This window comes from Hyperolius riggenbachi, chromosome 8 (assembly GCF_040937935.1).
Source record: "Hyperolius riggenbachi isolate aHypRig1 chromosome 8, aHypRig1.pri, whole genome shotgun sequence".
NCBI lineage: Eukaryota > Metazoa > Chordata > Amphibia > Anura > Hyperoliidae > Hyperolius > Hyperolius riggenbachi.
Genome location: NC_090653.1, coordinates 119,449,735 through 119,593,913, shown reverse-complemented (window position 1 = coordinate 119,593,913; position 144,179 = coordinate 119,449,735).

Sequence of the window (144,179 nt, the reverse complement as noted above, 5' to 3'; positions counted from 1 at the left end):
AAACCTACTAGGCCCCTCCTACCTATCCTCCCCCGCCCCCTCCACCTAAAATATTTTACTAATATTGTACTATTTTATTTTGTCTTGTACTATTTGGTATATCCCAACTCCCACACGAACCATCTGCTATCTACGCCTAACAATAACCACTCCCCACCTACTCCTAACACTAGCCCTCTTTCATTTATGCCTAACACTAACCAGGCCTCAAAGCGAAGCCCAGAATTTGGGAACAATGTAGCGCAACTCTGGTGCACTACTACTCCCAGCCAGCCAACAGTGTATAGCAGCTCAACTGTGGCAGCAGGGAGAGGGCAGAGTTCGTCTTCATAGCAGGACTCCAAAACTCCAGGAAACTTTGGGTGCCCCTATCGGCCACTTCAGGCGGTCAAAATTTCCCAGCACCCAAATATTCTGATTACTTATATGAAGTATGTTAACCAAAGAGGAGAGAAGGAAGGAGGAGAGAGACAGAGATATGGGGAAGAGAGAGATGGTGAAGAAAGGTGGGGATGGAGAAGAAATTGAGATATGAGAGTTAAGGTGGCCACTAACGATACAATTTGGCGAATAATCTTTTACAAACGATTATTTGTATGAATGATTAGAAATGAATTTTTGGGATCACTAATGGACATGAATCTTCTAGCCAATGCAATCAGATTGACGGATCAGTTTAATTAATCTGATCAGATTGGTTAGGAGATTTTTGACAGTTAGTGATCCAAATGGCCATTTACATTTGTTCATACGAATAATTGTAATTGAACCGCACGGTGGCATAGTGGGCAGCACGGTGGCATAGTGGTTAGTGCTTTCGCCTTGCAGCGCTGGATTCCCAGGTGAATCCCAGTCAGGGCAACATCTGCAAGGAGTTTGTATGTTCTCCCTGTGTCTGCATGAGTTTCCTCCAGGCACTCCAGTTTCCTCCCACATCCAAAAAACATACAGGTAAGTTAATTGGCTTCCCCATAAATTGGCCCTAGACTACGATACATACACTACACCATACATACATACATACATAAACATATGGCTATGGTAGGGATTAGATTGTGAGCTCGTCTGAGGGACAGTTAAGTGACAAGACAATATACTCTGTACAGCTCTGTGGAAGATGTCGCGCTATATAAAAAGAATAATAATCATTGTTGAATTGTATTGTTTGTGGCCACCTTAAGGGAGAGCAAGAGAGAGGGAGAAAGAGAAAGGGGGGGGGGGAGATAGCAATAGGAAGAGAGCAATAGATATTGGGAAAAGGGAGAGAGGGAGAGATGGGTAAGAAAGACAGAGATAGGTGGGAAAGTGAGGAAAGAAGGGGAGAGAGATTTGTTATTGGGAATTACACACAAAAAAAAGACAATTCCCCTTCACTGCTCCCCATACCTCCAGGCCTCTACTGTTTTTCTTTGACCATTTGGCTGGTTGTTTCTGGGATCCTGGGACAGTCAGCTGGAGAAGAGCGGTTGATGTTCTGGCAGCTGAGCAGCATATCATTTGTGTCTGTAAGGGACAGATGGTCAAGTTCAGGCAGAGATAGCGCTGTGTGTCTTCTGCCTGAACACAGACAGCATAACGCTACAGGCACAGAGGAGAGCACCCAGAAGAAAAATAGCCATAAGTATTTTTCCAAATCAGCTGCAAGTTGACTCTTGTACAGTGCACAGCCACTTACTGTACAGGCTGACACGTTGGTCCCTGCGCCAGGTGTAGACTGTGGATTCAGAATCTGCCAGGGAATGGTAGTGGTGATTGGGTGGGGGGGGGGGGGGGGGGTTCGCAGCGCGTGACAGCACTGCCATGCTGCTTGCTGTTTAAGCCTCTGTTCCATTCTCTTAGAGCAGAGGCTCTTGTACCAGTCCTTCTCCGGGCCCCATAAGAAAGTATCGGCACTACCGGTCTGAAGGCAGCCCTCTACACAGGGGTTTATATACCTGGAGCCCAATATAGTGTAATATGTTAAAGTCAACTGCATAAATTGTATCAATGAACAAGGTACTCACAAACATGGTTTGCTAGTATGCAATCCCTGTCAGCCCATGTTGGGAATGCCTACCCCCACTTGTTTGTGTAGGATGCTTGAAACGTCAGTCACTCCCACTGACTAAAAGCCTCAGCCCTGCAGAAGAGGATTGAGCAAGCAAAACAGGGTAGTAGGAGGTTAACAGAATATGTTGAAATAATTAAAAAAAAGTTTAAGGTGTGTTTCACACCAAAAAGTGCTAGTGATCAGTGATTTTGAAGAGATTGTGTACAGATTTTTAGGAAGCAATTTAAAGCCAGGGACCCATTGGAAATCACAAATTTTAAGCAAAATTTGCACCAAAAATGCTGCCTGCATGCAGTCCTTTGAGATCTCATAGAATTTTTTTTTAGAAAGTATCTTGGAAATTTCAGCTCTGTAGTGTAGTCATTCTCATAGGGTTCCACTGCTGCAGCACTTTATCGATCACCAGCAATTGCACCTCACAGCAACTTTACCTGACATTTGTAAATATAGCCCCATGTCACATGTCAGTTCAGGTACCATTTAAAGAGACCCTGTACCAAAAAAAGCACCACTGGGAGGTACTTATCTCAGGAGGGGGAAGCCACTGGATCCTATCGAGGCTTCCCCCATCCTCCTCCATCCCACAGTGGTCTCACTGAGCCCCTCAGAAGCTACAACAGATAATTTTATCAGGTTGTGGTGCAGACTCAGTAGCGCCAGCAATATTTACCTTCCCGGGCTTCAGCCTAGATGCAGTAGCGGCTCTCGGCTCGGGATCTGACTGGGATTGGCTATTTCTGCCTGATGCTGAGCCTACAGCTGCTACTGCACCTGTGCTGGAGTCGGGGAGGTAAATATTTATATGGCCACCATTCAGAGGGGCTCAGCGAGACCACCATGGAGCGGAGGAGGATGGGGATCCAGGGGCTTCCCCTCCCGAGGTAAATACCACCCAAGGGGCACTTTTTTATGCTACAGGTTTTCTTTAAGGTGGTCATCAAAAGAAGGGAGGGTGAAACTTAGGGAGGGGATGTCATGTGAAATTTTCACTGATGAGCCCAATAATTTGTAGTTATACCCTTGGGTTACATTTAAATACAATAAGCATAGTTTTATCAGATTTTACCTTTTTTAAGTGTATGCTCTAGTTTTTGCATTAAAATGGTCCGGTTGTAGATAAACCATCCATTGTGTTTATTAAATATGGTATCATGGGTAGTAAAGATTGATTTTTTTTTCGACTGATTACAAAGTAAATGTCTGGAACATAGAAATTTATTCTGGCAGTAGCACATGGGGAGAGGATATTGAACGTTGAAGGAGTTCATGGACAACTAAATGGAATTTGCTAAAACTCAAGAGATAAAATGATATAGTTCAGGTGCCAGAAAAGCAGACAACCCTTGTTATTTTATATATATTGTCTCAAACAGCCTCTGTGTCCTCAATTTCTCATCTGCAGGCGAATGCATCATTCTTTTTAAGTTTTTTTTTCCTTTCATCAAATAAATAAAGCAGAATCCTTTTCTTTTCTCCTCTCTAATAAAGCATGACTTCCACGTGCAAGGAGAGCTCCTGACAGACTTGCAAGTCACGGTATCCAAGATACCTTCAGTCAGACCCAGAAAAAGTAATTGAAGAAGAGCATGTTAAAAGAGGCCAGTAAAATAGGTCACTCATGTAACTGAAAATAGAGTGCAGAATATTCTATGTCACACCTGTGCACTGGAATTAATTACCTACGCAATATTGTCGTAACAGAGCATCATTACTGAACTACATTTTTTTTAGCAAATATTATACCTATCTATGTAAAGGAAAAGGGGTAATAAAAATTCTGAAATGGCAATGTAATCTATATAGTTCCATAGTAGATGAAACAAATGAATAATAATAATAATGTCGATTGACTCACATGTAAATTTCTTACGTGTCCATTTATTAGAAACACATTTTCTCTGCTGTTCTTGCACTGTAAAATAGGTTATTTTTGAGACTATTCAAAGTGCTCAGTTGCATTGCAAAATAATTCTGTCAACTCACTGCCCATACAATTCTATGGGCCTGTTCACAGTACTGTGTTGTAACGGATTGCATTATTCACTGGCTGCATGCAGGCTTTGCATTTAAGTCTATGTCCAGTTTCCATTGAAGTTCACACTCATTATAACATTGTGCGTTAGGCAATAGACCTCTGTGAATCCAGCCATAAAGTGTACCTGAAAAGACATATCACAGGCTGAGATAAGCATACACACACACATAGCACTAGCCATACAAATACATTGTCTTAAGTCCCTTTCTGTTTTCCAGCACAGGAGGAGTAAAAAAAAAAAAAAAAAAAAAAAAAAAAAAAAAAAAAAACAACAAACAAACCTTAAGTTGTTATCTGTGCAAGAAATGCTTTTTGATAGCTTGTTGAATTCAGTCTGGTTTCCTTAAAAGTAAATAGATGCTAAAAGGATGATATCTGCAAGGGAGAAGAAAGATAATACGTTTTATATCAGGAAAGTTCAAAGCTATTTCAGCTTAAAAGATGTGTTGATTCTAAACTGCAACTGTGTTAGTCTAATGCAATATTAAAAATAAAGCTATACAAATATGAAACTCTTTTCTGTATTGCTAATGTTCTATTTATCATCCATACTACACATACAATTACTTATCTCATAAATTTGTTTTCATTTCAGGTTCACTTTAATTTGAAGTGTACCAGAGACAATTTAAAAGAAAGCATTTATACTTACCTGGAGCTTCCTCCAGCCCCCTTCAGGCCACGGAATCCCTTGAGGTCTCCCCAGGCCACTCCCCAGGTGCAGAACACTCCTGTACATGGGGGCACAACTGGCATGCGCACAGGGCCAGCCTGCACATTCGGAACAGAGGGCAACTGAAGAAATATACCGGAGCCACCGGCGGTGGATCAGAGTGGCCCGAGAAGATGGCAAGGGAGCCCACGGCCTGAAGTCAGCTGGAGGAAGCCTTAGTTAAGTATAAATGCTTTCTTTTAAATCATCTCAGGTTTTCTTTAAAGTACTGTAGGTCAGCAGGATAGTCTTAGGGTAAAGATTAGAATAATAGTAGTTTTATTGTAGTAGTTAACGTTAGCTTAGCTGAAGGGTGGAGTTGTTGAGTTGTTCTACCAAATAAGATTACTTTAAGGCTTTGTTACATTTTCTGGCAAAGATGTGTTTTGTTTGGGGCCCGTGCCATATTTGGGCTATGCGATTCAGTTTAATGTGAGGTTTATAATTTTGCATTGTTTATGACCCTTATTGTCTTGGCACTTAATGGGTTTGCCATCTGCCACCCCCACCAGTAGGTTAATTGTAGACTTCCCTTCCCTGATGCCTAACCGTATCCTCCTCCTTATCCTTCTCCCCCACCGTAACTTTCCTTCTTGACCCATAGCCGTAACTTCCTAATGTAACCAATAAAATTAATTTATCTGTACTTGTTTCCTCTTCCTCAATTCCTTACAAAAAAAAAATCACACTTTTTTTCTTTCCGTTTTGGCTTTAGGGCCAGTGCCAAATCCAGTGCTCCCTCCACAAATACTTGAGCTGCACTGCTAAAGCATATGGTGTTGATTTAGCGTCAGCAACCAAACCATCAGCTCTGAATCCATCTGCCTCATCTTCAGTGTGCTTTTGGTTTGAAATTGGAAATTACCTGCTACACAACAAAGTGCCTAGCTTCATCCTGGTTACAGTTATTATTATTATTATCAGGGTTGAATTTACCATAAGGCACTGTAGGCACATGCCTATGGGCACCTGATGTGGGCGAGGGGACTCACCTTCCTGAATGACCCCCTCCTCTTGATAAAGGGACAGCTGCTGCTGCACTTACTTTCCTGCAATAACATGCCCAGGCTCTACTCCCCTCCCTCCCTCCCTCCCTCAAGTGTGTGCAGGCCAGGGCGAACATGAATTTTCTGCAAAAATTTGTGAACGAGCGAACCGCCATAGACTTTAATGGGCAGGCAAATTTTAAAACCTATAGGGAACTGCTTCTGGCCACAAAAGTGATAGAAAAGTTGCTTCAATGGGCCTAACACCTGGACAGTGGCATGCCGGAGAAGGATGCATGGCAAAAGTACCACCAAAAATGATGTTGTTTACGTAGAGCCGTGTTTGAATCTCTAAAGTGGAGAAATCACAGTACATTCCTAAATGTATGGAATTCAGTTCTTTAAAACAGTGTCCCCAACCCTGTCCTCAAGGCCCACCAACAGTGCATGTTTTGTAGAAATCCACACAGGTAGTTAATCAGCTCTACTGAGACACTAATTAACTCACCTGTAAATGTTGTGGTTTTCTGCAAAACCTGTACTGTTGGTGGGCCTTCAGGATAGGGCTGGGGAACACTGCTTTAAAATGTCCAGCATGTGTACACAGTGAGAAGGTAGTGTAAGGGTTAGACAGGGTTCACACTGACAGACAAAACAGTGCGTTTAATGCACTGCAAACAACAGCAAAAAGCTTTAGTGATTATGTCAGGTGAGAAAATCATTATTTTTACTAGTTGACACCTACAGGATATAAATTTTAGTCGTCTCAGCAGCAATCTTTGTATAGTGGTGTGTAGTGGCTGCCGTGCTTGTGCGCACATACGCGGGAGTGCAGGAAATCACGGTTTTCTAGCCCCTATGGTCAGGCTGAGGCAGTATGATGACAGTTAAGTGACCAAAAAAACACTGATTCTTTACTGAGGCCTTATACAGAAGGCAGTAGTGGATACTAGATGCCAGTAGTCTTTTTTTTAGTTTTTTTTTTTTTAAACTGAATGTCACTTCACACAGGTCAGGTGGCAGATGCTTATGTTTATGCTATGTGCAACAATCAGCTCAAAATAAAGGCCCTGCCAGTGAGGCCTTATGCAGGGCAGTAGTGGATACTAGATGCCAGTAGTGGTGGTGAAGGATTATTGGGTTATGGCTGGTGCACTTCTAGGACCAGCAGACCTGTCTCCAACATCTAACATGTGCACTGGACACACAGAACTGCAATATAACAATAGAACAAAAAAGAGAAACAGCCCTTTGGGTGAAATACTGTAGCACTAAGCAATGACTGCACCTGTCTGCAACAGCTAAAGTGCATTGTGTGGACACACTGAGCAGCAATGTCACAATAACAAAACACATGCCATGTATTCGCCTGCCGGTGCAAACGCAAACATCCTTTGTTCACCGGGAACAATTCAGCCGGCGAACAGTTCGGGCCATCTCTAGTCCCAGGTAGTGGTTCAGGGCATGACGGAGAAGGCAGCATGGAGGGAGCTGTTTTGTAGGGATTCAGCAGCTGCCTCCTGTTTACTCTGCACCTTATCCCGCCTAAGCAGCAAGCTGTGGAGACACCAGTACAAAGCCACCCCCTGCTGGCAGACAGACCCCTCCATTGGTGGCAGTGCATCCCTGTGCCACCCACCTTGAGGGAAAACCAGCCTGTCTAGCTGAACAACCATGCTGAACAACAATCAGCTTGTTAGAGACATGATGCAAGGATTAGAGTTCAGAATATTTTTTGCTTGGGGGTGTGGCCTCTATTGAGGGGCAGAGTTTAGAACACCAAGAATACCTGTGCCTATAGGCTCCTGAATTATAAGTCTGATTACCGGTATTATTATCTTTATGCATTTACATTTACTCTGACTTGTTTTTCAGTACTCTGTTCCTTAGAATAGCTCACAATCTCATATGCTGACCACAGTCTGTGGTCAATATGGGTAAGAAGAGAATTAATCCAGTAAGAGAATAAGAACATGTGAAATGAAGGAATACTGTAGAATATTAAGAGTGGTACAGTGTTAATCCACAGACAGTGTGTGTTACTTTATGCTTAGAAATAAGAAAGTGTACACAGTGGAATTGTAATTATGCACAACATGATGTAAATAAGCTACGCAACAGGACATGCATGTAATTTAATTGTACTAAGGGCACATTTTTAATCTGCTCACTCAGTAGCCTATAGAAAATGTCAGACATGACTTAAGACATGAATAAAAAAATAAGCTTTAAAAAAAAAAATCTGCAGAGATCATAATAAAAGAGAAGAAAAGAAAATGCTATGTTGTTCTAACTATTGCTATAAAAGGATGGTAAGATAAGATATAGAAATATGCTGAGCAACAGTGTGAGCAACAATTGTACATAATTCTCAGCAACAGGAGTTGACTTGAAAAACTATATTGAATTAGGTATGTTAGTTTTGATTGTGGCTTTTCTAATGTAGTAATGGTTTAAACATAACAGCTAGGTATAATTCTCACAACAGCCCAGAATAGCCGTGTGGAGGTACACCAGACCTCTGCTCTCTGGAGGCCCTAGAGATTATCTGGTTTGAATCTCAGTAGAGGCACTATAAGGATAATTAGAAATAATTGATAATGATAATTTTGATGACAGCTAAAGTAATAATTGCAGTATGGGCATGCTGCTCAGCTATTACCAAGTAATCTGTGCTATTCTATAGAGAACAAAGGAGAGGAGGAGTAGACAATAGTACAGTTGAGAGAAGTCACATCTGAACATTAGGAATGGTCAAATTTCAGTGCCAAATTACTGCAACTCGGAAATCACAAAACTCACAAGCAGGGCTGGATTTAGGCTAAGGCCACCGAGGCCACGGCCTAGGGCACAACAGGAGCAGGGGCACCAAAGCAGCAGGCTAAACTGGTGCAGCATTTGCAAGCTTGCAAATGCTGCAATGCAGGGAGATCAGGTGAGCACCTGATTGCGGTACTCTGCTGCTAGCCACCTGTGCAGCAGCCACCTTGCTCTCTGTGCACATTTGCATTGTGGCCGGCGACTATGGACTTTGTCATCATTGGAGATGTAAAGGAAGAGGAAGCTTCTGCACTGGAGATGAGCGAAGAAATAAGTGACACTGGTGGCTGCTGTGATGTGAAGGTGAGCTGGCTACCTATACTGAAAGGTATGGGGGTGGGAAAAGGAGGGATTAAGGGAGTCATCTGGCTACCTATACTGGAGGGAAAAGGGGAGGAGTCATCTGACTACCTATATTTGGGGGGGGGGGGGGGGGGTCATCAGGCTACCTATACTAGATGGAAGGGGGGAAGGGTCATCTTGCTACCTATACTGAAGGGGGGCAGATAGAGATAGTGGCCTAGGGTGGTAAAGAGTACAAAGCTTACAAACATTGGACCAATGAGAAAATGCAGAATTTTTCCATGGAAATCGTAATACCTTAGTAATTTTAAACCAATGACAAGACACGGATACTACCGAGTTTTACAGAGTCTTCTGATTGGCTTCAAATTACCATGGTAATCCAATTTCTGCATTCCCCACTGGATGATTTTAAGCAAGTGTGCCCATCTCTTCAGGAGGACACTGGGCTTCAACTGGTGGCCGCGAGTGATCGGAAGTATGGGTCCAATATGGCAATCAAATGGTAAATACTCAGTTGGCCAGTAGAGGGCTCTTGATCTACTCTGAGGGGCTGATGGATATTACTGTCGTTCACAAATCTATGTATATGTGTGCTCACTCAAAATATAACCAACAAAAGAGCCTTCAATATAATCAACAAAAAGTCCATAAACTTTAGTCCATTTATTTAACTTTTATTTAAAAAAAAATTTATTTATGGATCGCAGCATCAATTCACCAAGCATATGATGTATTTTCTGAAGTTCTTCAAGATACTGCACTCACATTTGCAACTAAGTCCTCTTGCAGTGATGTCACTCAAAAATGTCACCCATTTATTTAAACATTTTAAAAAGTAGTGCACGCACATGATCCACATAAAAACAAGCATATCAAAGTATAAGCTACTTCACACTGGCTGTTCCACGCCTGTAGCTCTGCCCTACACGCGTGAGCGGAGCTACAGGCGTGGAGGAGCTTGTACTTTGATTTGCTTGTTTTTATGTGGATCATGGGAGTGCACTACTTTTTAAAATTTTTAAATAAATGTACGGTTTTACGCTAATAGGAGTCTTTTAGTTGCTAGATTGGCATGAAATCGCTGCTCCCTTGGTGATCCATCTGCTGAGGTTATGTTGCTGGCAGCCATACTATACGGTGAGGACCTGTGAGATCCTGTCTTGGTGGATGCACACATGGATTATTTTCTGCAGCACTGGGTGTTATGGCAGGAAGGCAATGCAATAATACAGTATCACGATATGGTCTATGTTTGGTTTTCTTTGAGTGACATCACTGCAAGAGGACTTTGTTGCATATGTGAGCGCAGAATCTTGAAGAATTTCAGATATTACTGTCGTGTCGTGCCCAGAGGCATAAAAAATTCCATAGTAGCTGGGGGGAGCAAGGAGGGGATGAACCAGAGGCCTACCTTGCCCACAGTGCCCTGGTCAGGCTGTCATGGTCAAAGAGCAGGCGGGAGTACAGCAAGGTTCCCCACACTAAGGACTTTCTGGAGCTCTGTGCAGAATTTCTGCGGCCATGGACATCCTGGAAGTCCACCGCAGACCGCCTTTAAAATCAAGGCACCAGCTTTGAGGCCTAGTTCGGACTAGTTTATTTAGCAAAAAATAAGGGCAAGAACCGGTAGTTAAAGGTGAGGAGAATCCAGCCAACATGTTTGCAAGCCCGGATGGGCAACTAGGAGAGAGGATGACTGTAGATTGTCCTTCCAGGGCTGAAGCTTATTCAGGATAAGTCCGGATGTGGCAAAGTGGAAACCATACCCCAACACTTCCAACCTGGAAGTATTTGGCCAATCAAAGAATTTGTTACTATATCAAGGATATCCACAAAATAGCGAACATCAGCAAAATATAACGGATTCTGAAAAACAATTTTTTTTAAGTTAGAGATAATTTTACTAACGAAAATGACCAAAACTATTTTGACTCAAAAATCAGAAATGTCGATTTCCACAGAAATCCATTGAATCGGCATTTGTGGAAATTGGAGTTTACGTGGAATCGGAACTTGGCATTTACTAGATAACAAAGGTCTAGCATCTACAGTATATGTTAAGTCATTTTCAAAGACACACCAAAGTAACCCTGCACCAACTACAGAGAAGTTGCCTCTGCTAGTGTACGGGGCAGTGAAAAAGTAGCTGCTACAAGCCTGATAAGTGTGAAAGGTGTGCTCAAAATACAGGCTTTAGTGGAAGAAGAACCCAGCGTAGTACTATTAAAGTACAAGATTTTGTTATAAACAATGGCATAGCCCCCAGCTGTCCCTCTTTTGGAGGGACAGTCCCTCTTTAGGAGCCCTGTCCCTCTTTCCTCCTCATTTGTCCCTCTTTCAGGACTTTGTCCCTCTAATATATATAAATATATATATTTACTAACAAATGTGTTTTATTGACTCTAAACTTTATTCCCATCCTTTAAATTGACATATTACTAATTTTAAAATGTTAATATGAAGGAAATTGAACCAAGATAGAAAGGACCAGTGTGGTTTGAATTATTAAACAACAGATATTTCTTATGAAATCTTTATGGTATGCATGTCCAGGGGTGTGATGGGGCGTGGGGCGGCGGCGGCGATCGGGGTGCTGACGCAGCTAGCAAAGTGCTAGCTGCGTTCAGCAAAAAAAAAAAAAAAATACGCAACTCGGCCCAGCAGGGTTACCGCCAGGAAGGTTAAAGAAAAAAATGTATTGTTACAGCTGATGCAAATCCTTCAATAAATCTACAGTGTGTTTACTTCCGTCTTCCATGAAAGCAGACATAGGGTTAACATCCTGTGTTTGCAAATTAGCTGCTCTGCAGAGGCAGCCCAGATTCCTGAGCTGTCACAGCTGAGAGATCAAATTACAACTGGTGATTAGTCACAGATGATGGGGAATTGAGCGAAACACTCCATTTTCCTTCTGTTTCGTGCAAGAGTTCAGGTCCACTTTGAGCGGAATGATGCTCATTACTGTTTCTTTCTATATTCTAATATTCATAGTTAAAATATCAGTATTGTGCATACCAAGTTCTTATCTGGTCTGAAAAACACAATCACACTGTGATAAAGGTTTCCATTCTTCAGAATTCCATTTAGGGGTGTGAAAAGTAATATATAGCATGTCTGACCAGGAGAGACTGCTGCAGACCTGTCTACAATTATCCTCCTCCTGTCACTGTGCAGAATCTGAGGGGCGTCAGGGACTAAAAGCTTGCACATGCGCAGTACAGAGCCACCCATCTTAGGGAGGATTCGGGGACACGAGGCGGAGTCACTTCAGCGGGGGACAGCGCTAGAATGAGGGGACCGAGGGGGGACAGGGAAGGCTCTATAGCAGCCAGAGACTTCCCTCTTTATAGGTATTTTCTGCCTTTTTTAAAGAAAAAAAAATGCTACAAAATTGCTTTAGTCAGTGATGGTCACCGGATGAGATCCGAATGGGTTTTGTTCGGATTTCATCCAGGTAATTGAAGCACCTGTGCGGTTGGGCGAGGGGGGGTTGAGCTTGCCCAGCGGGCGTCTTCTGTGGTCCGTCCCACGGCGCCTCCCGCGCTGTGTTCCGACCGAGTCACGTGACTACAAACGCTTCCTCCTTCAACCAAGAGGGAGGAGGTGTTTGTAGTCGCGTGGTCGCGGCTTGCAGCGCATTGTGGGAAGCGCTGTGGGACGGATTGTGGTGGACGCCTGCTGGGTGGGTTTAGCCACCACTCGCCCAACCGCACAGGAGACCAGGGTTCGAATCTTGGTTCTGCCTTTTCAGTGAGCCAGCACCTATTCAGTAGGAGACCTTGGGCAAAGCTTGAACTACAATGTTCCACACAAGACACTGCATAAAAGATAATTTAAATTAAAGAGAAAATGTTGCGAAAATCTTAAAATTTAAAACACATACACATAGGAAGTACATTTTTTCCCAGAGTAAAATGAGCCATGAATTACTTTTCTCCTACGTTGCTGTCACTTACAGTAAGTAGTAGAAATCTGACATTACCGACAGATTTTGGATTAGCCCATCTTTTCATAGGGGGGTTCTCAGGGTTTTCTTTATTTTTTACAGTACTTAGTGAATGGCAGTTGCTCCATCCAACTGGGTGCAGCGAGCAGGGAGGCTGGCCAGCATCTTTGTATTAATAATTTTCAGGGAATGTCTTTAGAAAGAATAAAGAGAAATGTACTTCTTATTTGTATGTTTTACATTTTAAGATTTCCTCAACAGTTCCTCTTTAAGCTGCTTTGGAATTGTCCTCTGAAAACAGCTGCAGCAGTGTTGTCTGTGCTCGACCAGCTTTGCACATAGACCAATTTATGTGCATGCGCTAACCCCACATAACACATGATACCATTATAACATAGAAGAGAGAGAAGATTACCAAAGCTGTGGGAATCTCTTCTCAAAGATTGTTAGAGGTGTCACATGTGGAAGATTGTTATAGGAAACACATAGGAAGGCTCATTTCAAGCTATGTGCAGGCTCGGACAAAGCCGCCGAACCACCGATGGTCCCATCGGTGGGCCCCGACTGCCCCTCCTCCTGGGGGCCCCAGAGCTAAGAGGTAGGGGGGCACAGCTTGGAAGGGGGGGAATTGGGCACAGAGCGGCAGGGAGGGGGGGAAGCGTCCCCCCCCCCCTCCCTCACCTAGGGCCTCCCCCTTCCGCGCACCCCCCTCCTCCAGAAGTGCAGCCAGGCTGAGCCAGCAGCGAGCGGAGAATAGCTACAGAGATGATGCTATCTCTGCTCCGCTCCAAGTCCGCATGCCGCTGCCCTGCTGGTCTCTGACTGTAGTGTGTGACGCTGTCCAATCACGCTCTCGCAGTACTTCCTCACTACAGGAGACAGAGACCAGCAGGGCAGCAGCGGCATGCGGAGCGGAGCAGAGATAGCATCATCTGAAGCTGGTAAGCTATTCTCCGCTCGCTGCTGGCTGCACTTCTCGAGGAGGGGGGTGCGCGGAAGGGGGGGGGGCCCTAGGTGAGGGAGGGGGGGGACACTTCCCCCCCTCCCCGCCGCTCTGTGCCCAATTCCCCCCCTTCCAAGCTGTGCCCCCTCCCTCTTAGCTCTGGGGCCCCCAGAAGGAGGGGGGTGCGCGGAAGGGGGGGGCCCTAGGTGAGGGAGGGGGGGAGGCTTCCCCGCTGATCTGTGCCCTCTGCCCTCCCTTCCAAGCTGGGGGGGACTTGCATTGTGTGGGGGTATCTCTGCCACCAACCTGATTGCATTGTGTGGGGGTATCTCTGCCATCAATCTGATTGCATTGTGTGGGGGTATCTGCCGCCAACCTGATTGCATTGTGTGGGGGTATCTCTGCCACCAACCTGATTGCATTGTGTGGGGGTATCTGCAGCCAACCTGATTGCATTGTGTGGGGGTATCTCTGCCACCAACCTGATTGCATTGTGTGGGGGTATCTGCAGCCAACCTGATTGCATTGTGTGGGGGTATCTGCAGCCAACCTGATTGCATTGTGTGGGGGTATCTGCAGCCAACCTGATTGCATTGTGTGGGGGTATCTGCAGCCAACCTGATTGCATTGTGTGGGGGTATATGCAGCCAACCTGATTGCATTGTGTGGGGGTATCTGCCAGGGCTGTGGAGTTGGAGTCGGAGTCGAGGAGTCGGAGTCGGGGCAATTTTGGGCACCCGGAGTCGGAGTCAGAGTCGTGGTTTCAGAAACTGAGGAGTCGGAGTCGGGAGTCGGAGTCGCATGATTTTTGTACAAAATCCACAGCCCTGTTAAGTATCAGACTAAGGAGTCGGAGTCTGAGCAATTTTGGGTACCCGGAGTCGGAGTTGGAGTCGTGGTTTCAGAAACTGAGGAGTCGGAGTTGGAGTCGGAAGATTTTTGTACCGACTCCACAGCCCTGGTATCTGCAGCCAACCTGATTGCATTTTGTGGGGGTATCTGCAGCCAACCTGATTGCATTTTGTGGGGGTATCTGCAGCCAACCTGATTGGATTTTGTGGGGGTATCTGCAGCCAACCTGATTGCATTTTGTGGGGGTATCTGCAGCCAACCTGATTGCATTTTGTGGGGGTCTCTGCAGCCAACCTGATTGCATTGTGTGGGGGTATCTGCCACCAACCTGATTGCATTGTGTGGGGGTATCTGCAGCCAACCTGATTGCATTGTGTGGGGGTATCTGCAGCCAAACTGATTGCATTTTGTGGGGGTATCTGCCGTCAACCTGATTGCATTTTGTGGGGGTATCTGCCGTCAACCTGATTGCATTTTGTGGGGTTATCTGCCGTCAACCTGATTGCATTGTGTGGGGTTATCTGCCACCAACCTGATTGCATTGTGTGTGGGTATCTGCCGTCAACCTGATTGCATTTTGTGGGGGTATCTGCTGCCATTTGACTACTTGATGAATTATCATCAGGCATGTAACTACTTGAATATTTTATCTAAAATGTATCTGGTCAGACCTAATCTCTGTGAATAACGCTGCTACTTATTTTGTGTTTTGTATTTTTTTTTTAAGTCTGCCCATGACTCATCATGACCACGTCGATGTTCCAGTGCGTGGTGACGCCCATTTAGTTTAGGCATTTACACATATCCCTATTGGAGACTGTCCTCAGAATTGCTCACAATCTATTCCCTACCATAAAATCATGCAAAATTTCTAGAGTACATGTGTATGTGAGCCCAAAATGGGGGGGGGGGGGGGGAGGGAGGAGGAGAGGGGGGTGGGCCCCAGGCTGAAACTTCCTTGGTGGGCCCTTGGTGTCCCAGTCCGACCCTGGCTATGTGCATTGCGTTGTGTATGTGTTCTCACGTGTACCCTCTGCCCATTAAAAGGCATGAACAATTGTATGTAATGTGCACAGTTTTGCACGCTATCCAGAAACACACTAAAAAGTGGGTTAGGATTTTTTGGTCCGTTATAACAAAGAGATGTGAACATGGCCATAAAATTCTACATACAGTGGGTTGCAAAAGTATTCGGCTCCCTTGAAGTTTTCCACATTTTGTCACATTACTGCCACAAACATGCATCCATTTTATTGGAATTCCACGTGAAAGACCAATACAAAGTGGTGTACATGTGAGAAGTGGATCGAAAATCATACATCATTCCAAACATATTTTACACATAAATAACTGCAAAGTGGGGTGCGCGTAATTATTTGGCCCCCTGAGTCAATACTCTGTAGAACCACCTTTTGCTGCCAAAATTACAGCAGTCTTTTAGGGTATGTCTCTACCAGCTTTGCACATCTAGAGACTGAAATCCTTACCCATTCTTCTTTGCAAAACAGTTCCAGCTCAGTCAGATTAAATGGACAGCGTTTGTGAGCAGCAGTTTTCAGATCTTGCCACAGATTCTCGATTGGATTTAGATCTAGACTTTGACCGGGCCATTCTAACACATGGATATGTTTTGTTTTAAACCATTCCATTGTTGCCCTGGCTTTATGTTTAGGGTCATTGTCCTGCTGGAAGGTGAACCTCCGCCCAGTCTCAAGTCTTTTGCAATCTCCAAGAGGTTTTCTTCCAAGTTTGCCCTGTATTTGGCTCCATCCATCTTCCCATTAACTCTGACCAGCTTCCCTGTCCCTGCAGAAGAGATACAGCCATCGAGCATGATGCTGCCACCACCATATTTGACAGTGGGGATGGTGTGTTCAGAGTGATGTGCAGTGTTAGTTTTCCGCCACACATAGCGTTTTGCATTTTGGCCAAAAAGTTCCATTTTGATTTCATCTGACCAGAGCACCTTCTTCCACGTGGTTGCTGTGTCCCCCACATGGCTTGTGGCAAACTGCAAATGGGACTTTTTATGCTTTCTGTTAACAATGCCTTTCTTCTTGTCACTCTTCCATAAAGTCCAACTTTGTACAGTGCATGACTAATAGTTGCCCTATGGACAGAGTCTCCCACCTGAGCTGTAGATCTCTGCAGCTCATCCAGAGTCACTATCGGCCTCTTGACTGCATTTCTGATCAGCGCTCTCCTTGTTCGGCCTGTGAGTTTAGGGGGATGGCCTTGTCTTGGTAGGTTTACAGTTGTGCCATACTCCTTCCATTTCTGGATGATCACTTTAACAGTGTTCCGTAGGATGTTCAAGGCTTTGGATATATTTTTGTAGCCTAAGCCTGCTTTAAATTTCTCAATAACTTGATCCCTGACCTGTCTTGTGTGTTTTTTGGACTTCACAGTGTTGTTGCACCCAATATTCTCTTAGACAACCCCTGAGGCCCTCACAGAGCAGCTGTATTTGTACTGACATTAGAATACACACAGGTGCACTCTATTTAGTCATTAGCACTCATCAGGCAATGTCTATAGGCAACTGACTGCACTCAGATCAAAGGGGGCCGAATAATTATGCACATTCCACTTTGCAGTTATTTATTTGTTAAAAATGTTTGGAATCATATATGATTTTTGTTCCACTTCTTGTGTGTACACCACCTTGTGTTGGTCTTTCATGTGGAATTCTAATACAATTGATTCATGTTTGTGGCAGGAATATGACAAAATGTGGAAAACTTCAAGGGGGCAGAATACGTTTGCAACCCAATGTATACTGTATGCCAGTTCAGCACAATGCAACATATTTAGTAGAAACTCAGCTTTCTAGTGGCATAGGGACTTAAATCTAATTTCAATTTAAAAAATGCCAGTTCCCTGAGGTAGGATGCTCTTTTTTTCTTTTTTCCCATCTCAGCATTTAGTGGGTTATACCCATCCACCTGCAGCAAGCATGCAAGAGACAGAGCTGTCAGCGCCTTGTACAGTATATGCATGCTCATTCTGTCAGATGTTCAAAGTGTACTGTGGAAAAGATCAGCATGACAGCCATGCAACAATTTTTGAAAAGAAATAAAGATATACTTTATCAACAAGAGTAAGGCATGTAGATAGTATAAAAACAAACAACAACAACAAAAACATTCTTTCTCTCTTTTTCTTTCTTCTCTCTTTACTTTGAAGGCCACCCCCATCTATGATGATCTATCTTTGAGATTGTAACCTCGCAAGGGCAGGTCTCTCTCACCCTTTTGTGTATTGGAATCCAGTATACATTTTATTCATCATGTTATTTTTGTCACTGTAATTGCCTGAACTTTGTATCTGTATTTTGTATATTGGTGTTTACTATCATTTGTATTATTATGTACTCCATATTTGTTTCTTACTTTGTACAGCACCACGGAATATATTGGCGCTTTATAAATTATTATTATTATTATTAATAATAATAATCTTTGATTGCTAGATGTGGGTGATGATACCTTGATCCATGCAGTCACTGGGCATAGTTTGTACTCTCAAGGCTTTTCTTTCTTCACGATTAGGATGTAATGAGGATTTAAAGGTTGGGCTTGATGGACACATGTCTGTTGTCAGCCTAGATATCTATGTAACAAGCCCTGGTATATTGACCTGTTACACAGTCTCAACTCATGCACAAGACATCACTGTAAATTAATTCCAGAAAGCTTGGAGATTAGAAGATAAGCAAACCTAGATGGAGAAAGGTGTCCCCTGGAATTACCAGTTCAATAAATCCATACCATTCATTTGGGTTTAGAAAAACATTATTAAAACACAAGTAATCCCAATATTATCTCAGTTCTTTAATGCAAGGACAGTATGAGACTAATTGGTATTAATGGCTTAGTACAAGTGTAAATTATAACCTAGAGTAAGGAAAATACAACCTTCTTACTTTAAAGCCGCTGTCTGATATATGTTTTTGTGCTTAGATGCTTTTTTACGCATCCTTTTGTCTTTGTTGGAAGTAGAAGTAGGACTAAAAGTAGAATAATGCTTAAACTGGATGTTTATTGTTTTAATAATATGGAAACAGTGGCATCGGGATCACCACAGCAGCTGTAGCAGCTGCTCGGGGGTCTGTTGCCAGTGGGAGGACCATTCCTGGTGCATCTTTTTGTATTTTTTGGGAGAAAAAATGCAGCTAAAAGTAGAATAATGTTTTAAGTGGGTGTATAGCATTATAATATATGTATTTTATGTATGCAGAGTCGGGACATGGTCCTCCAGCACCCAAGGCTGAGATACCAAAATGCGTCCCCCCATCCCTTCCACCCCAGCCATCACACACTGATTGCTATTAGACTAAGAGGCACCCCAGGGCCCCCCAACCCCTCAAACACCTTAATCTTTAATTATATGGCTTGCAATCACTGCCATGTATCCCCTTTTCTTATTTCTCTCTGCTACAAACACAATAGGTGAATGATAGCTGAGTGAGTTGTGCGCCGCCTCCTACACTGCTCCATGAGACTGGAGTCTCCCCCTGCCTCTGCTTTGGCCGGGCCCTGTATATATGTGTAGATATTATTTGGAAACAGTGATGTAGAGATTACCATAGACGTTGCTATGGGGCCTGTAGCCAATGGGAGGACCATTTATCAGAGATGTACTATGGAAAAACCACTTTCAGTATTTTTGGCACGTGAATCACCCATGGTAAATGGTCTTCTTAAAAAATGTATTAAAATGTCAATGATCTACAGCAGGATTTTTTTTTCCAGTCTACAAGACCTTGTAAATAAATCTTACCCCACACAACAAGTGCAGTTATCATTTGCTCATACAACAAGTGGAGCCATACAAACAGAAATTAGTGCCTGTGTTAAAAATAAACTTCACTGTATATAATTTAATGGGAAAAAAAAATATCTGTCTATCTATTTACAAAAGTTTGCTTTCTTAAAACAGAAAGAATTTGCGATAATTCAGGTTGGAGTGAGCATGAGATGTCTCCCAGTGCATCACTGCTGAATATATGCAAATTAACCATTGTACCCTTAGAAGTTAAACACACCTCCATAACCGCTGGAATGCAATGATGTGTCAGCTTGTTAATTTGTACAGAGCCATAATAATCCAACATGCATACAGACTGTTTCGGATTGTTTGATCCTCATCAGTGCATGGCATGGATTAATTTGGCTCTATGCAGTAGGGCTTGTAACACGGAGAGGTACAGACTAACCAGCAAGCTCATGGTGACCCAGAACTCATTGGAGTGTGTAAGGGACTACAATGGTCCTAAAAGCCCCCTTACTAAGATGTTAAGAAAAAAACAAAAGTTTGCTTTCTTAAAACAGAAAGAATTTGCGATAATTCAGGTTGGAGTCTCAACTGTCCTGTGTCCTGATCACCCCTCTGAGCTGCTAGGCAACGAGAACAACAACATCAGAAATCCCATCATGCTTTGCACAGCATCAGGGAAAAAATGCCCAGGCAGTTTTCTTTGATGGGGCGGAGCTTAGCTTCTAAGCAGCTAAAAATTAGGCTTGGGTATGAAAAACAAAGTTCTGATGCTGTAAACCTGTTAAAGAAACACAAAGCCTTTTAAGTGCTGCTGAATAGATTTTTAGTCTGAAGGTTCACTTCAATTACTTGCAAGTTGCATCACTATGGAGTTTATTTTCCTACTATACATGAAGAGAGTTGGAACATCATCTAATCTTCCAAAGTGCTCTGGGGGAAAAAGGCTTCCTAGGGTAATCATCAACATCACTATGAGTGCAGTGGAACATTCCAATATACAGCAATACTGTACATGCTGTAGATATAAGACATATTACTAACCAATAGGGTTGGTAGGAAATGCAGCTTTCTGATTCCACGTTAATTCCGATTTCCACCAATGCCAATTACAGATTCTACGGATTTCTGATGAGTATTTTTTTCTCGCCATTTTACTGTACTATATGTCATTGTACTATATGTGATTACAAATCAAAAATGCTATCTGCCTGTAACGATCTGTGTCAGCCAGAACAGATTTTCTGATTATTGGTGATCTGCAGTATCACCAATAATACAGATATTATACCTGATTATGTGGTGATCTGCAGAATCACCAATAATACAAGTATAGCAAGAGACACAGGACACAAAGATGTAAGATGGTGTTTGGTGCAACAGTAAATATATATGGAGATACCCACTGTCCAGAGGAGCTGGTGTAGGGGGTATCTCTAATCAACACAGTAATCTGTATTCCAGCAAGCTGGAGACTCAGAGGCGTAATGATAGATTCACCCGAGGAGCGGGTGATGCACAGTAAGACAATGTAGCTAGATTATAGGTACTAAACAAAATGCTGAATAAACAGTCTCACAGGTCTATCAGGCCTGGATAATTGCCGGTGCCTGGTCTCCGCTGGATTGCTCTCACAGCTGCAATAACTTGCTATACAAAAATTGAGACGGCACACTACTGGCTGCAAAACTTTTGCTGTATTGATTGGACAAAAACACTACATGTTACGGATACAACTATCCTTCATCAGGTGTCAAAAACCTTGACACCTGATGAAGGATAGTTGTATCCGTAACATGTAGTGTTTTTGTCCACTCAATACAGCAAAAGTTTTGCAGCCAGTGGTGTGCCGGCTCAATTTTTTGTATTGCAATGTAGCTAGATCACTCGAGGAGTGAGTGATTCAGACTGTACTGCGACAGATGATTCCCTGAGGAGCAGGAGACGCAGACAGTGCTAATGATAGCTAGTCACCTGAGGAGCAGGTGATTCAGATTGTACTGCAGCTAACTACCTGAGGAGCAGGTGATTCAGACTGTACTGCAGCTAACTACCTGAGGAGCAGGTAATTCAGACTGTACTGCAGCTATCAACCTGAGGAGCAGGTGATTCAGATTGTACTGCAGCTAACTACCTGAGGAGCAGGTGATTCAGACTGTACTGCAGCTAACTACCTGAGGAGCAGGTAATTCAGACTGTACTGCAGCTATCAACCTGAGCAGCAGCGCCGTAAGGCAGATCGGCGATCCCCGGCCTCTGATTGGCCGGGGATCGCCGGCATATGATAGGCTGAAGCCTATCCTTAAATGCCCATGGAGGGAGAGGGAGGGACGGGAAGCCAGGGAGCGCCGAAAACGCTGCGGAGGAGGGCTTTGAAGAGCCCCCCCCCCACGCAAAACGCAAAACGCAGGCAGCCGGCGGCAATCAGACCCCCCCCAGCAGGACATCCCCTAGTGGGGAAAAAAGGGGATAAGTCTGATCGCCCTGCTGTTTTCACGATCTGTGCTGCGGGCTGCAGAGCCCACGCAGCACAGATCCTGCAAAGCGCCCCTGGTCCTTAAGTGGTTAAAGAGCATCGGGTGGCTGTGTGAAGGAGGTTAAAGTGGATCAGTGGTGCTCAGCAGAGCTCGAATATTCGAGTAGCTCGAATATTCGAGCTCTTTCTCAGCTATTCGAGCTCGGTATTCGAGCTCCGAATAGCTAGAGCTATTCGAATGGGGTATTCGAATACACTCGAATAGCCCATTCACTATTCGAGCTATTCAAGCAAAACGGCGCTATTCGAGCTCGGTACCGAGCTCGAATAGCGTCATAGCCCAGATTGATGTCCTTAGAGCCAATCAGAGGGCTCCCAGGCCCTCTGACGGCAGCCAATCACAGAGGGGGACCCTGGCCAGCCCCTACCCTATAAATAGCGGCCGCCATGTTAGGTTTCTCCGTGCTTGCCTGAGACCTGTACAGAGAGAGAGTTGCTCCTTTGTGCTTTGGCTTAGCAAGAGCTCTATTGTGGTCATTTACCTAGCGTTTTTGCTCACATACACCTCCTATATACACCTATATTGTTGTTAGTTAGATAGACATTGTATTTTAGTTAGTAGCTTTTGTGTTACATAGACAGAGACACAGCTGCTGCAGGCTTACACAGCTTTAGGCCTCAGGGCCTGCCTGTGTGGGCAGCTGTTCTCTCCTGTCCTCTGTTAGTATATTTCTCTCATCTATACCAGTATTTCTGCTGCTGTCCTTTACTACTGATTGATTCTGTATTTAGTATTGTAGTTAGGCTAGCCTAGGACACTCACTGTCACTGTTCATAGGCTAAGGCTAAGGCTACTAGCTCCTGCGTGTGTGCAGTGCACTCACAGTCTTGTACACACACACTCTATTTCCTTCTGATTAGTGATTGATTATTGTAATTAGTTAGTTACTTACTGTTACTACTTGTTACTCTTACTGTACTAGGAGTCTAGGACACTCAGTCACTGTTCATCGGCTACTAGCTCCTGCGTGTGTGCACTCAGTGTCTGAGTACACACTACACACACTCTATTTCCTTCTGATTACTGATTGATTATTGTAATTAGTTAGTTACTTACTGTTACTACTTGTTACTCTTACTGTACTAGGAGTCTAGGACACTCAGTCACTGTTCATAGGCTACTAGCTCCTGCGTGTGTGCACTCACTGTCTGAGTACACACTACACACACTCTATTTCCTTCTGATTACTGATTGATTATTGTAATTAGTTAGTTACTTACTGTTACTACTTGTTACTCTTACTGTACTAGGAGTCTAGGACACTCAGTCACTGTTCATTGGCTACTAGCTCCTGCGTGTGTGCACTCACTGTCTGAGTACACACTACACACACTCTATTTCCTTCTGATTACTGATTGATTATTGTAATTAGTTAGTTACTTACTGTTACTACTTGTTACTCTTACTGTACTAGGAGTCTAGGACACTCAGTCACTGTTCATAGGCTACTAGCTCCTGCGTGTGTGCACTCACTGTCTGAGTACACACTACACACACTCTATTTCCTTCTGATTACTGATTGATTATTGTAATTAGTTAGTTACTTACTGTTACTACTTGTTACTCTTACTGTACTAGGAGTCTAGGACACTCAGTCACTGTTCATCGGCTACTAGCTCCTGCGTGTGTGCACTCAGTGTCTGAGTACACACTACACACACTCTATTTCCTTCTGATTACTGATTGATTATTGTAATTAGTTAGTTACTTACTGTTACTACTTGTTACTCTTACTGTACTAGGAGTCTAGGACACTCAGTCACTGTTCATAGGCTACTAGCTCCTGCGTGTGTGCACTCAGTGTCTGAGTACACACTACACACACTCTATTTCCTTCTGATTACTGATTGATTATTGTAATTAGTTAGTTACTTACTGTTACTACTTGTTACTCTTACTGTACTAGGAGTCTAGGACACTCAGTCACTGTTCATAGGCTACTAGCTCCTGCGTGTGTGCACTCACTGTCTGAGTACACACTACACACACTCTATTTCCTTCTGATTACTGATTGATTATTGTAATTAGTTAGTTACTTACTGTTACTACTTGTTACTCTTACTGTACTAGGAGTCTAGGACACTCAGTCACTGTTCATCGGCTACTAGCTCCTGCGTGTGTGCACTCAGTGTCTGAGTACACACTACACACACTCTATTTCCTTCTGATTACTGATTGATTATTGTAATTAGTTAGTTACTTACTGTTACTACTTGTTACTCTTACTGTACTAGGAGTCTAGGACACTCAGTCACTGTTCATCGGCTACTAGCTCCTGCGTGTGTGCACTCACTGTCTGAGTACACACTACACACACTCTATTTCCTTCTGATTACTGATTGATTATTGTAATTAGTTAGTTACTTACTGTTACTACTTGTTACTCTTACTGTACTAGGAGTCTAGGACACTCAGTCACTGTTCATAGGCTACTAGCTCCTGCGTGTGTGCACTCAGTGTCTGTGTACACACACTACACACACTCTATTTCCTTCTGATAACTGATTGCTTATTGTAATTAGTTAGTTGTACTTCCTGACTGTTACTACTTACTTACTGTAGGGACACTCACTCAGTCACCTCACCCACCAACCCACTCCATTAAAGTACCCCACTTTTCACCCGCCCTTTTAAAAAACTTTTGTCTATACGCCCAAAACATCGAAGATGTCTGGAAGTGGCAGCCAGCGCGGTTTGGGCAAGGGGAAGGGCAGCAAGGGAATCAGGAGGAGAGGGAGCAGCATTGTGGCAGGCCGCGGCCGCGCCACCATGCACAGTTCCGCAGCAGCAGCAGCAGCGTCAGTGGCTAACATTCCTCCCATAGCCACTGGCCGTGGACGCCTTGGGCGCCGCCCAGCAGGAGCATCTGCAACTCACGCTGCAGAGACACAGCAGCAGCAGCGTGTAGCACCTGCTCCGATTTTCCTCCAGCCGGGTCGGAAACGTCCCATTGAGGAAAAGCATGCAGACACTGTGGTGCAACTCATGACGGAGGATGAGCAGCCCGCCATCAGCTCTGCATCCGAGGCCTCCACCCTCACCACCACCACCCCTGTTCGCAGCAGCCGCCCAGCAGGGTCTGGGGAGGAGGCCAGTTCACCGTCACTCGCCGACCTGTCATTCAGCAGTCTTTTGACCCCAAGCATCATGAGTAAATTGTCTGCTGTTGTTGGCGATCTTGAGGAGGAGATGCTGATGGGCACTTTGGGGGATGAGGGATTGGACAGCAAGACTGTGGCGACAGTCAAGCAGCCCATCCATGCATCAGGAGAGGAGTTTGGGGGGTCATCATCCCAGCAGGACATGTTTCAGGAGGGGGAGGATGATGATGACCCGGTGACAGACAGAGACTGGGTGCCACCACCTCCAGGGGATGTCGTCCTCAGCAGCTCTGAGGAGGAGGAGGAGGATGCGCTTGTGGGCCTTGCAAGGAGGCGCATCATTGCAAGCATTGGCAGCAGTAGGCAGGTCCTACAGCCAGCTGGTGTCTCAGGCTCAGCAGCAGCAGCAGCAGCATCTGCCAGTACCACCACCAGCCGCACCCAAGCCCCCCCCCCCCCAACCACCACAGGGAGACAGGCAGCAGCGCTTCCATGCCGTAGGGGGATGTTTCTGTCACCAATCTGGCGATATTTCACCATGCCCACTGTGTACAGCAAGTACGCCACTTGCAACCACTGTCAGCGGAAGTTGAGCAGAGGTGCAGACCCCTTAAAGTTCAGCACCAGCTCGCTCATCAACCACCTTGCAGCGAAACATTTCCACCAGCATGAGGAGTTCCAGAGGCTGAAGGCATCTGGTGCTGGCAGTGGCACCACACCCATCACTGCACAGCCTTCAGCAGCAGCAGCAGCAGCAACAGCAGCCACCCGCCCTCCTGCTCCTCCAGCAGCACCAGCAGGAGTGCGGAAACGCACTGCTCCTCCCCCCTCTGCAACTCCTGCCACCGACACTGAGGCCTGTTCTGGCAGCCAGTCCTCAGTGGCCTCCTCCGCTGTGTCTGCTGATTCCCGTGCCAGCAAAAGGCCACGCCAGAGCCTTTTGAGCGAGTCCTTCCAGGGGGTGGTTAGGGCTCTGCCTCCCAGCAGCCGTCGCGTGCGGCAGCTGAACGGCTTGCTGGCACGGGCCATGTGCTCCCAACTCCTGCCGTACACGCTCGTGCAGGAGGGGAGCGACATTCGTGCGCTGCTTGCTTGCGCAGCCCCAGACTGGCAGCTCCCCAGCAGACACTTTTTCTCCCGCAAGGCCATTCCTGCACTGCACCGCTTTGTGATGGCCAATGTGGAGAGAGGGCTGGAGCACGCGGTTGGTGAAAGGGTCCACGTCACCATGGACTCCTGGAGCAGCCGCTTCGGGACAGGCCGCTACCTGTCCTTCACTGTCCACTGGGTCAGCTTGGTGGAAGGGGGTGAGGATGGGAGAGCAGCAGCGGGCACAGCAGCAGCAGCAACACAGTGGGTGGTGCCACCCCGCAGGGTCAGGGGAACTGCAGCAGGTTCCTCCGATCCTCTGCCATCCTCCGGCACACCTGGCCAAACCCCCCGCCTCAGCAGCAGCGTGAAGGCCCGCCACTGCCAAGCGCTGCTGCACTTGGTCAGCCTTGGGAAGACCAAGCTGACGGCAACCCATGTGTTGGCCAAACTCCAGGAGCAGGAGAGGATTTGGCTGACCCCCAGAGGCCTCAGAGTCGGAGAGGTGGTGGCCGACAATGGGGCCAATTTGGTTGCCGCAATAGACAGGGGAAACCTGACCCACATCCCCTGTCTTGCCCACGTGCTGAACCTGGTGGTGCAAAAGTTCTTGCGCACCTACCAGGGGATGGGCGAACTGCTGGAAACGGCAAGGAACGTTGTGCGTCACTTCCGGCGCTCGGCTGCAGCCTGTGCGAGCCTGGAAGACGTGCAAAAGGAGCTGGATCTGCCACGCCATCGGCTGATCCTTGACGTTCCGACTCGCTGGAACTCCACCCTGGCGATGTTGGAGCGTCTGGTTGAACAGAAGCACGCTGTCAACCAGTACCTTGCCCTGGCCACTGTTTCCGCCGCTCAGAGAAGGGACAAGACCAGCAACATCCCGTCCATCGTCCCCGATGATGACTGGAGGCACATGCAGCAGGTGTGCTTAGTGCTGGCTCCCTTTCTGCAGGCCACTAACATGGTGAGCAGGGACCATGCTATGGTCTGCGAGTGGGTGCCCCTGGTTTGTCTGCTGAACAGGGCCCTCGATGCTTTGCTGGAACAGGGAGCGGCAGCCTTGGACCAGCAGGAGCGGCAAGCAGCTGCACAGTCCACCTCTGAGGGGGAGGAGGAGGAGGACTTGGTGGAGGTCCCTGACCTTACTGCTGATGAGGGGGAGCAGCACAGTGCAGCTGAGTTGGTGCGGGGGTGGAGAGAGGATGAGGCTGACGAGGCAGAGGAGGAGGATGAGGACAGCAGCACTGCCGTCGATGTGCCAGCAGACGTGGCCCGCCTCTTCCCAATGGCAGCGCACATGCTGACGTGCCTGCGCAGGGACCCCAGGGTGATCCAGATGAAGCAGAGGGAGGACATCTGGATCAGCATGATGTTGGACCCACGCCTCAAGGGGAAGTTGAGCCAGTTCCTGCCGCCTGCAGGAGGAGACCCAGCGCAACAAATAAGGAGCTTGCAGCAGGCCCTTGTTGAGCGCTTGGAGGAAGCCTTCCCCCAGCCTTCCACCCCCACTGTCCAGCAGCCAGCACAGAGGCAGCAGCAGGTGCCTGCATCCAGCAGCAGCAAGCGCCCCACAGACCTGCTGTCTCTCAGCCACGAGCTCTACAGGACTGTAGAGGCTCCGGCAGCAGTGACTAGAGAGGAGGTGCATGCAGCAGCATCCTCCTCCGGTCACAGCCAGCGCCTGACCCGCATGGTGGCTGACTACATGGGGTCCTACAGCGGGCTTGACAGCGATGCCCCTGTTGATCCCATGGAGTATTGGGTCAAGCGCCTGGAGATCTGGAGCGAGCTGGCGCAGTACGCCCTGGAAGTGCTGTCCTGCCCCCCTTCCAGCGTGCTGTCCGAGCGCTGCTTCAGTGCAGCTGGTGGCGTGGTCACCGAGAAACGCTCACGTCTGTCTCACAAGTCTGTGGACAGACTGACGTTTCTCAAGATGAACCAGGCGTGGGTGGAAGGCGAGTTCCTGGCCCCTGTTGTCGGCGAGAGGGGGACATGAACTGGCTAAGAACCATCGTTAATGTGCCTTACCACCCTTTACCACCTCCTGGCTCCTGCTCAATAAGCCAGCCTGGTTCACTTTGACTATTACGTCGCCTGCAGCCACACATTTTACACCTACAGTGGGCTGCTGTGTGCTGCTGCTGCTGTCTGTCTGTGTTTCCCACCGCCAGGGTACACAGATTTACCTTCTGCTGCCACTCTGCCACCAGCTATTACGTCAAAAAATAGCTATATATCTGTGTAATTGGTTGTAAAACCAAAACTACAAAACCATTAAAAAAAAAAAGGTTTAATTTTTCTGAGGTGCCCGGGTTGAAAACTGTGTTGTCCCAGTTGTGTATTGGACACAATGTGGGCTGCACGACCGCTGTCTGGGACCTCCTGTTGTGTTTATTTACGGCCTGGTATCACCGCTAGGTACCAGGGCTATTATGTCACGCTGTCTACCTGCTGCCACACTCACACTACTCCTCCATTACTCCTGCTGCTGCTGTCTGTCTGTGTTTCCCACAGCCAGGGTACACAGAATTACCTTCTGCTGCCACACTGCCACCAGCTATTACGTCAAACAATAGCTGCTCACATAATTACTCCTCCATTCCTCCTCCTGCTGCTGCTGCTGTCTGTCTGTGTTTCCCACCGCCAGGGTACACAGATTTACCTTCTGCTGCCACTCTGCCACCAGCTATTACGTCAAAAAATAGCTATATATCTGTGTAATTGGTTGTAAAACCAAAACTACAAAACCATTACAAAAAAAGGTTTAATTTTTCTGAGGTGCCCGGGTTGAAAACTGTGTTGTCCCAGTTGTGTATTGGACACAATGTGGGCTGCACGACCGCTGTCTGGGACCTCCTGTTGTGTTTATTTACAGCCCTGGTATCACCGCTAGGTACCAGGGCTATTATGTCACGCTGCCTGCCTCATTGACTGCATGCTGCCACACACTCATCCTCCTCCTCCTGCTGCTGAATTTACCTCCTGCTGTCTGTGTGTTTCCACTGCCAGGGAGCACATACAATGGCGCTTCCAACATGCGTGCGCCACCAGCTATTTGTTGTTACGCTCAAAAATAGCTGCATTTCTTTAAAAAAAAAATGAAAAGAGAAATAAGTGAAGAAGAAGAAGACGATATAGGAGAAGATGAAGAAGAAGAAGATGAAGAAGAAGAAGATGAAGAAGAAGAAGAAGAAGATGAAGAAGAAGAAGAAGAAGAAGAAGAAGATGAAGAAGATGAAGAAGATGAAGATGAAGAAGATGAAGAAGAAGATGAAGAAGATGAAGAAGAAGAAGATGAAGAAGAAGAAGAAGAAGAAGAAGAAGAAGAAGAAGAAGAAGAAGAAGAAGAAGAAGAAGAAGAAGAAGAAGAAGAAGAAGAAGAAGAAGAAGAAGAAGAAGAAGAAGAAGAAGAAGAAGAAGAAGAAGAAGAAGAAGAAGAAGAAGAAGAAGAAGAAGAAGAAGAAGAAGAAGAAGAAGAAGAAGAAGATGAAGATGAAGATGAAGAAGATGAAGAAGAAGATGAAGATGAAGAAGATGAAGAAGAAGATGAAGAAGATGAAGATGAAGAAGATGAAGAAGATGAAGATGAAGAAGAAGAAGAAGAAGACAATATAGAAGAAGAAGAAGAAGAAGAAGATATAGAAGAAGAAGAAGAAGATATAGAAGATAAAGAAGAAGAAGAAGAAGAAGAAGTATATACAGTACTGAACAAAATTCTGGACACAACTTCTCTTTTCACCTTTTTTTTTTTAAAGGAACATCCCCACATAATCACTTGCTGTTGTTACTTGGAAAAAAATATGTTTCTTGCATCATTCACCCTCAAAACAAGTGTTGGGAAGCTATTTAAGGCCAATTCGAATAGTCAGCTCGAATAATGAGCTCGAATACCGACTCGAATAGTGAGCTCGAAGTCCGAGGTCGAATCGAATAGTAAAATTTATTCGACTCGAATATTCGACTGACCTCAAATAATTTACTATTCGAATTCGACCAAACTCGAATTTTAAAAAGGGGTATTTGAGCACCACTGATTAGTGGATCTATGGGAGCAAGGAGGAATAACTCATGGGTGACTGGATGTAACATTGTCCACTCACATATGTCACACAAAGATAGTATCCATGTGCCAAAAAGGCCATACAATATTGAAAACATTAAAAACAAGACTGGGATGTTGATAAATGAAAAATAATAATTGAAAAGAACCATACAAATTAAAAATTAACACATATCAATTATTATTATTATTATTTAGTATTTATATAGCGCCGACATATTACGCAGCGCTGTACAGTGTATATATATATCTTGTCACTAACTGTCCCTCAAAGGAGCTCACAATCTAATCCCTACCATTGCCATATGTCAATATTATGTAGTGGAAGTACTGTAGTCTAGGGCCAATTTTTTTTTTAGAGGGAGCCAATTAACTTATCTGTATGTTTTTTGGAATGTGGGAGGAAACCGGAGTGCCCGGAGGAAACCCACGCAGACACGGAGAGAACATACAAACTCTTTGCAGATAGTGCCCTGGCTGGGATTCGAACCGGGGACCCAGCGCTGCAAGGCGAGTGAGCTAACCTCTACGCCACCGTGCTGCCCCAATGAATGTAAATACTGGTAACTGATGTGAAAAGTAAAAGGAGGGGGGGGCAAAAAAAATGGGGGGGGACAAAAGGGGGGGGGGAGGGGGAGAAAAGGGGGGTATGGGGAAGGCAAGGGGTGGGGAACAGGGGGGGGGGGAGGGGAGAGGAAAGAAAGAAAAGGGGGAGGAGGCTGGAAACATAAGGAATTATGGGTTGGTTGGCCCCAGAAAGGTGTTTCAGACAAAGTTGGCTGTTTCGACTTCTTCGTTGAGGCCGCCGGGTACCAAAGTGTTTAACTTGAAGATCCAGTGAGCTTCTTGTTCCCACAATTTTCTAAATCTCAAGCCACCTGGTATGATTGAGGGAATAGTTTCTTCTAGAGTGTCCGTGCTCTGACCGTGATTCTCCAAAAAATGTCTGGGGACACTATGGCCCTGGTTGCCATCCTCTATTCCTCTTCGGTGTTCTCCAAACCATTCTCTTAATAGTCTGGTGGTACGGCCTACATAATATTTTGGGCACCCGCAGATCAATAGATATACTACATGTGTGGTAGCACAGCTGATAAATTGCTTGACCTGAATTTTAACGTTGTTTGCCTGTATGGAATTGGACCGATGCTTGATGTACTTGCAGCATTTACATCTGATTTTCCTATACCTAAAATTACCTTGAATACTACCATCTTTGTTAGGTATCGTGTCTTTTTTAGGTCCAATATTGCTCTTTGCCACTTTATTTTTCAGGGATTTTGCTCGTCTGTAGATTGTCTGTGGGCGTTCCGGGAGACATCGGTTTAAAATTGGATCTCGTAACAGGAGCGGCCAATTTGATTGTATGATTTGATTGATTTTAGAAGCGTTGGTATTGTAGGGAGTTACAAACTGTGGACCTTTATACTTTTCAGATGTTGTCTTTATATTGCTCCTTGCCAATCCGATTGCTTCTTTCTTTTGATATTCAGTCTTAGCTTTCTGTATTATTCCTTTATCGTGCCCCTTATCCAAGAATTTGTTGGTAAGGTAATCCCCTTGAATCTCATAGTCATCATCCAATGTGCAATTCCGTCGGAGACGGCAGAATTGGCTGCGGGGTATGTTGTTAATCCATCTTGGGTGGTGACAACTTTCTTTATGCAGGAAGGAATTACCTGCTGTAGGCTTGAAATGGGTCCTGGATGTTACTGTACCCTCCTCATTATGTCCTAGTTCTAGATCCAAGAAGACAATGGTCTCATCATTTTTCACTGATGTGAATTCTAATCCAAAACTGTTATTGTTACAGTATCTTGTGAATTGTTCAAAATCCTCATGGGTTCCGTCCCATATGATTAGGATATCATCGATATACCTTAAATATAGGGCAAGGTTTTCTCTGAAGGGGTTCTTGCTCCAAATCTGATGTTCCTCCCAATATGCCATATATAAATTAGCAAAGCTCGGAGCAAACCCCGCCCCCATAGCGGTACCACAGGTCTGTAGATAATGCTCCCCGGCAAATTAGAAATAGTTGTGTGAAAGTGCGAACTCAAGCAGGTTGAGAATAAACTGTGCTTGCTCTGGGTGGAAGGTGCCCTCTGTGACCAAAAAATGTTGAACTGCCTCTAAACCCCTGGAATGGGGAATACAAGTGTATAATGAGCAAACATCCAGGGATGCCCATAAGTAACCACTTTTCCACCTAAAGTTTTTGAGGATATCCAGCACGTAACTGGAATCTCTAGTGTATGACTTAGTGTTGACTACGATCGTCTGTAGGAATTCATCAATGTATTTTCACAGAGTGGCTAGGATACTGTCCATACCTGCCACTATGGGTCTCCCTGGGGGGTTATGTGCATTCTTATGAATTTTCGGTATGTGATAAAAATAAGGAATTAACGGATGTTCATTGTGGAGAAACCAATACTCTTCTTTAGTTATAATTCCTGCGATATTGGCCTTGGTGATCAGATCTTTTAGAGTTGCCTGAAAGGCCACAGTGGGGTCATCCATAAGTTTAGTGTAGGTTGAAGCATCTCCCAGCAGTCACCAACCCTCCTCAAGGTATTTTTGTTGGTCTACAATAACAATCCCCCCTCCCTTGTCAGCCTGTCGGATGACTATATCTTTGTTATCCATTAGTTGTTTCAGGGATTTCCTTTCTTCAAGACTCAAATTATTCTTCTTCATAGTACTGTGTTGGTTCCGTGGTTGACTGCATAGGGCTTTAAATTGGTACCAGACAGCTTGATAAAAGTTGTTGATGTGAGGACCCTTGGCTTGAGTAGAGTTGAAGACAGATTTGGGCTTGAAGCTGCTTGTTTGTATTTCTGGAACGATTAGTTCACCGAGGCAAAGTTCTGCTTCATCTGTTTGTTCGTCCAGCAATTCTTGCAAATCCTGTAGGATGTTGGCATCTTGGGACCATACCTCAGGATCCCCAGGGCTTGTAGGGAACTTCGGCAGTATTCTTGCATTCTTGTTGTTTTACAGGTACAGTATTACAGTACAGTACAGGTACAGTATTACAAGACAGGAGAATAGTCAAGGCTAGCAGAAGGTCATAACAAATAATACAATTCAATTAGTACTTTAAGCTATCAACAGAATCTGTCTAAGTGTGGATCCCCAGCTCCTGCTGGTTCTAGGCACACTTTCGGATCTGACTAAGGGTCTGAGTGCTAAAACGTAGCATATGCAACAGCAGACAAGGAACAACTGACAGGCCTGTTCTAAATATACTGGGAGCACTCCTAAGCCCCGCCCCAGTCACTCAGCCAATCAGGATCAGTGTTGGAGTCAGCTGACTGGCTGATCAGCTGACTCCCCTTCTGCTTGCATAAAGATCCTGTCTGTGCGCGTGTAGACCTTAGTCTGTGTGCAATTGAGGGAGCAGGCAAAGATCCACCATGCGACCAGGCATCTCCGCAATCCCTTACACTGCCTACATAAATAGCATTTTTTATAATTACGGCTGAGAATGGAATTTGTTTAAAGATCTGAAACCTTGCATCTTTGAATGACACCCCCAGCACATTATTCTACTCCTCACCCCTCCCACCAGAAGCCGATTCATGGTTCTTCACTGTGTAGTCCCTCCTCTCTTCCCCCTACAAACAGATGTTTCACTCTACACAGTATATCCACTTGCTAGAATTATTACAGGGGATTCATATTTACCCCATTAGTTGCTTTATTTAACATTACATACAATTCTGCAATGAGAATAACGCAATGTCTAATAACATTGGGAATACATCTGACAAAGAGACTATGATGCTCAGTATGAAACCAGTGAGATGTAAATAAAGTGTCCTGCTTTAGGATCCCTGGCACACTGCTGGCTACCTATGTTGGGGGAAAAGTAAAGCTGATAAAAACATTTAAAAAAAAACACTACAATCAGAACAGAAATAAATTCAGACTTCTTATAATATAACACTAATAAGGTACGTCCAGAACTTTGTCTGATCACATTTCAAAGGTCACTCAAAGTTTTGATAAAAACATTTGACCTTTGCTGGAATTCAGAATGTGGTGTGGACATCTGCCAGAACACTAAAGATAAACTGAATTATTGATTCACCTCTGAATGACAAAGCCATAAAGTGCTTCCATTTTTATTGCCATCTGGATGTACGCAGCTGTTGTAGATACTGTTTAGTTGTTTAAACTATACAGTAAATCAGGCTGGGCCCTTTTACTTATTTAAATGCATGCAGTAATTTGACTCTTTGGCTTTCACCCAACACCGAGATGCAGGTATTTATTTGATTGAAGGTTGTCATTCCTTTTAGCTACAGAATACGGAAGAACGCTTTGCATTTATATAACAATTTAAAGCTAATGACATTTTCAACAATTTAAAGCTTATGAAATAAAAAATCAAAGCATTTAAGTGGAGGTACTAAGAAAGCCATTTGGAATTATCTTTAGTTTTTTTTTACCATGGCTGCTTGAAACTGTTGAAATGTGAACTATAGCATCCCCATATGTAAGTATGGATTGCAACAGCTTAGTATTTGTATATATTGCTACATTTCTATTCATCACTGTGGTAATATACAGTACAATGGTGCTCAGAACTTTGTGAACCGTATAGATTTTTTAAAGAGAACCCAAAGTGGGTTTGTCAAATCTTAATAGGACATAGAGGCATGTTCTGTATACACTGACCTGCATCTGTGTCCTTCCAGTGTGCCTCCAGCCCTCCTCCCCCCTGCCCCGGGCTCTGCTGTCCCCCATTAAAAAAAGCACAAGGCTAGCGACACGCTGATTGTCGCTAGCCTGCTATTTAGCTCTGCCTGTCACTCACCGCCGCTCCCCCACCTTCTGTATAGCGCAGCCCGCTTGCATCCTTTCCTTCCTCACCTCTGTAAGCTTCCTCCAATTGTTTTACGGAAGGCGAGGAGGGAAGGGACACAGGCGGGGAACGGCGCTATACAGGAGGTGGGTTAGCGGTGGTGAATGACAAGCAGAGGTAATAAGCAGGCTAGTGACAATCTGTGTGTCCCTAGCCTGGTGCTTTTTTTTAAATGAGGGACAGCAGAGCCCGGAGGGGGGGTGGGGGGGGGGGGGCGCTGGACGCTGGAGGCACACTGGAAGGACACAGAGGCTGGTCATTGTATACAGAACATCGCTCTGTGTCCTAATATGATTTGACAAACCCACCTCAGGTTCTTTTTACATTTACTTAAAGGACCACTATTGTTACAAATTGTAAAATTTTAAATACACGTAAACATATACAAATAAGACGTATGTTTCTTCCAGAGTAAAATAAGCTATAAATTACTCTTTTCCTATGTTGCTGTCACTTACAGTAGTTTGTAGAAATCTGATGGAACTGACAGGTTTTTGACTAGTCCATCTCTTCATGGAACATTCTCTGTATTTTATTTACTCTTTACAAACGCACTCACTGAAAAGGATCTATATAAATATGCAGGCCATCACCCCTAAAGTTTGCACACTATTCTGGCAGTTAGACTGAGCAACTGCCATTCAGTTATTGTGAAGATATTTTGAAGATAAAGACAACTCAAATAATCCCCCATGAGGAGATAGGCTAGTCCAAAGCATGTCAGTTCTGTCAGATTTCTACTACCTACTGTAATTGACAGCAACACAGGAGGAAAGTAATTTATAGCACATTTTACTCTGAGAGAAATGTACTTTTTTTTAATTTACTGTATGTGTTTTCATGTATTTTAAATTTTACAATTTTTCGCCATAGTGATCCTTTAAAGGATACCTGTAGGAAAAAAAGTGCCTCAAATGGGTACTCACTTGAATAGAGGAAAGTTCTGGCATAATCCAGAGGCTTCCCCTGTCCTCCTCCACTGGGTCGTGCCACCACTGCATCCCCGAGAAGAACATTGACAAGCCCTTGTCGACAGCTCGCGCCAGTACAGTAGCACCGACCGGACTGGACTCGGCTTTTTTCCACCGAAGCTCAAGTGGTCCATGCTGCTGTGCATGCGTGAGCTATCTGCCCCTGTGTAGCAGCATAGACCCAGTCAGGCATGCCTTTTTCTGTTGAACTCCGAGCAAGCCCATGCTACTCTGTAGGTGTGGTGCGTAGCATCACCAGCACCATAGCTGTCCACATAGAAGCACATATGCCTTCAGATAATTACACTTTTTACATATTTCTGTATGTTATAATTTTCTTCCTCGAAAAGAAAAGGAGGGGAAAGGATGTGGGAGGAAACTGAGAGCCAATATAGTGTAGTATTTTAACCACTTAAGGACCACAGGCTTATACCCCCCTAGTGACCAGGCTATTTTTTTTTACAATTCAGCACACTGCAGCTTTAACATGCTCGCTGCAGGGCCGTACAACTTAGCACACAAAAAAAATCTTGCCTCCTTTTGTTGCCACCAACAGAGCTTTTTGTTGGTGGCATCTGATTGCTGCTGAGATGTTTCATTTTTTAATTAACTTTATTGTTATTTTTTTAAATAAAATCACAAATTTTCCTTAACCACTTAAGGACTGCTGTCTTAAAACCCCTTAAAGGATACCCAAAGTGACATGTGACATGATGAGATAGACATGTGTATGTACAGTGCCTACCACACAAATAACTATGCGGTGTTCCTTTTTTTCTTTCTCTGCCTGAAAGATTTAAATATTAGGTATGTAAGAGGCTGACTCAGTCCTGACTCAGACAGGAAGTGACTACAGTGTGACCCTCACTGATATATAATTCCAACTATAAAACACTTTCCTAGCAGAAAATGGCTTCTAAGAGCAAGAAACAGATAAAAAGGGGAATTTCTTATCAGTGAGGGTCACACTGTAGTCACTTCCCATCTGAGTCAGGACTGAGTAAGCCACTTACATACCTGATATTTAACTCTTTCAGGCAGAGAAAGAAAAAGAAGGAACACAGCAAAGTTATTTGTGTGCTAGGCACTGTACATACCCATGTCTATCTCATCATGTCGCATGTCACTTCGGGTATCCATTCAGACCACTGCAGCTTTAACGGTTTATTGCTCAGTCATACAACCTACTATCTAAATGAATTTTACCTCCTCTTCTTGTCACTAATACAGCTTTCTGTTGGTGCTATTTGATTGCTGCTGTGATTTTTAGTTTTTATTATATTCACCAAAAAAGATGAATATAAAAACATGAATTTTGTCACAAAATGTTTTTTTTTTACTTTCTGTGCTGACATTTTTCAAATAAAGTAACATTTCTATATACATTTTTGCCTAAATTTTTTGTGCTACATGTCTTTGATCAATAAATAGACAACCTATTGAATTTTTTTTTGTTTGGGTAAAAGTTATAGCGTTTACAAGCTATGGAGCAAAAAGTGAATTTCCATAGTTTGAAGCATCTCTGACTTTTCTGTTTCATGAGGTGCTAGATTTCCAGGATAGTATAAATACCCCCCAAATGACCCCATTTTGCAAATAAGACATCCCAAAGGATTCACTAAGAGGCATGGTGAGTTCATAGAAGATTTTATTTTTTGTCACAAGTTAGCGGAAAATGACACTTTGTGACAAAAAGAAAATCTAAAAAAGTTTCAATTTCTGCTAACTTGTGACAAAAAAATGAAATCTGCCATGGATTCACCTGCCCCTCTCTGAAAACTTTGGGGTGTCTACTTTCCAAAATGGGGTCATTTGTGGGGTGTGTTTACTGTCCTGGCATTTTGGGGGGTGCTAAATTGTAACACCCCCCTGTAAAGCCTAAACGTGCTCATAAGACTTTGGGCCCATTAGCGCACCTAGGCTGCAAAAAAGTGTCACACATGTGGTATCGCCGCACTCAGGAGAAATAGTATAATGTGTTTTGGGGTCCATTTTTACACATACTCATGCTGGGTGGGAGAAATATCTCTGTAAATGACAATTTTTTGATTTTTTTTTACACACAATTGTCCATTTACAGAGAGATTTCTCCCACCCAGCATGGGTATGTGTAAAAATACACCCCAAAACACATTATACTACTTCTCCTGAGTAAGGTGATACCACATGTGTGACACTTTGTTGCAGCTTAGGTGCGCTAAGGGGCCCAAAGTCCTATAAGTACCTTTAGGATTTCACAGGTCATTTTGAGGCATGTGATTTCTAGACTACTCCTCATGGTTCAGGGCCCCTAAAATGCCAGGGCAGTTTTTGGAACCCCACAAGTGACCGCATTGTAGAAAGACAACACCCCAAGGTATTCCATTAGGAGCAGTGGCGTACCTAGGGCATTTGGCACCCGGTGCTGGGTATTAAAAGACCCCCCCCCCCCCCCGCCATAAAAAAAAAGCGACTGTGGCATGCTAAACGCGACACGGCGGGTAATGCCAGGTGTAGGCTCCCTCCCCTAAAGTTGGCCTCAATATAGGTAGCTAACAAAAATGGGTGTGGTTATAACCTGCGGCGCTAAGCGGGCGTGGCCATGACCAGATGAGGGTGGAGCTAACTAATTTAAAGTGAACCCGGGATGAGAGTGATATGGAGGCTGCCATATGTATTTCCTTTTAAACAATAGGCAGCCCAGCTGATCTATTTAGCTGCAGTAGAACTGAATTACACCAGTAACAAGCATGCAGCTAATCTTGTCAGTTCTGACAATATTGTCAGAAACCACTGACCTGCTGCATGCTTGTTCAGGGTCCATGCTTGAAAGAATTAGAGGCAAAGGACCAGCATGGCAGCCAGGCAACTGGTATTGCTTAAAAGGAGATAAATATGGCAGCCTCAATATTATTCTCACCTCGGGACAGTGGGCCCAAGTTTTGGTGACCCTTTCCCCAGAAAATTCACATAATTGTGCAGGTTTTCTCAAGAAAATACACGTAATGTGAGCAGATTTGACCAGAAAACACGTTCAATCGTGTCGGCAGATTTGACCAAAAAACACGTGCAATCATGTCGGCAGCTTTGCCCAGAAAATACGTGCAATCATGTCGGCAGCTTTGCCCAGAAAATACGTGCAATTGTGTCTGCATCTTTGCCCAGAAAATACGTGCAATCGTGTCTGCAGCTTTGCCCAGAAAATACGTTCAATCATGTCGGCAGCTTTGCCCAGAAAATACATGCAATCATGTTGGCAGCTTTGCCCAGAAAATACATGCAATCATGTGGAAGATTTGACCAGAAAATACATGCAATCATGTGGCCAAACACTTCAATCATGTAGCAGACCTGGCCAGGACAGTTGATACAGAATAGCTAGTATAGTTGCCCCCAGTTTAGGTAATCCAGTTGCCCCCAGTGTAGGTAATATAGTTGCCCCCAGTGTAGGTAATCCAGTTGCCCCCAGTGTAGGTAATATAGTTGCCCCCAGAATAGCTAGTATAGTTACCCCCAGAATAGCTAGTATAGTTGCCCCCAGTGTAGGTAATATAGTTGCCCCCAGAGTAGGTAATATAGTTGCCCCCAGAGTAGGTAATATAGTTGCCCCCAGAGTAGGTAATATAGTTGCCCCCAGAGTAGCTAGTATAGTTGCCCCCAGTGTAGGTAGTATAGTTGCCCCCAGAGTAGGTAATATAGTTGCCCCCAGTGTAGGTAATATAGTTGCCCCCAGTGTAGGTAATATAGTTGCCCCCAGTGTAGGTATAATAGTTGCCCCCGGTGTAGGTATAATAGTTGCCCCCAGAATAGCTAGTAAAGTTACCCCCAGAATAGCTAGTATAGTTGCCCCCAGTTTAGGTAATATAGTTGCCCCAGTGTAGGTAATATAGTTGCCCCCAGAATAGCTAGTATAGTTACCCCCCAGAATAGTTGGTATAGTTGCCCCCAGTGTAGGTAATATAGTAGCCCCCAGTGTAGGTAATATAGTTGCCCCCAGAATAGCTAGTATAGTTACCCCTAGAATAGCTAGTATAGTTGCCCCCAGTGTAGGTAATATAGTTGCCCCCAGTGTAGGTAATATAGTTTCCCCCAGTGTAGGTAATATAGTTGCCCCCAGTGTAGGTAATATAGTTGCCCCCAGAGTAGGTAATATAGTTGCCCCCAGTGTAGGTAATATAGTTGCCCCCAGAGTAGGTAATATAGTTGCCCCCAGAATAGCTAGTAAAGTTGCCCCCAGAATAGCTAGTATAGTTACCCCCAGAATAGCTAGTATAGTTGCCCCCAGTGTAGGTAATATAGTTGCCCCCAGAATAGCAAGTATAGTTACCCCCAGAATAGCTAGTATAGTTGCCCCCAGTGTAGGTAATATAGTTGCCCCCAGTGTAGGTAATATAGTTGCCCCCCGGAGTAGGTAATATAGTTGCCCCCTGGAGTAGGTAATATAGTTGCCCCCAGTGTAGGTAATATAGTTGCCCCCAGAGTAGGTAATATAGTTGCCCCCAGAGTAGGTAATATAGTTGCCCCCAGAATAGCTAGTAAAGTTGTCCCCAGAATAGCTAGTATAGTTACCCCCAGAATAGCTAGTATAGTTGCCCCCAGTGTAGGTAATATAGTTGCCCCCAGAATAGCTAGTATAGTTACCCCCCAGAATAGCTAGTATAGTTGCCCCCCGTGTAGGTAATATAGTAGCCCCCAGTGTAGGTAATATAGTTGCCCCCAGAATAGCTAGTATAGTTGCCCCCAGTGTAGGTAATATAGTTGCCCCCAGTGTAGGTAATATAGTTGCCCCCAGCGTAGGTAATATAGTTGCCCCCGGAGTAGGTAATATAGTTGCCCCCATGTAGGTAATATAGTTGCCCCAGAGTAGGTAATATAGTTGCCCCCAGAGTAGGTAATATAGTTGCCCCCAGAGTAGGTAATATAGTTGCCCCCAGAGTAGGTAATATAGTTGCCCCCAGAGTAGGTAATATAGTTGCCCCCAGAATAGCTAGTAAAGTTGCCCCCAGAATAGCTAGTATAGTTACACCCAGAATAGCTAGTATAGTTGCCCCCAGTGTAGGTAATATAGTTGCCCCCAGAGTAGGTAATATAGTTGCCCCCAGTGTAGGTAATATAGTTGCCCCCAGAGTAGGTAATATAGTTGCCCCCAGAATAGCTAGTAAAGTTGCCCCCAGAATAGCTAGTAAAGTTGCCCCCGGTATGGGGGAAACTTGGAAGGAGGGGTGGCAGGGAGGGGCCCCCACCTCCCTCACCTAGGTCCCCTCCTTCTGGCGCTTCCCCCTTCTAATTAGCAGCAGCGGGCAGGAGCAGGCAGAGAGGACTTACCTGCTCCTGGCGATGGCACACAGCGTCATCCTCACGTGACGCTGCTCTCCGACTTCTCGGTCACTCACTGCGCTTCCGCCAATCAGGAAGCACAGTGGGCGGTGGAGAAGGCGGAGACCACGCTGTGCGCCATCGCCTGGAACGCAGGACGGAGGTGAGTAAGTCCTCTCCGCCCGCTCCTGCCCGGCCGATGCTACTAATTAGGAGGGGGAAGCGCCAGAAGGAGGGGACCCAGGTGAGGGAGGTGGGGGGTCCGGCCCCCCTCCCCGCCGCTTTCCCTGCCACCCCTCAATTCTGTGTTGCGTCTCCCCTCCTGTCCGGCACAGGCCTCTGTGGGAGGCCTTGATGATACCCCCTGGGGCGCCCGACACCCGGTGCGGGGCGCCCCATGCCGCCCTATTGTAGGAACGCCACTGATTAGGAGTATGGTGAGTTCATAGAAGATTTTTTTTTTGTCACAAGTTAGCGGAAATTGATTTTTATTGTTGTTTTTTTTTCACAAAATGTCATTTTTTGAGGGTGTGGGCGGGTGAGGGTGTGGGCAAGTGATTGGGAGCCCTCAAGGGGCAGATTAGGGTCTAATCTGATAGGGAGCAGTGACAGGTGGTGACAGGGGGTGATTGACAGGTGATCATCGGGTGATTACAGGGGAGAATAGATGTATACAGTACACAGGGGTGGTCTGAGGGGTCTGGGGGGATCTGAGGGTGTGTGGGGGGGTGATCAGGAGCCCCTAGGGGGCAGTTTAGGACCTGATCTAAAGGATAGCATTGACAGATAGTGACAGGGAGTGATCGGTGGGTGATTAGGGGAGTTATTGGGTGCAAACAGTGGTCTGAGGGGGTGATCGGGGGGGGGGGGGGGGGGTCTGAGGGGTGCTGTGGGTGATCAGGGGGTCTGTGTGCCTAAATGTGTGTGTGATTACTCACAGTGCTGCCATCCTCTCTGGTGGTCGATCGATCACTGTGACCACCAGGGGAGGAGGTAGCCTGTATAATACACTTTGTTTACCTAACAAAGTGTATTATACAGTTTCTATTGGGTTGTCTAAAAATTTACAACCCACCGGCGCTGCTAATTGGCCGGCGGGTTGACCTCACGGGTTGGTGGAGCCTAATGCCGGCAATTGCGCCTACATGCGCGCATGCGATTGCCTACAATCCCCTCCCCCAGGTGCCACCGCCGATCGGCATTACGCGGTCCTGGGGGTGCCACTTTGCCACCGTCAATTGGTAGCGGGCAGTCGGCAAGTGGTTACTTACCCTCCCTTGGAGAGCCGATCAGTGTTGATCACCTCTCATAGGCATCAACCTATGAGAGGGATCTGCTTGTGACACACTCAAGGGGGCAGCTGGGTGACAGAGTTGTCCCCCATACAGCGCTGCGGTAGATCGCATCACTGTACAACACTAAAAAGCCTTTTTTTCAGCCTGCCAGCAACGATCACGACTGGCAGGCCGTTTATGGAGAGAAGCTCCGTCACTCAAGTAGGGATGCACGCGGTCCCCGTTAATCTCTGCCCCTAGGACTTGATACCGACCAGTGTTAGACGGTCCTGGTGGGGCCACCTTCCCAATGCCTATTGGTATTAGGTGGTCAGGGAGGGGTTAAATATCCAAAAAAACAAACTGCAACACACTTCTTGGGACTAGTATCCTGCTTCATCAGGCAAGTATACAGAGTGATATCTGAGGATCATAAAGGACCCCACTATAGGGAAGCTTGTGTAGATCATGCAATCATGAGCAATAAATGATACAAATTAAACAATAGTATAATGAAGTATAATACCAGTTTTCGTGTTCGAATGCAAATTTGCAAGGTAGTTAACATGATAGTAAATACACCGATTATTTGTATGACGCATCTTGTATGATCGTTATTAGAGGTGGAACAACAACTTATAATAAATAGTTAATAGTTAATGAATGGAACGGTTTACTATAATTTGTTGTACTGCCTCTAATAACTATCATACAAATATGCAAATAATCAGTGTATATACTTTAATGTTGACTCCAATGCAAATTTGCATGATATGCAAAATGGTATTATACTCTTATTATACCTCATTATACTATTGTTTTATCTGTATTATTGTTTATTACTCCTGATAACATGATCTTTCAAGGAGTCCTTTATGTTGCTCAGATTTCAATCTCTACACTTGCCTAATAAAGTGTGATCCTTATCCCAAGAAACAGATTATTGAATCCTGAGTTCAATTTGAGTTCACTTTGCTAAATGTTTGGGTTGGTACCAAGATAACTGAACTATTCAGCACCATCAATTTAGTCACCAGATGACTAAAGATAAGCTGTAGTCAGAGTAATAACAAAAAACAGTAAATTAAGAAGTTTTGAAAACAAGGGCGTAAATACCATGTATGGGCCCCCCTTCAAAAAAGATTGCATGGGGCCCCATAGGTCTACAGCTCCTTTTACTGACCAATGTGTGTGATCAGGAGCTTGGCGAAGGGCAGCAGAGAGTGCTGATGCGATGCCCGGAGATTCACAGTCCGAGAAGCAGGTAAATATAACTCTCCCTGTGCTACTCTGCATGCAGATGGGAGGAGGAGGGGCCCTCAAATTGCAATTGCAGGGGTTGCAGGGGCGTTTATTACACCCATGTTTGCAAATATTTAAAAACACATGAGTAAATCGTCCATGGAACATATTTTAAGGCTTTATTCACAAGGTAGAAAAAAAGACAAAACCTGCCTTGATATAGTTTTTTTAAAATGCTTAATAATACTGTCCAGTGTAATTATATATCTAGCATGCCACCCACAGTAGGCCACATAGAGTTCAGACTTTCTTCTTACTGTATTTTGTGCTCCCAGCATTAAGATATGCTTTAAAAGCATTTTCATACATTTTCCTGATTTCAGTACATTATGCGGGAAGACTATGTGCCTAACTGGACAAAAATCAGCATGGTGCACTGTGAACTGTGACCTGCAATGTACCTGTTCTAGTATCTAAATGAGAAAAAGCACCATGGGGACATTCCTTACATTCCTGACTGTTAAAACTATTTTCCCTGAATTAAACATTTAAACAAAAAACAGACAGAATAATATTAAAGGTTTAAAGAATTAATGTGTATTCTCAGTTTTTGTTATAAATGTTGCACGTTGACATTATTTGTTAACCACTTAAGGGCTGCAGTCATAAAACCCCTTAAGGACCAGACACTTTTTTTCCATTCAGACCACTGCAGCTTTAACGGTTTATTGTTCGGTCATACAACCTACCACCTAAATGAATTTTACCTCCTTTTCTTGTCACTAATACAGCTTTCTTTTGGTGCAATTTGATTGCTGCTGTGATTTTTAGTTTTTATTATATTCATCAAAAAAAACATGAATTATGTAAAAAAATTATTTATTTTTAAATTTCTGTGCTGACATTTTTCAAATAAAGTAAAATTGCTATATAAATGTTTGTCCAAATTTATTGTACTACATGTCTTTGATAAAAAAAAATCCAATAAGTGTATATTTATTGGTTTGGGTAAAAGTTATAGCGTTTGGTGCAAAAAGTGAATTTTCCCATTTTTAACCTCCTGGGCAATAATCCCGAGCTGAGCTCGGGGTATATCGCGCAGGAGGATTTCTCAGGCCCTGGTGGGCCGATTTACATAATTTTTTGGTGCTAGCTGCGTGTAACTTCTGATCGCCGCCGCTCGCCGCCGATCCGCCGCTACCCGCCGTGCCGCGCAGCCCCCCCCCAGACCCCCTGCGCAGCCTGGCCAATCAGTGCCAGGCAGCGCTGAGGGGTGGATCGGAACTCCCTCTGACGTCACGACGTCCATGACATCGGTGACGTCATCCCGCCCTGTCGCCATGGCGACCGGGGAAGCCCAGCAGGAAATCCCGTTCTGAACGGGATTTCCTGCTTACTCTGATCGCCGAGGGCGATCGGAGTGGGTTGGGGGGATGTCGCTGCGCAGCAGCTATCATGTAGCGAGCCCAGGGCTCGCTACATGGTTTAAAAAATAAAACATTTTTAAAAAAAGTGCTGCACCCCCTCCTGGGCGATGCAATTATATCGTTATATTGTTCTAAATGTCATTGATCAATAAATAGACACTTATTGGATTTTTTTTTTGTTTGGGTAAAAGTTATAGCGTTTACAAACTATGGCGCAAAAAGTGAATTTCCCCAGTTTGAAGCATCTCTGACTTTTTTGAGCACCTCTCATGTTTCCTGAGGTGCTAAAATTCCAGGATAGTATAAATACCCCCCAAATTACCCCATTTTGGAAAGAAGACGTCCCAAAGTATTCACTAAGAGGCATGGTGAGTTCATAGAAGATTTTATTTTCTGTCACAAGTTAGCGGAAAATGACACTTTGTGACAAAAAAAATAAATTAAAAAAGTTTCCATTTCTGCTAACTTGTGACAAAAAAAATGAAATCTGCCACGGACTCACCATTCCCTTCTCTGAATACTTTGGGGTGTCTACTTTCCAAAATGGGGTCACATTTATGGGGTGTGTTTACTGTCCTGGCATTTTGGGGGGTGCTAAATTGTAAGCACCCCTGTAAAGCCTAAAGGTGCTCATAGGACTTTGGGCCCCTAAGCGCACTTAGGCTGCAAAAAAGTGTCCCACATGTGATATCGCTGTACTCAGGAGAAATAGTATAATGTGTTTTGGGGTGTATTTTTACACATACCCATGTTTGGTGGGAGAAATATCTCTGTAAATGAGATTTGTTTTATTTTTTTTATACACAATTGTCCATTTACAGAGATATTTCTCCCACCCAGCATGGGTATGTGTAAAAATACACCCCAAAACACATTATACTACTTCTCCTGAGTACGACGATACCACATGTGTGACACTTTTTTGCAGCCTAGGTGCGCTAAGGGGCCCAACGTCCTATGAGTACCTTTAGGATTTCACAGGTCATTTTGAGGCATTTGATTTCTAGACTACTCACGGTTTAGGGCCCCTAAAATGCCAGGGCAGTATAGGAACCCCACAAGTGACCCCATTTTAGAAGAAAGACACCCCAAGGTATTCCGTTATGAGGATGATGGTGAGTTCATAGAAGATTTTATTTTTTTTCCGAAGTTAGCGGAAATTGATTTTTTTTTTTTTCAGAAAGTGCCATTTTCCACTAACTTGTGACAAAAAATACAATCTTCTATGAACTCACCATGCCTCTTAGTGAATACTTTGGGATGTCTTCTTTCCAAAATGGGGTAATTTGGGGGGTATTTATACTATCCTGGAATTTTAGTACCTCAGGAAACATGAGAGGTGCTCAGAACAGTCAGAGATGTTTCAAAATGGGAAAATTCACTTTTTGCACCAAACACACTGCGGAGGTGAGCGGGGGGGGGGGGGGTGTCTGAGGGTGATCTGAGGGTTTGGATGAGTGATCAGGAGCCCACCTGGGGCAAATTAGGACTTGATCTGATGGGTAGGTGTGCTAGGGGGTGACAGGTGGTGACAGGAGGTGATTGATGGGTGTCTCAGGGTGTGATTAGAGGGGGGAATAGATGCAAGCAATGCACTGGCGAGGTGATCAGGGCTGGGGTCTGGGGGCGTTCTGAGGGTGTGGGCGGATTAGGGTCTGATCTGATGGGTAGCAGTGACAGGTGGTGACAGGGGGTGACGGGGTGATTGATAGGTGATCAGGGTGTGATTAGAGGGGAGAATAGATGCAAGCAATGCACTGGCAAGGTGATCAGGGGGGGGGGGGGGGTCCCCCCGGGCTATCTGAGGGTGTGGGCGGGTGATTGGGTGCCCGCAAGGGGCAGATTAGGGTCTAATCTGATGGGTATGATGGGTAGCAGTGACAGGTGGTGACAGGGTGTGATTGATGGGTGATCAGTGGGTGATTAGAGGGGAGAACAGATGTAAATAATGCACTGTAGAGGTGATAAGGGGGGGGGGGTCTGAGGGCAATCTGAGGGTGTGGGCGGGTGTTAGGGTGCCCACAAGGGGCAGATTAGGGACTAATCTGATGAGTAGCAGTGACAGGTGGTGACAGGGGGTGACGGGGTGATTGATAGGTGATCAGGGTGTGATTAGAGGGGAGAATAGATGCAAGCAATGCACTGGCAAGGTGATCAGGGGGGGGGTTCCCCCGGGCTATCTGACGGTGTGGGCGCAAGGGGCAGATTAGGGTCTAATCTGATGGGTATGATGGGTAGCAGTGACAGGTGGTGACAGGGTGTAATTGATGGGTGATCAGTGGGTGATTAGAGGGGAGAACAGATGTAAATAATGCACTGTAGTGTAGAGGTGATAAGGGGGGGGGGGTCTGAGGGCAATCTGAGGGTGTGGGCGGGTGTTAGGGTGCCCACAAGGGGCAGATTAGGGACTAATCTGATGAGTAGCAGTGACAGGTGGTGACAGGGGGTGACGGGGTGATTGATAGGTGATCAGTAGGTGTTTACAGGGGAGAACAGATGTAAATAATGCACTGGCAAGTTGGTCAGAGGCAGGTCTGAGGGCGATTTGAGGGTGTGGGTGGGTAATTGGGTGCCCGCAAGGGGCAGATTAGGATCTGATCTGATGGGTAGCAGTGACAGGTGGTGACAGGGGGTGACAGGGGGTGATTGATGGGTGATTGATGGGTGATCAGTGGGTGATTAGAGGGAAGAACAGATGTAAACAATGCACTTCGGAGGCGATCTGAGGGCGGGTCTGCGGGCGATCTGAGGGTGTGGGCGGGTGATCAGGTGCCTGCAAGGGGCAGGTTAGGGTGTGATCTGATGGGTGGCAGTGACAGGTGGTGACAGGGGGTGATTGATGGGTGATTGACAGGTGATCAGTGGGTGAGAGTAGATGTATACAGTACACGGGGGGGGGGGTCTGGGGAGGATCTGAGGATGTGTGTGGGGGGGGGGGTGATCAGAAGCCCCCAGGGGGCAGTTTAGGACCTAATCTAAAAAAATAGTGTTGACAGTTAGTGACAGGGAGTGATTGATGGGTGATTAGGGGGGTGATTGGGTGCAAACAGTGGTCTGAGGGGGTGATTGGGGGGTTCTGAGGGGTGCTGTGGGTGATCAGGGGGCAGGGGGGGCAGAATCAGTGTGCTTGGGTGCATACTACAAGGGGTGCCTCCTGCCCTGGTGGTCCCTCGATCACTGGGGCCATCAGGGCAGGAGGCAGCCTGTATAATACACTTTGTATACATTACAAAGCGTATTATATGCTTACTATTCGGTGATCGAGGGGTTAACAACCCGCCGGCGCTTCTAAACAGCTGGCGAGTTGACATCATGGGTGGGCGGAGCCTAATGCCAGCCGAAGCACGCACATTACTGCGCGTGATCCCCGGCTAATTAGTTCCACAGGTGCCGCCGCCAAATGGCGTTACGCGGTCCTGGGGGTGCCACATTGCCGCCGCCAATAGTCTATGGGCGGTCGGCAAGTGGTTAAGCAGTATGGCCTTTGTTTTCTGTTTATGAGCCCTTCCACACAAAAAATTACTATTGAGGTGTGTTGTGATTTGTTTTTTGCTTCTGTTTGGCTGTGATTATGGGTGCTATTGGCATGCATGATTCCCACTGAGAAATATAAGCCATGGCAGGTTGTTCTAATGGTAGATTGCAATGCAAATTACATAGCTCTGTGTTTGCTATGCAATTTGCATGTGCTTCTATTAATTTGTAGTAATCGCAGTACTCAGTTCTGAGTGGTGTGATGCATTTTTAACCCAATTGCAAATGTAGTGCATGCTGCAGTTTGCCTGCATTTGCAATTAGGTTAAATTTTAACCTAATTGCAAATGCAGGCAAACTGCAGCATGCACTACATTTGCAATTTGGTTAAACATGCATCACACCACTCAGAACTGAGTACTGTGATTACTACGTTAATCATGGTGTACTGGCAATCGGCAAAGCAGCAGTGTGGAAGACAGAGACCTTGCATTACTGCATTTCACCTAACCCTGGTGAAATTGTTGTGTACTGATAGCTAGTGATGGGCGAACACCTGGATGTTCGGGTTCGGGAAAGTTCGCCGAACATGGCCGAGATGTTCGGCATGTTCGGGCCGAACCCCGAACTTTCCGAACATCCAGCTTTTGGGGGCCCTATGGGGTCGCAGGCATAAGGGGGGAGCATGCCCCGATCGCGGGGGGGGGTCGGAAATTCCCCCCACCCCCTCCGCTAGCGCTCCCCCCTCTGCCCGCTTCCCCATAACAAAGTTTCAAGAAGTACCTGCTGTGTCCGGTGGTAGTGTGGGTGGCTGGCAGTGGGCGGCACTATGCAGTGACTGAATGAGGAGGAGGAGTCCGGAGAGTGACGCGTTGAGGGAGGCCGGGCAGCGGGCGGTTCCGCCCGCTGCCCGGCCTCCCTCAACGCGTCACTCTCCGGACTCCTCCTCCTCATTCAGTCACTGCATAGTGCCGCCCACTGCCAGCCACCCACACTACCACCGGACACAGCAGGTACTTCTTGAAACTTTGTTATGGGGAAGCGGGCAGAGGGGGGAGCGCTAGCGGAGGGGGTGGGGGGAATTTCCGACCCCCCCCCCGCGATCGGGGCATGCTCCCCCCTTATGCCTGCGACCCCATAGGGGGGCCGTATTCGGCCGAACAGGGCCCTGTTCGGCCGAACAGGGGCCCTGTTCGGCCCTGTTCGGCGGCCATTAGAAGTTCGGGGCGAACCCGAACTTAAAAGGCCGAACACCATCAGGTGTTCGGCCGAACGCGAACATCACCCGAACAGGGTGATGTTCTGCAGAACCCGAACAGTGGCGAACACTGTTCGCCCAACACTACTGATAGCATGCTGCAATTTCGCCATGCATGTAATGCACTTTGCATAGAGAATGCAACCCATGTTATCTATGCAACAGCATACATTTGAAAAAGCTGCTCGTTTAAAATGGCAAAGAATAACAGTAGTAGAATATTGTTAGTTTTACCAATATTTTACTACTAATAAGACGATGTACAAGAGGCAATATTTCTCAGCTTTTTTTTTATATTTGAGCAAAAAGTGTCCAGTCCAAAATTACTCATACCCTTCACAGACTGTGACAGTCTGTGGGAAAATGCAAAGTTCTATACCATTCCAAATAGTCCAAGCTGTTCTAAAGCATACTAATTACCCTGATAAATTGGGGACAGCTGTTTTAATCAACTAAACAGGTGAAAAACAGCAGCTCTCTGCAGTTGGTTTGTGGACAGTCATAGCTAAGACATAGGAGCTCAGTGAGAACCTGCAACTGCGCATTGTGGCTGCTCACAAGTCAGGAAAGGGCTACAACGCCATTTCTATATGTTTTCACGTCCCAGTGGCTACAGTGCAAAGTAGTATTAAAAAATACAAGATGTTCCGCACTGTGGAAAATCTCAGAGGATGTGGTCAGAAGCCAAGAATGACACCTGTGCTGGCCAGGAGGATAGTGAGAGCTGAGAAATGTTTTTTTTCTACAATAATGCCTCGTGTACATCGTTGTATTATCTTTTGGGAGACACCTATGCATTTTGCAACAAAAAATAACTTGCTGGTTGAATAAAAGTAACTTTAAGACAACATTTGACAGTGGTATGAATAATTATGGTCACTGTATGTAACATAATGTAGGGTCAATTTGGGGGGGAGAGGGGAGATAGAAAAAAATGTAAACATTTGCTCTCTTTTTAATTAATAATAATAACAAATTGCATGCACCACCAAAAGAAAGCTCTATTAGTGAGAAGAAAAGGAGGTGAAATGAATTTGGGTGCTAAGTTGTATGACCGAGCAATAAAGCGTTAAAGTTGTGAAGTGCAGAATTGTAAAAAATGGCCTGGTCACTAGGTAGTATAAACCTCTGGTCCTCAAGTGGTTAATATGTATGTCAGAAAAGTATACTACTGTTATTTTAGTACATAAGAGCTTGCAATTGACGGGACACACAAAAAAAGACCCCCCCCCCCCCAATAAAATACACCTTTATTTCCAAATAATATATTGGCGCCATATTTTGTACTAGAAACATAATTTGGATGTTGTGAAAGCCGGGACTAATGGGCAAATACAATGGGTGGGTTTTATTTATAGTAGCATTGCTTATTTTAAAACTATGGGGATGGAATTGGAAAATTAGTGTATTTTTTCTTTTTTTGTATTTGCCTATAAAATTCATAGAAAATAAAGTAATTACTGAAAACACGTATTGCCCACAAAAAAAGCTTAATTTGTGATGGAAAAAACAAGATATAGATAATTTATGTGTGATGAGTAGTAATAAAGTTATCGGCGAATGAATGGGAGGAGCGCTGACAGGGGAAAATTGCTTCTGTCCTTGAGGTGAAAACACCTGTAGGATGAACCGGTTAAGCAACAAAGGTCAAGTGCATTGTTTCATTGTTCCTCTACTTACGCTGCCCACCAAAAGCCACTGCCGCACGTGCCACACAATCATTCTTTCTCCCCCATGCTAACAGTAAACTTAAATCTGGTATACCAGAGGGATATGTCTATACAGCACTCGCTCCCAGCAAAGTCACCATCAAGATGATGGATTGCATAAATTGTGCATCTGTACACACCTTTACGTGGATTTCTGTGAATCTCCAGTGAGGGTACTATAAAAATCCATCAGAAAGCCACATTATAACAACTCGGAAATATAATATACTTACTATAGCTAGAGCTGGCTCCAGGGAGCAGCGAGTGTGGCACGGGTGTGCGGCATTGATCTCCGATCAAGATCATTAGAGGATATTGGTGGGGGACATTTTCAAAGATGTTGGTCTGGGAACATTTTTGGCATGGGAACAGATAAGTATTTATGGTTTATTAGAAATATTAAAGGTCTTTTTTCGTAGTTGTGTTTTTATTTAGTTTAACCCTTTATGGAATTAGGTTAGGGGTACTTTGTACCCCAGATTCATGGCATCTGGGGGTCCAATTTTTAAAGGGGAATCCCAGATGCCACTATGAACCCCCCTCCCAGGGCATCAACGGCTCTTCCCCACCTCCTCCAGGGGCACTGTGGATTGGTTGAGAGCTCTGGGGTAGGCTTGGCCGCCCCTCTCCCCTACAGCCCCCCCCATACCATGGACCATGCAGGCTGGTATAGCTCAGGGTGTGAAGCCCCACGTGGCTGGTCCAGACTGCATGGGGACAAGGGGTTAAAGAGGCTCAGGAGGGGGGACCACACATTTTTTTTAATATTTTCCACACTCCAAACAAACAAAAGAAGGTCCACAAATAGGTAAAGTTGCTAGGGATCCATATACAGCCATATTGCGGCTGTAGAGCAATCCCTGGCCAAAGCGTTGCCAAGTTTCCACGGAGTTTCCAGGTGGTCATTACGCAATGCATATTGACCACCTGGAAACCCCGTCATGAAATTCACTGCTCTTTCTTTTGATATATTTAAATTTACAATGCCTTTAGGTTGATACATTATTTGTCATTTACCACATTTAAATGTATACTTTTTTCCTATTGTAACTTTGACAACTATTTTCTCTAAAACTATATTGTGTTTTTAAAAAAATTTTCCCTCTTGTTCCCACTGTCCTCCTTAACATACCCTGAAAATTTGTTGTTGTTAGCACTTTCAAGGGCTTTACTATTAACCATTAAAGCCGGTGGCCATTCATCTATTTTCCACACTCAGCACAAGAACATTAAAATCAATTTTCTCAAAAACTATAAGGTCTTTTTTAAAAAAGAATTTGTTCCCACTGTCCTCCTTTACCACTTAACCACTTATCCAACCAATACAGTATATCTACATCCTCTGTGACTTTATCAAAGCCACGAGGATGTAGTTATATGATTTCCTCCTGCAGCTCAGCTGTGCCCGATCGGTCGCGCTCCCGTGCATGCCCCCTGCACTTTCAGCTGCTGCCCTAATTGGTGAAAGGGAACATGTTTCCTTTAAGCCAATAAGAGACACCCCCCCATGGATGAACAATCGCTGCAGTAGCCAACTGCAGTGTCCCTTAATCTCTCCCCCTCCGTAGCCAGATAACTTAAAAAAGTGCCTGTAAGAAGCCTCTCTCACCTCACCTCGTTCCAGCGATCAGTTTGCAGCCCAAGCCTCTATTCCCCATTCTGCACTCAGCCTGTAATGCTGAATATTGGCATCACAGGGCTGTGTGCAGAGTCGGGATCGGGAGCTCAGACTTCAGGCTGATCACTGGAACTTGCACTTTTTTAAGTGATCTGGCAATGGAGGGGGCTGCCTGGGTGGGGGGGGGGGGGTGGTCACATCTGGCTATCCATACTGGGGGTGTGAGGACTGAGAAATAATGCAATGTTTTATTTTTCCCCCTTCTATTTCCATTAAAATGCATAGAAAACAATTTTATTATTGGGACAAAACAACCCCAAATTAAAGTCCAGTTTGTCTTATAAAAAATAATATAGGTATAATTTAGGTGTCATGAGTAGGGATAACATTATTTCCGATTAAATAGGGACATAGCTAAAACATCAAAACTTCTCTGGTCCATAAGGGGGAATCAATGTCTGGTTGCAAAGTGGTTAACATACCCTGCAAATTTGATGTCTCTAGCACTTATGGGGGCATTGCTATTAACTGCTAAAGTTGGCGAGCATTGACTTTAATGTAACAAATGATTTTTTTGTAAAAAATTTGCATTAAAGTGAACGGCGAGCAGCCCAAGTTCACCAAGAACTGTCTGCTGGCGAACAGTTTGGGCCTTCTCTATTGACAATTTTCAATATGTTATTGGGGTATAGTCTATACTGCAAGTCTTTATCTTTTCTGCTATGTTTTTTTCCATTCGCATGACATCCTCTGTTGTTCCTCAGTAGGAATACAGGCAATAATAACAAAAAAAGTTATTCTGTCCAATTGCAAAAAAAAAAAAAAAAAGAAAGAAAGAAAAAAAGAACTCTTAGCATCTTTCATCCTCTCTAGTGGCCAGTGATGACCTTGTTGGAGAGAGGTCAGGCGAATGGGCAGTCTGTAAGCAACTGGTCTGTAATACAATATTCCTTTGACTGCAGGCTGTTTACTCTGATGTATTTACTCTGATGTCACTTCACTTCTGTTCTAAACATATGCGCATTTTTTCTTATTTTTGATATTTTAACAGAAAAAAAAATATGAAGTGCCCTGATTCAGAGATCACATATATATGTTTATTAACATCTAATATCAGGAAATAAAAAATTAAATTGCAGCTCAATCGCTAACCAATCTCTGATAAAAATGATACATTAAAACCATATCTTAACATTAGTCTGTGTCATAAGAGTGCAAAATTTAGATCTGTGCTTAGGTTGCTCACATATATTCACAACAATTGTGTATAAAAAATGCCTGCTATCTTCTTTACTTAAATCAAAACATTTTGGTAGTGTAGTCATAGACCAAGCAATGCACTCCTTTAACACAATACTATTTGAGTTATCTGATGTGTACAATCATAAGGCAGCTTAAGGAAGACTTACTTGTAAGAAAAATGGGCAGGGATTAAATAATGGAACAATTGTGAGACAGCAAAAATTGGAAATGAACCTTGCAGACAGTACCAGTTCCTGGACAAAATTATACTCCCCCACCGACTGACACCCCCAAAGCAGCAGAAGAGGCCCCTTTGCTTCTGCCTTATTCCCCCAGGTCCCCAGAGCTAGCTGCCAGACCCCAGGTCTCCCTCCAACATTATTTATTGTGGTCCCCAGGGACACCTGTCCTCCTTGACCCGGCACATGTTACATAATATGCGAGCGAATAACAGGAACCCTTAGGAGCCACGTGCTAATGGAGGAATGTGCCCCTGGGGCCATAATAAAGTCAGGAGAAGACCTTGGGGCCGTAGAGCCTGCTTTTGGCCATGGACAATTGCCCAGTTTGCCCCAATGGATGTGCGGGCCCTACCTGCAACCACAATTCTCATCCCATCCACAATCAATAATGCAGTACCTTGGCATTACTATTTGAAAGTATTTAATGGTCTAGTTAGTATTCATTGTTTAAGGCATACCTACACTCGTCAGGATGTATAATATGTGCTTTAAACTTGAGATGTAAGAAATTATCATGTCTTTCCAAGGTCTCCCACTTAAATATTTCCCGCACCTGATTTATAAAACATTTAACATTTGAAAGGTAACTTATGTCACTATTTTTATGCTAAAAGGTTGCCTAATTTTCATGTGCACCATGACTGATCAAAGTGGTTAATGAAAACATCTAATACTTTCTCCAGGTCTAACTACTTATTAAATTCACAACTGCATGAAACTAAAGATTGCCTGTGGCATAATGGCGACCTCTTTGAACATTTTTCCCTCTCTGTTCCCTAGAAAAACCCTTTAGTTAATGTCAGACTCAATGGAGCAATCATTCTACATTCTTTCTGTGCATAAGCAAAATTATTTTTCAGAGAAACCAATCCTGGGTAAAGGACTTGGAATTCACCTCTGTCAAAAGGAAGATTACATCCCTGAAGCTTTCAATATTTAATTAAATCTAAAATTAACTTAAATGATACAGTATTCCATGGCTTGTACAAATTACAATAGAAAGTTATAGAAAATAGTATAATAAAATCTTGAGCTTGGAGTCTGCTCGGGCCTTTGATCTAACATTCTATTTGACTGTCAGCTGGGTAACCAGGGTTACAAGACAACTCCTGCTGGAGAAGAATTTTAAACTTAAATGGACAGTTTTCTCTGAAAGTCAGAAGTTTGGACATATTCTAGTCGTAGGTGAGTTAAATATGACAGACTTTCAGTAAGCCTTGAGAAAAATATATCACGGCATCCAACTAGGTTCTTGCAGGGGCGTCTCTGGCCATTTTGTCACTCCAGGCGAGGAAATCTGTGCCTCCCCCCATTAAAATAATCACAATGCTGCAGCATTTCACCAGAAAATAATTGTATTACAGTAGTGGTTCAGTGCAATACTTCGAACCCCCGATCTACCGCCTCTATACCACTGTTTCCAATTGAAAAATGTACTGTTTGATCGTAATTTTGATACATTTTTGCAACGGATTCATTGATCGAAAGTATAATCGATCTGGGTGGTTGGTAATCACCAGATTTAACCCTAGTGAAATAATCTGTCAGTAAAAATGAATGCATGTATTGACAGCTATAGGCTAGGGTTATTAATAACAAGATCAGGGTGATTAAATTGTGAGGGTAAGAGGTGGTGGGGGGGCAAAGTAGAGAATGACAAGGAACATTTATATTGCATTTTTCTCTTGGCGGACTCAGGAGCTGCAGCCACTAGGATGCACTCTATAGGCAGTACCAGTGTTAGGGAGTCTTGCCCAAGGTCTCCTACTGAATAGGTGCTGGCTTACTGAGCAGGAATAGCTGAGGTTTGCTGAGGTTTGAACCCAGGTCACCAGTGCAAGAAGCAAAGCCCTTAACCATTACACTATCCAGAGAGAGGGGAGAAAATAACTTTTATTTAGCTTTCCTGTATGACAAGAAGACAGCCAGCACTAGGGTAAGGGGGAAACGAAGGTTAATTAGGGAGAGAAGAGGAGTGGAGAGATACTGAGATGGAGCAGAGAGCTTAGATAGTATTGCAGTCCCACATCACACAGAGGCTACTTGCATGTAATGTGACTCCTGCCTCTGCCAATGTCTCACACAAGCAGCAGCAGCCCTCCTGGAGTCTAGGGACAGTCGAAAACTTTTCACCCTGTGTAATACCTTATCAAGCTGTCCACATGCAGACTTTACAATGGTGAGAGAGCAGACAGAGTTTCTTTCTTTGGACTCTGCATAAGGCAAGCCTCCTCAGCCAGCCTAATGCTTCACATTGCCTTATACAAGAAAAACCTCAAAGCACCAGGCACTGTACCAGCAGCCTGGAGGAAAAGCTCCCCCCTTTGCCCCCGGCCAGTCCGTTCTGGAATGCCTTGTACCTGCTTCTCAGAAAGACACCATCATCCTCTGCTGATGTTTTCTTTTAGCGGTCATAAGGAGGGGCGGGACAGAAGTGAACAGACACACTCTAGATCCAGAGATAACAACTAATTAGGGAACGTCATACAAAGTGTTGTAGACAAAAAATTTGTAGACTCATTATGAGAGGCTGAGCAGCAGATGCTTTCATTAGAACTTTTTATCGCTGCACCCTCAATTTTCAGTCTCTACGGACAGGAAAAATAAACTTTTTTCCCTCTGGAAGTGCCCCCAAATAAACCTGCCGCTCCAGGCAGTTGGCTTATCAGCTGGTGCCTAGAGTCACCTCTGGGTTCTTGCAACAGCTGGAAATATACAGGTATACTTTATATATTTTGTGGCACTGCACAAAGTAAAAATGAAACCATGGGGTCATGGGGTACATAATAATACAGACAATAGTATACACAAATATACAAAATTCAGAATTGGTACAAAACACAGAATTGGTAATTGCAGTGATAAAAGTAACACAACAAATAAAATGTATAAAAAATTCTAAGACACTAAAGAGTGAGTGAGCCCTGCCCTTGTGGGCTTACAATCTAAAGGAATGGGGTGGGGTGGAGTACTATACAATATTCATACCCAGAGGCAGTGTGTTTTTAGATTATCTAGTAAGGAGTACAACTTGGCCAGAGGTCAAAGGGGGAATCGCCTGAGGTAGAGCATATGCATGTCAGAAAAAGTGAGTTGTGAGGAAGCATTTAAAGATATCAAAGGTTGGAGAGTGATGAATGTTTTGTGTAAGGGGATTCCAGAGGGGGTGTGAAGCACGTGAGAAATCTTGTATACGTGAATGCAATGCATGGATTCTAGAGAAGGTTGTGTGCAGGTTTGAGATTGTAGTTAGTTTGGTATCTGGAAACTAGTGAGGAAATATACAGAGGAAAAAGTTTGTGGACAGTTTTGTAGGGGAGGGAAAAGACTTTGAAATGGATCCTCTTGTTAATTGGCAGCCAATGAAGAGCTTGACAGAGAGAAGCAACAGAAGAAAGATGAATGAGTGTATTAGACAATTTCAGTAAACACTGGAGTGGTGCAACTTTGTTAGTTGGTAGTCTAGAAATCAGTATATTACAATAGTCCAAACAAGATATTATAAGAGCATGTACTAACATTTTAGTTGTGTCCTGAGTGAGAAAAGGTTGGATGCGAGATATGTTTTTGAGTTGTAGATTACAGGAGTTGGTTAGGGAGACACTTGCGAGGAATCAAAAAAAGAGAGGAGTCAAATATCACCCCTAAGCAATGTTATTTGGGAAATGGAGTTAAAGGGATGTTATTAACATGTATTGTTATATAAGGCAGAGTGGGGGACAGAGACGGTGGAAAATGATTTGTTCTGTTTTACTCATATTAACTTTTAAGAAGCGAGAGGTCAGGAAAGAGGAACTAGCATACAAGCAGTCAGGAACAAGTTCTGCGGCCATGAGGGACATCTGTGTATCATCTGCATATACAGTGGGATGCAAAAGTTTGGGCAAACGTGTTAATCGTCATGATTTTCCTGTATAAATCATTGGTAGTTATGATAAAAAATGTTACTTAAGTATATCATATAGGAGACACACACACAGTGATATTTGAGAAATGAAATGAAGTTTATCGGATTTACAGAACGTGTGCAATAATTGTTTAAACAAAATTAGGCAGGTGCAGAAATTTGGGAACCACAAAAAAGAAATGAAATCAATATATAGTAGATTCTCCTTTTGCTCAAATTACAGCCCCTAAACGCTTCCTGTAGGTACCAATGAGAGTCTGGACTCTTGGTTGAAAGTATTTTGGACCATTCCTCTTTACAAAACATCTCTAGTTCATTCAGGCGTGATGGCTTCTGAGCATGGACAGCTCTCTAACTCACACCACAGATTTTCAATTATATTCAGGTCTGGGGACTTAGATAACCATTCCAGAACGTTGTACTTGTTCCTCTGCATGAATGCCTTTTGAGCAGCGTTTAGGGTGGTTGTCTTGTTGAAAGATCCAGCCATGGCGCAGCTTCAGCTTTGTCATTGATTCCTGGACATTGGTCTCCAGAATCTGCTGATACTGAGTGGAATCCATGCGTCCCTCAACTTTGACAAGATTCTCAGTCCGTGTACTGGCCACACAGCTTCACAGCATGTTTGAACCACCACCATATTTTTCTGTAGGAAGCAGGTGTTTTTCTTTTTGGAATGTTGTGTTCTTTCTACTCGATGCATAACACCCCTTGTTATGCACAAATAACTCAATTTTAGTCTCATCAGTCCTCAGCACCTTATTCCAAAATGAAGCTGGCTTGTCCAAATGTGCTTTAGCATACCTCAAGCGGCTCTGTTTGTGCTGTGGGCAGAGAAAAAGCTTTCTCTGCATCACTTTCACATACAGCATCTCCTTGTGTAAAGTGCGCCGAATAGTTGAACGATGCACAGTGACTTCATCTTCAGCAATTTGATATTGTAGGTCTTTGGTACTGGTCTGTGGGTTGACTCTGACTATTCTCACCATTTTTTGCTTCTGTCTATCCTAGATTTTTTTTTTGGTCTGCCACTTAACTTGAACTGAGCCTGTAGTCTTCAATTTCCTCAATATGTTCCTAACTATGGAAACAGACAGCAGAAATCTCTGATACAGCTTTCTGTATCCTTTCCTTACATCATGATGGTAAACAATCTTTGTCTTCAGGTCATTTGAGAGTTGTTTTGAGACCCCCATGTTGCTACACTTCAGAGAAAATTAAAAGAGGATAGAAACTTACAATTGACTCCCTCAAATAATATTTCTCATAATTGGATTCACCTGTGTATGTAGGTCAGGGGGTCACTGAGCTTACCAAGCCAATTTGAGTTCCAATATTTAGTTCTAAAGGTTTTGGAATCAATAAAATGACAACAGTGCCCAAATTAATGCACCTGCCTAATTTTATTTATAATTATTGTGCACTTTCTTTAAATCCAATAAACGTCATTTCACTTCTCAAATATCACTGTGTGTGTCTCTTATATGATATATTTAACTGACATTTTTCATCATAACAACCAACGATTTATACAGGAAAATCATGACGATTAACAAGGGTGCCCAAACTTAAGCATTCCACTGTAAGTGGCATTGAAACTCAAATGAGTTGGTTAAGTTGCCAAGACTCTCTTTCAACTGACTCTCTTTCACTCTCTCTCAAGTGACTCTCTTTCAACTGGCAGAGTCCCAGTGGATTGGCGTACAGCCCACGTTTTCCCATTATTTAAGAAGGGCAAAAAATCAGATCCAGGAAATTATAGACCTGTAAGCCAAGGACCAGGGGATTTTCCTGAGATCGGTGCTGCGTGATCTCTCCAGCCCACAGCACCGATCAGGATTGAGCCAGGGCGATCAGACTTCCCCTCTTTTTCCCCACTAGGGGATGTCCTGCTGGGGGGGTCTGATCACCGCCGGCTATCTGCGCTTTGCGGGGGGGGACTCTTCAAAGCCCCCTTCCGCAGCGATTTCCACCCTCTCCGCCCTTCCTTCCCTCTCTCTGTACCTTTGGGCTGCGCAGGACGGATTTCGATCCTGAGCCGGATAGGATAGGCTTTAGCCTATCAGATGCCGGCGATCCCCGGCAAATCAGAGGCCGGGGATTGCCGATCTCCTTTACGGCGCTGCTGCGCAGCAGCGCCGTATGATGTAAACAGCGGGGATTTCTTCCCCGCGTGTTTACATTACGCATGCGAGTCGTGATCGGCGGCTCGCACACTGTTCACGGAGTCACCCTCCGTGAACTGGCATGGGAAGGCCGCTCGAACGAGCGGCCATTTCCATGCTATACCACTAACGACCTGCCGACGCCTATCGGCGTTAGGCTGTCGTTAAGTGGTTGTTGTATGCAAACTATTTGAGGGGTTACTAAGAGATACTATACATGACTTCATAGTATAAAATAATCTTATTTCTCAGCATCAACATTGGTTTACTAAAGACAGGTCCTGTTTGACTAACATGCTCAGCTTTTATGAGGTAGTGAACGCTAATGTGGATATTTGGAATGCTGTAGATGTGATATACTTGGACTTTGCAAAGGCCTTCGACACTGTTCCCCACAAAAGTCTGGTGCAAAAGTTGAGAATGCAAGGACTGGGGAAGAGTCTGTGTGCATGGATAGGGAACTGGCTAATGGACAGAAAACAAAGAGTTGTGGTCAATGGATCATACTCAAAATCAGAGACTGTTAGCAGTGGGGTCCCACAGGGGTCTGTACTGGGTCCAGTGCTCTTCAATTTATTTATTAATGACCTAGTAGATGCAGTAGTGAGCAATGTTGCTATTTTCGCAGATGATACAAAATTGTGCAGAATCATCAACTCTCAGGAAGATAGTGTCATATTGCAACAGAATCTGGATAGGATGGCTATATGGGCACATACATGGCAGATGAAATTCAATGTTGAAAAATGTAAAGTCATGCATTTTCATCGTACCAATGGTCTAGCACCATACAAAATAAATGGGATACGGTTGGGGACATCAAACTTGGAGAAGGACTTAGGAGTACTCATCAACAACAAGTTAAATAATCTTACTCAATGCCAGGCCGCTGCAGCTAAAGCTAACAAAATTTTGGGATGCATTAAAAGGGAAATAAAAACTTGAGATGCTAGCATAATATTGCCCCAGTTTAACTCTCTAGTAAGGCCACATCTGGAATATGGAATTCAGTTCTGGGCACCATGTTACAGGACAGATATTGCAGTTTTAGAGCAGGTGCAGAGACGAGCAACAAAATTGATACGTGGGATGGAAGGTCTCACTTACCAAGAAAGGTTAGATAAACTGGGTTTATTTAGTCTAGAGAAAAAACGCCTTAGAAGGGATCTAATTAACATGAATACATAAATAAATCAGAGGACAATATAATAGCTTGGCAAATGAGCTTTTTGTCACTAGGCCTTCTCAAAGGACTAGAGGACATGATCTGCGCATGGAGGAAAAACGTTTTAGCCATTTATTTAGGAAAGGGTTCTTTACAGTAAGAGTGATTAAGATGTGGAATGCATTGCCACAGGAAGTCGTTATGGCAAACTCTATACCTGCATTTAAAGGGGGATTAGATGCTTTCTTTGCGTTGAAAGACATCCATGGCTGCAATTACTAGGCAATGCTAACGATGTTGATCCAGGGATTTGATCTGATTGCCATCTGGAGTCGGGAAGGAATTTTTTTCCCTTTAGGGGCTAATTGGACCATGCCTTGTAAGGGTTTTTTTCACCTTTCTCTGGATCAACAGGGATATGTGATTGAGCAGGCTGGTGTTGTACTTTGTTCTCTGGTTGAACTCGATGGACATATGTCTTTTTTCAACCAAAATAACTATGTAACTATGTAAGACAGTGCATGTAGATTGAAAAGAGGAGTGGGCCAATGACAGAGCCTTGATGTACCCCCACAGTCAAAGGATGAGGAGAAGAGATCTTATCTGAATAAGAGACTGTGAAACGCCTTCCAGAGAGATAGAAAGATATCCAGGAGAGAACAGGGCCCTTTATGCCTACAGATGAAAGTATCTGTAAGAGTATATATATACGATTTGTGTATATATATATACACACTGTGCACATTTTTTAAGCAGGCTTGCAAAAATGCAGTTAATGAAGCCTACTCTTCCTCATTGTCACTGCATTTAGGGTTCCTTATGTTTGGACCACCTTCATTCCTAATTTCATAGACTCTTTCTTTTGGTTTTCTTGACAAATGACATACGATTTGTAAAAAGTAATTATATTACAAAAATAGGATGTCAACTAATAGTTTATTTAATTGTATCGACAATAAAACAAACTTGTTTTAATAGTTAGACATAAAATAAATAATAAGCCTGGGCTGGGGGAGTTCCTGATCCTGCTTTATAGCTTATGGCCAATGACAGCTTATGATGAGAGGTGGAGGTCAAGGAGGCCACATTATAAAGAGCACTGTCTCCCTTATTGTGACTGTACTTAGTTACACAGTAAATGGGAGGAAGGGGCACCTGGTAAGGGTTTGTTATGTCTTTGACAACCCTCATTCTTATTTCCATAGTCTCTTACTTGGTTTTCTTGAAAAAGGGATTACATTTGTAAAAGTTAAATGAGTACACTTTACTCATTTTACCAATAATAGCACAATCTTGTTTTAAAAGACATAAAATAAACAACAGAACTCGGCCAGGCCCTTAATAACTGCATTAAGAATTTACAAACACTAACTTGAGTTAATTGATCCTTTTTTTTTACTTAGTTTGAAAGTGACATGCTAGGCAAGTGAGAGGGAAATATATCCCCCCTGGTAACACAGATCATAGACTCTCCTGTATAACTAGATGGACTGTGTAAGTATTTTTGAACAGTATACATATTAATATTTTGTAATTACACACCCACTATCCCTTACTCCCTAATCCTATATCCTAATTATTATTTTCTTCTCCCATTAGTTGGCAGCACAAAGCAATTAATAAAAACAGTCAATAATAGTTGGGGAATGGAGATGTGTTGTGCGCAGAATAGCAGTGATGCTCAGAGCTAACTGTAACACCATACTTAATAAAGTGCAATAGGCTTCACTGACAGGCAGCACAAAACAGTGGTAGGTAGGTAACATTATTAGGGCTACAATGTGCAGAACAGCTGCAGTGCTGTTGAATGGTTGCTGTAATATGCTGTACTTGCAAATAATCCCAATTGTCGACAGAAAGCAAGGTAACTATGAGGGTTTTACAGCCAATTTTTACTTTACCATTACGTTCCTGACACAGACCTATCCTGGATTAAGTTTCAAATTCCCTGCAACTCCAGTAACACTAATCTTCCAAATATTCATGATAGTAGAAATCAGTAGCTTTAGCCCCTCCTCTTCCCCTTCCTAAAAATAAAATCCTAACTATTTCAGCAAAAGAGATCTGATTTGCTACAGTTGATGGATTTGGGGTGAGAGTCACAGAAGGCTCCAGTATATTATTGCTATGGCACTGTGGCAAAAAGCAGCCCATCAGCCATAGATTGGAGATCAGATAACATTGAATATTCTAGACTATTCGGTTGATTGGGTTTATTTTTATGGATGACTAATCTTGTTTAAAATAAAGAATCTGTCTAATACAAGTGATGCAAAATATAACACAATAGAGCATTCATGATTAGTATGCCCTTCTCATCTCCATCTGAGACACACTAGTTACACCTACAAGCACGTAAGCAAATCTAAAAATATATTACAGAAAATAAGAAGTCACAATTAGATTTTCAGATCTTGCCATAATTTCAGCCAGTACCTTAGAGTGCCAGTGCTCCTGTAATCAATATGTTAAGTTAATAAAAGGAGAAATGTGATATAGTATGTACAATGGCTCAATTTGAGTGTTCTGTAGAATGAAAACTGTGGTCAGATTTGCCTGGTCAGATTTGCCTATTAGATGTTTCATGTTATATAAAAGTCTTTCATGCCCTGCCTAAACATATATTGATTACTGTTCTGTAACATTATTTCAAAGCAGCAGCAAATATGCTTTTTGTTACTAGCAGCTGTCTAGGTTATCGATAATGGACTCAGATGCAGGGTAAGCAAACCTGTGAATGATGTATAATGCACTGTGGTTCAGTTAACTGTTCACTGGGATCATAAATGATCTGAACTGATGAAAGAAGTTCATAAGGGCTGGTTCACGTGGACATTTTGCTGGTATTAACCTGGTTCAGACGGACGCTTGCAGAGCGTTTACAGTCAGCGTCCGGGGTTTGGTGGTAAACGCTCTCATTCAAGTAAATAGGAGCGTTTACTGTACCAAGCTTTCAAGCGCGTTTACACGAACGCGGCGTTCGGGTCCCGATTTTTCCCTGGCGTTCAAGGAGCCCCTGGAAGCTACATGTAGCTTCCAGGGGTGGTTAACTGCGACGGCTAATGTCCCCTAGGGGAAGAAAAAACGCAACCACATCCAAACGCAACACGAACGCTGCTGAAAGCCCACGAATGCGACGCCAATGAATGCGACGCCTCCAATTGTCCATCTGAACCAGCCCTAAAAGTGGCATTTTAAAAGTAACGTTTTCAGGGATCTCCTACCATTCGATGCACGTGAATGGAGGAATTTAGTAGGAGCTTTTGCAGGCTTTCATGAAAGCCTGTCAGTAGATCCTGTTGTCTCGTCTCATCTCAAAAGCAACATGCAGTTTCTAGAAGTTGTTTACTGTTGCTGGCATTGCATTTGAAAGCCAGCAAATGACACTGAAAGCCAGTGAAAGCCAAGAAACACCCATATCCCAGCCCTTTCCCTACACCCACTTCCTGAAAAAGCCATCAAAAGCCCAGAAAACGAAAAGCTCTCCTGAAAGCCATTAAAAGTCTTCAAACAACATTAAAAGTTTAGCTGTTAAATGCTGGCATTCTTAAAAAAACAAAAAACAAAACCAGCGTTGGAACAAGACGCTAAGCAGAATCTCAGACCATGATAACTAACCCTTATTAAGGTGGAGTGACACTACAAGGAAATGGCTTGATTATTTTTTAACCACCGGGAATTTCAAAAGCGTATTATATTAATCTATTGGTAATGAAGAAACTCTCCACAACATTTCAGTTTAAATATGCTATGGATTTTTTAACCTGTAAAAAATCAGACAGATACATACATTTTACAACCAAACATATAACCTTGTTTATGATGAGCAGCATCATAAAACCCGAAAATGGCGTAATAAACAAGACTATAAAAAATATATGCCACAAAACCTTGGCATACATCACCTCTGCACGACAAATGAACAAACATCAATGAAATAAGTAAGAATGATATATGATACATAACATAATTCAGTTGTGCTAATAAATTGTAATGAAAGCTACTTCTGTAGCCTGGAATTTCTGCAGGACTTTGCTGTGGAGAGATAGCAAACACACATTCTTAAGTAAATGTTTCTATGGGATGATACATTTTGCTGCCTGTGCAATCCATAAAATAAATAGTGTTAGTACTCACTGATTTGAGTCAAATGAATTTGACTCAAAGTTTAGCAGTCTGGGTAGGGTTTGGCTCAAAATGAATAATGGCTAAAATATGTATATACGTAGGGCCTGATCCAATTTACCTTTTCTTCTGAATTTTACCATAGGTGATATTTTCTCATTATAAATAAAATGCCGTTTAAAGAGGAAGTAATCTTAAAATTTAAAACACATATAAATAAAAAGTACATTTCTCCCAGAGTAAAATGAGCCATAAATTACTTCTCTCCTATGTTGCTGTCACTTACAGTAAGTAATAGAAATCTCACATTACCGACAGGTTTTGAGCTAGTCCATCTCTCCATAGGGGGATTCTCAGCATGGCCTTTATCTTTTATAAAGACATTCCCTAAAAATGATTAATACAAAGATGCTGGCCAGCCTCCCTGCTCGCTGCACACTATTTTTTCAAATGAAGTACACAATAGAAGGTCGCACCACTCGGCACTCAGCATGTATGTCTTGGGGGGATAGAATAAAGGAAGCAGTCCGCAATTGCGTCTTCTGATTGTTCCACACTACACCTCAAAAGCACTCCTGTACAATAGCATGTGAACCAGAGCCAAAGGACGTGCAGCCGGTAAAAACAACTTAGAAAGAAGTCATATGCAGCAGGTACATCAAAACAAGCCGGGCAACTGTCACTTTGTTCCACTTTAATTCATCTTCATGCAAGACATGATACATACATAATTGTAGCTCTTCGCGGTGTCAAACCTGTTCCAGGTGTCTGTGCTGGGGTGTGTCAGGGTTCGGTGACCAGGGTGAAGGGACTGCACTACGCCGTTTCGCGCCTGACTGGCGCTTGTTCACGTGCTTGTGTCCGTATTCAATAATACGGACACAAGCACGTGAACAAGCGCCAGTCAGGCGCGAAACGGCGTAGTGCAGTCCCTTCACCCTGGTCACCGAACCCTGACACACCCCAGCACAGACACCTGGAACAGGTTTGACACCGCGAAGAGCTACAATTATGTATGTATCATGTCTTGCATGAAGATGAATTAAAGTGGAACAAAGTGACAGTTGCCCGGCTTGTTTTGATGTACCTGACACTATTTTTTCAGTTGGGCGGAACAACTGCGATTCACTAAGTGCTTTTAAAAATAAAGAAACCCCTGAGAACCCCTTATGAGAAGATGGGCTAGTCCAAAATCTGTCGGTAATGTCAGATTTCAACTACTTACTGTAAGTGACAGCAACATAGGAGAAAAGTAAGGTATGGCTCATTTTACTCTGGAAGAAATGTACTTCTTATTTGTATGTGTTTTAAATTTTAAGATTTTCGTATGAGTTCCTCTTTAAGCCACCAGCAAGCAAGAAAATACTGTGAATAATTTTGATATTTCTTTTTCACCTACTTTTTGGTACTTTTCCAATTTGCAGAGCGCAAAAGTTATTTCAAACAGAAGATGAAAAATTATCACCTAAGAAAAAACATAGGAGGAAAAGTGAATTGGATTGGGCCTTTAGTGGGTATTCTATAAGGTCCTGCTTCACCAATCAGTGACCAAGGAGGAGCAGTGGAGTCTGTCATCCATCTAATGGGTGTCATGTGTTCTACTGGATGTCTTTCTTTCCTGGTAGTGGATCATACACAGGTCCTATAAAAGAGGAGGGACCTTTCAGCAGCTATTTTATAGTGGAATTGGATCTAGCTACTCAGATACCTCTTCTGAGAACGTATGATGGCTAGTGTTTTTTGATGAATAAATAATTTCTATGACTGCTGTGGGAACTGGGGAGTACAGTGCATTAGCAGGATAGGACACTGCATGCAGAGGTTGTGTTTGTGTCAGACAGGGACTGTAGTGCATAGAATGATTTGGTTAGAGCCACTATGCACCTGCAACTTAGTTCACCAAAATGATCATTTGGTACAATTGTGGTCACTATAACTCACCTAGTTCTCTCGGAACATGCCTGGCTCTTCCGAGAGCTGGCCCAAATACCAGGCTTCCAATTTGGGCTGGTGCAGCATCCAGCATGGCCATACGCACAAACCAACGTCTTCATAGATGGGTATGTGCAGATACATGCTTGTCTCATTCCAGCGGTAGGGCTAGAATCCTGCAAGGAATTAGTGAGTGGTCAATTGTTATATTGACAGCCAATGGGATATTGGGACTTTAATCACTTATTTGGCTCCTGTCCCGATACACTTCTTCCCCTGCTGACTGCTCCCTTGCCTGTTGCCTGTAATATTGATAATCACCTGTCTGCTATTCTGCTGGATGTGATAATTTCAGATTGCCTGTGGCAATGACATTAGCCTGACATATGACCTTGTATTGATTACAACCTGGACCAATGCTTGCTAGTATACCCTGACCTGCCTTTGTCTAGCCCCTGAACTATTGACCCCCTGGGTATGATCTTGGCCTGTATCCTACTTAATATTTGCTGTTATTTCCTTTTATTATCATTCTTAACTAAGACTGCATGACTGATCTTCTGCCAATACCTGCCTTGTGGGGTTCTGGGGGTACTTCTGTCTTCTCGGCCTCAGTCTCAATACTTTGCTCATTTAAGCCCGGGTGTCACCATGTGATGGGATGATGCATAACGTGGTTCTTCAGCTGAGTGGGGATGTGCAACATATGGTAAAGGCCGCAGTGGAGATTGGAACATGGAGACTAAAGGAAGGTAGGTATTCCACTCAGTCATCTTTTCCAAGGTGTACACATGTCCCCTGACATCTCCTGAATGCTTCTTAGTACAGCTTTGTATTTTGCAAAACTGTGTTTACTCATCCCTAGACCTGGGTTTACTATTTAATGATTCTGCTGGAATAAATGCAAGGGAAATATTGAACTAATAATTTAGTTCCAAATGGACTGTCTATGGTAGTAATTAGAGGGTGGTTCTTCAAGTCTTTCAAACCCTAACAGTGGTACAGTGTAGACTCAACCTACAAACAGAACACCGAGGAATAAGAGGAATCTGTGTGGACAAATTTGAAGTCTCTGCTGTAGGTTGGGCTATGCATAATGGAAATGTATTTATCCTGTAGCTATTTTATGCATTAATAAAGTCATTGCTGTGTAAACTAGCCTAGGATTGAAGCAAACCTAATACAATTTGCACAACACAAAATGCAAATTCTTTGTTCCACATATAGTTGCTATAGAAATTCACTTTTCTCTGTTCCTGTGCTTGTTTAGCCAAATCCAAATGTCTAATTAGTTCTTATCAGCAACTATGAATAGACTGCAGGAGTTCTGCCACTGAGGCTTAACCCTGGGTTATTTAGGATTTCCATAAACTGTAATGAAGATTTTTGCAGACATGGCTGTTTAATTGGGGGAAGACATACCTGAGGGACACTAACAAAGGACCAATGTTGCTCAGCATGATAATACACAAAGAAACCCCTGCATCAGCTCTACAATTGCAACTTATTTTTAAGTAACTGATGATACCACCATTCACAAAGAATATAAAATGCAACTGTTTATTTTTCCTGGAGATCTCCTCAAAGATACACAACCAATGAGCCAAATTGTGGCATGATGTATCCGATTTGACAAAAGCATGTAACTTAAGATGTAATTTAAGATGTGAAAACAATATAATCAAATAATATTTCAAAGTCATACCTTGAAATCTTGTTTTCCCCTGAGCAAGCATATGCCATCACAACAACCCCTGCTGATGAAGAGTTTGCTGATAATGCACTAAACAGATGATGTGCATTTTAGCTGGCTGAAGAACAGATGTTTCAAATAACTGGTCATCACTCTATGGACAATAAATGTTTCATCCAGGAGTGCACTAATCTTGCAGCAATGTTAATGGAGTGAGAAAAATTGCTGTACACAAATTTAAACTCTTAGCAATTTCAGGAGACTGGATGGAGCTAAACAAGGTAGTGAAGTGAGTCTTGTTGAGTACGAATTTCTTGCAGTAACTACTGCACCTGGTTACCAAGAATCCTCATGCAAATATAATTATTTCTGGACAGCAGCTTGCACTAATCCCTGAAAAATACAAATTTAAAGGGAATCTGAAGTGAAAATAAACGTATTAAATAATGAAGTGTATGTGTAGTCCAGCTAAGAAATAAAACATTAGCAGCAGAGATAAGAGTCTAACATTGTTTCCAGTACAGGGAGAGTTAAGAAACTCCAGTTGTTACCTATGCAAAAGAGCTGATCTGAGTTCCATGACTTTTAAAGTCGCAGAGAGCTCTTTTTTCTGAAGCTTATTATCTCAAGTGTCTGTCACTGTATTTTGTTTTTTTTCTTCAGAGTAAAGTTCAAAAGTTCACTAGCCTGCTCTGTGAAATAGTTAGAGATAAGTGTACTACACTAAACAAAGGAAAAAACACAGAGACAACTGGAGCCCAAATGGTGCAGTATGTCACAGTAATTGGTATAAGGTGATATGAAGACAAATGAGGAATTCTCACAAAGGTGGGTTGCAAAAGGGGCAACTGACCACTTCAGGCAGGTGGAGATATACAACCCCAACTCCACTCTGGTTTTCCAGGGAACATGGGGATGGTCACTCTCTTGCAAAAAAGCACATGCACTCTGATCACCTGTAGAGTAGAGATGGCCCGAGCCTCCGATTTTAGGTTTGCGAACCGGGTTTGTGAACCTCCTGCGAAAGTTCGGTTCACGCAAACTTCTGTGAACCGCAATAGACTTCAATGGGGAGGCGACCTTTGAAAAGTAGAAACATTTATGCTTGCCACAAAAGTGATGGAAAAGATGTTTCAAAGGGTCTAACACCTGGAGGGGAGCATGGCGGAGTGGGATACACGCCAAAAGTCCCGGGTAAAATCTGAATTGGACGCAAAGCAGCGTTTTAAGGGCAGAAATTACAATGAATGCTAAATTGCAGGCCTAAAGTGCTTTAAAACATCTTGCGGTGTATATGTTACGGCCAGAACCCGAAGTGTGGCCACTTCTAGTTCTGGCCGGCCACTTCGGGTTCTGGCCGGCCAATGCGCGAAGTGGCCGCAGCGCTGCGGCCAATGTGAGAAATGGAATGTTTACAGCCGTCTCGCCCGGCCAAATTGATGACAAACTTGCTTAATTTTAATGAAATGTAGCCGGCGGCAATGTCATAGAATAGATGAAGCCGCCGGCTTTCGCGCACTGCCTCTCCCCGATCCCCCCCTCCCTCCTCTCGCCGCCGCCTCCCATTACAATACGTAGCAGCCGGGCGGGGACATGCAGCCGGAGAGTCGTTCGTCGCAGCAGGGGCAGCAGAGCGGGGGAGGCTGCAGACATCGCTTCTGCCAGCACCCCGCTCTGCAGGAACGGCAGGATTCCCCTGCCGCGACGAACGACTCTCCGGCTGCATGTCCCCGCCCGGCTGCTATGTATTGTAATGGGAGGCGGGGAGAGGAGGGAGGGTGGATCGGGGAGAGGCAGTGCGCGAAAGCCGGCGGCTTCATCTATGACATTGCCGCCGGCTACATTTCATTACAATTAAGCATCATCAATTTGGCCGCGGCGAGACGGCGTCAACAAAACATTTCTCACATTGGCCGCAGCGCTGCGGCCACTTCGCGCATTGGCCGGCCAGAACCCGAAGTGGCCGGCCAGAACTAGAAGTGGCCACACTTCGGGTTCTGGCCGTAACATATACATCAATCAGAGAGTGTAATTAGAGTACTGCTTTACACTGACACACCAAACTCACTGTGTAATGCACCGCAAACAGCTGTTTGCGTAGTGACGGCCGTGCTGGACTGGTGCGCACCATGGCGAGATTGCTCTTCCTCACTTAGTGATGTCGGGTAATGTCTGACTGCCTTATCAACTTTCGATGGTTCTTTCTCTACCATTGTTAAAGCTTACATCTATTTTTTTTAAATACTTGTTCTGCTTGCTGTTCAGTACCTGCATCAATAATCTTTTATGGAGGGCAAGTCTGCTATTGCGAGTGACCACAGGTAATGGCCGGGGAATCCTGGTTCGATTCCGGTCTGGAGTGGGAGCCTAAGAAACAGCTACCACCACCACACATCGAAGGAAGGCAGCAGGCACGCTGTGGGCAAAGGAGCAGAAACGGCTACCACACATCCAAGGAAGGCAGCAGGCATGGCATGCACATCCCAAGGTAGTGACCAAAAACAATGTGCACACAGACAGGTAGCAGACAGGCACAGTGACACTGCGTGCGCTCAACTCACGTAGGTAGGTGGGTGCACTGTGAACAACAGGTAGGTAGGTATATGCAGTAATGGGTATTAAAATTTGCACCTGTCACACACACACAGACAGGTAGCGGACAGGCACAGTGACACTATACTAGTGGCCCTCGATGTTGAGGCCCTATATTCTAGCATCCCGCACAAAAAGGGTATCAGGGCCGTTGAGATGTTTCTGAGCGAGTTGGGGGTTCAATTTATACCCCACAACATTTTTTTGATCTCTCTTTTGGAGTTTTTGCTGACTAACAATTATTTTGTATTTGAGGGGACCCACTACCTCCAGGTAGAGGGGGCAGCGATGGGGACAACTTGTGCCCCCTCGTATGCCAACCTGTACCTGGGGGAGTGGGAAAGGGAGATTTTCTCCAATGAGGGTCTCTCCCTGTACCTGTGCCATGTTTTATCCTGGCACAGGTACATAGATGACATCCTCATATTATGGTCTGGTACCATATCCCTTCTCAAAGCTTTCGTTGAGGTTCTCAACTTCAACGAATGCAATTTACATTTCACGTTTGATTTCTCATGTGACCATATCCCCTTTCTTGATCTGTTGATCTCCGTGGATGCCTCTGGTGGTGTGTCTACAACCCTGTATAGGAAGAGTACTGCTACAAACTCTCTTTTGAGAGCTGATAGCTTTCACCCATCACATACCATCAGGGGCATCCCCGTGGGCCAGTACTTCCGTGCGCGGCGTAACTGTTCAGATGAAGAGTCTTTTCAACGTGAAGCAAAGTGTTTACGATCCAGATTTAGGGAGAGGGGCTATGGTGACAGAGGTCTAAGAAGGGCCTATGAGAGAGTACGTCATTGCAACCGCGATGCACTAATTTGTAAACCATCACCTCAGAGACAGTCTCGCTCTGATATTACGAGATTTGTAACTCAGTTTTGCATTGAGCATTCCGATATCTCAAATATACTAAAGTAACACTGGCACATTCTTCAAAATGACCCCCATTTGAGTCCGATTTTGCCCCCTATACCACTTCTTACCTTTTGAAAGGCCCCCTCTTTAAAAAACCACCTAGTGAGTAGCCATTTTAGGGAGGTGGGTCCTAATTCTAAACTGTAACGATCGGTGTAACACAGAGAGGATCTGATTACCGGTGATCTGCAGTATCACCGAGAATACAGATATATACCCGATTATTGATGATCTGCAGTATCACCGATAATCAGTTATATCTCTAACCTCTGGACACCTGAGTAATGAGAGTGTTTGGTGTAACAGGAATACTTTGAGTAATGCACCTGAGGAGCAGGTGCCCAACAATAAGAAGTACTGTACAGAAACACGTTCCTTCCGCAAGCTTGAGCCTCTCCCGAGGGAGGGGTAAGACTAAGAGGAGGAAGGACAGGGTGTGAGTGACACCAAGGAAGGATGTCACTCGCAGGTCTGTGAGCTATCTCTCAACTGAGGAGATAGCTCTCGAGGTCAGACAAGCCGGGTCAGCAACAGACAGACAGATCAGGGACAGAGACAGGAGACAGATGCGGAATCCTAGGACAAGCAGAGTTCAGTAACAGAGAATCAGATATATCGAAGTACCTAATCAGAGATCAGAAGAGTAGTCAGGAAAGCAGAAGGTCATAAAAAATAATCAACAATGCCTAGTCTTGGGTGTGAACTCCATGATCATCAACACCCTGGAACTAGTCTGATATATAACAGAGTGATAATACAGTTCCCTAGTCTTGGGTGTGAGTTCCTTGATCATCAACACCCTGGAACTAGTCTGAAGTATAACAGAATGGTAATACAGTTCCCTGATCTTGGGTGTGAGTTCCTTGATCATCAACACCCTAGAACTAGTCTGAAGTATAACAGAATGGTAATACAGTTTTCTAATCTTGGGTGTGAGTTCCTTGATCATCAACACCCTGGAACTAGTCTGAAGTATAACACAGAAAATATCACAGATACTGACAAGGTCTGAGTGCTACCACATAGTGATCGCAACGCCAGACACCAGAGAAATGACCAGCACCCAGTATATATACACCAGCGCTCTCCAGCGCCTCCCCTAAGTGCTGAACCAATTAAACCTGATAGAATTGTCAGCTGATCGGCTGGATCAGCTGACACCCTTCTGACTGTTATAAAGGCTCTGCCTCTCAGCGCGCGCGCGCGTCATTCTGAACCTGGGTTGACTATCAGTCCCAGCCACACCAGACATGTGTTGTAATGTATCAGTTGGTTTGAACGCGGAGCCGACCGCACCGCTGTCAGAGCATGCGGCGGTTCCTCCGCGTTCGGCCATACTGCTGGTGGCAAGCTCATGCGTGCAAACCTCCGCGTCGGACGCGGAATCCGCCACCAAGTTCACTGGGCCTGCGGCGGTTTCTCCGCACTCCGTCAGGCTTGTGGATGCAGGCCCATGCGCGCAAACGCATGTTGAACGCGGAATCAGCCGCCTTACTCTGAATACTTGCGGCGGCTTTTCCGTGTTTTCTCACAGTACCCCCCCCCCCCCCCCCTGAGGAGTGGACTCCGGACAGCTCCTACCCGGTTTCTCAGGATATAAAGCATGGAACTCCCTCCTTAATTTATCCGCATGCATTCGACACTCAGGTACCCATGTTCTCTCCTCAATACCATACCCTTTCCAGTGAACTAGATACTGTACTGAGTTCTGTACATCCCGTGAGTCTAAAATTTTTTCTACTTAATACTCAGGTCAACTACCATCACAGGAGGAGGAGGAGTGGAACCTACATGAACTGCTGGTTTAAGCAGGGACACATGAAAAGATCTTACACCACGCATGCTGGCAGGGAGATCAATGGCATAAGTAACATTGTTGATCTTCCTGGTCACTGGAAAAGGGCCTACAAATCTGGGTCCTAACTTGGGCGAGGGCTGTTTCAGGATCAAATGACGTGTGGACACCCAGACCAAGTCTCCTGGCCAGAACTTCCACTCTAAGGAGCGTTTCTTGTCAGCTTGACCTTTCTGACTTTGAAAAGCCTTCTCCAAATTATTTTTCACGATCCCCCAAATGTTCTTAAATGACTTTTGCCAAGCCTCCAAGGCTGGAAACGGAGTGGAGGCTATGGGCAGTGGGGAGAACTTAGGCAACTTTCCAGTTACCACCTGAAACTGAGAAAATCCAGAGGAAGAGCTTTTCAAATTATTGTGCGTAAATTCTGCAAACGGCAGGAACTTGACCCAATCGTTTTGCGCATCCGCAACATAACACCTTAGAAACTGCTCCAATGACTGATTAATCCTCTCAGTCTGACCATTGGTCTGTGGGTGGTAGCCCGACGAAAATGACAGTTCCATGCCCATTTGATGGCAAAATGCCCTCCAAAATTTAGAAACAAATTGGACTCCCCGATCTGACACGATGTTTTCCGGAATGCCATGTAGCCTGAAAATGTGGATGATGAAAAGATCGGCCAACTCCTGGGCCGAGGGGAGTCCTTTCAGGGGCACAAAATGGGCCATTTTACTGAAACGGTCGACTACCACCCAAATGACCGACATGCCCTCAGACCTCGGAAGCTCACCCACAAAATCCATGGACAAATGGGTCCATGGTTTACTCGGGGTGGGCAAAGGCTGCAACGTTCCCACCGGTGCCAGACGGGAGGGTTTGCTTTTCGCACATACTGCACACTCTCTAACATACTCCTTGCAGTCAGTTGCCAAAGAAGGCCACCAAGCACACCTAGCAACAAGGTCCTGTGTTCTGGTGGCCCCAGGATGTCCCGCATTTTTGTGGGAGTGGAACATCTGCAATATCTGGAGACGAAATGGCAGTGGTACAAACATCACCCCTTCAGGCTTTCCTTCAGGGACATCCTGCTGGAAGGGACTTAAAGTCTCCATCCAGTTTTTCCAGGTCTCTGTGGCTGCCAACACCACTCTGAGGGCTGTGCTGTCTCTGGCTCAAAGCATCTGGACAAAGCATCTGCTTTAATGTTTTTACTACCCGGAGTGTACGTAATTACAAATCTGAATCTCGAGAAAAACAGTGACCATCGAGCCTGACGGGGACTCAATCTCTTAGCCCCCTCAATGTATTCCAAATTTTTGTGATCAGTGTAAACGGTAATCGTATGATCTGCTCCTTCTAGCCAATGACGCCATTCCTCGAAGGCCAATTTAATGGCTAGGAGCTCCCTGTTGCCTATATCGTAGTTTTTCTCTGCTGGTGAAAACCTACGAGAGAAATAGGCACACGGGTGTAATCTTCCCTGCAACCCAGAGCGCTGAGACAGCACAACCCCTACCCCGACCTCCGAGGCGTCCACCTCCACAATAAAAGGATAGGAGGTGTCGACGTGTCTCAAAATGGGTGCAGAGCAAAACAATTCTTTCAAAGTGGAGAAAGCGGCCAGAGCTTCAGATGACCAGTGGTTGGTATCTGCCCCTTTCTTAGTAAGACTGGTGAGGGGTGCTATGACCGTGGAGTACCCCTTTATGAACCTTCTATAGTAATTAGCGAATCCTAAAAATCTCTGGAGGGATTTTAGTCCCACTGGCTGGGGCCATTCAAGGACAGCAGAGACTTTAGCAGGATCCATAGAAAGGCCCGAGGTGGAAATTATGTACCCCGGAAAAGTGAAAGATGTTACCTCAAAAATGCATTTCTCCAATTTCGCATAAAGCATGTTCTGTCTTAACTTGTGCAGCACAAATTTGACATGAGCTCTGTGCTCAGACAGGTTATCTGAGTAGATTAGTATATCATCCAGATATATCAGAACAAATTTACCCAATACCTCCCTGAATACTTCATTAATGATGGCCGGGGCGTTACACAACCCGAAGGGCATCACCAGGTACTCGTAATGCCCCTCGGGTGTGTTAAAGGCCGTCTTCCACTCATTGCCCTCTCTGATCCGCACCAAGTTGTATGCACCCCGCAGATCCAACTTCGAAAAAATCTTAGCATTGGTGACCTGAGTGAATAAATAGTCTATCAAAGGCAATGGGTAGCGATTTTTTACTGTGATTTTATTCAGGCCCCGGTAATCAATGCATGGCCGAAGGCCTCCGTCTTTTTTCTTTACAAAAAAGAAACCTGCTCCGGCGACCGGGAAGGGCGAATGAAACCCTTAGCTAAGTTTTCATGGATGTAGTCTCGCATGGCCACCTTTTCTGGCCGAAGACAAATTGTAGAGATGACCTCTAGGGGGCATACAACCAGATCGGAGATCGATGGGGCAATCGAAAGGGCGATGTGGAGGTAATTTCTCAGCAGCTTTGGGACAAAACACATCTGAAAATTCAGAATATTGTTCTGGCACTCCCTCTACATGAATCCTGGTCTGACCCAAGGTTACCTTCACTAAACAATGATGGAAGCAATGGGCTGACCAGTTTGTTAGCTGACCAGTAGCCCAATTAATCTGAGGGGAGTGAAGGTGTAACCAAGGCATGCCAAGGATGATAGTAGAGGTGGTCATGTGTAACACAAAAAAAAACAACTTTTCCCTATGCAGCACCCCTATCGGGACTCCCACCTCTGGTGTCTGAGACAGAGGGCGGTTACATTGCAGGGGGGAATCATCCACTGCCGTAACCTGGATAGGTGGTGTTACCGGAATGAGCGGAATACCCAATTTCTTAGCAAATTCGTAATCCATAAAATTAGCCGCTGAGCCTGAATCAATGAAGGCCTCAGTGACTTCAGATTTATCTTCCCATGTAATCGTACAAGGAAGAAGCAACCTTTTATCATCTAGGGGTAAAAGTTGTAAGCCTAGGGTATTACCCCCAACTATTCCTATGCAGTAGCGTTTCCCAATTTCTTAGGGCAATTCTTTGCTCTATGACCCCCCTCTGCGCAATAAAGTAAAGACATAACTGCTCTGAAAGCCTGCGTCTCCGCTCCACTTGGGACAACTTTGACCGACCAATCTGCATTGGTTCGGGTGGAGGCAAAACGGGAGGAGGTGGAGTCACTGGTGGTGCAGCGTAGGACACCATCCTTACATGGTTTCTACCCCGGATCTGCCTCTGATAGCGTAGCCTACGATCGATCCTGATGGCCGATGAAATGGCCTCGTGAATGGTTTTAGGTTCAGGCTGACTTAACATAAGGTCAGAGACCTCATCTGACAATCCTGATAAGAAACAATCTAACAGGGCGAAGGTGCCCCACCTGGCTGATACTGACCACCTTCTGAATTCAGCAGCATACTCCTCGACCGGACTCTTGCCTTGACGTAACAACTTGAGCTTCCGCTCAGAAGTCGAGGCAATGTCTGGGTCGTCGTAAATTATTGCCATGGCTTTAAAAAATTCCTCTACAGAGGTTAGAGCTAAGTCTCCATCGGGAAGACTGTACGCCCAGGTCTGAGAATCGCCTGATAACAAAGTCTTAATAAAGGTGACTCTTTGGGTCATAGTTCCTAAAGATCTAGGTCTCAACTCAAAGTATGATAACACTCTACTCCTAAAATTTCGTAAATCAGATCTGTGACCAGAAAATGTTTCAGGTACAGGCATGCGTATGTCTGTGCTAGGAGGGGATCGCACTTTATCCACAGCCATCTGGAGGGTTTGAAAAGACCGGGACAAAGCGTCAATCAATGCCCGGTGGCTACCCAGCACTTGGTTGATGGTATCCACTGAAGTGGCAAGTGCGCCCAGACGGTCGGTGTGTGCGTCCATTTGCATTTTGGTCTGGCGTTCTGTAACGATCGGTGTAACACAGAGAGGATCTGATTACCGGTGATTTGCAGTATCACCGAGAATACAGATATATACCCGATTATTGATGATCTGCAGTATCACCGATAATCAGATATATCTCTAACCTCTGGACACCTGAGTAATGAGAGTGTTTGGTGTAACAGGAATACTTTGAGTAATGCACCTGAGGAGCAGGTGCCCAACAGTAAGGAGTACTGTACAGAAACACGTTCCTTCCGCAAGCTTGAGCCTCTCCTGAGGGAGGGGTAAGACTAAGAGGAGGAAGGACAGGGTGTGAGTGACACCAAGGAAGGATGTCACTCGCAGGTCTGTGAGCTATCTCTCAACTGAGGAGATAGCTCTCGAGGTCGGACAAGCCGGGTCGGCAACAGACAGACAGATCAGGGACAGAGACAGGAGACAGATGCGGAATCCTAGGACAAGCAGAGTTCAGTAACAGAGAATCAGATTCATCGAAGTACCTAATCAGAGATCAGAAGAGTAGTCGGGAAAGCAGAAGGTCATAACAAATAATCAACAATGCCTAGTCTTGGGTGTGAACTGCGTGATCATCAACACCCTGGAACTAGTCTGATATATAACAGAGTGATAATACAGTTCCCTAGTCTTGGGTGTGAGTTCCTTGATCATCAACACCCTGGAACTAGTCTGAAGTATAACAGAATGGTAATACAGTTCCCTGATCTTGGGTGTGAGTTCCTTGATCATCAACACCCTAGAACTAGTCTGAAGTATAACAGAATGGTAATACAGTTCCCTAATCTTGGGTGTGAGTTCCTTGATCATCAACACCCTGGAACTAGTCTGAAGTATAACACAGAAAATATCACAGATACTGACAAGGTCTGAGTGCTACCACGTAGTGATCGCAACGCCAGACACCAGAGAAATGACCAGCACCCAGTATATATACACCAGCGCTCTCCAGCGCCTCCCCTAAGTGCTGAACCAATGAAACCTGATAGAATTGACAGCTGATCGGCTGGATCAGCTGACACCCTTCTGACTGTTATAAAGGCTCTGCCTCTCAGCGCACGCGCGCGTCATTCTGAACCTGGGTTGACTATCAGTCCCAGCCACACCAGACATGTGTTGTAATGTATCTGTTGGTTTGAACGCGGAGCCGACCGCACCGCTGTCAGAGCATGCGGTGGTTCCTCCGCGTTCGGCCATACTGCTGGTGGCAAGCTCATGCGTGCAAACCTCAGCGGAATCCGCCACCAAGTTCAGTGGGCCTGCGGCGGTTTCTCCGCGCTCCGTCAGGCTTGTGGATGCAGGCCCATGCGCGCAAACAGTTATGTTGAACGCGGAATCAGCCGCCTTACTCTGAATACTTGCGGCGGCTTTTCCGCATTTTCTCACATAAACATTGTCGTTTAACGGGCACCTACACATGCGACGGATGCTCGGTTTGCCGCTATATGAAGGTCGGTAGAAATGTCGAGCTGCCGGATGGCAGAAAATGGTCACTCACACACTTCGTGAATTGTCTTTTGATTTGCCCCTGTGGGGCATTCTATGTGGGAAAAACTAAACGAGAACTACGCTCCAGAATTGGTGAGCATATCACCAGTATACGGAGCAAGAAGAAGGACCTGTCTGTCATGACTCCGGTAGCCCGGCATTTCAAAACGGCCCATGGAGGCAATCCTGACCATATCCGTTTTATTGGACTAGATCGTGTTCACAGTAACATCAGGGGAGGGAATTTTGATCGCCTCCTTCTACAGAGGGAGACAAGATGGTTTTATGACTTGAAAGCCACTATTCCACCAGGTCTAAATGAGTCTCTTGGTTTCTCATCCTTTTTACCTGTTTAGCCTGTTTTGTCTGTGTGGCTCTTTTCTTTCGTGCGTGCTCCCAGGGTGTCCCACTGTATACACACACCTACTTGTGTGTTTGGCTATATACTTATCATCACCCATTTTCTCCCCGATTTATGAGATTGGGGTAATTATTTTAGATTCCCTCCATCTGGGGTGATCTTCCATGTATTTATCCACTGTATATCTCCCTTTAATGGGGGGTTTTAAAACTTGAGATTCTTTAGAATTTATACATTAACAGTGTATTGGTCACTGATCAAGGCTGTATTAGGTTTGCCTTGGCTATAAGCTTGCTTTAGAACTAGTGGATAAAAAAATTATTGGATCAATATAAGGGTGTTCTCTAACCGAATCCATAAGTGATAAATATATAAAAAAAATTTTTGTTCTTGTATATTTTTTCTATGTTTTCTGGTTATATATTGATGATAGGCTCACCTACTATGAATATTGTATATGTATGGGCTTGTCCGTCACGCTCCGTAGGTTCCTCCTCTCCTTCTTCCGTGATGTGAGCGCTGGATGCTTTTGGTTTCCGCGTTCCACGTGGCAGAAGTTGTGGGAGTGTATCAAGTGTGCCCTCTGTCTATGGTTCTCGCACTGAGTATGGGCGTCCGGTGATTGGGCGGCCACGCCGGAGCGTGACGTTCTTTAGACGGACCTCCTTTGATAGGTCCTATAAAACGTCCGGACAGGACGTAGATGACCAAACCACGCCTCCCTTGAGAAAGCTGGCCGCTTGCCAGCGAAACATGTCGGGTATCCCGGCGTGGCATCTCTGAGACCTGCCATCTCTCCTCTCCTTCTCCCCACTGCCGAGCCTCTTCCCACTGCCGAGCAGCAGCAGAGCCTTGCCTCCTCATACCTGATTCATCAACGATCCTGTATGATCCACCGATTCAAGGACTAACACACTTGTGGGCAACTGTTCATCTCACCACCCCTTTCACCTGGACGGTAGCCATGTTTGGCTGGACATCAGGCTACATCATCACTCTGGTTGGGTAAAATATGGATGCATCCTTTTCGAATGTTTGATGTTATACATGCTTGTGAAACCAGGCTTGGCATATGAGTCCCCGGCAAGTGGCTCAGTCAGTTATACATGGGACCTTCTTGATGCATCTATCTGCATGCAACTTTAACCCCTATCATCTATTTATGCTTCTGCTTGACTAACAGCTTAAACTAAGGATGTCAATACATAACATGTGCACATGTCTGCTGCATTATTTCTGAGCGCTCATATTTTGGACTGTCTGGCATTTTAAATGTATTTTTTGGACTCCATGCTTTTCCATTAACAACGGCTGTGCTTGCATGCATATTCATTTGGACACCATTTTGCATGGCTTGTTGCATTTTCTTGCATGCATTTGTGAACAGGTCTATAGACAAGTGGTACCACCAATCAAGCATATTGTACATAGGACTCTTATTATAGAGCTGCTAGCCCTGACATTCTTCCATGGTATGTTAGCTAGGTCATGCTGTAGGTGGGCATATCAGGTTGGTGGGATCTGGGGAGTATAGGTTAGGGGGCTCTTTCTGGCAAACTCTCTTTTATGCAATTTGATATATGTGTTTGTAATGTTTATAGGTATATTATTTGTTAAAATAAAAACTCATTTTGATATTTTTATAACAAAAACCGGTGTGGTCGTCTACCTCAATTCCCCTCATTATCTATCCTAAAGTTTTTTGTGAACAACAGGTAGGTTGGTATATGGAGTACTGGGTATTACAATGTGCACCTGTCACACACAGACAGGTAGCGGACAGGCACAGTGACACTTAGTGTGCTCAGCTCACGTAGGTAGGTGGATGCACTGTGAACAACAGGTAGGTAGGTATATGCAATACTGGGTATTACAATGTGCACCTGTCACACACACAGGTAGTCACTGAATGTGCTGGGCCTGGCAGTGGCACACACACAGTATGGGTTATCATGCACAGAGGTGCCAAGCACGTTTTGGATCCCACGCTGTGAGATACTCCAGTTTCTTATTGCCTGATGAAGCGGGATGTTGCCCGTGAAACGCATTGCATTTTGTATGGGAGTATGTGAATAAATTGTTATATCTTCAATCAACAGCATCGTGTCTGTCTTTGGGTGCTGCCGGGCCACCACCGCCACCTGAGCACTTTTAACCTTTTAGAATTTTTTATTCTTTTGGCGCCTCTGTATTTCCATATATCAAGTAATCCACTATTGGTGGAAGGGTGAAAAAACCCTCTTTTTTTCCTTCTACAGAGAGCGACATCTTAGCCCTGAGTGGGGTCAGGCCTAATTTTCCCCACCTGCGTATTCAGTGGTTGCCTAAAGAGTAACCCAGGTTTGTAAGTATATTACTTACATTTCACTATTACCTTAATTTCCAAAACATACTACACTATATTGGGCTCTCGGTCTCCATTTGTTTATGGGTTATCATGGCTGTCTATGCAACACAAGTGTCAGTGGGACACACAGAAAAAAAAATAGATCACAAGAACAAGATTAGCTCTCAAAAGAGCTGTTGTGGGTGCTATTTTAGCAATAAGGATCAGCAAGGAGCAAGCTAACAAGCCTACAAGAGCCTAACTAATCTTTCCCTATGAGAGAGTCTGCAGCAGCTGTCCCTTCTCTATTTACTGCAGGCACATGAGTGATTATAATGGCCGCCTGCCTTTTATAAGGGGGGTGGGGCTCCAGGAGGGAGTGTAGCCTGATTGGCTACAATGTGCCTGCTGACTGTGATGTAGAGGGTCAAAGTTGACCCTAATGGTGCATTATGGGGGCGAACCGAAGTTCCGGAAAAGTTTGCGGTTCTCCCCGATTGCGATCCACCAGATGTTCGCCGGGAACCGTACGCAGGTGAACCGTTTGGCCCATATCTACTGTATAGTGGTTGTTACCACTAGGGATCAGGTGTACAGAACTAGAACTCCCCTCATGGGTGGTGGGGGGGGGGTTGTTGGACACAGATAAGGGAAAAAAGGTGCCCAAAGAGAATAAAATACACTAAAAACAATAATTAGAATGGAAAAAAATGAGGTGGTTTATCTCAATGGTGACAAATTCATACATAATGAATTGTTTATTAGTACACACAGGCAACACGCCTTGTGGGAACTCTTTCCCAGGGAAAATAAAGTGCCATTAATGCGGCTACAAGCATTTAGTGGCACTTTATTTGGCCTGGGGAGGTAGGCGAGTTCCCACGAGGTGCATTGCCTGTGCTTTGTACTAATAAACAATTAATTACTGAATTTGTCATCATTGTGGTAAGCCACCTCATTTTCTCCATTTTAATTATTGTTCTTTAGTGTATTTTATTCTCTTTGGACACCTCTTTTCCCTTATCTGCTCTGTGAAATCATTTAGAATGCTGAGTGTAGTGTGTAAATTGCAAACAATAGAGAATGAAGCAATGTTATAAAAAAATATAGCTGGAAATAAAAATATATTTTCTTTGCTACTAATGTTCTATTAATTATCTGTACTGCACATACAATTCATTATATCATATATTTTTTTTGCTTCAGTGTCACTTTAAAAGGGGGTGCTAAACAGCTACTCTCTTACATAGAGGTAGTGGATGAGAAAACACAGGGGGTCCGGGAGCCCGATCTGGTGTAGTACGTTAGATGGTATGGGCGCCCGTATTTTTAGCAGTACCTGCTACAAGGCATTGTCACTGACCTGAGGAAGCGGTTCTAACCGTGAAACGCGTTGTCCTGATGCAAAATAAATAGAATCCTAAAAAACAACGAAATTCCGTTTGTATACTTCCCGAGAGGGGACCCCTAGAAGGTAGGACCACACCATTTTCATTAAATGCTGTATCTACCTTATGGAGTAAGACATACTACTACGTACACCGGGCGCCTCCTACCCTTTTCGTAAACTCTCTTACATACACACACTGAAGTTGCAAACCAGTGTTGCTTGCGAATATTAGGCAAAGTCCATTTGTTAAAAATCATGGAAATTTTGAAAAATCTTTAGTCTACTTTGAAAATTTGCAATAAGTGAAAAATTAGTTATTTTAAGTGCGAAAATTTACGAAAAATGCAAAAAAAAAAAAATAAAAAAAAAAATTACAAACTTATTACAAAATTATTTTTGATGCCATTTTGGCTTGAAAGTCAAATTTAACAATATTTTCACAAACATTAATGCAAAAACAAGATTGGCATTTTCTTTCATCACTAATCTGCAAATATCTCATGCATACAAAGAAAACATCTATACTGTGAGGGGTTAGCTTTCAGTGGGAGCTTGGACAGTGTTATAGACCAACTCAGGCACAGTATCTCCCAAACAAATGCTGCTTTATTGTGGCACACATAAAACACGATAAAGCAAAACAAAACGATCCTTACTGGGTAGCAAACAGTCTAACACACAGTGCACAGAAAAGTCCTCCAAATCCAACGCAGCTAGCTGACTTCCACATACAGCAGACTGCAACTATAATTAATATGATTGCTTATACCTGGTCTCCCAGAAAGCTTTGGGAGAAGAATTATCATTTCTTAATAACCAATCAGTATTGGGGAAGGGCTACATACCAATATACATCACTATATAGATATAGGAAGTGTTTCAGATGTTGAAACTAGGATAAATGATGTAAAAATGTCATGAATAATTTACTACATTCTACAAAATGTCACTGGAGCTCCTCTCTTTAAGCATCAAGAAAACAGCCTGCATGCAATGCATTGCAATCCCACAGCCCAAGCTTTTGAAATAGCAGTTCCAGGAAACCGTCAGAACTTGGAAATCTTACACCAGTGTTCAATGTTCTACCATCAAGCAAAATTACAATGCCTTAGCTTGTTCAATGCTTCCAGTATACCTTGGCACATATTCATTATTTCATCACTGTCTCCTTTCTCCAGCATTGTATCTGAAGAAAAAGTGAAGCTGAAATCAGTTTCTAGTTTGACAGCTAAGGACATTTTCTTTATCTTAAAATTGTAAGATCTCTGGGTAGTAACATGGTCATTACAAGTAACAAGAGGATTAAAGTTAAAGAAGAATACATTATATGTAAAAACATTCCATTTAATCCATACATAAATCAAATAAAAAAGTACAAAATGTATCCTTAAACTCTGCTATGTTTAACTAACTGTAATCCTTTTATGCCTTTACTTCACATTGTACCCTATTTGGCCCGTGACAGTTGTTTTAGAATTAACATTTTTTTGCATGTGATCCTTTTATACCTTTACATCACATTATACCCTATTCGGCACATGACAGTTGTTTTAGAATTAACATTTTTTGCATGTGTGTGTGCATGTGTTCTTTAAAGCAGGATAAACTCAAAATAAAATGTTTGCTCTAAAAAATAAGACAGTAAAAACAGATAGGAAACAGTATTATTATTTTATTGTGTTTAGTATTAATATAGCACCAACACCTGCATCAGAGCTGTACAGAGTATATTGTCTTGTCACTTAACTGTCCCCCTCAGAGGGGCTCACAATCTAATCCCTACCATAGTGATATGTCTACGTATGTATTGTGTAGTGTATGTATCGTAGTCTAGGGCCAATTTGGGGGGCAGCCAATTAACTTATCTGTATGTTTTTGGGATGTGGGAGGAAACCAGAGTATACCCATGTAGACACGGGAAGAACAACAAACTCTGTGCAGATTGTGCCCTAGCTGGAATTCAAACTAGGGACCTAGCGCTGCCAACCTATACTGGGGGCAACTGTACCTGGCTAACCTATACTGGGGCAACTGCACCTAGCTACCAATACTGGGGGGATCCTATACTTGGCTTTTGTGGGGCTCACCACAGCTATAACATGTGGTGCAAATTGTTGGATGCTGTGCGATCATTTTCGGGCAATCAAATCCAGGGGGGGGGGGGGGTTATCCTCACAAGTGTGCCTCGGGCAGCAAAATGTCTAGAACCCTGTTTCTTGGATTTGATGTTTAATGTGGTTACAGTTGCAAAAAACAGCATCTTATGTATAAGACATACAATTTTAACTCTTCACGGGGTGATACTATGAAGAAGAAACAACCAGGGAGCCCAAGAATCAATAAAATAATTAAAAACTGTTCGAAAGGAAGATACATGAGGGCTTAGCTTGGCCAAAATTCACTAAACAACATTTTCAGACTTTTTATTAAATATTTCAAATATTACAACAGATATCCACAGTTTTCAAAGTTAAAAAGATCAGGGACGTTGGCACGAAGTTTACCTCCAGTATAACTGACTGTTATGCCAGGCTCTGTTTTAATGCTGCAGGATTGGGGGTCTCAGGGTAGGGATGATCGGAAGGTCCGAATTCCGTTCCGCCAGAATTGGCAGATTCTGTCAGTGGTAAATTCCGTCCCCATTGCATTTCCGCGGAACTCCGCAGAATTCCATGGAATTCCGCATTCCGGTGGAAAAATTAAAATAGTCGCAATTGAAACCTCTTTTGTGCTAAATGGTAGCCCATGGGACCTAGTGGCTGTTCCACCGTTCAATTTTTTTTTTTTTGCAGCAGGAGTTGTCGTGTAAACCATGGTGTTCCACGGCGGTCATTATAATTGTGGTTTGGAGCTGCAGGAGTTGTCGCATAAGCCATGGTGTTCCACGGCGTTCATTTACAAGTGTTGTTTGGAGCAGCAGAAGTTGTCGTAGGCCATGGGAGCTACTGGTTCCATGGTAGTCCTAAAAAATTTTTGGAGCAGCAGGAGAAGTTGTAGGCCATGGGACCTAGAAGTGATTTCACAGCAGTCATTATAATTTTTGGGAGCAGCAGGATTTGTCATAGGCCATGGGACCTAGAGGTGGTTCCACGGCAATCCTAAACATTATTTTGAGCAGCAGGACTTGTTGTAGGCCATGGGACATAGAGGTGGTTCCACAGCAGTCCTAAACATTGTTTGTAGCAGCAGGACTTGTTGTAGGCCACGGGACCTAGAGGTGGTTCCACGGCAGTCCTAAACCTTATTTGGAGCAGCAGGACTTGTTGTAGGCCATAGGACCTAAAGGTGGTTCCACGGCAGTCCTAAACATTATTTGGAGCAGCAGGACTTGTCGTAGGCCATGGGACCTAGAAGTAGTTCCACGGCAGTCCTAAAAAATGTTTCATCAATAAAGTATTGGACTCGTTCTGTGGAATCAGTGAGAGGGGCCTTGTAATTGTCACTGATCCAAGCCTCATTCATTTTAATGAATGTTAGCATGTCCACATTGTCTGTGGACAGACGGGTCCGTTGGTCGGTGACCACTCCACCTGCAGCGCTAAATACTCGCTCAGAAAGAACACTGGCGGCGGGGCATGCAAGAACCTCCAGTGCATATTGAGCGAGTTCAGGCCAGGTATCCAATTGTTTGGTACAATATTGCCTGGAGCACTGGCTGACCCCGAGTAATCGTCCACCATACGGGCCAGCCGCTGGCGGTGGTGACTACTTTCTCCACTGGTGGTGCTGCTGCTAGAAGGAGTATCTGGCACTGGCTGGTAAAATGCCTTCAGCATACTCAGCAGGTTCACAGATTGGCTACTGGTGCTGCTGCTGGGAGTGGGACCACCAGACCTTTGCTGAGTGTGATAACTACTACTACTAGGCTTGGTAGCTTGGGGCCGGGGTACAGGTGTAGGAAACGCATCTTCTACCCAACGATGAAGGGCATCCCGGATCTGGCTCATCATGACATCTGCTTGGGAGGGGGTTATGAACTAGCGCATTTTCCCCTTGCACCGGGGATCTAAGATAGTGGCCACCCACATGTCGAGCCTTGCTTTTAAAGTTTTAATCCGGGGTCTTTCTTTAGGCACTGGATCATATGTACAGCCATGGAGAAGAGATGTCTGCCATGAATCACCTCTTCCTGGCTGTCAGAACTGTCATCGACATTATGATCCAGCTCCACATCAAAATATTCTTCCCACACCCGGACAATGGGCTCTTCCGCTTCCACAAGCTCTGCCTCCTCATCCAGGACTGGAGCATGCCCACTCACTCCTTCACCTGACTGACTGGCCACTGTTCAGTGGGCCTTCTCCCCCCCCCCCCCCCCCTCCCGTTCAAGCACTTTTTCAAGAGTCTTTTCCATGGTGAAGACAAGAGGGAGCACCTCTGATATACTGCAGTGCTCCTCACTTACCACTTTTGTTGCCTGCTCCAATGGCTCCAACACTTTGCACACCTGTCCAATCAGCTGCCACTGGTCCCCAGTAATGTAGTCCAGTGACCCTGTTCTGCTGGAAGATGCCTCAGCCTGACCGCCGTGCGCTGCTCCCACAACCTCTCCAGCATGTGTAATGTGGAGTTCCACCGCGTCGGACAATCTTAAATAAGCCTGTGCTGCGGCAGGCTATGGTGGTGCTGCAGCAGTTTCATGGCCGCGGTGGCAGTTGCGGAGCGACGGATGTGGGCTGACACTTTTCGCGCTGAGGCCACAGCGTCCTTCAACCCTTGGAAAGTTAGTAGAAATTTCTGGACTACAAGGTTGAAGACGTGGGCCAAGCAAGGTAAGTGGGTATAGCTACCTAGCAAAATGGCAGACAGCATGTTGGCACCGTTATCAGACACCACTACACCTGTCATAAATCAGCAAATAGGGCAAGCACCAGTCAATCTATAAAGCTATCTGTAGTTCATCAATTCATTTTATGTGTGCAGAAGGGGATATAAAGACCTGCAACAACTAAATAAATAAAGACTATCCCCAAGAGAACCGCACCACGCATAGTTAACAAAATAACAAAGCTTTGTTATAATATAAGTCAGGTTCCAATTATTAAAATCAATTAAAACATGAACCCAGGATCTACACCAATCTCTGTACTAACATAATACATGTACAATAATGATTGCGCTTCCAAGTATACACAATAAATATATTATATTATATTAATTCATACTCCCAATCACCTAGGGCGAGTAAAGTGCTAGTGCTGATCGTGCAAAAAGTTCCATCCAGAGAAATGCTGGTATGGATTAATCATCAAGTGAAAAGTGTACCAGTGCATGGAATAGTGTATGAACAAATAGTACAAAGATCGATCCGAGGTGAAGGAGGCTGGACAAATCAGCTAAGAAGCCAGTGGGTGTGAAAAGCCAGAGGTGAATAAAGCTTACCGAAGTAGAGGGAAGGACAGGAAGCGTGGTGTAGCCTGGATGAGAGCCTTCGCGATTCGCCGCCGTCTGCAGCTTCAACTGGGCGTGTAAAAGAAACGCCAGCTCCATCTGCCTATATAGCAATTGCGTAATGGAGGGGGGCGGGACAAGCAGTCAAGATCTCGCGATATTGCGTGGCCACGCAAGTAGGATCAAATCCCATGCTGTAGTCAGCGTGGTAATCCGTCCCACCACCCGGAAGTCAAGGAGGGCTGGGCGCTGTCATAGCAACCTTATAAACAGTCCTAGTATACGTGCGCATATCAGAGGGAAAGCAGCAAAAGAGCAACAGGAGAAGGCCACCGAAGACCCGTAAAGTGCACAAATCAGATGGGAAATTCAGAGATAGCACGACGACCTACCACAACTGTTAATAATTGTCCATATATACACACAACAATAACAAAAATCATAAAAATCATTATTATTCCTGCATGGCCCTTAGATAGACTAACCAAGTCTCATATGTACAATACACAGGCCAAGAGGCAGGCTGCTGAGGCCCTCTAGTGGTGAATTCATAGAACTACACTGCACATATCACTCCATTTCATACAATAACATAACAGAGTACAATGAATAAAACAAAAACAAAAACAAAGGCAGAAACAACAACAAAATTCTGTGTGGTGCCTTGACGCCACCCAAGGGATGCGCTATTCCACAGATCATCTAGGTCCATTGCTGAAAAGCGGTCCATTTCATTCACGTCAAAGAATCTGTGATGGACAGATCCATACACCTCAAACACTGCATACAAACAGAGAACAGCACAGTTAGCACTCTCCTATATATCAAATCTATCAATACTCCTTTGGGCATCTCCCGCATACCTGCTTACTGCACTGAATAGGGTGTGCACACAAACTCTAGCCACACCAGACACAAACACTGTGGTGAAAACAGGGGGGGTCTACTCACCAAGACCCACAGACACTAAGGTACAGAGGGGTCTACTTACTAGGACCCCACATGCAAAATCCATTAGCCATATATATAAGATATAAACCCATACAGTGTCACACCCACCGTGTCAATTAATAGCAGGCATATATACCCATGCTTCTCAACCATGTACTCCGTAAATACTGAGCAGTAATGTATAAGGATTGTGTCTACTCACTGGACACCAGACATATGATATCAAAAACTCATGTAGGCCATGTGCAATAATGACACACAACCAACCTACTCCAAAAGAAGCAAGCAAATTGCACACAATACACTCAATAGGATTTAATGTAAATAACCAAGAAAAGTAAATTCCTCGTTAAGACCTACCGGTGTAAGTGTGTCCAGTTCGTAGATCATCCGTGTCTCTTGACGCAACAGGGTCTGTGTGATGTCCCCACCCCTGGAAGATAAAGTGACATGCATTAGACCGCAGACTTTCTAACCCTTGACCACTACACCTGTGTCAAGTCTTCGTGGGGTCAGCCACTGCCGAATCTGACCCAGTAAGGCTGCAAGGATGACAGATCCGATTTGCCTTTTCTCCTCCATGGATTCCATTTTCAGCACTGCTTGGCATCGATGGTGTTGCAGACCAGTGTAGGAGGAGCGGGACCACTTGCTGGGAGGCTCAGCAATGGCAGACTGGCCTTGGACAGAACAGGTAGCAGAGGGAAGTGGAACAGGCCTTCCCTTCAACCCACGTGGCGGAACCACCAGTTGAGATGCCCCAGATCTTGCACCCTCCTCAGCAGCACCATGGAGGGTGACCCAATGGGCGGTAAAAGTCAGATACTTTCCCTGCCCATGCCTGCTGCTCCAGCCATCCATGGTGAAGTGCACCTTGCCACCGACAGCGTGATCCATAGACCGGCCGACACACTCCACAAATTGCTGGTGCAGGGCAGGGATAGCATTCCTGGCAAAATAATGGCGGCTGGGGATCCGCCATTGTAGAGCAACATTCTTCATCAGTCTGCAGAAGGGGGCACACTCCACAAACTGGTAGGGCAGCAGCTGTTGACCCAACAACCTTGCCAGGAGCGCATTATTTTTCACCACAAGCGGATCACTTGCAGGGAGCATCCGCTTTCTCTGCAACATTTCTGGCACAGAGGCCTGATGCTGGAACACTGGTGATTCAACCAACAAGGATGATGAGGAAGTGCTTGCTGGCGAGGTCAGCAGTCCTCTATCAGCCTGGCATACAGAGGAATTTGAAGTCAAATGGGACTGAGGAGCAGGTTGGATAGGGACAGGACTCGGACGACTAGGAAAAAAAAAGGAGGGGCCTGTTGGTGCTGCTTTTACTCCACCCATCTTATTGTAATTTTTTACAACTTCAAACTCCCATTTTTGGTTGTTGCGCAGATGGCTTAGCAGCCCTGAAGTGCTGTACCCGGTGCCCAATTTGCCTCTGCTCACCGTTTTACGACACACACAACAGACTGCCCTGGATTCATGATCTTTTGCATCAATAAAATACTTCCATGCAGGGGACGTGCGTGCACGTCCAGCAGTGGTGCGACCTGTTCTAGCACCTCGATGTTTGGCATTGGACTGGTGGCGGGTACTGACAGACGGGGAAGCAGTCTTCTGGCCAACCGTCTGCTCTTTTTGTACAGGCTGCTCACGCCTGCTACTGCCTAAACGAACAGGTGCCAAATACGCTTTATCACCCACCTCATCATCATCATCATCAAAAATTTCATCCAGTGCAATAAGTGAGTCTTCTGGTCCCTCCACCTAGCCACCAAACACCTCTGTGGTTGAGTGGTGTTGTTGGTGATGTTGACTGGTGAAACTGGATGAAGAAAACACAGTGGCCAATGCCATTTCTGTCACCACAGAACCCACCACTCCTTGGGAGCTTGGTCCCATGGTCTCCTCTAATGCCTCATGCCAAACATTCTGCACATCTCTCTCAGTCTCAGCGATCGTGTGCTGTACTTCTGGAGCAGACTCAGCGGAGTACTGGGAGGAAACAAGCTCGTCATCATCAACAGAAGCAGCTGCGGTCGGGTTCTGGTCATGAGGAACCTGGCGGCCACTGCTGGCGCTGCTGCAACTAGCTTCAAGTTCCTCCCTGGTAAAGAGTTCAGAATCCTGATGTAAATAATCCACAACTGTCTTCGCCTCCTGATCTGACAGAATTTTCCTGCGTGCTGCTGAGCCTGCTGCGAACACAGGGAAGACATTTCTGACCAGGGGGGAACGCTTCCTGCTGCTGCTGCTGCCACCCTCACCCTGATCACGTACTTGATGTTAACGTCCATGACTCCATGTCCCTGCAGGAGTGGCAGGAATTTTCTGCTGCCTTCGGCTTCGCTCCATTTTTTGGGGGCCACAAACTTTATTGGGGAAGGAGTACGTAGTACGTACGTATGAGCAGAACAGATCACAAAATAAGGTGGTGAAATAAAGAAAATAAATCCAAAACACAGAATAAAGAAAATGAAAAAAAATTAATAAAATGAAAAAAAAAATCACTACACTCACTCAACTAATCAATTACTAATCACACAGCTAACTCACTCTCACTCTGTCAAACACTAAGCCTGCGGCCTGGCTGGCTCTGCACTGCAGCAAGCAACTACTAACACACTACACTACAATCTCTCTACTAATATAGCTGACACTCTAACTCTCTCTCTCACAGTCACAGAGTCTTTAAAAAGACTTTTGATTGCTATACAGTCTTGAAAAAGACTTTTGTTTTATGTTAAAACAACTATGGGTCTGCGTCTGTCTCTCCTCTCTCTAGACTGAAACCCACAAGCTTCCTGGCTGCACGTCAGGCGCGGAGCTAGGGGGGGTCGGGGTAGGACAAGTGCCCCCGGGCGCCTGGTCCCCAAGGGCGCCCTCCGCCTGGCTGAGCTGCGGGTTTTTTTTTTTATTTGTTTTTTTTTGGGGGGGGCGGGTGAGGGGAGCAGCGCAGAGAAGAGGGAGAGCTGTGCGGACGGTGGGGAAGGGGGGCCATCTCCCCCCTCCTTCCCTCACCTTTGGTGCTCTCTCCCTCCCTCGCTGTCCCCTCCAATGTCCGGGTGGCTCTTGGCTGGCAGCAGCGGGCGGAACTCACCTCCGTCTCGCTCCAGCGCCGGCCGGAAGTTCGGGTGCGCAGCCGCTGCTCTGGTCTGGACCAGACCAGAGTAGTGGCAGATCCATCCGGCGCTGCGACGAGACGGAGGTAAGTTCCGCCCGCCGCTGCCAGCCACCAGGACATTGAAGGGGACAGCGAGGAAGGTAGAGCAGCTCTTCTCTGCGCTGCTCCCCTCCTGCTGGGGAGGGGGACACCTGACCTGGCTACTCTGGGCACATATACCCCTGCCTACATATACTGGACATATATCCCTGGCTACCTACTCTGGGCACATATACCCCTGGCTACCTACTCTGGGCACATATACCCCTGGCTACCTACTCTGGGCACATATACCCCTGGCTACCTACTCTGGGCACATATACCCCTGGCTACCTACTCTGGGCACATATACCCCTGGCTACCTACTCTGGGCATATATACCCCTGGCTACCTACTCTGGGCACATATACCCCTGGCTACCTACTCTGGGCACATATACCCCTGGCTACCTACTCTGGGCATATATACCCCTGGCTACCTACTCTGGGCACATATACCCCTGCCTACATATACTGGGCATATACCCCTGGCTACCTACTCTGGGCACATATACCCCTGGCTACCTACTCAGGGCACATATACCCCTGCCTACATATAATGGGCATATACCCCTGGCTACCTACTCTGGGCACATATACCCCTGGCTACCTACTCTGGGCACATATACCCCTGGCTACCTACTCTGGGCACATATACCCCTGCCTACATATACTGGGCATATACCCCTGGCTACCTACTCTGGGCACATATACCCCTGGCTACCTACTCAGGGCACATATACCCCTGGCTACCTACTCTGGGCACATATTCCCCTGGCTACCTACTCTGGGCACATATGCCCCTGGCTACCTACTCTGGGCACATATACCCCTGCCTACATATACTGGGCATATACCCCTGGCTACCTACTCTGGGCACATATACCCCTGCCTACATATACTGGGCACATATACCCCTAACTACATATACTGGGTACATATACCCCTGGCTACATATACTGGGCATATATACCCCTGGCTACATATACTGGGCATATATATCCCTGGCTACATATACTGGGGACACATACCCCTGCCTACATATACTGGGCACATATACCCCTGGTTACCTGTTCTGTGGACATCTCTACCCCTGGCTACCTGTTCTGGGGACATCTATACTGCTGGCCACCTATTCTGGGGACACCTATAGACCTGGGGCTACCTATTTTTGGGGAAGCACTGCTGTCAGATTGAGTGTATTTTGGGGAACTGCTGCCAGGTGATAGGTGTCTACCATATTAAGGGGGCATTCTGCCTATTTATGTGAAATGCTGTCTATTTATGTGCCTCATGACTGCTGAATTTGTCTTGTTGGGGGCCTCATGGTTACTGAATTTGTCTTGTTGGGGGCCTCATGATTTGTTGGGGGCCTCAAGATCGCTGAATTTGTCTTGTTAGGGGCCTCATGATTGCTGAATTTGTCTTGTTAGGGGCCTCATGATTGCTGAATTTGTCTTGTTGGGGGCCTCAGGATTGCTAAATTTGTCTTGTTGGGGGCCTCATGATTGCTGAGTTGGTCATGTTGGGGGCCTCATGTTTACTCATGATTGCGGAATTTGTCTTGATGGGGGGGGCTCATGATTGCTGAATTTGTCTTGGAACATGCTGGAAGGTACATACTGAGGGAGGGTGGGTGAGCGTGAGCCTGCTAACCTCCATGTACATTTGAAGGGGCGTGACCAAATGTGGAGCACCCATAACCACGCCCACATTTGGTCACGACCCTTCACCTTAGGGGGCGCATTAATAGTCTTTGTCCCCGGGCGCTGAAAACCCTAGCTACGCCTCTGCTGCACGTCTCTCTATTGTATACAAAATGGGTGTGATAGCTGCTGATAGGTAGCTAGGGAGCTGGTTGCTAAGGTAGGATTGGTTGGTTCTCATTAATACTCTTATTGGTGCAGAAATTCCGTTTTCCAGGCAGAAATACACTTAGAAGCTTCTTCCTTGTGATTGGCTACCTTAAATTTGCATTCCGGTGGAATTCCGCATTTTTCCACAGAATTCCGCATTAGCGCTATAGCAATTCCGTTCTGACCGGCGGAATCGGAATTAGCCCAATTCCGGCCGGAATCGCGGAAATTCGAATTCCACGGAATCCAGCGACCATCCCTATCTCAGGGTTAATTACTTACCCAATCTACCACAATTTGAGCACAATTGATGCTCCACTTAAAATCTGTCAAAGCTCTTCGGTAACCTCTACGTAAGTTGCTACAGCCCGCCCCAGCTCAGCAGCCTCCAATTAGGCAAAGGCAACACAGATGGGGCTTGCCAGAGCCTCTGCAGAAATTTATAAAGGAAAAAAAAAAGCCATTTCCAAAAAAAGGCGGGGTCATCACCAGTATGAATGAATTATGGCAGATTAGGTAAGTAATTAATCCTGAGAGCTCCCAATCCTGCATCATTAAGACAGAGCCTGGAATGACAGGCTCTGTCTTTTATACTTCAAGGATTCTTTAATTAGGTGTTCTTAGGGAGAGGGTTTTCGTTTTATGTTAGGAATATGTTAAATACTGGGATTAATTAGAGAAATGCATTATTTAAAAAGTGTACTCTAAGATCAGGTATGCAGAAGGGAGACAGTTGGAGTTAGGTTATGGCATAGTGGCGTACCTATAGGGGGGGGGGGCACCCTGGGTAACAAACAGAGAGGGGGGTGACAAAATGGCAACAATTAGTTAAAGATTAAACAGCAGGCAGCGGCTGCAAATAGCTGCTTGTCATTCACTTATACAACATAGTGTGTACACCCCCAGTTGGCCCAACCTCTGTCCCTCTTATACTTGCTAATAGCCACTCTTGGCCTGGCTCTGCCTGGCTGTCAATCACCCAGAGTGCATATCCCCAGCTGACCCCAAGCTGACTGCGCATGCCTACAGCTGCCTGTGATGCTGGGGGAGCCAGAACCTGGAAGAGCCAAAACCTGGAAGTCCTAGTGTCACTGGGCAACATGGAAAGATTTTTTGGGAAGACCATCAACACTTTTCCAGCTGCTGGCTCCACCCCTTAACCCAGGCCCCGCTATGTGATTGGGTAACATGGTAGAATGGGAGCTAAGGTGTAACAGGCTCCACCTACCACATTTGTGCCTGGAGCTGTCACTGTGACAGAGGAGCCCGCTCAGCTGTCAGCCTTGGGAAAGGGGCCCTGCCCCCTGCATGTGGATAAGAGCTGGGCTGTGAGGATGAGGATGCTCTGACTTTGCCGTGTCAGTAAGCCTTGCACACTGGCAATCCTACCACTGACTTCCACAGGGAGAGGTACGTCCATGTCACCTCTTCTCTGATGTTACCTACTCTGCCACAACCCACTACCAGCACTTTCACCCAGCCACTACCCCCAATACCTGTCACTACCCATACTGTCACACAGTCACTACCCATCACCACCCGCACTCTCTGTCACCCAGCCACCACTTACTACTAATCATTACCCCCACTGTCACCGTAGTGTGCATATGCAGAATGCTCCAGGGAGTGTGATCAAGCATGTGTGCCACCGAACCAGTGCTTGTGCAGTAGTGAGCAACCTGGCTGACCTGGTGTAACTTAAACGGGCTTTTACAAGGGAACGGAGTGGGAGCGGAGGTGAAAAGGGGGAGCAGTGAGCATGAGTACTGCTGCCCATACATGCATGCTCCTTCCGTTTGTGCAAAGCAAGTTGCCTCTGATATCCTAAGAGAATCGCTGTAATGAAAATAAAAAATTAGACTAAAAAGGATTCAAACGCAGTTTAGTAGAATTCTATGTCTTGTAGTTCAATTTTGCTATGGTAGAACAAGGACTGCTTTGTGGCAATGGATATTTCTTAAATGTTTGCTAGAGGCGGTGACTATAATGAAAATGGTTTGTAACTGACAACAATATAAAAAATGAGACTTTCGGGGCCAGAAATTGTACAATAGATCTGAGCAGGTGAATAAGTGAATTTATCACACATTCTCATGAAAAGTCTACAAAAAGCAAAACTACTGGTATTACTTTTTCAGCAAACTGCCAAATGTAAGCTCTAATGATCCAAGACTGAGCTCCTTCAGTATATTGGGTAGGAGCCCAAAGACCCCTTTGCCTATTTACATATTCTTCTAGAGGCCGAGTCAGACTAATCAGTATGATCATTGCATAGTGTTATATACATATACATACACTTAGCAAAAAGACTTGGACTTCATTTGCTTTGCAGTAACATGGATAGTAATTCATTTGCTGCACAAAACTATGCCTGTATAATTTTAGATTGCAATACAATATTAGACAGCATACAGCTGCAGGCACTCTTTGCAGTGCAAAACTTATTTATCTTGCTTTATTTTATTAATGGCAAAATGTTCCTCTCTGTATGAAACAAAACAAAGTAAGAAAATAACCAATTAACTTCCCGTAGCCTTTTACATATATTGTGAGAAAATATGACAAATACAACTAATTAAAAATAATATATTGATATGACACTCTTGGCCATTTAATTTACATTAATTGACTCTTCACACTTAAAAACAATTTGGATACTCAGGAGAACACACTCATTAATAAAAGAATGCATCATTTTCTGAAGTTCTGTATTGTAATAAAAATTAGTTCGCTCTGGCAAAATATTGTTTGTCAAAAGAATTGAATCTTATGATATTGCCACACATATATGTATATGTCCATTTCGAGAGCATTGTCTGCTCGTTACACAATTAACTGCAAGTTCTCTAAGTATATACTGTATATGCAAATAAAATAAATCATTAACTCATTTATTGATAAATATCAATAGCATACTATTACTGCCAATATTACTACTACTTGTCCTACTTCCACCATCACCACCAATAGACAGGTAATTATAGTGCACACACACGCCTGGTAATGTTGGCACCCCATATAGAATAATTAAATGGCATTGCCAGTGGTGTGATTATAATTAACAGTTTCAGTGGTGTGGTTTAGCAGCAGATAGACCAAATTAGCAGTTTTAGTGGCGGTAGTGGCAGGATTTAGTGGTGAACAGACCAGATTATTGGTTTCAATTAGTGCAGGGCGTACATTAGTGTTGGGTTTAGGTGGATGGGTGAGTGGTAGGCATAGATAGAGGGTTGTGTTAGACATTGATTGGGGGGGGGGGGGTTAGTGTTAGGCATTGGTTGAGTGGGGAGTTAGTGTTAGATATAGGTAGAGAAGGGATAATGTAAGAGTTAGGTTATGATAATAATAATAATAATAATAATAATAATAATAATAATAATAATAATAATAGTAATCATCTGTTAACCCCTTCATCTAATCCCCTAGTGTCTTCACCCCACAACCCTCTAGATTTTAACCACTTAACGACCGCCTAACGCCGACAGGCGTCGGCGGGTCGTTAGTGGTATAGCATGGAAACGGCCGCTCGATCGAGCGGCCTTTCCATGCCGGTTCACGGAGACTGCCTCCGTGAACAGTGTGCGAGCCGCCGATCGCGGCTCGCACGCATAATGTAAACAGGCGGGGAAGGAATCCCCGCTGTTTACATCACACGGCGCTGCTGCGCAGCAGCGCCGTGACGTAGATCGGCGATCCCCGGCCTCTGATTGGCCGGGGATCGCCGGCATCTGATAGGCAGAAGCCTATCCTATCAGGCGCAGGACGGATATCCGTCCTGCGCCGCTCAGAGGTAAAGGGAGAGGGAAGGAAAGCAGGGGAGCCCGGAAAACGCTGCGGAGGGGGACTTTGAGGAGCCCCCCCGCAAATCAGTAGTAGCCGGCGGCGATCAGACCCCCCCTGCAGGACATCCCCCTAGTGGGGAAAAAAGGGGGGAAGTCTGATCGCCCTGCCACATTCCTAAACGGTGCTGCAGGCTGTAGAGCCCATGCAGCACCGATCAGTACAAAATCCCCTGGTCCTTAAGTGGTTAAGCTCGCAAAGGCAGGGACCTCTCCCATGTGGTTCCTGTTTTTGTGCATTTTATTAAATGATCATCCATCAGTATTGATATTTTTTAAACTACACAATTGTACACCTCAATTGTATGTATCTGTACTTGTATCACTAGTTGTTCTGATTGTATAGTATATTGCACTGCTCATGTGTCTTTGCTCCCCGTTATTGTATGTCTCTGTGCATTGTCAGTACTACGGAAGATGTTGGTGCTATATAAATAAATAATAATAATAATAGTCGAACTAAGTACTTTGTGTACCTCAAAACACTGTAACCTGGTACACAGATTTAAAGCGGAACTATAGATACATTTCAAAAAGCACTGTTTCACTTACCTGGGGCTTCCCCAAGCCCCCAGCAGGTGTCCTGTCCAGCCCCGGTCCTCCACGAGCCTCCGTTCTCCCGCCATGCCAGCTACTTTTGGTTTTTCTGCTGGGCCACTGTGCCTGTGCAGCTCTGGCCACGTATATCCTTTCTTCGCGTTCCAGTCTACAATAGCACTATTGCAGCGAGGAAAGCAAAGAAAAGATACGCTTGGCAGGGCTGTGCTGGCCTCGACTTACAAGTCGAGGAATGGAACAGAGCGGTGACGGGAGAATGTAGGCTCGTGGAGGTCCGGGGCGGGACCAGGAGGCTGCTGGGGGCTTGCAGAAGCCCCAGGTAAGTGAAACTGTGTGTTTAAAATGCAGCCACAGTTACCACCTCTATGTAGCATGAGGGACAACAGATTTTATATACTATGGACAAATTGTGTAGATAAAAGCTCATACTATGTAGAGAAGGTAAAATTGGCTATTCATTAGCCAATCAAAATTGGATGTGTGTACACACCCTTAAAATATGAAGCATATCCACACAACTGCAACCTGCACCATTTCCTGTAATTATCCACTCAGATGTGATGACATCACTGTGTTTCAGTGCCAATTTACCTATACCGCCTTTTTAAGGTGGGTGTTTGTGTGTGTGACTTATTTTCCTGTTGTCAACAGTGTTGGTCTGTCAAACATTTGTAATATATTGACCATGAAAGCTGCAGAAGAGACTAGCACAAAAATAAAAAAGGGATCTATGGCATCTCTTGTTTCTTCATTGGCACGAACCTCCGATTTTCGGTTCGCGAACTTCCGCAAAAGTTCGGTTCGCGTGAACTTCCGCGAACCGCAATACTTCAATGGGGAGGCGAACTTTGAAAACTAGAAACACTTATGCTGGCCACAATAGTGATGGAAAAGATGTTTCAAGGGGTCTAACATCTGAGTTTTTGCATGGATGAGTGGTATAGACGCCAAAAGTCCTGTGGAAAAATCTGGATTTGACGCAAAGCAGCGTTTTAAGGGCAGAAATCACATTGAATGCTAAATTGCAGGCCTAAAGTGCTTTAAAACATCTTGCATGTGTATACATCAATCAGGGAGTGTAATTAGAGTACTGCTTCACACTTGACACACCAAACTCACTGTGTAACACCACAAAAAGCTGTTTGTGTTGTGACGGCTGTGCTGGACTGGTGCGCACCATGGCGAGGGTGCAGGCCGTGGCGGTTTTCAAGCCCATATGGTCGCCGGGCTGTGGTAGCTCAATGATAGAACAACAGTGACTGTCCAGCTGATCAAATTTGGTCTGTCCACAATGAAGCAACAACCTTATTATCTTGGGTGTGCCCCCCCCCCCCCCGAGACACTCATATAGCCGTCAGTCATTGCTTTATTGTGATACGCAAGCCCCTTCACTGCAGCAAGGTAATGATCACAAAGGGGAATTGGCATGTGCACAGGTACATGGTTTTTGTTCTGTTGTTGCAGCTGCAGTGCAGCCAGAAAAATTAGGCAGTCATGTACACGCACCAGATAAATTATTATAGCGGCCGCTGCTAGCAGCGGCCTTAAAAATTCAGGAATCCGCCTGGTGTCTGGGACCCTGTAGGTGGTGGTGGAGAAGGCCGGCCTGCAGGCAGAGATGCTGTGTGGGGAGCAACTTAGTCTTGGGGCAGGCAGTCACACGGCGTGCAGGCAGAGATGCTGTGTGTGGGGACTGACTTAGTCTTCGGGCAGGCAGTAGCCCTCCGGGATCCATGCCTCATTCATTTTGATAAAGGTGAGGTACTACTGAACACTTTTGTGACTTAGGCGACTTCTCTTCTCAGTGACAATGCCCCCAGCTGCACTGAAGGTCCTTTCTGACAGGACGCTTGAGGCGGGGCAAGACAGAAGTTGGATGGCAAATTGTGACAGCTCTGGCCACAGGTCAACCCTGCGCACCCAGTAGTCCAAGGGTTCATCGCTGCTCACAGTGTCTACATCCACACTTAAGGCCAGGCTACTTGCCGGTCCAGGCGTTGGTGGAGGGTGGATCCGGAAGGGCTAAGACGAGGTATTGGACTAAAGAATGTTCACATGTCCAACATCACCATGAGATTGCTGGAACATTCTGTCCTTGCCTGCGTGAACATGGGAGACGGATTACTGGCAGTGGTACCTTTATTGTGTTGTGCTATGACAGCAACCTTAAACGCAGCTTGTTCTGCAGGTGCTGCGTCCTTTCTGCCTTCTGGTGATTTGGAAACATCTCCTCCACTTTGTGCCTATACCAAGGGTCTAGTAGCGTGGCCACCCAGTACAGCTCATTCCCCTTGAGTTTTTTTATACGGGGGTCCCTCGACAGGCTGGACAGCATGAAAGATGCCATCTGCACAAAGTTGGATGCAGACGGGGAGCTGGGGCTGTGTAGCTGGAGATGAGATCGCAGCACCAGTAGAGTTGAACTGCCACTCAGCCAAGGAAGGGGAGGATGACGACAGCGAAGAAGATGTAGCAGGAGGAGAGGAGGTGGCAGGAGGCCTGCCTGCAAGCCATGGAGGTGTCACAAGTTGGTCCGCTGCACAGCCACATACTCTCTGCTTGTCAGCAGTCACCAGGTTGACCCAATGGGCTGTGTACCTGCCCTGACCGTGCTTGGCAGACCAGGCATCCGTGGTCAAGTGGACCCTTGACCCAACGATGTGTGCCAGAGATGACACCACTTGCCTCTCAACTTCACAGTACAGTTTGGGTATCGCCTTTTTAGAGAAATAATTGTGGCTTGGTATCTTCCACTGCGGTGTCCCAATGGCCACAAATTCATGAAAGGCCTCAGAGTCTACCAGCTGGTATGGTAACAGCTGGTGAGCTAACAGTTCCACCAAGCCAGCTGTCAGACACCGGGCAAGGGGGTGACTGGCAGAAATTGGCTTCTTCCGCTCAAAGATTTCCTTCACAGACACCTGGCTGCTGTGGGCAGAGGAGCAGTAACCGCTCAAGGTCAGAGGCAGAGTGGACTAGGGTGGCTGTGAAGGTGCAAAGGAGAAAGCGGCAGAAGATGCTGCACCTGAAGGAGGAAGAGGAGAAGGAGGGTGGCTTTTCTTTTGTGTGCAGCTTTTCCTCTGGCGCTCTTCCCATTGCAGTTTGTGCCTTTTCTGCATGTGCCTTTGTAAGGCAGTTGTGCCTACGTGGGTGTTGGCCTTTCCATTGCTCATTTTTTGGAGGCAGAGAGAACAGATGGCATTGCTCTGATCTGAGGCAGACACATTAAAAAAATTCCAAACTGCTGAGCCCCCCTGGGGTGATGGCACTATGGTGGCATCAGCAGCTGACGTTGAAGGGCATGTTGGCTGGCTGTCCATAGGTGGCGATACATGGCGCCGGACATTGCCACCAGTTGTTTCTGATGACGAGCTCCCCCTGCTTCTCTCAGCAACTCGTCTCCTCCTACTCCTCTCTGACTCCCTCTCTGAACTGTCCCCTTGGTCATCTCGTCTCTTAGGATCCCACGTGGCATCCGTATCATCGTCATCATCATAATCATCCTGCCCAGCTTCGCTTGCCTCAGATACCTCCAAAAATGCACCAACAGCAGGTACTTCATCATCCTCCTCCTCACACGTTACGTCCATAGTGTCGCCTAACTCAGACATATGAGATGGTGTAACTTGCTTAGCGCCTTCATCTTGTTGTAACAATAATGGCTGTGCATCAGTGATTTCCCCACCAAATAACTCCTGTGAAGTGTCAAATGCAGCGGATGTGGTGCTTGTAGTAGTGCTGGTTGCTGTGGAAGATGAGGTGCTCTGTGTTAAACAGTCAACCACGTCCTGACAATCTTGGGAGTTGATGGGACGTGCCTTCTTCTGAGCACTGTACTTTGGTCCAGGGCCGCACAACATCACATCCGCATGACCCCGCACAGACCTGCCGGGTGGCCTTCCTCTGGGTCTGCCTCTACCTCTGCCTCTACCTGTTTTGTCCGTTTTGTCCATTTTAAGGAGGATGAAGTGAAAGGTATGCACTGACTTGACTAATACAAAGTGCAGTCAACACAGGTGCAGTTAACATGTATGCACGGAGTGGTATATCACACTGCGTGCACTCACGTATGTAGGTGGGTGCACTGAAGACAACAGGTAGGTATATGCAGTGATGGGTATTAGAATGTGCACCTGTCACACACAGACAGGTACCAGACAGGCACAGTGACACTGAATGCACTCACGTAGGTATGTGCGTGCACTGTGAACAACAGATAGGTATATGCAGTGATGGGTATTATAATGTGCACCTGTCAAACACAGATAGGTACCAGACAGGCACAGTGACACTGCGTGCGCTCACGTAGGTAGGTGGGTTCACTGAAGTGAACAACAGGTAGGAATATGCAGTGATGGGTATTACAATGTGCACCTGTCACACACACAGGTAGTAGTCACTGAATATGCCGGGCCTGGCAGTGGCACACACAGTAGGAATTACCAAGGCTGTCCATGCAACACAAGTGTCTGTGGGACACACATACACAAAAAAAGCTGTTGAGGGGTGCTTTTTTGGCAATAAGAATCAGAAAGGAGCAAGCTAAGAAACCTACAAGAGCCTAGTTAAGCTTTTCCTATAGGTCTCTGCACAGCAGCTCTTCCTTCTCTAATTACTGCAGGCACACGAGTGAGTGAAAAGCCTGATGCTGCCTGCCTTTTATAAGGGGGGGGGGGGGCTTCAGGAGGGAGTGTAGCCTGATTTGCTACAATGTGCCTGCTGACTGTGATGTAGAGAGTCAAAGTTGAACCGTAATGATGCACTGTGGGGGCAAATCAAACTTCGGAAAAGTTTACGGTTCTCCGCGATCGCGAACCGTTCGGGCCATCTCTAATTTTTAAGCTGTGGATCTGCAGGATTTTTGTATTCTAAATAAATTCATAAAACAGGATGATGCCTTTTATTGGATTACTTAAAAAAGTAAGAGACTAAGCTATGCAGGACCTGAGAATAGAGAGGTTTATTCACCTAAGCCACTACCTGACTTCTGACATGCTCTGCGCCACGTTCCATCTTCTTACACTTCTGTCTTCTAAGCAGAACTCCTAGTTTAGAATGCAGGAAATGTAAGCAGATGTAACGCATAGAGTGCATCAGAAAGGAGGCTTCAGCTTCGGTGAGTTGATCCCCACATACAGAGACCCCCCCCACACACAAACGCACCCTAGGATGCAGGATTGTTATCACTTATCCCTATCAGCAACCTCGTTTTTCTATCAAGGGAAACAAAAAGAGGATGTAAAATGACTGAACTCCTTGTAAGAAAAACATGAATACAGTGGGGTGCGAAAGTTTGGGCAACCTCGTTAATCGTCATAATTTTCCTTTATAAATTATTGGTTGTTATGCTAAAAAATGTCAGTTAAATATATCATATAGGAGACACACACAGTGATATTTGAGAAGTGAAATTAAGTTTATTGGATTTACAGAAAGTGTGCAATAATTGTTTAAACAAAATTAGGCAGGTGCTTAAATTTGGACACCTCAAAAAAGAAATGAAATCAATATTTAGTAGATCCTCCTTTTGCAGAAATTACAGACTCTGAACGCTTCCTGTAGGTTCCAATGAGAGTCTGGATTCTGGTTGAAGGTATTTTGGACCATTCCTCTTTACAAAATATCTCTAGTTCATTCAGGTTTCATGGCTTCCAAGCATGGACAGCTCTCTTTCTTTAACTCACACCACAGATTTTCAATTATATTCAGGTCTGGGGATTGAGATGGCCATTGCAAAACGTTGTACTTGTTCCTCTGTATGAATGCCTTAGTGCACTTTGAGCAGTGTTTAGAGTCGTTGTTGTCTTGTTTAAAAATCCAGCCCTGACGCAGCTTCAGCTTTGTCACCGATTCTTGGATATTGGTCTCCAGAATCTGCTGATACTGAGTGGAATATGCGTCCCTCAAATCTGACAAGATTCCCAGTCCCTGCACTGGCCACACAGCCCCACAGCATGATGGAACCACCACCATATTTTACTGTAGGTAGAGGGTGTTTTTCTTGGAATGCTGTGTTCTTTTTCCTACATTCATAACGCCCCTTGTTATACCCAAATAACTCATCAGTCGACAGCACCTTATTCCAAAATAAAGCTGGCTTATCCAAATGTGCTTTAGCATACCTCAAGCAGCTCTGTTTGTGCTGTGGGCTTCCATGCATCACTCTTGCATACAGCCTCTCCTTGTGTAAAGTGCGCCAAATGGTTAAACAATGCACAGTGACTCCATCTGCTGTATATGTTGTAGGTCTTTAGTGCTGGTCTGTGGGTTGACTCTAATTGTTCTCACCATTCTCACTATAATGACTTTTTATTGTTTGTAAAAAAGCATACAAAGAGATGAGCAGTATTACATATGAGGCATAATATGGTGGAAACAGATAAGAGGCATAGTATAAATGGTTACAAACATTTAGCAATCTAATGTTCAATGCGTCTTAAATATAGCAGAAATTTGACATCAATATTAAAGAAAGATTACTCATGGTAACAATTCTCTAGGTCACTATGGGCTTGTACCAATAAGTAAGTTACATCAGGACCACCCATCGATAGCAGAGGGCAGAAGGCCCAACGAGGGAGAGAAGATAAGACTATGGTAAAAGCAGTGTAAGTGTCATACATTATATTACCCCTGATACCCATATTTTGCCAAAGCATATATAAAAAAAACACGGGACAGAGGAATGTAGAAGATAATACAGGGATGAACCAAAAGGGTAAGGTAACACGGGAAATGGGACCAAGGGACAGTAAACAGGCAGTAATTAGGCCAACATTTCTTAACAATTCTATTTTATACCTATATAGAGTCACAAGCAATACTGTTATCGCTCAGTGTATTGCAACCAGGAATCCGGAAGAGATAATGTAGTAGAAGACCTAGAGGTTCTACTCCTGATCTTGTTTTATAATGTTAATTTCCGGTGGACTAGGGCTAAAAGTTTAGGCATTATGATTTGATCTGCAGCTTTCCAATTAGAAAAAAATAAGAGACTGTGCCGCTAGTAGAATATGACAGATCTGGGGTTGTAGGTATTTGGGTAGAGTGTTCAGTCTAACCAGTAGTAAAGCTAGTTGTGGGGAGATCTTGAAGTTTCTAATGATGAAGTGTTTAATCAGACCTTCAACTTGATACCAAAACTGACAGATTAATGGACAATACCATATCATATGTATTAAAGTGCCAATTTCTGACGAGCAATGCCAGCATGCAGCCGATATATTGGCTGAAAATAAGGAGAGCTTTCTTGGAGTATAGTGCCATTTAAAAATGAGTTTGCATGACATCTCCCAGTGAGAGTTACTTCTAGAGTATTTGAAAACTAGAGCATTAGCAATGTTGAGTTGAGGGATAGTTATAGAGGTCTGAAGGTCGTAAGACCAAGTGAGGGCGTATTTATTGATTGAAAAAATGGGATTTTTAATAATTTCTTTATACCACACTGAAATACCTCCCACAAATGTGCCTTTATAAATTAGCATAGTTAGAATTTGATTTGGTAGTTGGGGAAGAGCAATATGTTTGGATCTCATTAATGACAATATTCTATCATAGTTGAAAAGCTGCAAGTCAGGCAGTTTAAAGGAGGATTGAAGCATGTCAAAGGATTTAATGTTTTGCCCAAAGAATAAGTCATTTAGGAAATTAACATTAGTGGTATTGGTATACCAGGAAGCTAGATTAAGATCAGGAGTAAATTGCTAGAGAACCGGCAGATAAACCATAGGTCCGTGAGTATTTTTGGGGTCCGGAGGATGCTTGAGGAAATATTCCCAAGCTAGTACTGTAGATTGTATGGAGGGATATTGAAATTGTGAGGAGGGGGCTCCCAGAACCATACCTAGAAGGACATTTCTCAGCGGTGCACATAGGAAGTGTTTCTCTAGAGATATCCAGGGTTGGGGAGAATTAGGAATCCACCAGTGTTTGGCCATAGCTAAAATTGCAGCAAAATAGTATACAGAAATGTTTGGAAGGCCTAAATTTCCAGATTTTTTGGGGAGAACCATCACTTCGTAGGGAACTCTAGCTTTCTTACCGTTCCAAATAAAGTGGTGTACACAACGTTTGAGATCTAGCAGAAAAGAAGTACGTAGTGGAATTTGAAGAGTTCTGAAAAGATACAGTATTTTTGGAAGTATAAGCATTTTGAAAGCTGCTATACGGACTGACCAAGACAGACAAAATTTGGATATATCTGAACACTCAGTTTTGATAGCGGATAATAGGGAGATGCAATTGCTTTTAAATAAGTCAGCAGTATTCTTACAGAGTTGTATCCCTAAGTAAGGGACATCAGAGCTTGCCCATGGAAAATTAAATATATAAAGAATTCTAGATTTCACCAAGGAAGACAGGTTCAGTCCCATTAGTAGTGATTTGTGATGATTTAGTTTAGTAGGAGGCTTCTGAGAAGGAGTAAAATTCACGGGTAAGATGCTGAAGTGAAGTCTCAGGGTTAGAGAGTATTAAGGCTACGTCATCTGCGAACAAGCTAATTATATGATGAGAGTCACCTACTGTGATTCCTGTGATATCTGGGTTTGTGCAGATTTTCTGGGCGATAGTTTCCATAAGAAGCACAAAAATGATGGGGGACAGAGGGCATCCCTGTCGCGTGTCATTGGAAATTTTGAAGGACTTTGAGATAAACCCTGCGGCTGTCACTTTAGCAGATGGAGAGGAGTAAAGGGCCATACTTGCCCTCATAATATTACCAGTAAACATAAATTTAAGTAATGTTTCCCTCAAAAATTGTCAATGAACTCTGTTGAATGCCTTTTCCACGTCTAAAGTTAAGATTATTGAAGGCATTCAATTCGAGCCCTAACTTGAACTAAGCCTGTGGTCTTCCATTTCCTTAATATGTTCCTAACTGTGAAAACATACAGCTGAAATCTCTGAGACAGCTTTCTGTATCCTTCCCCTAAACCATGATGGTGAACAATCTTCGTCTTCAGGTCATTTGAGAGTTGATTTGAGACCCCCATGTTGCTACTCTTCAGAGAAAATTAAAAGAGGAGGAAAACGTACAATTGACCCCCTTAAATACTCTTTCTCATAATTGGATTTACCTGTGTATGTAGGTCAGGGGTCACTGAGCTTACCAGGCCGACAATGTTGCCAAACGTTCGCACCCCACTGTAAATGCCCTGTAGACTTGTCTGTTAATGTGGCTTCAAGAAAGGTTATACTTAGGATCTAGAAAACTCATAATAAATTGTCTAAACACTCTACATTGGAATCCAACAAAAACAAATTATTTTTACTTAACCTTTTTGGGACAGCGTGAATGAGATCCTACGCCGCAATTGTGGCTGTTCTAGCCTGATGCGGCATAGGATCTACGCCGGCCTGCAGTTTCCGCTCCCGACGCAATCGTGCACACCCGGAGGGGGAGATTAAGCTGTCATATGACAGCCAACATCTCCCCCGAGTGATCAGCAGCCATCGCATATGGCTGCTAATCACGTGATCACTACGATCGCCGTCCGATCATAGTGATCAGTTTGACGGCTGCGGCGGCAGGGGGAAAAGAAGAGGATCCACTCACCTTCCTGCCATTCCCGCGACGATCGCGCCCCCTCTGCTCTGGCCGGCATCTCCGCTCCGTCTGACGTCAGCGCCGGGTCCCGGCTTGATGACGTCATCAAGTCGCAACCCAGAACTGATCGTCAGACAGAACGGAGATGCCGGCCGGAGAAGAGGGTCCTGTATGGCTCATCGCTGGAGCCTGGAAGGTGAGTGAAGGCTGCTGGCAGAAGGGGGGGCACAGGCCAGCATTGGGGGACACAAATCCAGCCAGCCATAGACGGGATCCGGCCGCCTGACCCCCCCCAAATGCGCGCACCCCCTTCCCGCGCAAAATGCCTGGTCCTTAAAGGGGGGTAGGCGGCCGGTCCCGAAAAGGTTAATCACGCATTAAGGTGTCTCCAGCCTCACAAAATGCCTTCCTAAAATAGGACATTCCAGAATTGACCAATATATGTACCATAATAAATTGGTAATACTTACCTTGGCACTTACAATAACACAGCAGATGAAATCATCACTATCCTGTAAAACAATCATAAGCGATCTTAAAAAGGATCAAAACTCAGAATGTCCAGTGAATTGTGAAAAAGTGAATTGGAAAAGGGCCAGGGGCTGATACGCAATTTACTATTTCTCCTGAGTTTGCTCCTAGGTGATATTTTCACACCTTGTCAATAAAACACAATTTAAACCACCAGAAAGCAAGAAAATACTGTACTCAAAATAATTTAGATAGCCTCTTTTCAACTACTTTTTGGTTCTTTTTTCAATTGCAAAAGTTATTTTAAAAAGATGAAAAATGAGCCCATATGCAATTCACTTTCTCTTCAGAGATTTCTACTAGGAGATAATTTTTCAGCTTCTCTTAAAAATAACCTTTCAGCACTTTGCAATTGAAAAAGTACCAAAATGTTGGTTAAAAAGTACTGGCAAAATTATATGGAGCATTTTCTTGCTTTCTGGTGGTGTAATTTGTGTTTTATTGATAAGGTGTGAAAATATCACCTAGGAGAAAACTCAGGAGAAAAAATGAATTGCATATGGCCCATTATCTCCTAGGAGCAAACTCAGGAGAAAACTTAATTAAATAAGGCCTATATAGTCTATGCATACAGAATGATGCATTTTGAGCTTAGAATTAGTTTTAAAAAAAATCATAGCAGGTTTCAGACTGAAATAGAAAGGTTACTTAACATGGCTTTAAATTGCAAAATAATAATAAAAAAAAAAAAAACTTCTGCAACATTAAATATCTTTAACGCTCTATTTTCAGCATTCTACTTAAAAGCTAAGATACTTACAATGTATACATATTGTGGATAATATAGAATTTATAGAGGCAATACCTCATTACACATTGCCTGTGAAATAATAGCCTATCATAAACTGCACAATAAATGAAGTGCATTATAGTCCAGGTATCATGATTTGCTAGCTTCTGTATGTTTTACGACTTTAAACACAATGTAATTAAGATAACATTAACATTAATTGCTCCATTCCAGCGTTAACGTCCAGGAACTTTAAATGAACTGTGATTTATGCTGATGGCATAGAAGGTATCATCTATACTGCTAGTGAAAGCAGTTGGTTTTACAATCCTAAAAAAATAAGAAATATAATGACACTGTTCCTAAAGAAAGTAATTTAATATTATTTCCAACAATTGAGAATGAAATAGCATATATATATATATATATATATATATATATATATACTGTATATATATATATATATATATATATATATAGAGAGAGAGAGAGAGAGAGAGAGAAAGAGATTAAAACCTTGAATTGAGAGTAACTTGGTTTGAGAGCGCTTTGCAATACTAGCAATTATGGAACAAATCACCTGAGTTTACATATATTCTTATTAGGAAATTTGTTTTGATAGAAGAGCGCTTTGGATTACAAGCATGTTTACGGAACAAATTAACAAATTATGCTCGCAAACCAAGGTTCCTCTGTCTGTGTGTGTGTATATAGAGTCAACGTTTGCTGCTGGTCACTGGATAACTAGTGCAGGTGTTGAAAATGAGAAATAAAGTCTTTAGCCCTATGTACTGTAGACAATTACGCCGGTAAAAAGCTGTGATTTTCTGACTAGTCTCACAACAATTGGGCTGCTAACAAGGTTCAGGTTTCTAAGGCGAAAATAAGAGAAATTTTAGCATACTATTATTTTTGGAAGGATATTCCTTACTGCAAACTGAAATGGAAATATAATGTCTAAGAACATTAAAGAGGACCTGATCTCTTGCACAGGACAAAAGGAAAACATAGAAATAAACCCTATATGTACTGTACTTAGGGAGTGTAGCCTGTCTAATCCCCTCCCCTCATCTGTAACTAAGCACAATTAGTAATTTGATCCCTTAGCTGTGTCAGCTGATTGCCAGGGTAGAGTGCTCTTTTGTAAATACAGGATGTTAACAATATGTCTGCTTCCATGAAAGAAGGAAGTAGACAAACTGCAGATTTATTGCAGGATTTGTTTCAGCTGTAACAAAGAAATCTTTCTCTCTTTCACCTCCTTGGAGGGAACCCCATGCTGGACACAGTGTAAGCCGTGCAGAAGGATTTCTCAGGCCCCGCTGGGCCGGTTTGCACAATTTTCTTTAGACACGCAGCTAGCACTTTGTTAGCTGCATGTTACCTGCGATCGCCGCCACTCCGCGCCGGTTCGCCGCTACCCGCCGCGTCAGAGGGTGCCCCCCCAGACCTGTGCGCTGCCTGGCCAATCAGTGCCAGGCAGCGCTGAGGGGTGGATCGGGACTCCCTCTGACGTCCCCATCGCCATGGCGACGGGGAAAGCCCTAATGGAAATCACGTTCAGAACGGGATTTCCTGACGGGCTTGAGTATGTAGAGCCAATACATAGAGCCAAACTGAAATAACTGGGAGCCTGTTTTTAAAGGGTCGTACACGTTGTAATCTAAAATTCCCATTAGCATGCAACCATTTGAATGTTTCTATTCTTTATTAAAAAATAAAAATAAGAGAATGCACAGAATAGAAATAAAAGTGCATAGAAATTGGTTATTTTTTTTTTCTTTTTAAAGGAGAAAATAATGAGTGAATGTGATGTAAAATGATTGACCTGTAAAGTTCTAATGTCAGTGTTTCTTGTTTTCTAATGCTGTTATTACATATCTACCAATGTTTTTAACTTTTTTTTTACATTTAAGTTCCACCATGCTATCCTCTCCTTGTGTCTGTTGCTCTAAAACACTCTCTTGCAACTACGAGGAAAATATAACCCAAACTGGAATGGCTGGTTGCCACGGTAACTAGTAATCAAAGTCGAGCAAAGGAATCTTCACAAGTGAAGTAGATTGCACTGAAGATCTTTCTCATCTGCTTTGTTTACTGGTTGCTATTACAACTAGTCATCCCTATTCAGGTTATATTTCTTCACAGATATGTGTGCTGAAATTAATGGACAGAAAGGAGAAGAAAGTGTGATGGAAGTTACATGATGTATTTTTGTTTATAATAACATTAGAAAACATGTAAGAACAGCAGCATTAAAAAATACAGAAATAGTGAATTGAATGCGCATAAAATTTGCCAGTACTTGCAAATGATTATGGAGCCATGAGAGTAAATAACCACTGGTCTCCTGTTTGTCTATAATAATAAACTACACAGGATTTAAATGTGCACCACACCTATAAAAATGGCTCTTAAAAACAAACAAACAAAAAAAGTTTTTTGTAATTTATAGCTCATTTTACACTGGAAGAAATGTACTTCTTCTTATTTGTCTGTTAACACATATTTTACAATTTTTAAATTTTTTCGCCATAGTGCTAGTGCTAGTGTTGATTGAACACCCAGATATTCAGGCTCGAGTTCGCTCGGCCGAACATGGTCCAGATGTTCGGGATATTCAGCCGAACACTGAGCCTAATTGAAGTCAATGGCGACCTGAGCATGCCTGCTGGAGGGGACGCAGCATGAAGGGAAAGCCATGGCCACAGCCGACGGGGAGGGGGGCGGTCCCCCCCTCCCTCACCTCGGGGCTCTCCCCTTTGCGCTCACCTCCAACTTAAATTGGTGTGTGGGCAGCGGCGGGCAGCGGACAGATACATACTTTCCGTGCTTTCCACCGCTGATACTCCTCACTCTAGTGTCTGACGCAACTTCCTGTTTATAAAGGAAGTTCCATCAGACGCTAGAGCGAGGAGTATCCGCGGTGGAACGCACGGAAGGTATGTATCTGCCCGCTGCCCACACACCAATTTAAGCTGGAGGGGAGCGCAGAGGGGAGAGCCCCGAGGTGAGGTGGGGGGGACACGCCCCTCCCCGCCAACTGTTGCCATGGCTTTCCCTTCATGCTGCATCCCCTCCAACCCCCCCAAAACGGGCCCGTGCGGGTCCCCAAACAGTGCGGCCGAGCACCATGCAGTGCTCGGCTGAGGTCGAGCCGAACCCGAACACCCCGATATTTGGGAAATAGTGAACAGTGTCGAACACTGTTTGATCAACATTACATAGTGCCCCTTTAATGGTATAAGCAACAGTAGGACCAAGTTTACTCAGGATCCAAGTATCAGATGTGAATAAGACAGCAGCAGGATTGTTTTAAGTAAAAGGAAAAGCAGTGCCTTTTTCATGTTTAGAGGCCCCAGGGTACCTGAGGTGAGAGAAAATTTAAAAGTTATGCATACGTGCTTATTCTTTGATGTCATCAAAAACTTGATGACTCCTTGTTGTGCCCAGTCTCCCTTTTGTTCTGCCAGTATAGCCCCCATTCACAGCTCCAATTGGTTTCAGTGGGAATGGGTTGCAGTCCACTCACCAAGCCCTCATGAATCATGCTCCCAAATGGCTGTAAAAAGCAGTCATGACCAAGAGCATCCTGGACATGTGCAGTTTGGAAATATTACCAACCACCCAGTATGTTCTTGGTGTCCTGGTGGAATCTGCTACACACAACACCACGGAAGTGTGCACAAAGGTGGTGGTGACTACTGCTGCTGTTAGTGGAGCTTTTCAGCTGCTCAGGATAGGGAAAACTGTCTCATCATACTCAACAAATTACCTGCATGTACTGCAGTGCTGCTGTTGGTGTTACTGTTGCTGTCAGCTTCCTGCTGAGTGCTTTAAAACAAATCTGAACTGAAAAATAAAATTCAAACTTAACATACACACGCCATTCTTATCTTCCACATAGTTTACTCATCAACCTCTTTCTCCTCTTCCAGGTCTTGTTTGTTTACTATTACCAAAGGAATTCTTCGCCCTCATTTTAAAAAATGGTAATGACCCCATAAAGGCTTCTGGATCAGCACTCTGTTAACCAGTAATATCGCTTGAGCTATAGGGAAAAATGGACATTACCACACTACCTTGCACTTAAGTTGTCCTTTCAGTTATAACTGACAGCAAAAGGGTCCTAAGTGTAACGATTGGTGTCAGCACGCAGAGAGAATCTGATTATTGGTGACCTGCAGTATCACCAAGAATGCAGATATATACCTAATTATTGATGATCTGCAGAATCACCGATAATACAGATATATTGATAACCTCTGGACACCTATAGGAATTTGAGTGTTTGGTGTAACAGTAGTACTTTGAGTAATGCACCTGCTGAGCCGGTGATCATAGGCAGTAAAGGAATACTGCTCTTGAGGGCACAGGAACCTTTCAGCAGCCTGAGACTCTCCAAGGGTGGAGTCAGGCTGGAGATAGGAAGGACCAGAGAGTGAGTGACACCTGAAGGTGGATGTCAGTATCTGATCTGGAGACTATCTCTTAAGAGGAGAGATAGCTCTCGAGGTCGGGCATGCCTGGTCGGCAACACACGGACAGATAAAGTACAAAGACAGAAGGCTGATTCGGTATCCAAGGCAAGCAGGGTCTGGCAACGGAATATCAGATATGCGAGGTACCGAATCAGAGAACAAAGGGATAGCCAGGAAAGCAGTAAGTCATAACAGATATCAACAATGCCTAGTCTGGGTGTGAGGTCCTTGGTCTCTACACTCTGGAACTAGTCTGGAGTATAACAGATGGATGACACAAGTTCCCTAGTCTGGGTGTGAGGTCCGTGGTCTCTACACCCTGGAACTAGTCTGAAGTATAACAGATAGATAACACAAGTTTCCTAGTTTGGGTGTGAGGTCCGTGGTCTCTACACCCTGGAACTAGTCTGAAGTATAAACAGAATAACAGTACAAGTAATCTGGCTCAGTGTGAATTCCCAGGTCCACCTGGTTCAAACACACTGCTGGATCTGACTAAGGTCTGAGTGCTTCCACGTAGTGTTCGCAACGGCAGACAACTTGAGACTGGCCAGCAGTAACTATATATGGAGTAGTGCTCTCCGGCACCACCCCTAATTGATAAACCAATAGTAAGCTCCAATTGGTTTCAGTGGGAATGGGTTGCAGTCCACTCACCAAGCCCTCATGAATCATGCTCCCAAATGGCTGTAAAAAGCAGTCATGACCAAGAGCATCCTGGACATGTGCAGTTTGGAAATATTACCAACCACCCAGTATGTTCTTGGTGTCCTGGTGGAATCTGCTACACACAACACCACGGAAGTGTGCACAAAGGTGGTGGTGACTACTGCTGCTGTTAGTGGAGCTTTTCAGCTGCTCAGGATAGGGAAAACTGTCTCATCATACTCAACAAATTACCTGCATGTACTGCAGTGCTGCTGTTGGTGTTACTGTTGCTGTCAGCTTCCTGCTGAGTGCTTTAAAACAAATCTGAACTGAAAAATAAAATTCAAACTTAACATACACACGCCATTCTTATCTTCCACATAGTTTACTCATCAACCTCTTTCTCCTCTTCCAGGTCTTGTTTGTTTACTATTACCAAAGGAATTCTTCGCCCTCATTTTAAAAAATGGTAATGACCCCATAAAGGCTTCTGGATCAGCACTCTGTTAACCAGTAATATCGCTTGAGCTATAGGGAAAAATGGACATTACCACACTACCTTGCACTTAAGTTGTCCTTTCAGTTATAACTGACAGCAAAAGGGTCCTAAGTGTAACGATTGGTGTCAGCACGCAGAGAGAATCTGATTATTGGTGACCTGCAGTATCACCAAGAATGCAGATATATACCTGATTATTGATGATCTGCAGAATCACCGATAATACAGATATATTGATAACCTCTGGACACCTATAGGAATTTGAGTGTTTGGTGTAACAGTAGTACTTTGAGTAATGCACCTGCTGAGCCGGTGATCATAGGCAGTAAAGGAATACTGCTCTTGAGGGCACAGGAACCTTTCAGCAGCCTGAGACTCTCCAAGGGTGGAGTCAGGCTGGAGATAGGAAGGACCAGAGAGTGAGTGACACCTGAAGGTGGATGTCAGTATCTGATCTGGAGACTATCTCTTAAGAGGAGAGATAGCTCTCGAGGTCGGGCATGCCTGGTCGGCAACACACGGACAGATAAAGTACAAAGACAGAAGGCTGATTCGGTATCCAAGGCAAGCAGGGTCTGGCAACGGAATATCAGATATGCGAGGTACCGAATCAGAGAACAAAGGGATAGCCAGGAAAGCAGTAAGTCATAACAGATATCAACAATGCCTAGTCTGGGTGTGAGGTCCTTGGTCTCTACACTCTGGAACTAGTCTGGAGTATAACAGATGGATGACACAAGTTCCCTAGTCTGGGTGTGAGGTCCGTGGTCTCTACACCCTGGAACTAGTCTGAAGTATAACAGATAGATAACACAAGTTCCCTAGTTTGGGTGTGAGGTCCGTGGTCTCTACACCCTGGAACTAGTCTGAAGTATAACAGATAGATAACACAAGTTCCCTAGTTTGGGTGTGAGGTCCGTGGTCTCTACACCCTGGAACTAGTCTGAAGTATAAACAGAATAACAGTACAAGTAATCTGGCTCAGTGTGAATTCCCAGGTCCACCTGGTTCAAACACACTGCTGGATCTGACTAAGGTCTGAGTGCTTCCACGTAGTGTTCGCAACGGCAGACAACTTGAGACTGGCCAGCAGTAACTATATATGGAGTAGTGCTCTCCGGCACCACCCCTAATTGATAAACCAATAGTAAGCTGCTCTGGAGTCAGCTGATCGGCATGATCAGCTGATCTCTCCTTGCCCAGTATAAGAGTTCTGCCTCTCAGCGCGCGCACACGTATTCCTAAGCCTGTGTGCACTAACAGACTCAGCCACACCAGACACACGCTACCGCGTGCAAACCGCCGCGCTGGACGCGGAACCAGCCGCCTTACTGTTGTTACATGTGGCGGCTTTTCTGCGTTCTGCCCTGTTACCAGACGCACGTTTCCGCGTGCAAACCGCCGCATTGGACGTGGAATCAGCCGCCTCCTTAGCAGCACACGCGGCGGCTTTTCTGCGTTCTCTCACACTAAGGTTTTAATCTTCAGGAGAGACAAGCTTGACTAGATCTAGTCAGAACTAGAAGGAATCGTTGTTAGAAGAAAATGGTGAGCTCTCCCACTGATGTTGCTCTACCCTTGGGCAGTCAGTGTATGTCTTGTCACTGGCTCCCTCTTTTTCTCAGGCATTTATATCGACTATGCAGCAGCTGCTGTGTTTTCCTCCTGCTCATAATCCTGTGTCTACCCAAGAAGGGCCTGAGCATCCTTGGACAGGGTCCATGGCCCATGCCTTTTGACAACACATGAAATTAACCCTACCATAAACCCTACAGACAAAACTAATCAATCATGATAACACAGCTTTAGCCTACACTAGCACTAGATTCTCAACCTGTTTAAATTCAATTTTCACATTCTGGAAAAAATGTACTTTAAAAGTAAAGATGGCTCGAACTTCCGATTTTCGGTTCACGGACCTCGAGCGCGAACTTCTGCAAAAGTTCGGTTTGCGTGAACTTTCGCGAACTGCAATAGACTTCAATGGGGATGCAAACTTTGAAAACTAGAAACACTTATGCTGGCCACAAAAGTGATGGAAAAGATGTTTCAATGGGTCTAACATCTGAGTTTTTGCATGGAGGAGTGGGATACACGCCAAAAGTCCCGGGGAAAAAATCTAGATTTGACGCAAAGCAGCGTTTTAAAGAAAGAAATCACATTGCATGCTAAATTGGAGGCCTAAAGTGCTTTAAAACATCTTGCATGTGTATACATCAATCAGGGAGTGTAATTAGAGTACTGCTGCACACTGACACACCAAACTCACTGTGTAACGCACCACACACAGCTGTTTGAGTAGTGACGGCCGTGCTGGACTGGTGCGCACCATGACCAGAGTGCAGGCCATGGCGGTTTTCAAGCCCATATGGTCGCCAGCCTGAGGTAGCTCAATGACAGAACAACAGTGAATGTCCTGCTGATCGAATTTGGTCTGTCCACAATGAAGCAATGACCTTGCCGGCGGTCATTGCTTCATTGTGATACCCAAGCCCCTTCACCGTGGCAAGGTAATAATCACAAAGGGGAATTGACACATGTACATGCCTTTAGTTTTGTTGTTGCAGCTGCAGTGCAGCCAGAAAAATTAGGCAGGCATGTACACGCACCAGAAAAATTATTATAGCGGCCTTAAAAATTCAGGAATCCGCCTGGAGTCCTGGACCCTGTTAGTGGTGGCAGAGAAGGCAGTCAAGTGGCCTGCAGGCAGAGATGCTGTGTGGGGACCGACTTAGTCTTTGGGCAGGCAGTCACACGGCGTGCAGGCAGAGATGCTGTGTGTGGGGACTGACTTAGTCTTCTGACAGGCCTGAGCGTGCTTTGCAGACCAGGCATCCGTGGTCAGATGGACCCTTGACCCAACACTATTTGCCAGAGATGTCACCACTTGCCTTTCAACATCACAGTACAGTTTAGGTATCGCTTTTTTTGAGAAATAATTGCGGCCTGGTATCTTACACTGCGGTGTGTGGCTTTGCTTTTGTGTGTTGCTTTTCCTTAGGTGGTCATCCCATTGCAGTTTGTGCTTTGTAATCATGTGCCTTCGTAAGGTAGTTGTCCCTATGCGGGCCTTGGTCTTTCCATGGCTCAATTTTTGTTGGCAGAGAGTACAGATGGCATTGCTCTCATCTGAGGCAGACACACAAAAAAATATTTCCATGCTGCTGAGCCTTGTGATGATTGCACTTTGGTGATGGCTGCCGACGGAGTGTTAATTGGGGTGCCAGAATCAGAGCAGGAGGAGGAAGATATGTCACCCTTCCGTGCGGTAGCTGAGGAAGATGAGGTGTTTTGTGTTAAATAACCAACGATGTCCTGACAATATTGGGAGTATATGGCACATGCCTTCTTCTGAACACTGTGCTTTGATCGAGGACCGCACAAAATCACGACAGTGAGACCTCGAACAGACCTGCCAGGTTGCCTGCCTCTGGCTCTGCCTCTTATATTGGGGGTGATGTAGTGGAAGGTATGCACTGACTTGACTCATACAATGTACGGTTACACAGGTGCAGTGAACAGGTTGCAGCCACTGCTGGTACAACAATGTGCTGCTACACAGGTGCAGTGAACAGGTTGCAGTGACTGCTGGTACAACAATGTGCGGTTACACAGGTGCAGTTAACAGGTATGCACGGACTGGTATATAAAACAGCATGTAGTCACACAGGTGCAGTGAACAGGTATGCAGTGACTGGTATTACAAATGTGCAGCTGTCATACACACACACGCAGATACCATGAACAGGTGCAGTGACACTGTGTGCGGTCATATAGGTAGATAGGTAGGTTGGTGCACTGAACAACAACACCAGGTGGGTATGCAGTGATTGTTATTACAAATGTGCAGCTGCCTGTCACACACACAGGTACCCTGAACAGGTGTGGTCACGTAGATAGGTAGGTAGGTAGGTGCACTGAACAACAACAACAGGTGGGTATGCAGTGATTGTTAATACAAATGTGCAGCTGCCTGTCACACACACAGGTACCCTGAACAGGCGTGGTCACGTAGGTAGGTAGGTGCACTGAACAACAACAACAGGTGCATATGCAGTGATTGTTATTACAAATGTGCAGCTGTCTGTCACACACACAGGTAGTCACTGAATGTGCTGGGCCTGGCAGTGGCAAAGTAGGAATTACCAAGGCTGTGTATGGAACACAAGTGTCTGTGGGACACACACACACACACAAAAAATATCACTAGAACAACATTAGCTCTCAAAAGAGCTGTTGAGGAGTGCTTTTTAGCAATAAGTAAAAGCAAGGAGCAAGCTAACAAGCTTAACACACAAGCCTAACTAAGCTTTCCCTATGTCAGCAGGTTCTTCTCTCCCTTCTCGAATTACTGCAGCCACATGAGTGAGTGAAATGGCTGACGCTGCCTGCCTTTTATAAGAGGGGGAGGGGGGTGGCTCCAGGCGGAAGTGTAGCTACCCTGTGCCTGCTGACTGTGATGTAGAGGATCAAAGTTGGCTGGCCCCCTCCGAGAACATGAGTGGGTATAGTTTGCTTCTCATACAATTGTTTGTTCAACAACTCTGATTTGACTAGCCTGAACACATCTCTACTTTTCATCGTATCATATACCAGATAACAAGGGTTTCCAATAGTATGTATCTGCATATATGGTTTTTAGAGTCTTCTACTCTAACTGGCATCTGATTGACTGTTGCTTTGGTCATGGCATTATGGCATACATGTCAAACTCTGGCCCACGGGACAAATCTGACCCTCAGAGCCATTAAATTTGGCCCTCAAGTGGTTTCTCCACTTTGCATTATGTTTGGCCCACTCTAGACCACCAGGGAAACAATATTGCAGGGGAAGCCCTAGATCACCAGGGAAGGCATATGAGGGAGGGGGAAAGCACTAAACACCAGGGAACTGTAACGGCAGAGGGTGGGGGACACTAGACACCAGGAAACTTTATAGGGGAGGGTGGGGGCCTCTAGACACCAGGAAACTGTATAGGGAAGGGAGGGAGGTAATTAGACACCTGGGAAATTTATAAGGGAGAGAAGTGGCCTGGTTGCCACCAGACATTGAGGTTGGCCCTCAACTTGGTCCCAGTGTACAATTTCGGCCAACTTTGTTTTTCAGTTTTACACCCCTGCATTATGGGAAAGCCCAATACGTTTATTTTTAGTAAATTTGAAATATAAAAATCCAGACAGCATTGGTACTATTTACAACACTAAATAGTACTAACAGGGCAAAGGGAATGTGTGCTGTATCGTAGTGGAGGTACAGCAAGTGTGGATTATAGTACAACTCACACCTCCACTCTAGCAACAGATATTAATGATGAAAAATGTATGAATGTATAGATAAATGAATAGACATGTAAATTAACTGACAGAAGGGTCAGTCAAATACACACATGTGTAACTAATAAATTAGGAACCCTTAATATCACAAGTCAAGGAGGAATACTACAAGAGCTATATTTAGTCTCTCTTCAGTCTTATGTGCATTGACTCGTTTCATTTATTTTCAATAGAAAATGCAATTAATATTTGCTAAAAACAATGGCAACTGATTAAGCCTGTATACATCAAGGACAATAGGATAGAAGAAAGAACAACCGAGAAAATACAGAGCTTGATGTCCTATTTCTATCCTTATTATTATTATTTTTACATTTATATAGCGTCAACATCTTCTGTAGCTCAGTACATAGTACAAAACTAATAGTGTAGAGCATAGATACATGAGATGTTAAAAACTGTAAAATCAAGACATCCAGAAATACAAATATGTCCCTCCTTCCTTGCCATAATTCTTGCAAAAATGTTCTTTCTCTTTTTTAATTATTATTATTTTTTTTTATTTTGGGCATGGTACACAATTTTAGAAGAACAACAATACAAAAAGTGAATGTTTAACACAAGCTTATTTATGATTTTTTTAGGCTTAGAGTCATTTCACACTTGTTTTAAAAACATATCCATGTGATACATTTTGAGACAGAAACGAAGTCATGGATCCCAATGTTAAATATACTTCCTGTCTTCACTTGTACAAAAAAACTGATCGGTGTGCTTTGTGCTTGTAAACTGGACAGTGAGTCTGGATTTGGCACTTTTTCCCGGAGCATGGATCACCACAGAGGCTATGAAAAGAAATACAAAAATGGACCTGCTTTCAAACACAAATCTTTGTAGACAAAACGAAGGCAAAAATGGATTGCCGTTTTTTTTTCCTACTGGCCATAAAATACTAGATGAAACACCCCATTTAGATAGCCAGATGCCAGGGGCAATTGAAAATGGCTAGGTTCACATAAAAACGTAAGCTATAAAGGTACAACCACTTTGAAAAACTGATCCGTTTGAAACAGATCTGATCTGCAAAGTGCAAACTCTCTAATGTGAACTGAGCCTTACTCAGCAACCTGAAATAGACCTATGCATGTAACACATTCCCTTGTGAATGGTTCTGATCTGGCTCTGTATCATGGCTAAAGAAGCATAGCATGATGTTTCCTGGCTGAGAAAGAGCACAATCAGTCTGCATTTGCTGACACTTGTTATGGTAGGGTGGTAGTAGTGACATAGTTTTTTTTAATTTTTGAATGGTAAAATAAAAACTAATATGGAGGGCAAATGTTGGTGAATAGGAAGCCAGAGAAGAGTAGGATATGCTTCTTCTACTAATTGTAATTTGAACTCAGTTTTAATGACACCCTGTCTTTTTGCTTAGGATAGCCAAATTATGCTTAGAAATATCAATAGATGTATTTGGCACAGCCCACTCATTTCACTTGTTCTTGTCAGTAGGCCACCCCCTTGCCCCTATATAACCATGTGTTCCTCTGCTGCCAGGGCAGGATTTGTATTTTTCAGTGCCTGAGGCCCCCCTTCCCACTCCCCACACACACATTCAACAGCATTCTGTCCAACACCTTGACTAGGGATCACTGGTTTGCAGGAGGAAAAGCCTGTTTTAGTGACTCGTGTATATGTGTGTATGTTTTCTCTCATCTGAAAAATGATTACATTTCCTGTCAATGAGTCCCTAAGTAGTAAAGTAGCAGAGCAGCTTTTATCTCCCTTTCTGCTCTGCTGTAATCAGAGACCTGTTCCTCAGCTATCAAAAGGCAACAATTAGCTGATAAGAAAAGTTTAACCCATTACCCTCCATATGAGGCTGAAATACTGTATAGGTTATTTTCAGCAAGCAGCTTCTTTTCTGTTTTGTAAATGAACAGTTAATATGTCTTCTGCTTCCCTATTAACATGGTCTGTTCTGTTACAAACTCATAACTGAATTTACTGTTACTGACCTGATAACACTAGAATTTAGCAAGACTATTGAGTTTTTTTTTTTTGGGGGGGGGAGGGGATATGCACCCATGCATACTGTAATGCTTGAAAAGCAGCCTTTTTAACTGATGGCTAAAATGGTACAATTCTCTACTGCTACCTGTGAAAGCCAACAAGGGTTTAAGCTTTTGCATAGAGGGGGCTGCCATAAATGTATCTAAGGGAAAAAAAAATATCTCTTTCTGTTTAGGATTAATGAGTCCAGGGGGGAGGGAAGAAGGAATGGGAGGGTTCGAGTAATTGAGCTATACTTACAAACTAATCTGTCTAACCACTCAGCTTGAGTTCTAACATACAGTATAGCTGATATTCCCTGAATGTGTGCTGTGCAGGAAACCTTACCAGATCAAAAATTAATCTCTCGACAACCCTGTCACTAATAGTGCTGCTCGGATACCCCTTTTCAAAATCTGGATCCGATTTGGATCCAGATACCCAAATATCCGATCCGAGTCAGATATCCGAGTTCAAAATTTTCCGATCCGAATCAGATATACGACCCTAGTATCCGGCGGATTCGGATATCCGGATAGAAAAACGGAAGTGGCCTTTAAATTGCTTTAAAAAGTTTTTTAGGGTAAATGAGGCATGTAGCATCATTATTTTGTAAAGGGGAACACTAATTGATGATGTGGGGACTTAAAATCCCCCCCCCCCCAAAAAAGATGGCTGTCAATTAACATTAGGCCTAGGTTCCAGACAGCGGTCATGCAGCCCACATTGTGTCCAAAGTCCAACTGCACAACTGGGACATGACAGTTTTCAGCCAAGACACCTCCAAAAAATTATGCAGCAATTGTGTTTTCGTTTAAATGTAGGTGGTATCAGTGGCCTGTGGCACCCTGGCCTGGCGGTGGGAGCTGCAGCAGGTGTAATGTGTGCCAGGAGCATGCAGGACGTGGCAGTTTGCAATTGGCACTTAGCACGTGTCACTTGCCAAATGTCACGTGTCACATGTCACTTGCCAAATGTTACGTGGCACTTGCCACGTAGCACTTGCCACGTGGCACACACAAGGCACTTGCCACGTGTCACGTGGCACTTGCCACGTGTCACGAGGCACTTGCCACGTGATACGTGGCAAGTACCACGTGATACGTGGCAAGTTCCACATGGCAAATGACACGTGGCAAATGACACATCACACGTGGCAAGTGCCACATCACACGTGGCAAGTGCCATGTGACACCTGGCAAGTGCCACGTGACACTTGACAAGTGCCACGTGACACTTGGCAAGTGGCATGTGACACTTGGCAAGTGCCACAGGACACATGCCATGTGGCAAGTGCCACGTGACATGTGCCCATTAGCAAGTGCCACATGACACGTGACACATGCCACGTGCCAAGTGCCACGCGCCACATGGCAAGTGACACGTGACACGTGCTAAGTGCCAAATGACAGTCAGACAGCAGAGGAGAAGACACTAGTGCACACTAACTGTCACACTGCCACTGCTCACAGCACAGCAGTTCTGTAGAAAGCTAACACAGTAGTACTACTACTCTAATAACTACTATCACACTGACTGCAGTACTACAGTACTAACTACACAATACCACAGTAATCCTATCCCCTAATACCTAACCTAACCTATACCTAAGGCTAATAGCTGGCCAGCAGGCAGCAGCTGGACCTGGTCTGTGCACAGCACACACACACAGACACATAGCAGCTGCCTGCAGCACACACTCTGTCACACAAATGACATCAAGCTAATTTATAATTTAACAATAGTGTAGTGATAGTAAAGGGGGTAATCACTGAACATCGTTTGGTTTATCACTGCTAGGCCAGAAGCAATGGAACACACACTCTGACTGTTATACAATGAAATCAATCAAGCTAATTAACGATTTAAAGAGAAACTCCAACCAAGAATTAAACTTTATCCCAATCAGCAGCTGATACCCCCTTTTACATGAGAAATATAATGCTTTTCACAAACAGACAATATCTGTAAAAAAAACAATTATTTGAATTAAACATATCAAATAACAAAAATAATAAACACAAAAAAATTAACATGTGTAAAGTTTTGATTGCTTAAAACATGTTCAAAGATTATGATGCCAAAATGTTAGGTGTTTACATTATTTTGTCCAACCCCTGTATATCCATAATGGAAATTAGTTCTAGCTTTTAACTTGTTTCAATTGCTCCCTTTTAACAGGAAACACAGTCTCTGGTTGTGTCTAAATACCTGTTCATTTGTTTTTGCTAAAATTGAGCAGTGTTCGAAGACCATTGTTTAAAGTCTTGAAATCTGGTTGCTTAGTGCTGACCAATCAGATAATTTTATATACAGTACAATGAAGCTTTGTTAGACATGTCCTTCTCTATACTATGCTTCAGGAGAAAGAGAGAACTGAAAACATCATAATTTTGTAGACAACATCCGTATAATAATGATATTTTTTTTAAAGTAAGACTAAAAATTGCAATTAATTTGACTCCAACATACACCGAGCTGCATTTCATAGCCGACTTTAGTTTTGTTTAAAAGCATTCCATTAATCTTATTGGTTGATTTTATCTCCTCCGCTGACATCTTACGGTTTGATACTCCAGAGTCCTATATCGGTGAAATGTAGGCATTAATCTTTGCACTTACTTAATCCTACAAAGTAATTTTATTCCAGGAGTAATATCAAAAGCAGTACAACTTAATATGAACAATAAATCCAGCTCACTTCTTCCATTTTCTTCTGACTTTTTTTTTGTGTTTGCTGATTACATGATTTGTTTTGAACTACAGTGTTCAGTTTGGAAAGCACAGTGTAAGACAAGTCCTTTCTTCATAAAACAGAACAGCATCTAAAGAACTGGCAGTTTGTCAGATGCTGCTCAGTCAGCAGGTTAAAATCTGTACAAAAGCAAAAAGTGTTTCCTGCAGAGTGCAAAAGCAAAAGGAGACATATTTGTACATCAATTAATTTCTACACTTCTGTACTAAGATTAGACAATAAAGAATTCTTGCATAACAGTGATGCTTTGCTGTAGTTTTTCCTAAGCTGAAAGGAGTAGGCATAGATTTAGATGTTTGTTTGCGAATTTAAATTATTTAGTGTACTTTTTTTTATTATGAGGGAAAAAAAAAAACAACTGCATAGATATTTGTGAGGTTCACTGTTTCCCACCTTGCCCTGGCATGCCAGCCTCATAGCACTGTATTGAGTAACCTACAGTAAAGTTGCCATGTGCAGGGAGTGCAGGGCAATTTTACCAGTAAGGTAGTGCGTACTGCGCAGTTAGGTAACACAGGTTGCACTAAATGGCCAACATGCACGCCCGCATGTTTTGGTACTGGGTTAGTGGTAAAATGACTGTGTGATCCCTGTGCATGGTGATTTTACTGTAGATTATTAAATGCATTCCAAAATGTGTGTATGCAACTGTGATGACACCAGTGTGTGCATCTTGCACATTTCTGCCTTATCCTCTGCTGAGTCTGCTCCAGCACAGTGGGCAGAGAAGAGATAACGTAGTAGAGAGGACAAGCAGGGTATATAAACACCTTTGATTGGTGGCCATTCGTAGGCGGCCTGGTGATGCGCTGATCCACCTTTGCGCAATTTTACATTTTTACTTGGTGGCGCACCCAGGCTATGCATATGCATAATTTAGGATTAGTTAGTGTTAGGGCCCCTCCCATGAAGGATGATTTCTTTGCAGTGGGAGGGACGAGTACATAATATGTTGCATGCAAGCTATTACGGAAACCAACATCCTCCAGTGTTAGACAGGTGCATTTTTATTTGAATGCTGGGTGTGCATTTTATCCCACTAGTGGGGCTTGCACTCTCAAGCAGGTAGTCATAAGGATGCAATCTGTTTTTAAGTCGGGCTGTTCCTTTCCTCGCCAGGGTATATAATCAGAGGGAAGAATGGCTGGGGGCTGTGAATTGCTGATTAACTGATTTTTCTATGTAACAAAAAGCCTTCATACCCTAAGGCCCATTTACACTTAATCAGTTGGTATGCGTTAGTAGTATGTGTTGGTAAGCGTTTTTTCCATAGCAGTGGATTGGGAAGATTTCAGTTAAATCGCGTTAAGTGTGAAAGGTGCCATGGGAAAACATGGGCATTACTTTGAATATCCATTTTCTTTCCGTTTTAACTGAGAACAACTGATCAAGTGTAAAAAGGCCCTAAGTATGGTGCTAGAAAGTTTTTTTTGCAGAACCAGTCCCTCCCCCCCTTCACAATTGTCAATGCCTGATAACTGCTGAGTGTGATCTCCACACTGGCCATTTGTTACAGGGTATTCACCAGACCCCTTATACATTGACTGAAAATGTAAAAAGTAATAACAATGAGGGGAAATATTGCTCCAATAAGCAGCTTGTTACATCTAAGTAATATATTAATTCTAACACGCGCTTCAGGTATGTGACTTAATTCCTCTTTATTCTCCGTTTCCTTATATTAAAATACACAAAATAGAAAATCGATAAAATAATCAAATAATCAAACAACCCTGTAAAAAACCCAGGTCATCCAAGCCCATTCATTCATACACATTCAAAAGTAGAAGGGCCCTTCTATCTCAACCTTGCTTATCAGTTCGTATGAACGAGGATGTATTGGGGGTGATATAAAGTGTAGGTATGGAAAAGGGATCTGAGAAAATCTGGGTCTCCAAAAATCCTCATGGGAACCTGTCCCGTTCTCAGCAAGCGTCTGTTTCCAAAGGCTTATAAACTCATAAAGTCTCTCCAATAATTATAAAGCGTTCCCACTTACAGTTCCACAGTAAGGCTATTAGATCGAAAGATGAATCTGCTATACTTCAAGACAAACTCCTTCTCGTAAGTCTCACCACCGCAAACTCAAGGTCCGTCTGATGGTAAGTCGTCTCCACGCTGCTCTCCACGCCGTATAGTTGAAGTGCGCATACGTCACTTCCATGTGCTAAACTCACGGGTCCGCTCGTCACACTTCCTTCTGGCTGGCTGCAGTCTATTCTTGGCTATTGTGGGTGACGTCACCGCTGAAGATCCGTTGAACCTCTGTTTACAGGCGGCCGCTGAGCGCTACCGCGGCTCGCCTATTGTCCACGATCTGTGCCAAAAGATAATGAAACCTCTACGCGTTTCTGCCAATTAGCGTTGGCTTTCTTCAGGAGGATTTACTCATCTGAGGCTAGCATTGTCTATCCTTCTTTTATAGTGTTCACCATCATTCCTTCCTCTTAATCGGGTTTTAGGTCATAGTTCAAGGGTGCCCTAGTGTAGATATATCTTTTCCTTGTATTTTTCATCAAACACATAGCAACACTCCATATCACTTAATTCAAAACCTAATCATTCAATTATTGGTTGTTTAAAATAGCTATAAAAATATATAAAAAATATATAAATAAAATGTAATGTAAATACAATTGCGTGCAGGCATTCGTCACTTTCATCACCCGTAAACATCCCACAACACCCCCACCCCTCGAATAGATAGTCAATTATCAATTTCAGCATTTGATATATCTATGATATGTAAGGTAAAACATAAACATAAACATAATCGGGTGTGCAGAGAGTACAGTATATATGGCCAGCAGAGGCCCCCCACACTAACCCCCACACATTCAATCACCCCAATCTCAGAGGCATTTCTGATGTCTATAGGACTCATTTGAGGAACGCAAACAGCTCCATCTCGCTGTTGAGTCCCTTGGGGATAAGGGTGTCTAGTTGGAATTTCCATTTGGATTCACTCCTAGACATTTTCAGTATATAGTCCCGTCCCCTTGTGTTCCGTTGTACAACCTCTAGACCAAAAAATATGGTCCCCCTTATCCTCCCCCCATGTTGTTCCTTGTAGTGTTTTGACAGAGGGTGTCCCTCATTCTTTTTCTCGATATTGTTAAAGTGTTCCCCTATCCTCCTCAGAAGTGATCTTTTAGTTCTCCCAACATACCTCTTATGACAGGGGCACTGGATGCAGTAGATGACCCCACAAGTAGTGCAGGTCATGGAATCCTTGATTTTATATTTCACTGCATCCAGTGCCTCAATTTCCACTACTCTACCCGGGTTGTCAGTTCTTCTACAATTCAGACACATCCCACATCTGACAAACCCTGCTCTGCCCCCATCCATTCCATGGTTTTCCCTTTTGTTCACTTCATTAGCTGCTGTTGCTATTGAGAGCCCCAAATTGGGTGCCCTTTTAAAAATCACCTGTGGGGTGTTCGGTAATTTCTCACCTAAAATCTTATCCTCCCTCAATACGTCCCAATGCTTTCGAATTATATTTACTACTTTATTCGATCGGGATGAGTACTGTAGGACAACACTGAGATCTCTCTCATCCCACTTCTGTTCAATCCTCGGGCCTAGCAGACTACCACGGTCCTTGTGTCTAATATCATGTCTGGATTTGTTGACACCCTCCTCCGTATAGCCCTTCTCCAGGAAACGATCCACAAGCCCCTCCGCCTCTCGATCATAATCATCCAAGTTCGTACAATTACGGCGGAGCCTCGTGAACTGCCCCCTGGGGATGTTGTTGAGCCACCGTGAAAGGTGGCAACTAGTGTACAAAATATAACTGTTCACGTCCACTGATTTGTGGAATGTCCTTGTATTAAGGGACTTATTTTCCACATACAACTCCAGGTCCAAAAAATTGACATGTAACTTATTGATATCTGCCGTGAGTTTAATTCTCCAGCCATTAGTATTGATGTCCTCAATAAACTTCTCCAGAGACAGGGTGTCCCCTCTCCATATCACCAGCACATCATCGATGAAACGACGCCAGAGGACCAGGCTCGCACCCGGGCCATGCTCCCCATAGACATGGCTCTCCTCCCAGTAGGACATAAATAGATTTGCATAAGCTGGTGCGAACCTGGTCCCCATCGCCGTCCCACCGACCTGTAGATACCAGCTGTCGTCAAACTGGAAATAATTGTGCTCCAATATAAACCGGATTGACTTTAATATGAACTCCCTCTGTATTACGTCGATTGTGTCATCTCTATCCAAATAGAAGCTGACAGCTTCCAGTCCCCTTTCATGATCAATTATCGTATATAGGGATGTCACATCCAGAGTGCACAATACGAAACCATCCTCCCACTGCAGACCCCCCAAGGCATTTAATATGTGTTTAGTATCCTCAATATAAGCTTTTGTGTTTTTTACTGATTTCTGCAAGAAAGTATTCACATACCTTGAGAGGTTTGCAGTTAAGGAGTCCACCCCCGACACTATCGGTCTCCCTGGGGGGTTGTTTAGGCCTTTATGCACCTTCGGCAAATGATAAAACAATGGTTTTCGTGGGAATGCTATGTTCAAAAAGTCGTATTCCTTTGGATTCAGTACTCCACAGTCCCGTCCCTCATCCAATAGAGCAGTTAGCTCTTTAGCAAAATCGACCGTTGGGTCCCGGCCCAAGACGCGGTAAGTCTCTGGGTCGTTCAAGAGTCTATTTGCCTCAGCCTGATATACATCATAGTCCTGTATTACAATCCCCCCACCTTTATCCGCCGGGCGTATAACAATGGTTGGGTCATTCCTCAGTTCTTTCATGGCTCGTCTTTCTAAGCAAGTTAGATTGTCGTTTCCGAATCCACTAACTTTCATACGTCTGATGTCCTTCTCTACCAAGTTTTCAAACGCCGTCATTGCGTCGCTATATTCCATTTGTGGAAAAAAGGTGGAGGGGTTCTTTAACATGGTGTGAGTGTACCTAGATAACTCATCCTCCCTTTGTACAGGGTTTTTTAGGAAGTATTTCTTTAGACAGAGTTTCCTCATATATCTCTTGATGTTAATGTAAGATTCAAACTTATTAGTCTTATTGTTAGGGGCAAATTTCAACCCTTTCGATAGAAGTTTAATCTCATTGTTTTCCAATTTGCGTTTACTCAAATTAAACACACCTGTCCCTCCTTTTTCCATCATCTGACCTCCATCCTCTACTTCCTTTTTACCCCTCTTCCGGCCTCCCCTGCACCCTCTCTTCCGTTTCCCGGCCTCGGTGTCCGTAAAAAATACTGGCTAATAGAATTCCGAGGTTCCTCCACTATTATGTTGTTCCTCGTCTTTACACTCCTCACATTGCCTCCATACCTATTTTTAAACTGTTGTTGGGTAGTCCTAGTTGGAGTAGTTTAAGATGTGCTCCTTCTATTCTTCTTATATGTTTCCTTTCCTCTTAGTAGGGGACCCCTAGGCGTTCTGTTCTTATCCATACTGTCTCCTCCCCGTCCATTCCCACCTGTTGGGCTATGTGTCAGGGCCGAATACCTATTCGACACAGGGACATTAAAGTCCACTGGGCCAGATCTATTCCTACTTCTCCTTGTGCTGTCAAGCAGGGTTCTACTATCCCCACTAGGTGTTTTAAGTTGTTGATTTCCTTTATGGGACAGTGGGGGTGTTGTTTTTGTGATGGTCCGCTCCTCGTCATCACTACTATCTTCCAAGTCCCCCTCCTCACTCACTAATTCAAGATCCTGTATGGTGGAGCAAATAGCTCCTCCTTCATTGAATGTATCATCCTCGCCTATTTCGTCAATGGTCTCAAGCGTGCCCAACATACTGGCACCCTGAGACCAACCCTCCAATGTACTCTCTTCTACCATTACTTTCAAATCCTCAGCATCACTCATGGGGATTGAATCCCTTGCAAATTTCTTTAGTTTTTTGTTAATGATTTCTTTCTCTAGTACTTCCAATCTATTTTGTATACTCACCTCCATAGTCCGATACTCCCTCGTTGATTTAAATGGATCTAATGCTTTTTGGAGATCTTTAATTTCCTCCCCTAAATTATGCGATTGTGCTTTCCTTGCATCCATTACAAACTGGACTGTTTCCATTGAAAATACGTGAAACATATATTCCCACTTCTCCAGTGTCTCCTCATCCGCCAAATCCTCCGACAGGATTTTGGATACTACCAGGCCCACTGGTGCTATTTCCCATTCCAAATACTTTTCTAAGGATGCCACCTCCCATGTATTCTTAGTTTCTTTTGTCAACAATTTCTCCATTTCCCTTAATTGACAAGTTACATCAATCTTGGTACCTCCCCCCTTGGCCTTAGTGTTGCTAAAGAAGTTCCTAATACGGTCATTCTGTCGGTTCCTAAATTCCCAAAGACCAACTCCTGCTGCCATGGTAAAGGGATATGATTCAAAAACAATGTATATATGCTACCCAGCGCTGGAGTTTTTTTATTTCTAAATGAGCTGCGTTGTTAGTTGAGGGATCCCTAGCACCCTCACAGTATTTAGTCAAAGTAATATATTAATTCTAACACGCGCTTCAGGTATGTGACTTAATTCCTCTTTATTCTCCGTTTCATTATATTAAAATATATTTGTACATCAATTAATTTCTACACTTCTGTACTAAGATTAGACAATAAAGAATTCTTGCATGATGGTGATGCTTTGTTGTAGTTTTTCCTAAGCTGAAAGGAGTGGGCATTGATTTAGATGTTTGTTTGCGAATTTAAATTATTTAGTGTACTTTTCTTTTATTATGAGGGAAAAAAACAACTGCATAGATATTTGTGAGGTTCACTGTTTCCCACCTTGCCCTGGCATGCCAGCCTCATAGCACTGTATTGAGTAACCTACAGTAAAGTTGCCATGTGCAGGGAGTGCAGGGCAATTTTACCAGTAAGGTAGTGCGTACTGCGCAGTTAGGTAACACAGGTTGCACTAAATGGCCAACATGCACGCCCGCATGTTTTGGTACTGGGTTAGTGGTAAAATGACTGTGTGATCCCTGTGCATGGTGATTTTACTGTAGATTATTAAATGCATTCCAAAATGTGTGTATGCAACTGTGATGACACCAGTGTGTGCATCTTGCACATTTCTGCCTTATCCTCTGCTGAGTCTGCTCCAGCACAGTGGGCAGAGAAGAGATAACGTAGTAGAGAGGACAAGCAGGGTATATAAACACCTTTGATTGGTGGCCATTCGTAGGCGGCCTGGTGATGCGCTGATCCACCTTTGCGCAATTTTACATTTTTACTTGGTGGCGCACCCAGGCTATGCATATGCATAATTTAGGATTAGTTAGTGTTAGGGCCCCTCCCATGAAGGATGATTTCTTTGCAGTGGGAGGGACGAGTACATAATATGTTGCATGCAAGCTATTACGGAAACCAACATCCTCCAGTGTTAGACAGGTGCATTTTTATTTGAATGCTGGGTGTGCATTTTATCCCACTAGTGGGGCTTGCACTCTCAAGCAGGTAGTCATAAGGATGCAATCTGTTTTTAAGTCGGGCTGTTCCTTTCCTCGCCAGGGTATATAATCAGAGGGAAGAATGGCTGGGGGCTGTGAATTGCTGATTAACTGATTTTTCTATGTAACAAAAAGCCTTCATACCCTAAGGCCCATTTACACTTAATCAGTTGGTATGCGTTAGTAGTATGTGTTGGTAAGCGTTTTTTCCATAGCAGTGGATTGGGAAGATTTCAGTTAAATCGCGTTAAGTGTGAAAGGTGCCATGGGAAAACATGGGCATTACTTTGAATATCCATTTTCTTTCCGTTTTAACTGAGAACAACTGATCAAGTGTAAAAAGGCCCTAAGTATGGTGCTAGAAAGTTTTTTTTGCAGAACCAGTCCCTCCCCCCCTTCACAATTGTCAATGCCTGATAACTGCTGAGTGTGATCTCCACACTGGCCATTTGTTACAGGGTATTCACCAGACCCCTTATACATTGACTGAAAATGTAAAAAGTAATAACAATAAGGGGAAATATTGCTCCAATAAGCAGCTTGTTACATCTTACAATGTGCTCACTCTCCTGCAGGGTTCCAGGTACATAACAAAGGCATTAGTGACATCACTGGCACAAGAAAGTCTGGAGTAGGATCCTGCATCTGTCGTTCCAGCTGGGATCGATACCATCGCTGGCCACATCGGTCGGAGAGGCTACACTCATGGAGCCAAGGGGCAGTTTCCCGTGAGATGTGTGCAATTTTTTAATCCTAGTAAGTGCAGTTTATTACATTGTGTGATCAATAAAACAAAAGTAATAACAAAATCACCTAACAATTAAGTTCTAATTACATAAAACATTTGTACTGGGTTTGGTAAAAGTTGACAGGAATTCTTGATGCTCTCTTCCATCTTGTTGCTAAAAGTCTTTAGGCTTTAATCCGGCACTCTCCAAATCCTTTTCTTCAGCATTGCTGGAAGTGTCTCAATATTGTAATTGTAGAGCCACAAGGTTCCTGTCTTCTGTTTTTATATAATCTGCTAATGTGACCAGGGCCGGCCCTAGACTTTTTGCCGCCTGAAGCAAATTTTGAAAAAAATGCAGCGTTGCAGGAAGTGACGTCAGTGTAGCGCACGCTGGAACAAGTAAGAGGTGAGTCCTCCCCGCCCGTGCCTCTTACGAGTAGCGGCTGCTTCCTAACTATTTAAGGCTGGAGGGGAGCGCAGATCGGGGGACCCAGGCGAGGGAGGGGGGGGCGACCCCCCTCCCCGCCGCTGGGCCCAATAACCCCATCCTGCCCGCTACCCCTCCAGCTCGGCGGCCGGCTCTCCGCACCCACGGACGGGCGGGTGCCGCCCCTAGAAATGTGCCGCCTGAGGCAAAACTTTCACCCCACCTCATGAGCGGGCTGGCCCTGAATGTGACTCAATCTCAGTGTTTAACAATTATTATGCATAGGTAAGGCTAGTAAGTGACATTAACCTCCCTGGTGTTCTGATTACCTGCAGCCGCAAGGCCGCAGGTGTTTTTTTGCAGCTATTTTTTTTATCATGTAGCTAGCCTAGCGCTAGCTACATGATTCCCCCTCCTTGCTCGTTCCCTCCCACCCTTCCGATCATGCCCATCAGGAAATCCGGTTCTGAACGGGATTTCCTTGAGGGCTTCCACCATTGCCATGGCGACAAACAGAATTACATTATCGATATCATCGATGTTGTGACGTCACAGGGAGTCCCGATCCACCCCATAGCGCAGCCTGGCGGCGATTGGCTAGGCTGCACAAGGGGTATGTGGGGGGGCCTTGTATCGTGGCGGATAGCGGCGGATCGGCGGCAAGCGGTAAGACACGCAGCTAGCAAAGTGGTAGCTGCGTGTATTAACAAAAAATTATCCAAATCGGCCCACAAGGGCCAGAGAAATCCACAGCGGCGTTACTGGACGAGCTGAGCTGGTCCGTAACGCCCAGCAGGTTAACCAAATAAGTTGCATGTGGTCCAGTATAAGTCATGGAGAGAATCTGAAGACATAACAACAAAAATGTTTAGGTGATACCTTTAATAACTAAATGTACACAATTTCTTTGCAAGCTTTTGAAACTTGATTTTCCTTCTTCAAGCATGTTATAGAACTGGATCAGAACCATACCTAGTTCTGATACACACAGGGTGGATTTTTCAGTGTTATATGTAAACACAGGAGGTTAACTCTTTCTTTGCTCCCATGAAATACAAGTTTTTCTTTAAAGGTCACTATGCTGCTGCTTATCTTTTAGAGCAGAGAGGAAGTTTTGCCCATTAAAGGTCTGCTTGAATGGACACCTTTAGATATGCATCTTTCCTACAAGCATACTGTTTAATGGATACTGTCACAGCCCTACAGTTCCTCCCATAAAAGGAAATGATTGTTTGGTGTGACTGGGGTGAAATATGATGTAGATAGCACAAAACCGGACCATGATTGGTTTGTTGATTCTTCTTAACAAAGTAAAGTGATAGTACAGGCAGGGCCGGATTTCTGGCAAGGCCACATAGGCCATGGCCTAGGGCACCAGAAGTTTAGGGGCGGCTCAGTGAGGGGCAAGAAAGCTGTTCTATGCAGTCATCCCTATCTACAAGAACAGCTTTAACCTTTGAACTCTCTGTCCTGTACTTGTGCCGTCCCTGCAAGACCTGTAAGCTCTATCCTGCAGGTATACATCAGTCTAACTCTCATGGTGATGCAATGGGTCCATCATTAATGAGATGGCGAACATAACATAACATTTCAAAACATAACTTCTAATCTATACACGTATTACTAAAATAGCTATTGTCTGTGACATCAATGATGGAAAGAAAGTTGAATTCTCATTGGGGCACACAGAGATAACAACCATACAGATGGTATAGTTGGCCTTGGGCGGTAAAAAGTATAAATCCGGCCCTGAGTACAGGTTTAAACAGCTCAGTCACACTCTAGAATGTGGATAGCACTTAGTGCAGCTGACAAGAGTTAGAAAAATAACCAGTAAAATCAAATCATTGCAAATGTACAGGTTGATATTTATTTGACTATTAATGTTCCAGATATTGATTTTGTTTAATTGAATTCCAGAGTGAACAGCTGGCTGAGCTGTTTAAATTCATCTGTCTGGTTTTCTGGAATTGGCAGAGGAATTTAGGGGCATATTGCATGCCCTTATGTATATTTTGGCTGTTGAAGCCACAATATACACTTATATATGCTTGTTTTGCTATTAAGAAGCTAACATCATAACCACAACAGCTTACTTTTATGAACAATTGCAAGCTTTTATTTGAACACTGTTAAGCTAGACAGCTGAACTTAAAGAAAGCGTTTCAATTGTTGGTCCTTATCCACAAAAGGCCAATAAAATAAAGCATCACACAGTGCACATAAATTTGACCATGGCTTACACAACCAACTAAGCACCATAACAGTAAAATATATAAAATGATCCTCCCATAAGGGAGGTCAATAAATGGTGGTGGCTATTTTGGGGCAGCAAGCATTTAAATATCTTCAGGGGCTGTTCCCCAGCCCTGTATGTTTAGGCCCCCATCTTGCCTGTCCCTGCCACAGATCACTGTACCCACAGTGCTTTTGTGTGGTCCTGGCAGCTGCAATGCATGCCGGCAATGCAGTCCATTAATGTGATTACATCTCTCAGGCTGGAGCTATAGTCATATTGATTGATTACATCTCCTAGCATGCATAACAATGTCTCGGGCTGTGTGATATCACTGTAGGCACTTCAAACCATGGCAGTTGTGCGCTGTGGCACAAATAATGCTAGAGTAGTAACCAGTTGTATAATTAACATATTATAGATCGGTTTTCCCATTGCAGTTCAAGTGTGTGTGTCTTTGGGCTGACAACTACAGTAGGTAACAGGGGTGACGAGGCACACATGACAACATCAAATCACGCTAAAAACAAACATAAAATGAAGGAAATTAGAGGTTGCTTACCTCTAGGATGACACAGTATGTGAAATAAACCAAATATGTTTTATTAGCACAGGCAATGCATTTTGTGAGTGCAAGCCCACTTCCTCAGGCCAAATAAAGAGCCAGTGTGTGTATAGCCTTCAGCATTTGTTAATATCACCTTCCTCCCCATAGGGGTGGGGGGAGGGGGGGGGGGGCTGTTGGACCATAGTGACACTGCCATTTTTGGGACCAAACTTTGTTTTCAATAGTGCAACCAATTTCTTCTGGTTACATCTGGAATGCCTAAGTGGAGAAAGGTTTAAAATCTACATCTGCTTCATGTGATTGGTTACCCCTGGTTGCAACCCAACTTTGTGAGTATATTCTGCTTCTTTCACTTCTTCAAATCTTAGCAACACATTGCACTATTGGGCTTCCATTGTCTCCGTTTTTTTAAGGTGTTCACTTCTAGAGATGGCCCGAACCTCCAATTTTCGGTTCGTGAACTTCCGCAAAAATTCGGTTTGCACAAACTTTTGCGAATTGCAATAGACTTCAATGGGGAGGTGAGCTTTGAAAACTAGAAACACTTATGCTGGCCACAAAAGTGATGGAAAAGATGTTTCAAGGGGTCTAACATCTGAGTTTTTGCATGGATGAGTGGGATAGATGCCAAAAGTCCCGGGGAAAAATCTGGATTTGATGCAAAGCAGCGTTTTAAAGGCAGAAATCACAATAAATGCTAAATTGCAGGCCTAAAGTGCTTTAAAATGTCTTGCATGTGTATACATCAATCAGGGAGTGCAATTAGTGTACTGCTTCACACTGACAGACCAAACTCACTGAGTAATGCACCGCAAACAGCTGTTTGTGTAGCGACGGCCGTGCTGGACTGGTGCGCACCATGGCGAGAGTGCAGGACGTGGAGGTTTTCAAGCCTATATGGTCGCTGGGCTGTGGTAGCTCAATGATAGAACAAAAGTGACTGTCCAGCTGATCAAAATTTGGTTTGTCCACAATGAAGCAACGACCTTAATATCTTGGGTGTGCCCCCCCCCCTCCCCGAGACACTCATATAGCCGGCGGTCATTGCTTCATGTTGCAAGCCCCCCTTCACCACGGCAAGGTAATGATCACAAAGGGGAATTGGCACATCTACATGCCTTTTGTTTTGTTGTCGCATCTGCATTGCAGCCAGAAAAATTAGGCAGGCATGTACACTCACTAGAAAAAGTAGTATAGTGGCCGCTGCTTACAGCGGCCTTAAAAATTCAGGAATCCACCTGGAGTCCTGGACTCTGTTGGTGGTGGTGGAGAAGGCGGTCAAGCGGCCTGCGGGCCGAGGTGCTGTGTGGGGAGCGACTTATTCTTGGGGCAGGCAGTCACATGGCATGCAGGCAGAGATGCTGTGTGTGGGGACTGACTTAGTCTTCCGGCGGGCTGTAGCCCTCCAGGATCCATGCCTCATTCATTTTGATAAAGGTGAGGTACTGAACACTTTTGTGACTTAGGCGACTTATTTTCTCAGTGACAATGCCTCCAGCTGCACTGAAGGTCCTTTCTGACAGGACGCTTGAGGCAGGGCAAGACAAAAGTTAGATGGCAAACTGGGACAGCTCTGGCCACAGGTCAAGCCTGTGCACCCAGTAGTCCAAGGGTTCATCGCTGCTCACAGTGTCTACATTCACACTTAAGGCCAGGTAGTCGGCTACCTGCCGGTCCAGGCGTTGGTGATCCGGAAGGGCTAAGGCAAGGTGTTGGACTAAAGAATGCCCGCATGTCCGACATCACCATGAGATCGCTGGAGCGTCCTGTCCTTGCCTGCGTGGACATGGAAAGACGCCATCTGCACAAAGTTGGATCCAGACGTACTATCCATCTCCTCTTGCTCTTCCTCAGTGATGTCAGGTAAGTCCTCCTCTTCCCCCCAGCCACAAACAATACCACGGGAATGTTGAGCAGCACAAGCCCCCTGCGATGCCTGCTGCAGTTCTTCTGCTGCCACCTCCTCCTCCTCCTCCAAAGAAACACCTTCCTCATCATCCGAGTCTGACTCTTCTTCCCCACATGACTCTTCCTCCTCCTCCTCCCCCCTCTGTGCTGCCGCAGATGTTGAGGAAACATCTGGTTCTGATTAGAATTGATCCCACAATGCTTCCTCCTGTAACTGTTCCTGTTCACGCTCCTCCACAGCTTGATCCACAACTCTATGCACGGCACGCTCCAGGAAGTAAGTGTACGGGATCAAGTCGCTGATGGTGCCTTCACCGAGACTCACCAGGTTGGTCACCTCCTCAAACGGCCACATGAGCCTGCATGCATTTTGCATGAGTGTCCAGTTGGAGGAGGGTGGCTGTGAAGGTGCAAGGGAGAAAGCGGCTGAGGATGCTGCACCTGTAGGAGGAAGAGGAGAAGGAGGGTGGCTTTTCTTTTATGTGCTGCTTTTGCTCAGGTGCTCTTCCCATTGCAGTTTGTGCCTTTTCTGCATGTGCCTTCGTAAGGCAGGTGTCCTTACCTGGGTGTTGGCCTTTCCACTGCTCAATTTTTGGAGGCAATGAGAACAGATGGCATTGCTCTGATCTGAGGCAGACACATTAAAACATTTCCAAACCGTTGAGCCCCCCTGGGGTGATGGCACTATGGTGGCATCAGCAGCTGATGTTGAAGGGCATGTTGGCTGGCTGTCCATAGGTGGCGATACATGGCACCGGACACTGCCACCAGTTGTTTCTGACGAAAAGCTCCGTTTGCTTCTTTTAGGAACTCGTCTCCTCCTACTCCTCTCTGACTCCCCCTCTTAACTGTCCCCCTGTTCATCTCCTCTATTGGGAACCCACATGGCATCCGTATCATCCTCATCATCATAATAATAACATTGGGCTGATGTTTAGACGGCGAATGCGTACCATGCGCTCCAGAAGGTGTAAGTGGGCGGCATACGGTTACTATAGAGGATATTACGCCATTTTATGTGCGCGGTGGATCGGCATCATACGGTTCAGATGTGTCTGGGACAGGTGCGATGCTGCCATTGGTAAGTGGAATCCCAAGGGGGTGTGGCCTTCAGTACATACGAGCGGCAGTAGGTTTAGGGGGTTATACGGTCTCGAGAAAGCCGTCATAGAGGGGCGAAATGATCGTTGACCTACCTCCGCACCACCTTTAACCTCCTTCTGAATGATAAGTATTGCTGCCTATATGTCTTTTTACTATTGAAGCTTCTTACTGTAAGAAACGCATTAAAGTTTGAAGTTTTTTTTGAGGTTACCTATGGCGAGTTGCTCCTGGATTATCTTTTTCTTTTATATGTGAAGTTATGAAGTAAGCTTTATTCATCTGGATGTTGCACCGCTTGAATACAGTGTATGGGTATATGTAAGGCATTGGTGTGCACTCGCTCTGTGATTCTTTGATTGATACATCATCATCATAATAATCCTGCCCAACTTCTCTTGCCTCAGACACCTCATAAACTGCACCAACAACAGGTACTTCATCATTCTCCTCCTCACATGTTACGTCCATAGTGTTGCCTAACTCAGACATATGAGGTGGAGTAACTTGCTTAGCACCTTCATCTTGTTGTAACAATAATGGCTGTGCATCAGTTATTTCCCCACCAAATAACTCCTGCAAAGTGTCAAATGCAGTGGATGTGGTGCTTGTAGTAGCGCTGGTGAGGTGTTCTGTGTTAAATAGTCAACCACGTCCTGACAATCTTGGGAGTTGATGGGACGTGCCTTCTTCTGAGCACTGTACTTTGGTCCAGGGCCGCACAAAATCACATCAGCATGACCTCACACAGACCTGCCGGGTAGCCTTCCTCTGGGTCTGCCTCTACCTCTGCCTCTACCTGTTTTGTCCGTTTTGTCCATATCGGGGGGGATGAAGTGAAAGGTATGCACTGACTTGACTAATACAATGTGCAGTCACACAGGTGCAGTTAACAAGTATGCACGGAGTGGTATATCACACTGCATGCACTCACATAGGTAGGTGGGTGCACAACAGGTAGGTATATGCAGTGATGGGTATTACAAATGTGCACCTGTCTCACACACATGTACTGTGAACAGGTACAATGACTGGTGGTATTAAATATCACAGTGCATGCGCTCACATAGGTAGGTGGGTGCACTGAACACAACAGGTAGGTATATGCAGTGATGGGAATTACAAATGTGCACCTGTCACACACACACAGATACTGCCGTGAACAGTTGCAATGACTGGTGGAATTAACAATGCATGCGCTCAGGTAGGTAGGTGCACTGAACAGTGAACAAGTGCAGTGATTGGGATGGGATTACAAATCTGCACACTGCCTTTCACACACACAGGTAGTCACTGAATGTGCTGGGCCTGGCAGTGGCACAGTAGGAATTAAGGTGCTAAAGGCCAGCTGTGACTGACTGACAGGGCTGTATATAATGCAAGTGGGCCACAAAAAAAATGGATCACAAGAACAAGATTAGCTCTCAAAAGAGCTGTCGAGGGGTGCTTTTTTAGCAGTAAGAATCAGCAAGGAGCAAGCTAACAAGCCTACAAGAGCCTAACTAAGCTTTCCCTATGAAAGTCTGCAGCAGCTCTCCCTTCTCTAATTACTGCAGGCACACGAGTGAGTGAAAAGCCTGATGCTGCCTGCCTTTTATAAGGGGGGGGGCTCCAGGAGGGAGTGTAGCCTGATTGGCTACAATGTGCCTGCTGACTGTGATTTAGAGGGTCAAAGTTTACACTAATTATGCACTATTGGGGCGAATCGAACTTCCGCAAAAGTTTGTGGTTCTCCGTGAACGCGAACCACGGAAGTTCACCGGGAACCATTCGCCGGCGAATCGTTCGGGCCATCTCTATTCACTTCACCTCATCCTGCCTCTGTATCTAGCTAAGCTAAGGTGAACAAGTAAGAAGGAACTACCTATGCTATAAGAACTAGAGAGATGTTGATGTGCCATCCAGGCAACCATCTATTTTCATTTGATTACAACTTCTGAAGTTGAAACTTATACTCATTAATCCAGACTCATATAAGATCATATATTTTTTAAAATTATTGGTGCCTTTTATGTGTCTGGAAGGTGAAGAAGAAAGACTTATTGTAGCTCGTCATCGTCTGTGCCCCTGTAGGTGAGAACCAGCACTAGGAAATTTCAAATGGCATGGGTCCTGTTTGCTAGTAGATGCATTAGGTAGTATAGCCATGTAACTTGAGCAGCCAAACAACGCAGAAGTCATCAGTAGATTAGGTAGTTAGACAGACAAAACAGGAGTAGACATCAGACTGCATAATCAGACAGGCAGAATTTGGTAATGGATGTGGTAGTAAGTAGCTTAACCAAGGTTCATCAGCAGCAAATGGATTGTTAAACAGTCAAGGATAAACAACCCAAGAACGGAGTAACAGGCTACCATAAAGAAGCTGAGTAAGTGATGCTGCCAAGGGTTATGTAGGCTGGTAGGATCACAAGTTTACATGCATGTGCATATGCTTCTGCGTGTGAGTGCCATGATGCATGGCTTCAAGTTTAGTGGCACAAAACCTTACACCAGAAGGCCACTGGATCTTGGTAAATGAACACCTCTAACAGCCCTCTCCCTGCCATTGTCACCCCAGTGCTGTGCATATGCTCTCTCATTGCTTGCCAGGACAGTAGTTAATGAGCAGTGCACACGGGATTGGTCATTAGTTGTGCCGAGAGATGCTGGCAATGCTGGCATCAATGAAATGAACAATACAGCCACGTAATGTCCATGCCAACAGATTTATTTTCTCTCAGTAACAACCACATGGTTAGTTTAGGCAAACATTAGTCAGAGCACCTGATCTGAATCCTCATTTTGGGTCAGT